At 39.4% G+C, this 144,179-nt stretch overlaps 1 protein-coding gene across 1 annotated transcript; it reads left to right on the top strand.

The window, feature by feature from the left end:
* The first annotated feature begins 54,214 nt into the window (after positions 1-54,214).
* On the top strand, positions 54,215-109,640 carry PELI1 (pellino E3 ubiquitin protein ligase 1). The gene is made up of 7 exons (XM_081101149.1): positions 54,215-54,549; positions 97,270-97,412; positions 99,160-99,289; positions 102,633-102,734; positions 105,545-105,742; positions 105,841-106,029; positions 107,198-109,640. The coding sequence occupies exons 2-7, from the start codon at positions 97,342-97,344 to the stop codon at positions 107,762-107,764; spliced, it is 1,257 nt and encodes a 418-aa protein (XP_080957275.1). The 5' UTR covers positions 54,215-54,549; positions 97,270-97,341; the 3' UTR covers positions 107,765-109,640.
* The last annotated feature ends 34,539 nt before the right edge of the window (positions 109,641-144,179 follow it).

Genomic DNA, 144,179 nt, shown 5'->3' on the forward strand with positions numbered 1-144,179 from the left:
GGAGTTTCTAAAGGAGAAAGTACTCTGGGTTTTAAATCTTATAAAATATTATGCTTTACTAGAGTGTGTGCCCTTTTACGTAGTCAGGACTCATCAGTGTATGATTCACAATTGCAGATTCCACTTTCAAATACTTTTGACTCGTAGAAAATAACTCTGCCAAAAATCACTGTCCTGGTATCTTCAAACAAACATGGTTCTTATTGACTTCAATTCATGTAGTTTTTTTGTTAAGATTCTTTTCTTCCAAAAATTGCCAAGATTCTCAGCCACCTACTATATCCCATGCTTGGAATAAGTCAGAAAACTCCTGGCTTTGGGTTTGTATGTTTCCAAGCAATTAGAATAGTCTTTAAAATTATTCTGTATACACAAAAAATGATTATAACCCTGTAGTTATATTTAAATGACTATCAAAGTCTCCTACACTTACAAATTCTAGATAGATTGCCAACATACCCTCAAGAGGTTTTATTCCAATTTGGGGATGGTCGGGTGGGGGGTAGGGGTGGGGGGGGGGGGAACCTAGGAAATATTCAATTCTCAATCCCTACCAAGACCAAATAGTATTTCTGATTTCAAAGGGAAATTTTCATTTGCTCTCAACTCTATTGTAATTATAAATGTGAAATCAATTAAACAATAATGCACATCAGAAAAAAACAAAAAGCACCAAGCCCTTTAATGCAGGCACAAATTAACCAGATTCCAGCCTGGGTCTGAGAGTAATAAATAAACTCATAAAAAAGAAGAGCATGGAGCAACTCTGAGGGAAGTAAGCTGTTTGCCTTTGCCCTGGAAAGTTTATAGTGTTTTAAACAATTGTAAACATGTCAGTATACGTGGATACTGTTTCCATAGCAGCATAGCAACAGTTAAGAGTTTCTCCAAACATACCCAAAAGGACACTAAAAATAGCTTGCCTTCAATATCAAAATACATACGTATACATATTCAGACAACAGTACACAAAATGATGTGTAAGTCCAAGTTCTACAGGTGCTAACCTTTCACACAAGCACAGCACAGGTAGCATGAAAGACCAATGAATGAGTCCAGTACTTTTTAGAAATGGGGTAGAGAACAAAGAGTCCAAGAGAAGGACAGACAGATGCCACCTTGAATTCTAAGATCAGAGGCTTGTGACAGCAAATGCTTCCCACCGTTGCTTTGTCTCTCCCACCTGACAGTCAGTCCCTTGCGGAAAAGGCCCTGCACCCTACTCACCTTTGGTTCTTACCATAATTGAAGTTGAGGGTATGATGCACACTAGTATTCCCACTTATCATCGTATTTGCTCATCTTCTTAAATTTTCTAGCCAACTTATTCCATTCTCCCTACAAAGATTGAACAGTCATTGCATTTTTTAAAAATATTGTGAAAACAAACGTTACACTTTCCCAATGAACTTATTTCAACTGACACACAGTGACAGAAATAGTGGTTCCAAAATGAAGACAGTGTCAGCACATTTTTTGGACCTTCATGGTTTGTACTGTTTATTTATATCCAAGAAATACAAGTACTTCAAACACATCATCTAGTGGGATATATTGTCTTGAGGGTATATATAATCTTATTTTCCAAACTGGTACGCTTTTGAATAAGAAAGGGGGTGCTATTTATAATTACATTGGGAAACAGTGTAAACCAAGACTGTTCCAGGCAGACCCAGACGGATGGTCACACAATGTCACACACAAGAGTATAAGTGTCTTGAGAGCAGGAATGATGTTTTATTTCTTTTTGTAGCTTCATCACCTATTGCAATGTTTTACACCTAGAAAGAATTCAATAAATGCTTGTTTAAATGAATGAATCTTATAATCAGATTGTGTTTTGTAAAACTTTTTCAAGCATTTTTATATGTAATACTAAGCTAAGCAATTTTTTTTTTTTTCAGTCCACAGTCCATGAGTTGCGGTTAAATAAAATCCCACATAGCTATACAGGGTGGATCTTACTTCATCATCTAATCTTCTCCTTGAAAGTAAAGAGGATAAAAATGGAAAAGTAAAATATATCTATGAGTCATAAAAAATAATTCTATCAGTCTGGGGTGGTTTATGAAAACACTAAAGAAAAGCTAGAGTATGCATTCAGATAAGAAGCAATTTCATAATCTCTACAATGGTTATTATCCTGGTTTCATTTTCTCTGCCAGGAATGTTGGCCCAGGGCGGGGAGGGGGTGGGGCGGGGCGGGGGGGGGGGGGGGGCGGGGAGAGGAGGGTATGCAGAACAAGTACAGAAAGAGGACACTCTGGGAAGAATGCTATTTGAGGCATTGAGAAGAGTATTAGCCATTGGTGAAGTCCCAGGAGTGAAGGTAAGAGCCTCTTCACTTTCTGCCTGGATCTCCCAAGAGCACAAGGAATGCCTTATGCAAGTCACTCACCTATTTGATGGACCACCAGTTCTTGTTTTATAAGCTGCATCAAAGGATTGCCATGGGAAGTAATCATTACATTCAAGAGGTGCTCTTAGCCATCCTCCTATGAAAAGCACTATAAATCTCCCCACTCCTCAGTGGAGAGGCAGCGGAGCTTGCGAGGCGATGTGGCCTGTCTTTAGGATCTGCAGTCATGCTGTCTGGGTTTGCAAACCAGATTGTGCCCTAAACTTTCTGGAGCCTCTTTTTCTTCATCTTTTGTGAAGGAAAACAATAACCATAACTCTTTAAAGGGTTTGTGAAGGTTAAATGATATTCATGTAAAACACCTAGAATATGAATGTAAGCTGTTAATCTTATCCAGCTTTATATTTCTTTGGGCACTTGTCAAGAGGACTATTGAAAAACATGTTTAGTTGTGGCAAAAATTATGCTTTCATGTTTCCAATCCAAATCAAACCAAATGTATGTACCTAATGCCAGTAGGAGTCTGGTAGGCCTAGGCCACTGATAAACTAGATCCACATCCTATTCTCATCTTTCTTCCCAGGATTTAATTTTTTTTTTTTATTCTAAGAGGGCTTTGCATTTTATCATTATTATTATTCATTAAATTTCATGAAACCCAAGCCAGTTTGTATGCTGGATCATAACTAGCCACTCCGTTTCAGGGAAAGCTGAAAGCTTGCACCAAAAAAATGATCTCTCTTCTTTAATATCTAATTTAGAGGCTAGGAAAGTTCCAGAGAAGTGTTTTTCTTTTTTACAGAATTGTGCAAGTCTTTATAGTTAATGAATTTTTGGTGTCTGAGTGGAGGGAGTGGGAAATGGGCCCTTTATAAATATCAAATCATGTTGCTATCTTACAGAGAGTGTGCCAGTTGTTTAGAGCCAAATTCTGTTCAGTCTCATAGTTATTGAATTTGTCATTCATAGAGGTGTTGTTTTTTAATTTTGGGAATAAGAAATCTATAAACTCATTAAATTATGAAATGTTTTATCCTAATAAAGTTACCCCATGGACTATACTGCTATGGGAAATCTTTGAGACAGCTCCTAAAAGGGATTCAACAAATCTATACTGGCTTTTAAAGTGAAGAAGGGCAAATAAACCTGTTTAAGAATATTTGGAGGCAGGAGAATTGGCCATAACACCTGTTTCTTTTGAGTAATAATAACAATAATTCATTTATCTACCCGTATTACCATTTATTCCTTAGCCACACCAAAGGAAATCTAATTACTTCCCACAAAATAGGGGTATCTAATGACACTTTTAATATCCAATGCATTTAAAAACCAATAAAGGTCTAAATAGCTCCTATGTTTTCTCAGTCTTTAGAAACTCTGAATTCTTCATATCCCACCTGAAATATTCATGTGTTAATGAATGAAACAAGTGTGGTGGAGTGAAATACTTGGGACGGAGAAATAGCTTCCTGTTACAGTTATGTTACTTTCTAGATATGAGCAATGTTGTTAGAGAACAGAAAATTCACACGGTCTCAAAATATCACCCCACAAAACACTTCTGCATTACAAAGGGAGAAAGATAATTATAAAATGGAGAAATCCATCAGACACCACCTTAATCTAATGATTAAACTTATCATCAATAATGGGCAAACTGATATTATGTGACCCCATTCCATGCCCCCATAACAGGCATCATTAATGACTCTTAGCATGGCTTCCCATGAAGCCAGGGCCCGGCCTCAGAATCTTTTTTCAAGACCGATGGCATCATCCTGGAGAAGGGCTTAGGAACCTAGCAGGATGCTGATGCCGTTCCACTTCACCCTGCAAATGGTGGACACGGCGTAAAGTAACGGGAGCCTGAGGATGTTTCTCATGTCCTTAGTAGAAGAAGGACTGAAGATCCTGGGGCCTTGCGGATGCAACAGTCAAGATGGCTTAACTGACTGAGGGGAAAATAAATCGTCTCTGTATTTGTTTAAGCCAAAAGAAAAAAAAAAAAGTCTTGTTACCACTTGATCAGGGCTGCCAAGTGAGATACAACCTATTCATTATCTCAGATTATTTGTGGTAACTGATACCACTTTCAAGGCCACTTTGTTGATTAGGGTCACACTCCCATATCCTATACACACACACACACACACACACACAAACAGATTGCTGAGGGGAAAGGGGACTCTGCCCAGTTCACTCTGGCTTCAAAATTGTCCTCCAAAATTTAAGCTTATTCATTTGAAAACTCCTATTGGTGACAAGTAGACATCCTATAATGCTGAAGTTGTGCTTGGATGTCACCTTTCCCATCTAACAGGCTGGTTTCTTCTTGTTTCTTTTTATTTCTCTAGCTCAGCTCCTTATCTGATTCCTTTATACCACTTATCCCAACTGGCAAGTATTTTGTAAATTTGTTTGTTAGCATGATGTTGTGGGGGTGGTTTTGGTCTGTCTTTCCAATTACAACATCAGCTCCAACAAAGCAAGGATTGTTACTGACTTGTGCATCACCGAATCCTCAGCATCTAACACACAGCCTGGCACAACGATGCACTCCATGGGTATTTATTAAATAAATGAATGGATGGATGGATGTATAAATGAGTAGCTTTGATTTTTTTTAATATCCCAAGTTATTTGGAATTAAGTCCGGGGGGGAGAAAAAATAAGTGATCGACCGTGTGTGTCATGGCTAAAAATTGAGGCGAAGGGCTAAGTTGTGCATGAACTCCAACCCTGGTCCTAAAGGCAACTCTAAAACAAAAAGGTCCAATGTGCTTTGAGCAATGGCGTCTTTACTAGAATAAGTATGTTTCCCGATAAGGCTCCTCTAAAGATAATACTAATTTTAATGTGTATGTTAGATTTTTTTTTTTTAGTTGTGTCATTTTTCACTGCAAGTTTTATTAGTTGCCTCAGAGTCTTACATACCCTGCATATTTTACATAACACATGGAGAGGAATGTGTGATGGAGTCACCACAACCTTCACTTTAGAAAACTTTCTGGTTGCCAGCTGAATCCGTTGAACAAAGTGTCCTTTCAGTGCTGAGCAGGGCCACAGCTGAATAGCAGATCAGATTAACCAATGCCACCGCAGCGGTAATGACATCCTTAGGAACACGAGAGCCCTCAGTCCTCGCTGAGAGAACAAAGGTCAATATTTAGTTTCTTATTTCCTTTCGGGGCGTTCCGTCACTTTTATGGCCTTCTGTTCTGCTACCTTCCTCACCTCCAGTTTGCTCTTCTGGGAAAATAGAGAGGTCAGACTAGACATATTAATAATACAAATGTAGAAGGACTTTCAACAAAATATCAAGTTTGAATCACAATACTTGTGCTTTTGTTAACATCAGGGTTTGTGATTTCTTTCATTTGGCTGCTGTATTTTCAAACATTTTAATATATTTTTGGTAGAAACCAGATGGACTTTACTCTTTATTAACTACCTTTCAGGTGAAAGAAAGGAAAGTTGTTACCTAATTATTTTATATCCATTTTATTCACTGAAACCTGCAAGACTAAACAAGGCACAGTTTTAACTCTTGCCTTCAACCAAGATATTCTCAGATATCGTCTTTACACACTGCTGCCAAAGTTTCAACTCACACAATACACCAACCTCCTAACTTTCATGCATACGATTTAATTTTTGATAAAACAAAGAAGAAATTAAGACTAATTTTGGAATAGTAAAGTTTAAACTGCCCACCAAAATATTTTGGGCTTGGAGCTGATGTTGTGGTTCGGGACTGATGGTAGCCAGGGTAATGTGATGCAATACCACGTGCAGAGAGAAGCTAAGCCAAGTCCTGGTTTCCCCATACACCTTTCCTGTTTAGAAAACATTAACTGGTTCTAAGACTCAGTTTCCAGTGCGAGGGAGGCAGTTTCACCCCACACCAACAAACAATTCTCAGACACCCTGCTGATGTCCAAGAATTCAACCCAATTCTGACACTGTCTACCCAGGGATAGAACCAGATTCCACAGGTTAAGGATTTAGTCCTACAAGACTGTCCCCACTTTTGATGCCAGTCACAAGCCCAGGTTGTTACCTGTAGTACTTCTGACCAGCTGCTATATATCAGATGTTCTCACATCCCCCTCCTTGGGTTCAATTAATTTGATAGCTCACAGCTATCAGAGAACCAGTTTACTTACTAGATCATTGGTTCATTATAAAAGGATAATTCAGGAATAGCCAGATGGAAGAGGTACATAGGGCAAGGTATGTGGGAAGGGTGTAGAGCTTCCATGCCCTCTCTAGGCTTACCACTCTCTCCCAGCACCTCCAAGTGTTCCTACCCTGCCCAAACCCTATCTTTTAGGTTTTTAAAGAGGGTTCATAACATAGGTATGAATATTAAATCATCAGCCATTAGCAATTGACTCAACCTCCAGTCCCTCTGCTGCTCTTCCCTCCCTGGAGGTGGATGTGTATGTGTGGGTGGGTGGGAGTGGAGGCACTGAAGGGTTCATCCTTCTAATCACATGGCTGACTCCACTGGCAACCAACCCCATCCCTAGATAGGGTCCCAAAAGTTGAACATTAACATAACAAAAGACACTTTCCTTGCTTTCCTCACTGAGGATATTCCAAGGGTTTTGGGGAGGTAAGAGCCAGGAACTGTGGACAAAGACCAAATATATATGAGCAAATATATTTTTGTCATCTGAATGTATCACATACATCTATTAACATCACTTAGAGGCTACCAAACCAAGAAATAGCCTTAGCCTGTTTTGCTCAGTGGTTAGAGTGTCAGCCCTTGGCCCGAAGGGTTGTAGGTTTGATTCCTGGTCAAGGGCATGTACCTTAGTTGCAGGCTCGATCCCTGGCCCCCAGTTGGGGTGTGTGCAGGAGGCCACCAGTCAATGTGTCTCACATTGATGTCTCTCTCTCGCCTTTCCTCTTCCCTCTCCCCTTCACTCTCTTAAAAAAATAAAAATCAATGGAAAATATATGCTCAGGTGAGGATAAAAAAGAATTAAAAAGAAATAGCAAAAAAAAAAAAAAAAAGGGAGTTATCTGCCAATGGAATATGTTGAATGTATGACCAATATCACCTGAGCGGGACCACAGCCAGAGGATGACGTGACAGAGCCAATCAGATTTTTAAAAGGGCTCAAGAGCACATGGCACGGAGTATGACAAGACCTGTAGTTCCACATTCCTGTGGTGGATTCAGTGGAAAGCATGGGGAATGGCTGTAACCTATTGCCTTCCACAACTCAGTCAGACATTATCAAGAACAATTTTATTCTCTGGTTTGTGAATAATCATCTTCATGTCTTCACTATTGTCCATAAACTTATGGTTTGTGGGAAAAAATTTCTGGTCATAATAAAGAAATAATCCCCACCTCCAAAAATGACAGAAGTTTATTTTAACCTACTGGAGTATATTTTCTCTTTCTTTTTTTATGACCAAACTCATTTTGATGTTTTTTTAATTACTCCCTTCTCAGAAGTCTAATCATCTTGTTGAGCAAGAGAGAGAGAAGAGTTCCTTGCCAAGATGCCTGGGAATTAGCTGGTGGGGCCTCTAGGCAGTTGTATCACTTTGGCTCCACCACGAGCTCTCCTTCCCTCCCTTTCCCACATTTCAGCCCCACACACTCACCTACCAAGCCTGTCTCCAAGGGTCCTGGAGCTCCAAAAAGGGCCCTCTTTCTCCTACTGCCTCATGCAAAGGGAACAGTCAGATGGGTCTACCAGCCGTGGGCAAACTACGGCCCGTGGGCCGGATCCGGCCTGTTTGAAATGAATAAAACTAACAAAAAAAAAAGACCGTACCCTTTTATGTAATGATGTTTACTTTGAATTTATATTAGTTCACACAAACACTCCATCCATGCTTTTGTTCCGGCCCTCCGGTCCAGTTTAAGAACCCCTGGCCTAGACTCATGCAAAAATGAGAAGTTGAAAGGTTCCTTTGTCTCTACCCTGCCTACACCCTCTGGTCTCCCTCTCCTCTGATATTTCATCAAGGCAGAGGGTGGAGGCAGAGGCAGGTAGTCCTGGGGTTACAGGCACATAGGAATCTTTGTGGGACCATCTGTTTCTTTGGGCCGCAACCTATTTCTTCAGAGTCAGTCAAGCACTTTTGATTGGCAGGAGGAGCCAGAGAGCTCATTTGGGCCAGAAGTTGGCGCCCTGGCTTAATGATTTGTTTCCAATTTGTGTTTGAAAATGAATGCATTGGTTTGCAGTTTCACCTGGTTATGAACTGTCAATTAATATTTAATAAGACTTTTAATTCCATTAGAGTATTTTGTCTCTAGATGTACTTTTTAAAAATGTTTTATCTTCGTCACTGTTCCCCACTCTCCAGTTTTCCACACAGTTAATTCTTCCAAATTCAGTGTGCATATTAGTATATTATACTATACTAGATAACTATGAAAATGGCAGCGTGTTAGCACAAAATATTGGTCAGCCTTTGCTAGGTCATTCTTTCATGACAAGCAATTCCCATATCAACAGCGAAGGCTTATTTTTTGCTCATGGTACATGCTGGCAGTGTGTTAGCTGCAGCTCTGCTCCATATGTCTTTTTCATCTGAGACCAGGCTACATGGCTCTAGGCCAGTGGTTCTCAACCTTCCTAATGCCGCGACCCTTTAATACAGTTCCTCATGTTGTGGTGACCCCCAACCATAAAATTATTTTCGTTGCTACTTCATAACTGTAATTTTGCTACTGTTATGAATAGTAATGTAAATATCTGATATGCAGGATGTATTTTCATTGCTACAAATTGAACATAATTAAAGCGTAGTGATCAATCACAAAAACAATATGTAATTATATATGTGTTTTCCGATGCTCTTAGGCGACCCCTGTGAAAGGGTTGTTCGACCCCCAAAGGGGTTTCAACCCACAGGTTGAGAAACACTGCTCTAGGCTAAAGAAGCAGCTTCTCTCTGAAGCTTGCTGTTCTCAGGACAAAAAAACAAAAATGAAAAAAGAATAATGGTGGAGTCATGCCACAGCTCTTGACTCTTCTGCTCACATGTGGTCTATGTCACTCTGTTCATAATCCACCAGCCAATGCACATCCTATGACCAAGCCCAGTATCAATGTGCAGGAACTGTACAAACTCTTCCTCCAGGGAGACTGACCACCAAAGACCCCCCCGCAGCAGATTGTTGGGAACAATAATACAATCTACCAAACAACAGAATTTTGTTTCTCACTCATGAAACAGTTTGATACAAGTGTTCCGGGTTTGTAGGCAGTTTCCCTCCTTGTGACCATTCAGACTCAGGTTATTTTCGTCTTGTGGTTCCACCATCTGCATCCAGCCAGCAGATGGGCAAGAGAGAATAGAGAAGCCCCATTCACGTCTTAAAATCCTGGGCCTAGAAGAGACACATATCCCTTCTGTCACATTTTATTGATGACCACCTGGATGCAACGAGTCAGAGAGGGAGGGCATGGTGAAAATTATAGCCTCTGCCTAAGCAGCTCCTCCCACCAACAACTCCACTATGGAAGCAAGAGGATAACTTTTTGGTGATCTCTATATCATTTCTGCCACACAAAATTTCACGTTCCGTGTCCTGGATATGCTTAGGCTTTATTTCTAGACCCACTTCTACTGAAATTGGAAAAGCCAAAAAATATGCAGGATCTCATGGCTTGGTTTTATTTTTGTTGTTGTTATTTTTAATACAGAGCCTACTTACTCAAATAACAAGGCATCAGCTACTTAGAAACTTGCTCTGTTCCTATCTAAGATAGATGTTTACCCCATCTATCATGTTCCAAAGACCAAGTATACAATTTTATTTCTTAATAGTTCAGAAGGAAAACATTAGTAATGATTTTCACAGGATGCCTATTAATTTTCCATTTCCAGTTTGGGGTTATGCAACCACTAATACAGTTGTTTTTGTCTCCAAACCCCTGAATTTGCATATGCAATCATTTAGTTGCTTGACTACCCAAGTGAAAAGAACAATGGGTCATTTAGAAGCCCAGATTTGCAAGAAGAAAGAGAGACCTCACCAAAATTAGGGATGCAAATCTATAGACTAGAATGGAAAATTGACCTCAATGATCACAAATAAAGAGTGAGAAGCAGTTGCTTCTGCAGTCAACTGGTTAACCTCTTTATTACCATATCTCCCAACTAAGTGCCACCCACTCCCTATCATGGGCCCTCTACTTTGGCCTGCTCTGAACCTTCTGATGGTGGCCCAGGTGCACAAGGTACTGGCCAAGAGCTCATTTGCAGCCATAGCTCAGGACTCCCACAGAGCTCTGTTTTTACCTCTTATACTATAGTCACATTCTGTCTTGCACCTAAGGGGTTTATATACAGCCCTTCTCTCCGCTTTCAGATAATAAGCTTCTTTTACGCAGGATTTGTGCCATGTTTATCTTTGTATTTCCCACAACACTTTCCTGGCATGTAATCAGTGCTTAATATGTATGTTGATGTGAATCTGGTCAAGTTTCAGATGACTCTGAAGCCAACACTACAACTAAGGCCACATTCAGATGGTGCTTTCACTAATTAAAACTGCTGGATGCCTACACTGCATTTGCTAGGCAGGGTGCCTTCAGGCTGCTAATTCCCTTCTCACATACCTTCCACTTCTGTGTTCCTTTTCATCAAAGATGCTGATGTCATTGAATTTTGGTTTTACTTCTTCGATTGCTAGAAGAGGAACTCGAGAAGGAAAGGGAAATCTTTGTCCAGACCTCACCCTTAGCTTCCTTTTTTCCTTTCTTGGTTTCCATGGCAGTCATGTGGCAACCATAGGAAGATGTTTTCCAGACTTCACTCTGAGATTCCTGAAAATATAGAGAAGCCTCCTCAGCCTCTGAGCCTCCTCTTTGGTCTCTCCTCATCCTCACACTTAGAAGCCAAAAATGTCATTCTGTTTCCCTTAAATTTTCAGAAAATTGAGATCTACACCCAGACAGACCTTTCAGATTTATCTACTGAGACTTTACACATCTCAGTAGTATCTGTGAAGAAACCGGAATCCTTACCTTACAACAAAGGAAAAGGAAGGTGTCATAGGGAGCAGCAATGCTGTGGTGGAAAGAACCATCTAGGCAGGAATCAGAGGACCTTGGGTTTGATCTCTGGCTCTTTCATTTCATCTGGCTGACCATGGACAAGCCAGGATCTCACCTCTGGGTCTTACTTCTTAGTGTAGAATGGGCAGGCTCGATTAAGGCACCTCTAATGTCCTTCTCAGGCCAGGAAGTAGGAGTCACTAATTTGGCAGGTGATGGCCAGTAGAATGGAGCCACCATGTAGCTTTCAGTTGCCACAGATGTAGCTTTCAATTCAAGCATCTGCCATCTGCCTTTTTGAGTGTTGGCTGCTAACCCACCACCACCTGGGCTAGATACGAAATTTAATCAAGTGAATTAACTGATATTTACTCTACTTTCCATATAGGCACAAATATACACATCCCCTTCCCCTAAAATAGATTTCCATTTTTTAAAAAAGTGTGACTACTCAGCCTGTGGACTCAAGGGTCCCAGGTTCGATTCTGGTCAAGGGCATGTACCTTGGTTGCGGGCACATACCCAGTAGGGAGTGTGCAGGAGGCAGCTGATCGATGTTTCTCTCTCATCGATGTATCTAACTCTCTATCCCTTTCCCTTCCTCTCTGTAAAAAAATCAATAAAATACTTTTTTTTAAAAAAGTGTGACTACTTTTCCAGTACCACCACCTGATAATATCTCTCCAGGTATTAATTCTGGATGGGAGGAGAACATGCCGGAATGTCCTCTTTTCTGTGTAGAGGTCAGTAAGGTAAATAATGGCCCCACATAAAGAAAAAGCTTTAATTTCCAAACTCTAGTCACAGTAGAGGGTTCTGTTGTTTGGCAAGATGTTCTAATGGGCTTCTCACAGTAGGAGTTAGGGTATTTTCTGGCAACAAGAGAAAGAAACTGAAAGTATTCTGTGTAAGAAGTGTAAAATTATTTCTCCTTTTTGGGCATAGGGATTTGGGGATATATGTTGTATTTTGAAAAAAATAAAAAGGGTTTCTTGCTCTTGATTTTAATTGAGACTACTCAGTCTGTGAGATTGTTGCTGTGTGTGTGTGTGTGTGTGTGTGTGTGTGTGTGTGTGTGTGTGTGTTGTGGGGAGGGAGGGAGAATAAGAAACTTTTGCACCTCCCAGAAGTGAAGAAATCTTGGAGGGAACCTTTCCTGGAGGGCTGACGTCTGCTATTGACTGTCCAACCAAAGTCCCCATGGGACTATTCTTGACTGAATAACTCAGACCTTAGGAAATGTGGTTGTGGTATCATCAGACTACCTGGTCAGACAAAAGGAAGCATCTGGTACTGGGTTTTAATAGAATTTCCCCTTTGGCAGAGAGTTTCACCCCTGAGGCCAGTAGGTACAGAACTAAGAAGGAAAACAGGGTTGTAGATCTCTGAAGTGATGTTACTGTTCCTCTTTCCTTTTTCCACTTTCTAGACCTGAGAAGGAGAAATGGGAAGGGGGTTTTCCTACAAAGAGGAGTGGCAAGGAAGAGCAGGACATAAGCACTAGGAAAATTAAAGAATGGGCCAGTTTCAGAGAGAAGAGACAGAGGAGTCTTTGAAAAAGTAGAGCAAGGTTAAGAACTAAAAAATGTGCCTACAAAGGGTACTTATAGACAGTTTAAATTGTCTTAGTGATGTTACCTTATTCTACTAGAACATGCATTTTTAAAGGGGATGATTCCCACCTCCCAGGGGGCAAAATTGGTTCTTGGTGGGTGAAAGAAACCTCAGCCATTACAATAGTTTGTTACCTTCCAAAAGGCTATGGTAAGTAAACAGATATACAGTATATCTGTGGTGTTTACTTCTCAGGGGCCAGGATGAAGGGTGGGATTGGGTGTAAGTAGGGGAAAAAAAGTCTCTTTAGGGGATAATAATGAAAAAAAGGTTAATGAACAGTGTAAATCATATTTAGCTTTAGTTTCACATCATCCATTTCTGTTTGTAATCCCCTCTAATTATTTCTACCATTTTATTTTTCAAACACACACTCACGAGTCTCATATTATAGGGGGTGTAGGGAAGTTAGGCCTCCTTCCCATCACCTCCCAGCAGGGCCCACCCAGAGGGAGCAGCTGGAGGCCAAGATTGTCATCGATGACATGCAGCGACAGAAATGAAAGCTGGGGGAAGGGTGGGGTGGGGGAGTGTATGGAGACAATAAGGAGCTGACAGGAGTTTAATTCCCTCTGTGGTTCTCAAAGTATGGTCCCCGGACCAGCAGTATCAGCAGCACTGGGAATTTGTTAGGAATGCTAATTCCCAGGTCACACTCCATACCCACCGAATCAGAAGCTCTGGGAGTGAGGCCCAGGCATCTGTGTGAACAAGCCCTCTAGATGACTCTGAGGCTACTCAAGTTGAGAGCTGCCTGGCTAGAGGCAGGTGACCCAAGGGAGTGGGGAGCTGCCCTTTGGGTGATAAAAGGGAATAGAAAGTGAGGGCTCAGTAAATGAAAATTTTCCACTCTCTAGTTTTTAGTTTTGTTTTGTTTTTTAATTTTAGACCTTAGTAATATAAACATTGCTCATTTTCACAGGGGAGGAAAACAACTCGGCAGTCAAATTTGCTGAGTATAAAGTGAAGTCTGCACTCAGCTGGCTAATTAAGGCCATGGAAGTAATCAAGGCAGTCAAGTCAAGGACAGTAAATGTGACTTCTCCTGGCTGGCTTTGCTATCTTCACTGGTCACCGAAACCCAATAATCAGCAATCGCTTTATTTTTGGCTGTGTAGACATTGATGCAATGTTCATAATGTATTCCTAATCTATATCAGAAAGATTAAGTTATTTCCTCAAGGCCATACAGGGAAACTCAGTTACCTATTCAGGATCACACCATCCTGATGGGCAAGATCCAAACTACAAGGTTCTGACTCTAAACATGCAAAGTGTCAAGTTCAACATTTTTTTTTCTTTCCTTCCTTATGAACTATGGCAATTTAACTTATAACTTTATTTTTTCTATTTATGAAGCATTCACAAGACTTGTCTTAAAAAGATATTTTTTAATGAGGTATCAGGAAAACTAAGATTCAATGCAAACAATTTGGTAGCAACCCACTTCGTTTTAGCCTATTCTGCTTCCTTAGTTCACACTGCCAGTGATATGAATTTGCAAAATCCTAGATTAAAACCCAGGTTTCCTATGATCCTTTTCTCAGGGTTAATTTTCATCAGAAACCTATCAATCATAGACTAATTGTAGAAGGAACATGATAGAATAATGATTTTCCAGTAACTCTAATATTACTCTCTCTCTTAGGTTACCTTATGAAGGTAGACTCCAGTAAAAGTACACAAACATTTTTTTTTCCTGACCAAAACTAGCGAAGTGTCTATAAAACTTTGTTTGCAATGATTTATTTTGGCTATAATAATTATGCCTCCATATTAGTCCTAGTTTACATCTAAAATGACCTTGTATAAAGTGTTTTAAGCCCTCTGGTAAGGAGGTAGTGAAAATTAACCTCAAAGGTTGTTAAGTTTCCCCTCACCCCAGGATTTAAATAATGTTTTTAAAAAACAACTTTACTTGACATTGTTGTCCCCCTTCTCCTATTGCAATGGTTCTCAGCCTTCTGGCCCTTTAAATACAGTTCCTCATGTTGTGACCCAACCATAAAATGATTTTTGTTGCTACTGTTATGAATCATAATGTAAAATCTGATATTCAGCATGGTCTTAGGCGACCCCTGTGAGAGGGTCGTTCGACCGCCAAAGGGGTCGCGACCCACAGGTTGAGAACCGCTGTCCTATTGGGCCAGCTAACATATCACACTCACAATAACTTCTCCTCTGTGTGTTCTCAAAAGCATGTTCTGACCTAGATCACACATTGAATTTCAGGTTTTACAAGTTCTTAACCATGTAGTTATCTGGAAGCTCACAGCATGTTCTTCTCATTGACTTTGTAAGCAGGTCCCTTTGTAGATTGGTACAGAGGTCTGCCTCAAGCCAGCACCCTCTCTCAAAGCCCAGGTGCAGGCTGACCCAAGACCTAATGAGAATGTGTCCTTGCAGAAGAAAGAACCTGCCCTTGAATGTGCATTGTCTCTTCAGGATTTGCAACTGAATGCTTTGTGAAGTTCTTTAATTGCCTTTTTTTGAATAGGTGAGAGTAAGCCACTAGTTGTCTTATATTATCAAGTGAGTCCACATGTAAGGAGAACCATTTTTCATTCTTGGTGTTTGTTCTAACACTGAATTAGCCAAGTAATTCACACTTATTTCTTAAGGATTTCCAACCTTCCCCAGCACAGGCATAAAGGACTTTATTCAAACTATGAAGTGATACCCATGGAACTTCTATGTTTCAAAACAGCCATGTCTTGGTACAAACTGTAGATAAACTAATCAAAAACTATCATAAAAACAAGCCTGAGCTACAGATAATAAGAGCTAATGTTTATTGAGTGCTTTTGACCAGATGCAGACCTAAAGGTTTTCCATGTACAATAGTTCCCTCTTATCAGAGGAGGGTACATTTTAGGACCTCCATTGGGTGCCTAAAACCACCATGGTACTGAACCCTTTATGTATGTACTATGTTTTCCCCTAAACTTTTCACTTAAAGGAAGCACTTTGCATTTTCTCTTATTATTCAGTAAAATAGGGTTATTTGAACACAAGCACTGTGATGATATAATAGTTGATCTGATAACTCTAACAGCCACTAAGTGACTAATAGGCAGGTATCATATACAGCATGGACACGCTAGACAAAAGGGTAATTCACATCCCAGGAAGGACCAAATGAAATGGCAAGAGATTTCATCATGCTACTCAGAATAGTGTACAATTTAAAACTTACACATTGTTTATTTCTGGAATTTTCCAGTTAAAATCACGGATATGAGGGAACTACTGTATTCATTTGGACTTCTTAACAACCTGATGACATTGGTGCTTTCATTATCCCCATTTTACAAATGAAGAAAGTGAGACCCAGAAAGGTTAAGTAATTTGCCCAAGGTCACACTACACAGGCCAATTAATAAGAGCTCAACTGTATGGCTTGCAAATATCTACCCTCCTCTCACTCTTTTAATCTACTGCCTCCCACTCGCCCTCCTTCCCAACCCTAACCCATGCATTTTATACTGTGGGGTTTCCTGGAACACTGGTTGCCTTCAACCTCCTTTGTTTCCCCAAAACTGGTCTTCCAGGTAGTCACATGCCAGCCCCTGGCTGGAGGCACGCGGAAAGCCTGAATATCTGACATGAATTGGTCATGCCTCTTCCCTTTGGGGACTAATTTCAGGCTGTACTTAGTGATGCATGCAATAGCATCATCTCAAGCAGTCCCTAGGGTAGAAGTGTACTCTCTGCCCATGGGGAGGTAGAAACGGGGAAACCGAGTGAAGGAGCAACTTAATTCTTCAAATGCTTACATTAAGGATGAGATAAGGACAAGATGAATATATTTGGACTTGTGTTTCAATCTGGTGACTCATTTATCATGCTGCCCCTACCTCGAAGCCATTCTCTTGCCATGGGCGACCTCTTGGTGAGGACTTGTGCAGCCCACACCCAAGCCAAAGGAGACTGGTAGAGCTCAGCCAAGGTACCAAGAGCCATTTCTAATCAAGGAGGAGGCTACTGTTTCTTCCTCTTTCCCCTTATCTGAGTGGATCAGAAATCCAGGTACCCCACCAGGTATGCGGTATCTGACCTGTGTCCTACCTAGAGGACCCTGCAGTATTAATTAACTAGAATTAGCTTCCAAAGACTTGAGGGGAAAAAAAAAAAAAAGCAAAGATCCTGTCCATGAATAGCAAACATACTGTCCTCTGCTCCCCACCCCACCAAATACTTGTGTCAAAAGCAACTGGAGGTAGCAATTGTTCTATTCAACATTTGTTCAGCTAAAACCATCTTAGGGTTGGCTTTATCTTTGCCACTGTCCAAATCCTTAGGGAGCTGGACAATACTAGAGTAGGCTTATCTTGACAACGTACAAATATCGAAGTTATTATCCAAAATGTATTTGAAGAATATCTACTATAATATCCAGGAGTTTTAGAGCTTTCTTAGGGGAAACTTTACTCTTTAAGAAGAAGCACAAAACCAGGCTGATGCTATGGCTGAACTGTGACATAAATAATTTCCCCTCATTCCACAGTCAGCACAGATTTATTGCACCTGCCAGGTGCCAGGCCCTGAGCAGGCCAAAGTGAGTGGCACAGACAAAGGCCCTGGTGAGACTTCACAATGGTTTATTCCAGGAGATTCTTGGATGCTCACTATTTACTTTCTGAAGATTCAGTGGAATTATTTTAATTTAAGAAATACTCATGACAGCCGGTTTGGGGGCAACTTTTCCAAACATGCTGTAACAAAATTGGCAATTTAAACTAAATCACACCCTGTTCTTCAGACACTTGACTCAGATTTTTCTTTACTACAGTAAACCTGTGTCTGGAACGTGGACGTTTGAAAGGACCAGACACTCCAGTTCAATCTTACAGAAGCTTTTCAGGCTGGACTGCATTTTCTGAAACAAATCCTTTAACTATTTTTACTCAAAGAGGGCAGTAATGAAAACCTCGAATAGCCAACCAGACTATTTTAATAGAAGCCTTTCTAGGCTTTTGTATTAGGATAACCAATGGAATGAATAAGCTCAGGAAATGCCAGAACTTCTAATGAGAAGGAGAAGGAGAAGAAAGTATATACCCTCTTTAGGGTATGCCAGACTGTTTTCCTTAGACTTAATTAAGCACTGGACACCTCCTCAGATTCTGAGTGACTTCATATACTGGGCATTTTACACTGCATCCTTCATGTTTTCCAGTGAATACCTATTCCATATTCATCAAATACCATGTACTGTTCTAAACACTTTACTAATATTAATTTTCACTTGTGACTGTCCAGTGTTTGTGTGTTTTATACCCTTTTGATGCTGCTATTTCTAACAGTGCCTTAAGGAAGTTGTGCCTTTAGGTATAATTTCTTACTATGTCACTAAAATCAGTGTTACAAAAAAAGTCTGTCTATATTTTACATCCCTTAAGGAAATATATTAATTTTCTATCAGATCACTAATCTTTTAAATATTTAAAATAAAAATGAATATGGGCTTCAAATGTTCATCTTTTCATTATCAACTCTCCCACGTTCAAGTTCCCAATTATTCAAAGCTGCATATTTCTCAGGTTCTGTTACATATGATTACAACAGCAATAAGTGAATGAAAGAAAAGACATTTTCCTTAAAGTTTTAAAAAGCTCTTTTTGCTGCAAAGTTTCAAAGAAATTTTAATGAAAGAAAGTTTTGTGGCATAAGAATTATAAAGAATTTCTCTTTCAAGTAAAAAAGGCCAGGTTCAAATCTCCAAACCCCAGGTCCACCTCTTACTAGTTATGTGTTATATGACCTTGAGCAAGTTGCTTAATTTTTCTAAATGTTGGTTTTCATATCAACAAAATGGGACTATTGCCTGGCCAGGGTGGCTCAGTTGTTGAGCGTCGACCTATGAACCAGGAGGTCAGAGCACGTGCCTGGCTTGCGGGCTTGATCCTCAGTATGCCTACAGAAGACAGCCGATCAATGATTCTCATCATTGATCTCTCTCTCTCTCTCTCTCTCTCTCTCTCTCTCTCTCTCTCTCTCTTTCTTTCTGAAATCAATAAAAATATATTTTTTTAAAAAATGAAAATATCAACACTGCCCTGAAAGTTACTGTGAGATTAATTAAAATAATACTTGTGTCCTGCTTAATCCAGTGTAAACACTCATTAAGTGATTGCTAATATTATTACCAACACATAAGAATGCCAACTCTATGACAGGCAGTGCTGGGAGGTTTCACAAATGCTATTTGATTTAATCCTTCAGAATCAAGGAAGCATTCTTCCATTTTTATAGACTAGGAAGGTAAGAGTCAGAGAAGTTAAGTAACTTGCTCAAGGCAGGGCTGGGATTTGCAGCCAGGTCAGCCTGACTCCAAAAGTCCATTTTCTTCCCTAGGGAAGAAATTTGTTCTTTCCCATTTCCTTTTGCCATTTCATGCAAAATGTGGATCATCATCTTCAAGTTAGTACTAATACATAGATAGCTACATGAAACCACTGCTTTTATCTACATTATCATAAGTAGCAAATACATCCCCTACCATATTTAGCTCCTTTAACATATTTTGTCTGAAGTTTGCCTTGGCATTTGGAAGAAATTCAAGGTCTGTACTTAAGATCTTATAACCAAAGGCCAGATCAAATCACAGAGTAAAGAAATGTCTGTTTCTTTAACTCCCAGGGCTGGATGTGAACTATCTTGATCTTTGGATTTTATACTTTATAAATCATCTTTGCACATCTCTTACTTTATTCAACAAATATTTAATGAATGTTGGTTGAATTAGTCCTAAGTCCTGTGTCCAAGGAACTGAGGGTATAATAGGAAAGATAGGATGTACAAAAAGACCTAAAATTCCAGACAAGAAGTGGTAGGTGCTAGAAGAAAGAGATAAAATGCTAGGGAGACTCAAGGATCTGAGTTTCTTCCTGCAAGAAGAGGAGAATCAAAGCCGGCAACTGCTTCATCAGTTGCAAACTATTCATGAATTTGCTTTAAAATAATACAGAAAGGGGCAAGTAGGTGCAGGTGTAGATGCACTAAGACTGGCCATCAGTTGATCACGTGGAAGCAGAGGGGTAGGAGTACAGAGCGTCATTATGCTAATATGCCTGATTTCAGATATTTGAAATTTTGCATTATAAAAAGTTAAAGTATTCCACAAGAACATTTTCTTGTGTAGTAAACCACACGCAAAAGGCCTCAAAGTGTATAATATAATGGTATGGGCCTGGAGGATTGACTGGACAGAGAGGCATGAGTGACCACTAGTGAAATGAACTGAATTCTCCTCCCCCAAACACTACTCCTCCCTTCCTCCCCATCCACACACAGAAGCCTACTCAACAAGAATTCTTCAGTGTCAAACCAGAGGTTAGAAAGACTGAGCAATCTATCAATCTATCTATCTATCTATCTATCTATCTATCTATCTATCTATCTATCTACATATACATATACATATATATATATATAACCTAATATGCAAATTGTCCCCATAGGAGTTCGACTGGGAGACCAATTGTGCACTATGATGTGCACTGACCACCAGGGCGACATGGAATGAAGGAAGGCCCCTGCCAGTAGCCGGCAGCCGGGGGAGGGAGGCCCTGGCCAGCAGCTGGAAGGCCCTGATCGGCCCTGATCGCTGGCCAGGCCTAGGGACCCTGCCAGCGATCAGGGCCTCTAGTAGGGTAATAACAACCCAGGAATTCCTAGCTGCAATGCCTGCCTCTGGGGAGGGAGTGAGCACATATCTTGATGAAAACACAGCCAGTGTGGGTTTAATAGAAAATTTAACCCAGCACAATCAACGAAGTTCAAAGGCTTCAGGCTGTCTGTGGACTATGCAGCAGGGACCCATCACTCTCATCATTCATGGAGATTTTACATGTAGGCTCAGGGAAGGATATGTGTCGATATTTGTAGGGGAGACAAAAGCATTCAAAACTGCATTGACCCAAAAGTTCTCAGTGACTCTATATAGCACTATTCCCGCCCCCCCCCCCCCAAGCACACACAGCATGTTCCATAGGTGTGTTATGTAGTGATTTCTGTTAATTAAAAAACACACCACAATATGATTTTTTTTCTTTTTTTTCTTCTCTTTTTTAAAATATGTTTTTATTGATCTTTAGGGAAAGAGAAGGTGAGAGGGACAGATAGAAACATCGATGAGAGAGAAACATCATCCACAGGCTGCCTCCTGCACGCCCCCCTACCACGGATCGCGCCCGCAACCCGAGCATGTGTCCTGACCGGGAATCGAACCGGTAACCTTTGGTTCGTGGGTCAATGCTCAACCACTGAGCTGCACTGGCCGGGCCACAATATGATTTTGATGTAGGCATGCCTCTAGCTAGCCTGATTCAGATGCTCTCAGGCAGACCAGAGCAAGAGGGGGAAGTGAGAGGATAGCGCTCAGCCATCTGGCAGCATTCCATAAAACTGAACAGATTCGTGAAATAGTGCCTGGGGGGGGGGGGGCGGGGGGGAGGTGCTAGATACACTTTTTATGTTCTTTTTAAGATGATTGAGTGTAATCTTTTAGATATTCTGTCTGAATATTTTACCAAGATTAGGATGTTTTGAAGAAGAAGTGCCACCCTGACTCCAAACCCTAAATTAAAATTACAGCGGGTAAAATTAGAGTGTCACGTGCTACTTTAATTCTGTGCTGTCGCACTTTAGTGGCTTCTCATTTAAGAGTACATAATTATTTTCAAATTATCATATATCATTTCACAGATAAATTAGATTATCAGCCGGAACTCCCAGGGAGATTTGAATTCTACATGAAACTAGCTTCTGCTCACTATTTATGCTCCTTTTGGATGGTTTTGTTTCCTGAACCCTGAGATCCTCTATTCACAGATAACCACTGGGAAATGTTTAAATGGAAGAGATTGGGGCTGTTTCATATGCCATGTTTGCAAGAGACATAGTTTGTCTATATCAGAAACTTAGCTGTTATTCAGTAGAGGTGTAGATTTCCAAGAACATCAAAATATTTATGTAAGGAAATGTAGTTCACCCAGCCTCTTACTTCTTAAGTACACATAGGTTAGTATGTGTATTGTTTGCTATATTTCATTTCAATAAAAGACAAGCTCTTAAGAGAGTCTCTGACTTTGTACACTGGGAGACAGCACGACTTGGAAACTCCCTGGCAGTCCTGTGATCAGCTGCTCTACTTTCAGTTTTACAGCATTCATGCTCCTAAGCCACTAGGCTCCCGATCCTCTTTCTAAAGAGAAACAATGATTTTGTTTCCATGTGTAATCAGTAGGATAATTATCTAAATTTGTTTCTACCAATCTTGCTGGATCCTTGTACGGTCAACTGATAAACTCTATCCCTTTCATAGGGCCTACAGCGCTCAGATTCCAGGTCAGAGGTCACTCTCTTGGGGAAAATCAGAAGACTTTAAAGAGCTCAACAACCCTGGATTTCCTCACAGAAATCAGCTACATAAGATAATCTTATAACTTTCATGTTCTCCTAATTCCCGCCAGCTGTGTGTTTATTTGATTGCTGTTCATCTCTTCCATGAGACAATATAGTTCCATGAGGGTAAGGCCTGGGTCAGTTTTGCTCCCCATTATATTCTCAATGCCTGAAACAAAGAAGATGCTTTAAAAAAAATGTGTTTAACTAATAAGTGTAAAAGTATACATAAATGAGTTAATTAAAGAAATTACTCAAAGAGGCTTTATTAATAACACTTTGGAACTGCACTAGCCACATGTAGCTATTTAAATATAACTTTATGTTAATTAAATTTAATAAACTTTAAAATTCAGTTCCTCCATTGAATAAGGACTAGTGGCTCCCACATTTGACAGTGTAGATTATAGGGCATTTCCATCACTGTAGAAAGTTCTACTGGTCAGCATAGTTCCAGTAATTCTGAAATTCTGGCCCAAGGAGAGTACTATTTTCCTAGGCTCACTAAGGCCATTGTTAGTTTTGCTATTATTAATATTAACTGTGTGACTGAATCCCCCTTCTTATGAAATCCCCTATTTCCCACTCATTAATTGAGTATAATCTGAATGTTTTACTATTTTTTCTTCCAACACATGGACACGTCATTTGGCTGATTTAATTGCAAGGGTCCAAGGGCTTATAGTTCTATATACTTTCCTGAGCACACAAAACAACTCTTGAAATTGAGAAAATCTACTGTTCTAAAACTGCATTTATTACACAGGCCAGGACTCTATGTGCTATGCTGAGAATAAAAATAGGTTCGTTCCCGGGTTTCAGCACCAAAAAAAAAATAAAAAAATAGGAAAGATATAATGTGTTTTAGAAGTCACCATTAGAGTATAAGGAATTTGGATTTGTACTGATTTACTTATGTTAATTGCAGGATTGCACACATTCTGAAATTGTAATTATGTGTTAAACTGGTATAGTCTTCCAAATAATAATATTCAATATGTTTACTGAGGCCCTTTTATTTCAACAATTTTAGCATTTTTAAAACACAAGACTCTAGTTATCTTATTTTATACACTATAAGCATATATTTTGTTTTTGAGGACAGAGACTAGAAAGTTACCAGGGGCTAAGAGAACAAAACTATAACATTTATGTTTAATTAAAAGTAATAATTTTATTTAAACACCCACACAAACTAAAGCATCTTTAGGGATATAAGTGTTAGAAAAAGGATAAGAGAATGATGAATATAATATGATGCTTGACTCAGGTACAGGAAGTCCTCACTTAACATTGGCAATAGGTTCTGTAACTTCAAGCAAAACAATGTATAAGGAAACCAATTTTAGCAAAGGCTTATTGACATAAACAAAAGTTAAGTTCCTATCATGTCTCATCAGTGTTATAAGGAAACCACATAATTTGAGGACCTGCAGGAGAAATTTGCAAATTCAAATACCTAGGAAGCTTTGTCTCTCTTAATAAAAAGCAAGGCTCTATGTCTTCTTTTAGCTAGCTAGACTCTTTATATAGGGTGTCCCCCCAAAATGCATACACACTTTAAATAACTATTAATTTCAATGGCTTAAATCTGAAGAGAAAGAAACATCAATTGGGCTGTTAGCTGTTAAATTGTGTATACATTTTTCAGGAACACCATGCGTAATCCCATTTTTCTCCATATTTTTATAAAAACAAAGAAGATTCTCTCCAGTAAATACTATGCTTACCTTTACTGTACGCACATGTTTTAAATTGCATACCCAAACTTTTGTCAAACTGTATCATACGATACCAAAACCAGCTTTTGAGCCAAATACATTTTACCACACCATCATTTTCATGTCCCAGGTTTCAATGATAGTTCATCAAAGCAGCACTATTTTGACAGGTAACCACCTCAATGCCAAACATGCTTGTTAACATAGCTAAAACATTAGTATTCATCATGTTTTAGTACCGTCAAGTTTTCATATCACCGGTGTTCCAAACCATAGGAAATCAAGTGTTTCCCTAATAACACACTTTAAAACATCAAGCCCTACACTGAAAAGTGCACAGCCCAATTTCAAGTGCATTTGCAAGGATTAACCTGTGCCTATCTTGGAACAATCTTTGGTTTTCTGGTTCACTCTATCAGTATTTAGTCTTTATGTCTAATCACTGAATGTCACATTTATAAAACACAGGTCACATTTGGTAAAGGCGAAATTGTATGGTTCCACTGACTGGCTTTTGAGCAGTTCAGATCTTGCCTCTTAAAAGGGGTTGTCAGAATGAACACAGGAAGTTTACCCATAAAGAACTTTAAGGAAGGGTTTGGGAGTGAGTAGAAAATAGAATTGGGAAGATTCGCGGCCTTCATTTCTGCTGATTTTATGTGGAAATCCAAGACCAGCCAATCCCTTTGAGATCTGTTCTCCTGACCATAAGTTAGCAGGAGTCAGAAGCTCAAATGGCTTCCAGACTGAGGCATGTAACATCAATGAGTGAAGTAAGGCTACATGACAGATAAATAAGAAGAGATGAGATGAGTGGGAACTGTGATAAGCCCCCTCTGAAAACATTTAACTTTTTTTAAAAAGTAGTTGCAAAAGCCCATTGAGTACAATCTGTGGGGTTGCAGATTTGGAGTTTTTGCTTCAGGAGACAGCTTTAGGTTGGGGTAGGGGTTATTGACTGAAATAATTTAAGGAATTCCCTGTTCCAGTAAAAGTTATAAGATCATGCTTTAAAAAGTGCCAGGGAGTTGATTTAGAGTAAGTTTTAGGTTGTGAAATTATATCTAATTATGAACTAACTTTAACCTTTCTTCAACTTTTCTCCATCTCCCTCCCTCAATGCTTCAGTTTTCCATTGGCTTAATCAAAGCTACTTTGCCCAGCACTGCCACATATCAAATTCTTTTTAAAAAACATATTTTTATTGATTTCAGAGAGGAAGGGAGAGGGAGAGAGAAATAGAACCATCAATGATGAGAGAGAATCGTTGATGGGCTGCCTCCTGCATGCCCCTTATTGGGGATCAAGCTCACAACCAGGTATGTGTGCTGGCTGGGAATCGAACCATGACTTCCTAGCTCATCTGTCGACACTCAACCACTGAGCCACACTGACTGGGACACATATCAAATTCTTGCTGACCGCTGATTTATAATCCAAGCAAAAGAGGGCAGATTTACAGTTTGTCCCAACTTTGTGTAAAACAATAACAAGTGTAAGTTTTGAAGGTGCTGTATTTCTGAAGATGATCATCCTGTAGGTGGTATTCCCACTCTTAATGGGAACAGAGTTTTCAAAATGGTTGGGCTTCCATGACTCCTCTGTAACGTGGCACTATGTTTAAATCCTGTGCAACTTAGGGCAAGTAAATAATCTCTCTACTTCAATTTCCTCAACTTTCAATGTGATGATATCTAGCTCATAGGGGTGTTTAGCATCATATGTGTTGATACATATAAAGGTACAGTGTATGTCACCTAGCAAGTACTCAATAAATGATATCTATTTTATTGTGACACCTCCCATATCATTTACTAATTATCCTGAACATTGATGATACAGTGACAATGACATTGAGAAATTTGGTAATAGTGTTCAGGTAGAAATGTGCAATGTAAAAGGAAATGGGTTAAAAACAAAAGGGAAATGACAATATTTCTTGGATGCTTACAGTGTGTCAGATATTGTGATAAGTGCTTTCTTTACATGGATTAAATCTCATTTATTTTTTACAATATCACCATTAGTTATGAACTCTTAATAACTGCATTTGGAAAATGGTGGTTTGTATTGTGAAAACCTGGTTACGGTAGGCCTGGGTTCCTCAGAATTCTCTTGCCTGTGTGGTTCTGGGCTTGATTTTGCCGAAAGAGGAATTTCGATGAGATTTGGAAGGCAGAAGTAAAGCAGTAGCCATTACTCTCTGATGGTCATCATGGCTAGATGCAGTTACGGGCAGACGAAGAGGTGTCAGTAGGCTCCAGCTGTCTGTAGTTGTCCGCTCCCCTTCACTCTACCTCCTGCTCTTTTTGGAACGTCCCATCTCACTGATCATATGCACATCATTAGATGCTTAAATGTGAACTTCTTAGGCAAGAGCTCCCCACATATTTCTCCACCAGCAACCTATTCATGATCCCATTTCTGCAATGGGACATGCATGCCTCCTCACATGGACTAATGGGTAACATCTCTACTCTTCCAATTCCCCCGTTAGACCTTCACTTGCCCAGTGCCTCCCACAGTAACGGTGCAGCTCCCTCACTGAATCTTGACTGATGCTCAAGAGGAGATTAAGTAGCTTACCCAGGTCACTCAGTGCTTGGCAAAGCCAAAAGTGGAAGCCTTAATCTGCGTCCAGAGCCCATGCTCTTAATAACCACTGTGTAGCCTTGCCTTGGAGACAGAGGCAGGAATAAGAAACAGAGAAAAGAAAAGAGGCAAGGCGTGAAGATTATAAATAAAGAGGAAACAGAAGAAAAAAGGCTAGGAGGAGTGAGAAGGATGCAGGGAGGAAATTGGAACTACATGGCATAGCGAGCGGCATTCCCAGCTCTATTTGCTCAGCCAGTGCTTCCTTTTTAGCACAAGGGGGAATTTTAAGTAAGGCTCATATATGCCAGAGGACTGCAAAGTTCTAGTGCTTAATTGTTGAGGAAGCAGATGCCCTTTGGGTTTTATTCTTCTAATAGAAACTGAATCCAAAATTTTATTAGTTTTGTTTTTAAAAAGAGTGCCTAATAACTTTTCAAATTATTCACTCTTTTAATCATTTTTTTTACAACCTTGCATAAGTCAGTGGTAAATATCAAGGTCTAAGCCAGCCACCTTTATTCAGATTTTGTCCATGAGTGAAGAAATCAAATATGTGTATGCAATAGAACAATGACTAATAATTAACTGTAGACTCCAAAATAGAGGTGTGAAATATTTTCCCATGTGACTACTTGATTTTCCCTAGATATTTACTATGTGTAATATATACAGCTGCCAAAGAGGCACAGAAATTCCTTTAAAATCTTGTTGGGTTTTAGTTTCTATTATGAGGCAGCTAAGATTCTAAAAATATCCTGTCTAGGGTACAGAAAGAACTCTTCAAATGTCCTGATGTGCATGGAGGTGAGAGGACATTATACCTGATTTAAGGACAAATCATGTCATCCTTGCCACCATCTGCATGACTGCCCTTGCACTGCTCCTGACTTGCATTTTAAGTATTGGTCAGTATACTTTGGGCAAGACTGTACTGGAGAACAGGTTTTGTAAGAGGACAGTGATAGATTTGATAATCTTGCCACAAACCATCCCATTCTTCCTCTAAGCTCCATGATGTCACAGTCCCTAGTCAAGGGGTTAGGCTGTAAAGGGACAAGGGCACACCAAACTTGTTTGTACAACCAGTAGTCCTTTTCCTGTATCTCTTTCCATATACTCCCTATCACACTTCTTTTCCTTATCAGTTCTCAGCCCATCCAAACTCTGGCCTCCTAGGCTGTTTTCCTGTGTGTTGCCTCAGGCATGACTGTGGTTACCACTTCCCTGATGCTAACCCGTGCCTCTCCCTCTTGACCATTTACTTCCCATACTTGCTTAACAGAGACGGTATCAGATGCAGAGTGTGAGAACAGAAGAAAAACAGAATGTGTCCTGATGCCAAAATCAACTCTAACAAGAAGGAAAAGTAAGAAGGCAATTTTCTTTGTGATAGAGTTTAGTTTAGATCACCCATGGTTCCACAACATTATATAAATCGTAGAATATATTGGAAATATAACTTGTTCTTAAAAATTGTTTCTTCAATGGAAATGTTCCAAATTGTTAAAGAATGGTTTAATACTTCTCATTGATTTGCTTACATAACTTTCTTTCCCTACAAAGTTCTGTGCTCCATGGAGATCACCATGTCCTATTCTCCTTTTAATCCCCACTGTCTGAGAAAAAATAGGCACTAAAAAAATAATGGCTGAGTGAAGAAATGAAGGAAGGAAGGAACAACAAGCAAATTGTTATCAAGTCAACAAATAATGCAAAGAAGATTGGGCCTCTAAGGCTGAGGCTTTTTCTCTCCCAACCAGAGAGTTCTTTCCAGCCCTCTAACAATCCACTTGACACAACAGGAGTCGCTTTCCTCAATTCTACAGGGTGCATAAAAGACAGACTCAAATTCAGCGAACACCCACTGAAAGCCTGCTCTGTGTCAGGCCCTTTCATGTACAATGTCTTATGTAAGACATCCAACAACCCTGTAGTTTTTATTAGCCCCATTTTCAGACGGGAAAGCTTAGGCTCAAAAAAGTTAAATGCTTTGCTCACTAAAAGGGGTGGGATTGAAAGCCAAACCTGGTCTCACTGAAAGTTCAGTGCTTACTTCACCTCCTCACTGCCGCGTTCCCCCAACACAACAACCCAATGTCCACCATGTAACAGAACATACATCAGTAGCATTTACGGCACACCTTTTTCACAGCTTAACATCCTGAAACAGGGATACATTTTAGAAATGATAGCCTCCTAAATTACTTGAAATGTGGTAATAGTTTTCCAAAAATATTAAATCTACCATCTCTACCGTGCATCATTACCTCTGACCAGGAGCTAGTGTTGGAGAACTCTATTTTGTTTGTAGAGTCAAAAGGATGCTGAAAGAACCTAACTGTGATAATATAAAGAACAGTAGGAAGATATCTCTGATCAAACAATGTGTTTTGCATTTTTATTTTGTCACTTAACTACTAGAAAGTGTTAGTTTAGTTTATAGGAATTTAATTGGCTTATTTTCTCTTAAACCTAACTGAGATCACCTCAGGGGCAATGAAGGTTTTGATTGGTAGTGGCGGAGAAGGCCATTTGACAGGGAAGATAAGATGGTGCCTCAGGGGAAGGTTAAGCAATAGTGGCTGAGTTAAGGAATGGAGTTTAAAATGGAGTAAACATTTCAAGAAGGTAAATAATTAAATTCCAACCATAGAGTACCATACCTGTAAAAAGAGTATTTGTAAGAGATTATGGCAGGTAGAATGGTGATGTTAAAAGCAAAGGGACGGTTTTATTTCATATTTATGAATAAGTTAACCAAATGCCCAGGGCGAAGTGAAATAGTTCCTAATTTATATTTTAACATCAACACCATATTTAAAACACTGATTATTACACTGCCCTAAAAGAACTATTGCCTTTTGTGCATCTTATCAACTAAAACATATTTTCGAAATCAAATAACTAGTTATTGATCAACAAGACCTAAAAGGCCAAAAATCTCCTGCATTTGATCCACTTTTCCTGTTTCATCTAGGACAGTGATGGCGAACCTTTTGAGCTCGGCGTGTCAGCATTTTGAAAAACCCTAACTTAACTCTGGTGCTGTGTCACATAGAGAAATTTTTTGATATTTGCAACCATAGTAAAACAAAGACTTATATTTTTGATATTTATATTATATATTGAAATGCCATTTAACAAAGAAAAATCAACCAAAAAAATGAGTTCGCGTGTCACCTCTGATGCGCGTGTCATAGGTTCGCCATCACTGATCTAGGAAGTGTAGCTCAACAAATATTTTGTCCCAATCTGGAAGTCACAGGTCAATTTCTAGGTCAAGGCCATGACATTTGTACAAGTAGTTCTATATCCACTGAATACAATAATGGGAGCAATAGCCTGACCTTAAAGATCTATATCCCCGTTTCCTGAACAGGCCAATATGGTGCCTCCAGTATCTACAGCACCTATCGAACAAGACACCAACCCACAGTTCCTCACAGTGAGGAAAGGCCCCAAGCTTTTCCTTAAGCATGGGTGGCCATGTTTTGTATTTTATGACCTAATCCCATCGTTGTTGCTAATTAGACCAGGATGGGCATTTAATTCAAGGAAAAATAATTTGTCAGCTACCTAGCAGCCTATGAAGTAGTCTGGTTCAAGAGCACTTTCTGATGTTTGTCCAAATTGGACCAACTAAGTTTTATCGCTTTGAAAGATGAACGATGCAGAGATGCAATGAAGCAGAGAAAGATATCTGGCAATTGGAAGTGAGAGCAGAAGTCTATAGACACAGGAAAAAGCTAATTCAAATGGAGAAGCTAAATTACTGTAGTGGTGGGACAGTAGAGATCCACAACAAGGGACCTGAACAACCTTCCAGCTCTATTTTCTGAGATAACTGGCTAAGGTTCCTGATATTTCTGATATGTTTTGTTTATTCAAATTTATCTTGAGTTCTTCTGAGTCTTAATGCACAATACTTGAGGCTAAGTATTGCGGTGGCAACAAGTAACATGAGTATTATAGCTTAATACAACAAAAGATCATTTCACTTTTTGTAGAATCTCCTCCAGATCTGGAGACTGTCCTGGACATATGTCCTTCAATATTCCAGACTTCTTCTAGCTGAGGACTGATCACCTACTCTTAAACACTTCTTCTATATACGTGAGTTATTACTTCTACTCCCAACTATTGGCTAGAGCTTATCACATGGTTAACTGCAAAGAAGCTGTGAAATGTGATTTTCCAAGTACTGAGAAGAAGACAACTGTAAATATGTGTGAATCAGGTATTTAAATTAGGGATACCTTACTACCACATTTTTTAACCTTTTCTGGGTGCTTTATGCTAATCACTTTAGCCCCTCCTATGCTTCACTGAAACCCATCAGGTAGTGTTACATTCATGTCATTTATTCACCTTTGATTCACTCTTAGACACACCTAGCCACACCTCTTACCACTAGTGAATTTGATGCCTCACAATAAAAAACAAAACTTGTAGCAAGCAGGGACTTGTGTTGTTGAGTAGACGCTTTTGACAGTCCTTTTTTACCTTCTAAAATAAGAACAGTAGCAGATAATTATGGATTTTTGCCAATTGGTTGGCAGGGGCGAGGGAGGTAATGAGAGCTAATGAGATAATCTCAATAGTACCAATCTATGCAATTTATTTCTTTGAAAATTATTATAAGAAGAGTAAATTTAACCTAAAAAGAAAAGAGGGGAAGATAAAATGTACAGAGTATCTACTATGTACTATCACTTCCCACAAACATTACTGTATTTCAATTATTTACCACCAAATAGTATCTATGGGATAGATATTACTATTTTCCAGCTGATAAAACCAAGACGTGAAGAGATTATATGATTTGCCTAAAGTTACACAACTATAATGACTATGAGAATTCAACCTAGGCCTCCAGACCTCCAAATCCAGGCTTCTCACAATTTCATGAAGCATGAGCAGCAATAAACCTAAACTACATCTTGGGAAAAACATCCAGATTTTCTGGGACTATTCCTGGGGGGTGGGGGCGGGGGGAGGTTCAGAAAGGATTCAATTGATTTTGGAAAAGTTCCCAAGGCTTTTGAAGATGGTGATCTCTTATGCAATCATTACACACTCATTTATTCAAAAAGATTTAATGAGTGAAGACAAAAAGAAAGTGAAGACAAAAAAGACAAGATTAAAAATCCCTGTTCTCAAGTTACTCACTATATATAGACATAGACCCTCAAGTAAACAAGACAATTATGATACGGTGGGATAAGAATTACAGGAATAAGCAAGTGGTGTTGAGGGTCCTAACCAGTGTTGCTGTTCAGTTCATTGTGAAATAGAGTCTAAGATGGAGATTTGTGTGCAGGAGGCTTGCTTTCAGGATCAACACCTGTAGGGGGAAGTGAAAGAAGCTGAACTGGCCAAAAGAAGTTGAGCTGTGATGCAGTTGTAACAAAGACCTCAGCCTTTCCCTGGGAGAATTATGGAGCTGGGGTGACATGCAGAATTGTCCCACCTAAGGCCATGGCACCAGGCCTTTATACTTCTGTATCAATTACTCATTGCATGTGGGCTGTCCCTAGGAAGGAAGGCATGATCTTAAAAAAGTGGCTCTCTTCACTGAAGGGCAATCTCCAAAAATGAAATTTAGTTGAGGTCTGTCATACTCTCAGCCATTGTGGAATAAGTATTTCAGTTCTGAGGAGGCAGAAGAATCCAAAGCATACCATCACATCCATTATATTCACCTACAGGGAAGATTTCCTGGAGAAGATGGCCCTGGAGCTGAGTCCTAAAGGATGAATAGGAGTTATCCAGCAGAATGGCAGATACAGAACAAGTGACAGTCTGAGGAGAGAGTACACTCAGGGAAGTTTGTCATGCCTTTAGGAATAAATAATGCAACAGGAATGCAGCAAGGACTGAGGTTTCGTGTGGAGACCAGATCCTGCAGAGCATGCATGCTATGCTAAGGAGTTTGGACTTCTTCCCAAAGGCAATGGGAAGGCATTCAAAACCTTATTCAGAGAGTAAGATAATCAGATTTGCTTCGTAGAAAGATCATTCTGGCAACAGGTGGAGAATATATTAGATGGGGATGAAACTGAAGAGAAGCAGATTCATTAGGATTCTGTGACAGCGATCCCAGAGAGAATAATAAAGCTTGCATTGACAAGCAGCAGTAACAGCGAGAATGGATAGAAGAGGACATAATATTACAGGGATATTAAGTAGGCAACACTGGGAAAATTTAAAAAATCAATTAAATGTTATGACTAGGGCAAATTAAAAGGTCAAGAGTGGCTCAGAGGATGGTTTCATCCTTTTGTATTTATAGGTATTCCATTCATAAATCTGGAGGGAAATATGGTAAATTCAGTTTTGAACATATTGTCTGTGGCACATTCAGGTAGAGGTCTCCAGCTGCAGATGTTTGCTCTCCTCTGGAGTCCAAGGGAGAAATCTAAAAGGTCAGAGTCAACACATGGATGGTAGTGGAAGTCATGGGAAGAGACAAATTTGACCATGTACATGCTCTAAAATGTACATAGACACAGAAGAAAAACAGTATTTAAGGTGGAGAGGAGCCCAACAAGAAGTGCTAGAAATATAGGAGGAAATGAAAGGGGGGAGAGTATTAAGATGTTCCATGTGCAGTTAAATGTCACTGAAATATAAAGAAAGACAACTTTCCAGAGTATTGAGTAAGTAGGTGGTCACTGGTGAACTTGGCAAGGAACATTCCAATGACAGAGAAGACAAGGTCAGAACAAAGAGAATAAAGGAAACATGGCTGAAGACATGTTCAAGAAGACATTATACTAAGTGAAGTATCAGTCAACAAAGAACGAATACTGTATGATTCCACTTATAAGAGGTACCTAGAGTTGTCAAACTCAGAGACAGAAAGCAGAATGGTGGTTGCCGCAGCTCATGGTGAAATAGGAGGAATGGAGAGTTATTGTTTAATGGATACAGAGTTTTCAGTTTGCGAAAATAAAGTTCTGGAGATGGGTGGTGGTAATGGCTGCAAAGCAATGTAAGTGTACTTATTGTCATAGAGCTGTACACTTGAAATGGTTAAAATGGCAAATTGTATGTTATGTAAAAGGAAGATAGAGAGACTAAAGGAGTAAATGCGAGATGAGAAAATGGAGGGACTGAATGTACCAGGAGTCCTCTCTGAAGAAGCTTGGACGGAAAGAGAAGGGAGATAGGGTAACAGCTAAAGGAGGGTGTATGGTCAGGGGGACATTTTTAGGAGAGATCCGATGCAGAAAGGCTCTCTGGAGATACCGAAAGTGTAACAAGGAGAAGCAGTGCTGTGAGATGAGCGAGACAGAATGATGGTGAAATAGGGGCTTTGACAGCTGCTGCTGAATCTCAGTTAGGTGAACGTTGAGGGAAGTAGAAGGATGTAACAGAAGAATAGATTTTTATCATAAAGGGTGGCCAAAGGTCTTGCTCTGTCCAGATGATGAACTTAAATTGAGAAAATATGGTAAATCTCTAATGCTCTCTTAAAGTTTAAAATTCAACACCTAATGTATTGTCACTGTTTTAAGCAGCTAATAGTTTTTACACAGGTCACTTACAAATTAAATTGGTGAATCACCTAAGTAGCATCATATACAATAAGAGACAATGATTATATTGGGATATGTAAGTTTTTATTTTTCCAATTACATATTGGATGATGTCCTATTTAAAAAAGGGTAAAAACATTTATGAATTTTGAAGCTCACTAAAATTTCAAGGAAGAGTATTGTCTAAATTTCAAGGAAGAGTGTTGTTTAAAAGCTGCATTGTTAAATATTTTCCTATTTAATTAAATTTTAATTCACTATGTTATTTTTATACTACATTATTTAAAATACATACAAGAAAAATGTATCCAAGTCATGACTTCCCTTGAGTCATAGAGGGGAAAAAGAGTTAAGTAAAAGAGCAAATTATTTTTATTAGAGTTAAAAAAAAAAAAAAAGAGGAATTCCTTTAGAAGCACCACATTTAATTCATATATTTTTAATCTGTCTAAATAGTCACTACAAATTATTATCACACACATCAGAAATAATAATCAAGCATTATGCTGTCTTTGTTTCTGTCTAGACATCAAAGATTATGAATTACAAAGATAGAAATCTTTGATATATCTATTCATGAACATAACGCACACTCACAAACACTTGTGGAGGATTTGGCTGTTGTCCATGATTATGTGAATTCACATCATTTCTTAGTTATATAAAGACACAGCACCAGAAACTCAAATAAAAACGAAAATGCTCTCCCATTTGCAGTCCTCTGCCATGAATTGAGTTTTGTGCTTTTTGAAGCAGCTTTTAGATCCATTCTATATGAGAATGTAGACTGTCCTAAAGAGCTCTCCTGTTTGGTACCTGTGTATGATCTTGTTATTAAAAATACCTTCGCCGAAACCGGTTTAGCTCAGTGGATGGAGCATCGGCCTGCGGACTGAAGGGTCGCAGGTTCGATTCCGGTCAGGGGCATGTACCTGGGTTGCAGGCATATCTCCAGTGGGAGATGTGCAGGAGGTAGCTGATCGATGTTTCTCTCTCATCGATGTTTCTGACTCTCTGTCTCTCTCCCTTCCTCTCTGTAAAAAAATCAATAAAATATATTTTAAAAAAAATACCTTCAAGGTCATAATATGAGAGAGTAATAATGACACTAACATGTAACTTTTTGTGCAACTATTGCATTAACCTCAAAAAAAGGATAAAATTTCAAATCTTTATTTGCTACATAAGAAGTATGTCATAACATCACAAAGGATATGTAACACAAATATGGCACCGAAACAAGTATGTCTTAGGAGCCTCTAACATCATACTGTTGTGTGTGCATGGGCATTAGGATACACGGGATATGTGACATTAAAAATGAAAAATGGCATTGTCCCCTGAGATCTGGGACACGTGAGCCAATTAAAATTTGTAAGGAGAAAAAGGAAAGGAAATTAAAAGATTGGTCTTTTCTGAGAAGATGTCAAGCAGGTGGAAATAAGCTTCCCTTTAAACATTCTTTTTAATAAGCAAGAAATAGGTACATCCTGTCTTCACATTGCTACTGCTAAAATGTTTTCTTTCCTGTAAAGGGGGAAAAAACAGGATATTATGTTCTTTTAATGAGTCTACTATCTGAGTCTCATCTAGGTGTGCAAAGTACTATTCTAAGCCAATTACTCAATTGTTGCTTTGACAAGTCCTGTCATACTAATTCAATATATAAATGATTTCTTAGAAAATATAGTTATAGTAAATGTTTTTAAAAGGAGAAATACATTCTCTTCCGTGATTGAAATGCTGTCCTAATAATATGACGCACTCTTTCTAATTTACACATTAATCAGTCTATATGTGCTATATGAAGTCTTAAACTAGAAGAAAAAAACTTCAGTATCTCTGGCATAATAAATCTTCATGAATAAATCTCCCTCTATGTTGTTATAAACTCATTATATTTCATAAAATTTCTGAAGCCAATTAGAAGCTCTACCCCAAATCAGCTACTCTTTATTAATTAAATGCTAAGTTTTTAATGAGTGTGATACCCTTTATAAAACTCTCTGATGTACCTAAATGTCATTTGAAATAAAGTAAGGTTTTCCTAAAAATATTAGACAATTACTCTCTATGATGTCCAAATATTTTAAAACAAAAATCAAAATGAATGATTTAACATGGTTGCCAAATGGAATATTAAAATTGGAACTGTCTTGGAAAATCTAGAAAAAGTACTTGTAGCTACTTATCTACAATGTAAAGGCTCAGGCAGAAAATGTTTTCCTTCCTCTTGTACTTTAAACTATAATCATTTGTTTGATTTTTTTTTAAATCCCCACAATTAGCAGAAGGGCTTAAACAAAACTAATCTAATCTATATGCATAATTATTTTTCTTGAATTTATTAGGGTGACATTGGTTAACAAAATTATGTAGGTTTCAGGTGTACAATTCTATAATACATCATCTGTATACTGTATCATGTGTTCACCACCGCAAGTCAAGTCTCCTTCCATCACCATTTGTCCTCACTATACTCTCTTCTACTTCCCCCCACACTCCCCTTTCCCTCTGGTTTATGCATAATTATGTTTTTGTTATTGACATAAGGCATCACCTTTGAGTGCACATATATATAGGTCTAAATTTTAAGTAGTTATCTACCACACAAAGGGTTTTTTTTGCAACAAAAGAAAAATGTTAAAGCTATTCTGTAACAAGTGGTTATATTTGTTTATTTGAATGTTGTCTATGATCATTAACCGATTGAAAACCTCTTAGTAGCTATTTTTTAATTATTAAACTTTTTCATTAAAAATATGTCAGACACCTAAGCAGGACATGGGACTTTGGAAGAAGATGCAAATCAACAAAAGTAATGTGCAGTAGTCAAAAACATGATTTTCTTATATTTCTATACTTTCCATAAACTTTTTTTAAATGTTCCCATAAGTAGGCTGGAAAATTAAGTTTCTAATTAATATTTGAGTTATCTGAAAGGTACTAGGTCAGCAATAGTTGACTCATTTTTTTAATGAGAAAAAAAGAAATTACTCTCAAAATTAAATTGAATGTCATTTTTAGCAATTTTGTCTTTACAGTTCAGAGGGGACATTATGGATCACAATTATCATTATGAGACTAATAATAAATTAAGAACTATACATGGGAAAAGTATAAGAAATGTAGTTAAACATAGCTATATACTAAATCATTTTTAAACCTTTTCTCCTCCTCCTCCTCCTCTTCTTCCTTTTCCTCTTCCTCCTTCTTCTTCTCCTTCTTCTTCTTCAGCAACTCTGGAATTTACTTTTACCTCTGGGTTGCTGCATCCATTTTGACTGTTGGATAAATGATCTCAACATAATTAGGATTTTTGCCATATAGGACCCTGAGATAACCTATTGTTTTTCTTTCTTTTTTCTTACTGTTATTGACTGCATTTTCTCTGTTACATTTATGATGATAGATTTTAAGTTTCTTCTAAGCCAGCCAGTGTGCCCATGTTCTCACATATAAATGTTTACCTTTTATTCACAAGTGGCCTACCATATCAATAGCCAAGGCCACAATTCAGCATATTATCAGTAAAAATTCAAAGTAGTTGTATTTCTAAATCTTAACCCCTAACTGATTTCATAATCAAATAGAACTGTCAAATATTTATATTATATATTTCATTTCCTTGTGTTTAAGTATCACCTATTTGTCCTCAATTCCTGGCTCAATCTAATCCTCCAGTTGAATAATCTGTTGGAATTTGGAAATGGAGAGTCAAAATAAGGGTAGATAGCTATTGTTGAGGAATGAATAGCAACAAATTATTTATAATAGCAAAATCTATAATAATAACAGCATAATATGCTAATTAGACTGGACGTTCTTTTGGACAACCTTCCAGATGAAGCCGGGGCCGGAGGGAAGCCCAGGTCCCAGGTGCCAGAGGGAAGCCGGTGCTGGAAGCTGTGGGAAGGAAGGCCTACTCTTGCTGGAATTTCAGGTATTGGGTCTCTAATAATGTCATAAGTGGTATATATTCATGGTTCAATTAAATCTAGAAATTTAATAAGCAAGTTTTAACTGATAGTCAATTTATGAAAGGGCTTATTTTCTTATTTTGTATCAAGCTCACCACTCTGTATCTATACAACAGGTTTTTATGGTTCTCCTTTTTATGCTTATCAATCAAAATATAATATGACTATGTTTTGAATTCAGTAGATTTTTTTAAAATCCTCACCCAAGGATATGTGTTTTTTAAATTGTTTTAGAGTGAGAAAGGGAGAGAGAGAAAAACATCGATGTGAGAGAGAAACATTGATGGGTTGCCTCCCATCAGGGCACAATTCCTGGTATGTGCCCTGACCAGGAATTGAACCCACAACCAACTGGGGGATTAGATTGAGCTAGGAATTGAGGATGATGCTCCAATCAACTGAGCCACCTGGCCAGGGCAGAAGTCAATAGAATTCTAATGGCAATTTCTTCTCTCTGTTTCTGTTAAGAGTCACATATAAGCTATAAACAGGCACATGTTATCAACAATGCTCTACTTCTCTTCTGTCCCCTGGGCATTTTTGGTCATCCAAGTGATCTAAAGGACTACTTGAACCATATACTGGTTAGGTTTGGTTGGCCAGGATTTAGGTGTGGCATATTAGAGACTGGAAATTTGAAAGCTTTCCCAGGGAGTTGATGAGAGCTTGGGGTGGGGAGGGGGTAATTTCTGGCAAGATCAGAACATCCCAGATGGTACTTGGCATTTGCTCAATGATTGCAACATAGCAGACATGTTTTCAAGGAGGAAAGTGAGAGGCCACAGTAACTGCCAGCTAAAGACCATTCCCATGCTTAGATCTGACTATAATTTAACATTACACATGATCACTAATCAGGCCCTCTGTTACCTCTCAAAACTTTACATCGGGACATGTCTTCAAAGTAATTTGTTCTAATTTTATTATTACACTAGAGGCCTGATGCACGAAATTCATACAAGAGTAGGCCTTTCTTCCCCCCGGCTGCCGGCACTGGCTTCCCTCTGGCACCCGGGACTCGGGCTTTCTTCGCAGCCCTGGCTTCGTCCGGAAGGTCGTCCGGTCTAATTAGCATATTATGCTTTTATTATTATCACATATCACCTAGTTATCTGCAGCCCCTAGCCCACTCTACCCCTCCATTTGAATTATCTGCTGGAATTTGGAATTGGAGAGTAACAGATGAGGGTAGATAGCTATGGTTGAGCAGTGAATAGCAACAAATTGTTTTGGATAGCAAAATAATCTCATAAGTAGTATTATGTGGTTCTAATTGAACAATTAAATTTAGAAATTAAATAAGCAAAAGTTCAAACTGACCCTGAAATTATGAAAGGACTTATTTTCTTATTTTATATCAATTCAACTACTTTAAGTGAACAGGACAAGGGTTTTACTGAATTCCTTTTTATTCTTAACAATCAGTAAAACTACTTCCGAGTGATAGAGTTTTCTTGAATACTCGTCTTCTGGAAGGTAAGAATCACTTCCCACAGTTTTCCTAAATAATGTTAAGCCTGGACAGTCAGAAAATAAAAGGTAGATATCTATGATAGTAATGGGCTTTTTCAGCACCTTTTTACCCTCTATATCAAGGGATATATTTTTAACTTCCTAGATCTAATCTTTGGAATTCTTAAATCCAGAGGGAAACCAGTGAATGCAACGAAGATGTCCAATAAACAAAGAGAGAACCAGGCTAGCAACCCATGGTTTAGGAGAGTATCTTAGGAGAGGGAAGTATAGTAGAGTTTAAAGGAGTCCTGGTTGAGATTGGAAAGGAGGCTGGAGTCTCTCAGCATCAGGATACAAGTGTTGTGGTCAAGGGTCCCAAGATAACACTAGAATGTCTCTGTGACTTTACTCCAAGAAATATCTGAGGCTGGATATCTGACCTAGAGAGAAAACTTAAGGGTGAGTCTGAAGCAAAAGTCCTGTAGTATTTTTCCTATTGTTACTCGCCAGAGAATAATCCTAGGGGTTGGAGGTGGGAAAGGTACTTGTTACGCTAACATTTGGAGAATAGTCCTTTGCCTTACGTGTCTCCAATAGTATTCCTCACCCTGTTCTTGACTCCAGCATTTACTTAATAAAGCAAAACGTATGACTATAATTTACAGAGGTCTTGGCGGGCATCAAATCTATGTCAATATGTAAATCATGGGCATTCAGTTTTCTTTTTTTTTTTTTAGCTTTTTATTTATTTTTTTAAATCTTTATTGTTGAAAGTATTACATATGTCCCTTTTTTCCCCATTGACCCCTTCATGCCTACCTGCTCCCCCCCCCCCCCCAAGACTTTCACCACCCGGTTGTTTGTGTCCATAGGTTATGCATATATGCATACAAGTTATTTGTTGATCTCTTCCCACCCACCCATCCACTCCCGCCTTCCCTCTAAGATTCGACAATTTGTTCCATGCTTCTAAGTCACTGGATCTATTTTGTTCATCAGTTTATTTTATTAGATTCCACATATGAGTGAGATCATGTGACACTTGTCTCTCTTTGACTGGCTTATTTCGCTTAGCATAATACTCCGTAGGCCCTTCCATGCTGTCTCAAATGGTAAGCTATCTTATTTCTTACACTAATTTGATATTGCTCAACTAATCAGACTCTTACATTGTTCTCTAAGATTCACACCCAGGTTGAGACAATTCTTTTTTTTTTTTTAAATATATTTTATTGATTTTTTACAGAGAGGAAGGGAGAGAGATAGAGAGTTAGAAACATCGATGAGAGAGAAACATCGATCAGCTGCCTCCTGCACATCCCCCACTGGGGAAGTGCCCGCAACCCAGGTACATGCCCTTGACCGGAATCGAACCTGGGACCTTTCAGTCCGCAGGCCGACGCTCTATCCGCTGAGCCAAACCGGCTTTGGCGAGACAATCCTTTTTACACATATTCTCGAATTAATTTGTCTAATCTTATTAAGGATCCCCATACATACACCCTCAAATCAGGATTATTTTCCTTTTCATTGGTGAGGCAAAGTCTGTTTTGTGTGTTTGCACCACACCTCTATTTTTCAGCTCCCAGGTAAACTGATTCTTCTAGTCACCAGACATCTTTGTTAAGTAATATGTGTCTCATTTTCCATTCTCTGGAATATCTTAAAACGGTATTCTTTGCCTTTATTAAGGTACACAGCCCTCAATCTTCTCTTTCTTTCTAGTCAGATTGTTAGTTCTCTTAGACATTTAAATGTATTTATGTTTCTAGACCTCATGCAATTTTCACCTCTACATATTATATTTTTCCTCCTAGGCAGAGTTCTTTCTTAGTAAAAAATTTAACATATCTAATACCCAATTTTCCTTACTCCTTTTTCGAACACAATAACTCATGATTACCCTTAAATCTATACAGATTTGGAGGCAGAATACCACATCAAGCCCAAGTTTCATGGGAATATAGTCCGATTAAATGTGCTGAAAGTAGGAAGTTCAGTCTTCTCTTTAGTTGCCTAATTTCTGTGAATTGGGGACAGATGAGAACCCTGTAATATATATACTCAGTTGATCCTTATTATTCATAGAGTACGTATTTGTGAATTTGCCTACTCACTAAAATGTATTTGTAACCCCCAAATCAATACTTGTAGTTGCACGTCATCCATGAACATGCACAGAACAGCTGAGATGTGAGTCACCTGATACTCTCATTCCTAGCTAAGGGTTGAACAGGCAATGCTCTGCCTTCTTGTTTCAGCTCTCAGACTGTACTAGCAAACAGTGTCTTTTTTGTGGTCCATTTACTGGTGGTGCCATGTTTTTCAATTTTGTACACTTTGTTGGTGATTTTATTGTTTTAAAGGGCCCACAAATGTAATGCTGAGGTGCTTCTACTATTCTTAAGTGCAAGAAGACTGTGATTTTTGCTTTACAGAGAAGTGTGTTAGATAACCTTCATTCAGGCATGAGTTATAGTGTTGTTGACTGTGAATTCAATGTTAATGAATCAACAACTTACGTTAAATAAGGTGTCTTTATTTATTTCTTATGAGAGAGAGGGAGAGAGAGAGAGAGAGAAACATCAATGTGAGAAAGAAACATGGATTGGTTGCCTCCTGAACATGCCCCGCCTGCAGATCAAACCTACAACCTGAATGTGTGCCCTAATTGGGAATCAAACCCACCACTTTCTGGTGTATCGAATGATGCTCCAACCAACTGAGCCACACTGTCCAGGATCTAAATAAGGTGTCCTTAAATAGAAGTACACATGAAACAAGGTTATGTATTGATCAGTTAACTAAAATGTCATAACCAGATGCTCCTAGGAACTTACCCCTGTATTTCCTCTAGGAGCAATGATTCAATATTTGTCATTCAGTGTTTACAATGACTTTATAGAATCTAACTACTACAAATAATGAGATTTGACTGCATGTGTGTGTGTGCATTTCCATGTAGCAAAACTACTGCAACTGGCTAATACTACTATTGCCTTAAATAGCATATTATAGTTATAAGGAGCCCCTAAAAAGCCTATAAATTAAATGTAGTATAATTATATATACATTTACCCTTTGATCTAACAATCGTATTTCTGGAAATCTATCACAAAATCATACTGGAAAATGAAAGAACACAAATCACTATGAATCTTCTAATGGAAGTGCACAATACCACCTTTGAAATGGTCTCGCCAAAACTGACTTTTAATCTGATTATACTTCTAGACTTAGCTACTAATTTACAGAAAATTCAAAGGAAAGGGAACTATGTGAAACATATGTAGATGCAATCAGCAAAATCCAAACCAGAAATTCTACTGAACAACAACCCCCTACACACACACACACACACACACACACACACACACCTTGGAGCTTAAAAGAGACCTAAGCACTAAAATACCAAACATTGGCAAGAATATGCAGCAACTTGAAATTTCATACCTTACTAGTGAGAATGTAAAATAGTAAAACTACTTTGGAAAAGTTTCTTATAAAGTTAAACATCAACCTACTCTTTGACTAAATAACCCCATTCCTAGAAATTTATCCAAGAGTAATGAAACATATCTACAAAAAAATTCTTATATTAGTGTTCATAGCAGCTTTATTCTCAATAACCAAAAACTTGCATTGACCCAATGTCCATCAACAGGAAAAAGAATAAACATATTATAGTAGTGATAGCAATTATGAGAAACAAACTAATCCAACAGCACGGATGCATCTCACAAGCATTATTCTGAGAAGCTTGATATGAGAGTATAAAATTCTGGAATAGGTACTAATCTAAGATAAAACAAAACAAAACAAAACAAAAAAATCAAAGCAGTGGTTTCCTATGAGGGGATAAGAGGCATGAGGGAACCATTTAGGAAGATGTAAATGTCCTATCTGATTATAGGGTTGTGGGTTACATTGGTACATTCATTTGTAAAAATCGTACTGTTAAGATTTGTATATTTAAATATATGTGCATTTTACTGCAAAAGACTGTAAAAATAATGCCATGAAAATTGGGGAGTAGGGGGAGGTACAGCTGATAAAAAATGACAGACTGTTGATCATTGCGAAGCTGAGTGTTTACTACATATATTGTTCTGCTTACTTTGAAGTTTTTCATTATATATAGTTGTTTGTTTGTTTTTTATAAAGAGAGAGATTAAGAGACATAACAACCAATGGCAGGTATATTCCTTTTTGGATCCAACTTCATAAAAACTGTCTGGATATTGGAGGATATTAAGGAAATATTCAGGGTTTTTATTTTTAGGTGTGATAATTATATTATAACTATGTTTTTGAAATAAAGATACCCACTTTTTAAGAGACATATATGAAAATACAGATGAAATTATATGGCGTCTGAGATTTATTTTGAAATAAGCCAGTGGGTGTGGTGGGATAGAGATAACCCAAGATCTACCAGGAATTGAAAACTGTTGAAGCTGAATGATGGGTACAGGGGGTTGGTTCATTAGATAGTTCTCTCTCCTTCTGTATATTTTGAAACTTTCTAAATTATAACAGATTTTTAAATAATGCATTTTGGAAATGTACTCCCGTAAACTGAAAAGCTGCAGGCTGGCTGTCTAGTCACATGGATGGAACTGTATCTCTGCTGATGAGCAATGCTGATTTTATCTGAGAAGAGACAGGCTGGGGGCAGGAACCTGGGCTGGTAACACTAGAAGGGGGCGTGTGGTGACTCAGGTTGAGAGGCTGGGAGCTTCGTACAGTGACACAGTCGGGTGGGGCTGTAAAGAAACTGATCTCTGAGAGGTAACTGTGGAAGCAGGACAGGCAGGAGAGGACAGATGAGTAACGTAGGATGTGAAACTGCATGGGGGAATTATGAGAAAATATTAAAGCAGGACCAGTTTGGGAGAGCTAGTTGTGAGGAATCAATCCTCAGAAAGGGAAGGCTCAAATAGAAAAATTCTATTGGCAAAGTCCAAGATTTCTGTAGTCAGGTCTACCAAGAGATTTTTAAAAACTGAGGAGTTTAGCCCTAACTGGTTTGGCACGGTGGATAGAGAGTCAGCCTGCGGAGTGAAGGGTCCTGGGTTCAATTCTGGTCAAGGGCACATGCGTGGGTTGCAGGCTGATCCCCAGTGGGAGGTGTGCAAGAGGCAGCCAATCAGTGATTCTCTTTCATCATTGATGTTTCTCTCTCTCCCTCTCCCTTCCTCTCTGAAATCAATTATATATATATATATATATATATATATATATATATATATATATATATATGCTGAGGAGTTTAGGGAGTAACTTGCTACTTTACTTACTAAACTCAGATAACTAGAGATAACTAACAAGGAAAGATTGGGTTACATATAGTGTACAACCCAGGTGAGAGGATGAAATAGTGAGAATTAAAATGGGAATTGTAATGCTATCCAATAGGCATGAAATAAATGTTTAGGATTCATCCAATCACTAAATCCAAGAGTGTGGATAAGATTACCCAGGAAGAGTGTGTAGAGCAAGTATGTCAAACATGTGGCCCGCTGGCTGCGAGTTTGACATGCTTGTAGAGAAATAATGATGATACTAGCTAACATTTATCGCATTATGAAGATCTTGCTTGTGCCAAGCATCTGCTATAAGTTATCTCACTTAGTCTTTACTACCACCATATGAGATAAGTACTTGTGGTAGTGACGTTTATGTGTTAACTTCATTGGACCATGGGGTGCCCAGATATTTTTCAAACATTATTCTGGGTACATCTGTGAGGATATTTTTTGCATGAATTTGAATTGGTGGAGTGAGTAAAACAGATTGTCCTTCCTAATATGAGTGGGCCCGATCTAATCAATTGAAGGCCTATTTAAATAGAACAAAAAGGATGACCCTCCTGCAAATAAGAAAGAATTTCCTTCTGCCTGACGGCCTTGAGCATGGAGATTGGCCTTTCCTTCCTTTGGACTCCACCTGACACATTGGCTCTTCCTGGATTTTAAGCCTGACAGCTTTCAAACTGCAACCACACCATGCCCTCTCCTGTGTCTCTAGCTTGCTGACTGCATATCTTGGGACTTGCCAGCCTCCATAACCATGTGAGCCAATTCCTCGCAATACATCTTTTCCTTTTTTCTTTCTTCCTTTCTTTCATCTATCTGTCTGTCTATCTATCTATCTATCTATCTATCTATCTATCTATCTATCTATCATTTATCTATCTATTTCTCCTGTTGGTTCTTTTTCTCTGAACAACGCTGACTAATATAGTATTTATCCCCTTTAACAATTGAAGGAACTGAGAGGCCTGAAATTACTCAACTACAAAATTGTAGCTCGATCCAGAATTCAATTCCAATTTATTTTACCTAGAGCTTGATCCACAAAGTTGCTTCTCCTCTAGTGTTTACTTTATTAATGAATAACTCCGATATATAATGCTTAGTTACACACTCAGGAATCTCAAAATTATCCTTCCCTCTTCTTTCTCTCACTTCCCACATCCAACCAGCAATCAAGTACTATTTATTCCACCTCTTAAACATCTTTAGTAACTGCTCTCTTTGTTTCATTCTCCACAGCTACTGAATTTGTCCATCATCTCTCACCTGAATTATTGCATATTCTCTTAACTGATCAGTGTGTTCAAACCTAAATACGACTTACGTCACTCCTCTTTTTAGAATCTTCCGACAGGTCCTCGTTTCCAAACTCCTTGGCACAGTATGATGCACATGGACTTCTGTGATCTGCTTCCAGAAAATCCGTCAACCTCATCATTCAGGGTGTCCTCATCACACTCTGACCTGGCTATACTAAATTGTTGTAGGTCTCGAAATGAGCCCAGCCATTTCACTTTTCATGTCTCTTCTCACAGTGCAAGCTCTAATGAAATGCCTGGCTCTCCTGGTGAGCACCTACTCATTTTTCAGGATTTAGCTTAATCACCATCTTCTCTTTGTTTTCTGAGTGTATACTCTTGTAAAATTGACTATCCCCTTCTCTACATTCCTACTATTTCTTGAACATACTTCTAGAAAAGCACCTGTAAATTATATTGCATTTATCTAGTCACTTGATTATAAGCTTCTTGAGGGCTGGGAATATGACAAATTAATCTTTGTATCCAGAGCATGCACCATAGTATATGCTCAATAAGCATTCAATGAAAGAATAAATGTACAAAATTTGATATACAAAATATGTCATTTTTCCATGAGAAAATAAATAAATAGGGATGGAAACACAATCTAAATCTTCTCTTCATGAGTTTTTTACTTATTTTTTTTTAAGTTCCAAAATAATCGCTTATATACTTGTTGGTTGCACTAATACTGAGAATATATAGGCTGCATTCTTTGGTATACAGGCATATTCCTTTAAAACATTAAAATCTTAACTAGCTTGTCTTTGACATTTTCCAAATATATCTAGAATGTCAGAGCCAGCATTTGGGGCCTACAAATCTTTTGAGTGAAAGCCCAGGCCTTCAAATAATATGCCATTCACAGGTTTAAAATAGGAGCATGTTCCATGTTGACTGTGAGCTATTTGGAGACTTTGAGGACATTAAAAGATAATTTTATTTTGTGGAGGAATGCTGGGAGGTAAGAGTTCTGAGAGACACCTACCTATTATCTGAATATTAAAATGAACACACACACACACACGCACACACACACACGCACACACACACACACATGCACACGCACACACACACACCTTTGTTACTCTCAAATCTAGGCATCTCAAGAGTCTAATAGGCAGCTTAGGATTTTCCCAATTCCAAAAAGAAATCTGCCTGAACTTTTAGTAAACAACAAAACAAAAAACAACGTTTAGCACATATGAACTAATAAATTATTTGTCAGTACAAGATGCGAGAAATTTTTACTGAAATGAAAAAAATATATTTGCAGCAGATGAAACATTTTCAATAAAAGGAGAAAAATAAGTTTGCAGCAGTTTCTTCAAATCATAAGGTTGGTGTGTCCAATTTCCTCTGCATCATTTACTAGCAAATTAGATGTATTGCATGATATTTTGAAAAAAGTTGCAATATTGTGATTTTTCCTTAGTTTATATCCTGAGTACCTTTTCCATGTATGTTTAAGAGGAGAGTAGGAACAGAGTTTTTGTTGATTTTTATGTAGTCAGGTGGTGGAGGAAACTTGTTGCAATTTACTGAGCAACTTCCCAAGATTAAAAACTTTTTATAATTTAAGAGATACAAAAAACCCTAACTTATTAGTCCCCCAGGATTCACATTCTCACTGAAATGATTATACCAAATTTGAAAGTATAGCTAAGCCCTGGCCAGTTTGACACAGTGGATAGGGTGTTGGCCTGCAGACCGAAGGGTCCCAGGTTCGATTCCAGTCAAGGGTACATGCTTGGGTTGCTGGCTCGGTCCAACGTGTAAGAGGCAGCCAACCAATGATTCCCTCTCATTATTGATGTTTTTATCTCTCTCTTCCTCTCTGAAATCAATAAAAATATATTTTTTAAAAAAGTGTAGCTAAGTAACAACATAGCTGCTTTGGTCAAGGAAGTGGAAGTATTAAACTAGATATGAAGACAGAGCTGGTGGTTATTGGAACCTTACTCATTTTCCTTATCTGAACAGTCCTGAATTCAAAACACTGCATATTCTGAATATCTATACAGAATGGTATGGTGGAGGTAAAATCATAATTTCAAAAAGAGATCCACAGCTTTTGATATATAAATGAATGCCACCTTGATTTTCTACACCTGACTTTGGAGTACAAACGCCAACATACAGGGCTGGGCAAAAGTGGGCTTACAGTTGTAAGTATGCGAAACATAGAGTTTATTCCTGTATTATTATTTATTAACTAGTGGCCCAGTGCACGAAATTCGTGCATGGGCCAGGGGGGTGTCCCTCAGCCCAACCTGCACCCTCTCCAATCTGGGACCCCAGGGATCGGGCCTAAACCGGCAGTCGGACATTCCCTCTTGCAATCTGGGACTGCTGGCTCATAACCACTCACCTGCCTGTCTGCCTGACACCCCTAACCACTCTGCCTGCTGGCCTGATTGCCCCCAACTGCCACCACTTCCAGCCTAATCACCCCTAACTGCCCCCACCCCCTGCCGGTTTAATTGCCCCCAACTGCCCCCCCCCCCCCCACGCCAGCCAGCTCATCCCCAACTGCCCCCTCTGCCGGCCTGCTCACCCCCAACTGCCCCCCTCTGCAGCCTGCTTGCCCCCAACTGCCCACCCTGCCAACCTGATCGCCCCCAGTTGCCCCTCCTGCCGGCCTGCTCACCCCCAAGTGCCCCACCCACCCGCCTAATCACCCCTAACCACCTCTACCTCGGCCCCGCCATCATGGCTTTGTCCAGAAGGACGTCCGGAACGTCTTCCAGTCTAATTAGCATATTACTCTTTTATTAGTATAGATGATTATATTATTTTTCATGCAAACAACTGTAAACCTACTTTTGCCAATCCCTGTTTGTCTAAATTGAGATATATCTACATTATTGTGGCTCAACTTCAAAACATATACTCTGATGGAGCATTTACTATATTCCCAGGACTGCACTATGCACTTCACATACAAATATTTACTGCTTGAAGAAAAACTTATCAAACTAATAGTAAGTGAAGTTCATCCAACAGATGTACTAGCCCTGGAATTTTAGTGACAAATATGTGAGTCCCAGGAATATTCTCAATTTCATGAAGCTACTATAGACTCGTGGCTGTTCTGATTAGGTTCAGCTTTACATAACATAGAATACAAAATAACAATGGCTTTAAACAAGATAGATGTTTATTTCTCTCTCACTTAAAAGAAATCAGGACATATAAAGTCCAGACACTTCCTGTTAGCTCCATGGACATTAGGGACACAGATTTCTTCTATATATCTGCTTCTCTGTTCTAAGCATATATTTTTATTAGGATTTCACTTTATCTCCACTATAAATTTACTAGCTATAACTATTTGTTTTATTTTTGATGGTTGTTCTCAGGTTTAGAATATCCATTTTTAATTTGAAATAATTTACTTTCAAGTATTAGTATAACACTTCACATTTAATGTAAATTCTAACAATTCCATTTCCCCCATCCTTTGAACTATTGTCAAACATTTTACTTCTGTATGTTATGAACTCTATTTTAGTATTATAATTTTTGCTGTAAATAGTTACGTGTCCTCTTTAAAAAATTTAAATGAGGGGGAAAAGTCTTATATTTACCATATAATTATCATTTTGGGCACTCTTCATTCCATAGTATACATCCAAGTTTCCATATGGTATGTTTTTTTTAATGCTAAAGTAGTTACTTTAACATTTCTGTAATATAGTTCTAATGGCAACATTCTCTCAACTTTTGTTTTCTTTAGCATTCATTTTTGAAAGATATGTTCTCTAAATATGGGATTCTATATAACAGATTTTCTTTTTCAGCACTCTTTTCTCTTTTTGTTTAAATGTATTGGGGTGACATTGGTTAATATGATCATGTGGGTTTCTATGTTACAAGATCTGTATGTTGCACTGTGTGCTCACCACCCAAAGTCAAATCTCCCGTCACCATGTATTAGGACCCCTTCACCCCAGCAATTTCATTGGCTTCTGACTTGCAGAGTTTCTGATTAGAAGTTTACTGAATTTTTGTCTTTGTTTCTCTATGTACAGAATATACTTTTTCCCCACCACTGACTGCTTTTATTTTCTTCTTATCACATTTTCAACAATTTAATAATGATGTCATTTTCAGTGGTTTTTGTGAGTGCGTGTGAATGTGTGTGTTTACCTTGCTTAGGGCTCATTGAGCTTCTTGAGAACCTGGGTTATAATTTCCATCAAATATTTTCAGTTATAGTACTTCAAATAATTTTTGTCACTCCCTCTCATCTTTGTCTCACCAAGAACTCCAGTTACACATATATCAGAATAATTTTTTTTATTCCACAGACTAGAGGCCTGGTGCACAAATTCGTGACCCCACCCACCCCAATTGGGGCCCAGGGGAAGGGGCCTCGGGCAGTTGGCCATCCAGCCCCACCCTCTGGTCAAACACTCCGTCAAGGGGATAATTTGCATATTAGCCTTTTATTATATAGGATTACTGAGGCTCTGTTTTTCTTTTTGTGTTTTCAGGTTTTTTTTCATGTACTTTATTTTGGCTAGATTTCTACTGCTGTGCCTTCAAGTTTCCTAATCTTTTCTTCTGACTGCCCAAACTGCTGCTCAGTGTTAATTCCCTTGCAGTGAAATTTTTATTTCAGAAGTTGCAATTTGTAATCTCTAGAAATTCAATTTTTTTGTCTTTAACTTCTCTCTTTCAGCATAGGGAGCATATTTATAATAATTGTTTTAATGTTGTTGACTGTTAATTCTACCATTTCTGGCTTTGTTTATATTGACTAACTTTTCTCCTGGTTATAGATTTCATTTTCCTACTTCGATGTATGTTCTAATTAGCTTGTTAGTTCCCAGGCATTTTCAAGATTTTTCCTGCTTACTCCTTAAGTGCTGGTGTTCTCCAGGGTACTATTATTGACTCCTCCTTTTCTGCTGTGCATATACTCTCTGGGTGATCTCATGCATTCTCATAATTTCAACTACCAATCTTCTGCAGTACGGATCTCTCTTCAGAGCATTAGAGTCATACTCACACCACTTCTCCACCTAGATATCCAAACTCATCAAATTCCCCCTCAAAAACTGTTCAGTGTCCTGTATTCCCTAACTCAAATGAGTGGCAACACTAGCTCATGATCAGAAAATCTGTTACCCTTCTTCCTTGTAGCAGATATTGTGGTCCCCATCTCCAACCCACTCTCAGCCTCAATTCTTCTTTTGGATGATCACTTGAACTTTTATTGGGATATCCACACCTCCTCAATGCAGCTTTGTGGAAAGCTCCTTTGGGTCTAGGAACAGGGCATATGTCTTTACCCTCAGACAATTAGCTTCATACCATACCCTGGCCGCCATTTTTGGGTTATGGAGACACATGAATCAATTCTTGAGGCTTCTGGTGAAGTAGTTTTCTCTTCTTTCTAAGAAAGTTTCCAAAAATGACTCTGTTCTTTTCCCTTCTTGGACCTACTGGCAAAACTTGCAGCCACAGGAATTGTTGGCAACTGTCATTTGACCATAAAATTGATACTAAGGAAGGAAAAGCAATGAAACAAGTAAGAAACGTGTCCTAAATGACATCACTGAGCTGATGAATTATTCAGCCCTAGAGCTCATTTTTTTCTCAGGACTTTTTATCTGGACAGGTCAATACTGGTTTATTGGTTAAACCAGTTAGAGTTGAGTTGTTGTTTTATTTTGTTTCGCTGCTGGCAACCCCAAGCAGCATAATGGATAACTTTCCTTCACTCTTTACCTGCAAACACTGGCAGTTACTCATTAGGTTCTATTAATTCTCTCTCTCAAATAGTGTTTGATTACCCCAGTTCTGTCTCCTGCCAGTGCCTTAGGTTCAGGCTCTCATCTTGCTTTAAATGTATAAAATGCATTTCTAAGATGCATATCTTCTCAAAATTTCATCTGTTCACAATCCTGGCAGTTTTCCATTACTTCCAGCAAAGAGTACACATTCCTCAGCATGCTGTACTAGATTCTTCATGAACTAAGCTGTCTCCTTCACTTTTTCTGTGTCTCCTTTTGCCCCTCTTCCCAACCTAATTCTACCACCAGCATTGCTGAACTCTGCTGAATCAAAATACTCCTTGGTCTCATGACTCTAGCACTTTGCTCTTGCTGCCCTCCACAACCCCCTCAATGCTCTCAATCACTTCTCTCTTCCCCCTCCTCCACCAAACTATACAAACTCCTAGTCATCCTCAAGTTCAAATGTTCTTTGAAGCATTCCCCAACCTTGCCTGAGTTTGGGATAGCTGTGTATTAAGCACCTGATGTACTTTCCTATTACATTATTTACCTCACTAAGTCTGTTTATTTACCTGTCTCCTCCTCTGCACAGTAAGCACTTTGAAAACAAGGAGTGGTTTTTTCACATTCTTGTATCTCTGTTTTGGGACCTAATGTAGTGTCTGGGATATACTCAATAAGTATTTTTTGAATGAGTAATTATGTGGTCTGTAAACATAAAGATTTCTGATCTGAGACTCTATTTAAAAACCTTGCCTTGGCTGGTTTGGCTCAGTGGATAGAGCATCGCCCTGCAGACTGAAGGGTCCTGGGTTCGATTCTGGTCAAGGGCACATGCCTGGGTTGCAGGCTTGATGCCCAGTGGGGGGGGGAGGGGTGTGCAGGAGGCAGCTGATTAATGATTCTCTCTCATCATTGATGTTTCTATCTCCCTCTCCCTTTCCCTTCTTCTCTGAAATCAATAAAATTATATTTAAAAATAAAATTAAAACCTTGGCTTTTCCTACTTTAAATGTGTTTCTGATTTCTAAGCATTATTTTATTTTCTTCCAGGGTATGGGGTTTTAGGTAGGCAGAGAAAAGAAAACAAAAGAGCTTGAGACAAGTTGACTTTAGTCAGTCCTGTCCTGCCTCTCACCACCCTCCTCCACCATCTGGGGGTGTAGACTTAGCTGACCAGCCCAACAGCATACTCAGCCCTTGGTTCAGACTTCTCTTATTGCCAAATGAGTTTGCCTATAGATAGATAGATAGATAGATAGATAGATATAGCAAACAATTTTCAACTTTCCACCTATAATCTGAATTTGCACTTTTTGAAATTTGTATTTATTAAAAATTGTAGCCCTTAAAATAATCTGGACTATTTTACACCCATCAACTAAAATACAGCGATCTTAACCCTGAACTTTACTTTTGCTGGCCTTAAAGTTAGAAGTGACTACTTAAGTGAAAATAATTACTGTGGGGGCCGAACCTCTGATAGTGATGATGTTCCTAACAGTTTTATAACTTAATTGTTAAGTTACTAGAAGGCGCTACATTTCTACAAGTCTTAAGATGTGTGTGTGTTGTTGTGGTGATGGGGGGGGGAGGGGGGAGAGGGGGGGGATGGATTTGAGGCAGAGAGTTTTCACTTGAAGGAGGGGAAGAAAATGGGTATTTTGTGATTTAGGATTTGTGGAATAAAATTAAGCAGCAGGGAAGACCGATATATGGGGAGGAAATCAGATTTCACTGGGCCCTTGTGAGTTGTGAGGCTAGGAGTTGGGGGTGGAGCGATGTAGGAAAGACTAACTAAGGGCGGGATCTCCAACAGCACCATAATACAAGAAGGGCCTTGTTCAGTGAGCAGCAGCACTAAACACGTTCTCTTCCTTAGTGTGTCGGTGACCATAGTAACAGTTGGGGCCGAACCCCCCGCCCCCACCCTCCACCCCAGCATGCGCAGTGCCGAGCGAGCGGAAAGCATCCTCAACAATGTAGCCCTTCTTGCTTCTGTGGGAGAACTACAACTCCCAGGAGACCACTCGGCGCCGCGGCACCGCCCCCCGCAGCGGCCCAGCCCGGGCCCCGCCCTCAGGCCCCGCCCTTCTCCTAGTCCCGCCCCTCCCTCCGAGAGTGTGTCAGTGACCCAGAGGCGGTGTGAGGCGGAGGGACCGTCGGGGGGCGCCGCCGCCGCCTCCACCAGCAGCACCCGTCGTGCCGCGCGCTCGGATTTGCGTCGAGCCCTCCGAGAGCGCACCACAAAGCGGCCCGGCGCCTGTCCCTCCGCCCGCGGCACCTCGGCGCTCGGCTTGGCGGCCAACTTCCCGTCGCCCGGCTTGGCTGGCTGGCTGGCTGGCGAGGAAGAAGGAGGCGGCGAAACGCCGCGCTGTCTGCTCGCGCTCCCAGCGCACGCACACGGCACCCCCTCGCTCCGGGTCTCGGAGCTGCGCTGGGCTTGCGGCCACCACCAACTGTCCGGTGAGTGGGCTCGGCGCGCCGTGGCGGGGCCGGTGAGGGATGCGGGCGAGGCGGGCGCGCAACTTCCTCGGTGGCTTCTTCGGGCGGCGGGCCAGCTCCCTCTCCCTCCTGCGCGGCCGCGCGCCGGAGGCGGCGGGGAGCGGAGTTTGCGGCGCCCGCATCCCGCGCCCTCGCCGGAGGAAGAGCCTTTGTCAGGAGCTGGCCCGGCGCGCCCTCCCCCTCCGCCTGGGAGCCGGGCGCGCGGTGGCCAAGTCCGCGCCCCGCGCCGGCCGGGTGCTGCGGGAGGGCGGCTCCGCGGGGGCCGGGAGGGAAAGAGAAATGCAAGGGAAACAAAGGGGGCGGTGGGCTCGTCTTTTGTTCGGGCGAACCCCCTAACTTCTTTCGCCTTTCTTACATAACGCCGACTTCCAAGTTAGTCATTCTTTTTATTGTTCTGATGATGGTCGTCATCTCTGCGTGTCTCTCGCCTTTCCTTTCATCTCTGGCTCGCAGAGCATTTTAAAACGCTAATGAATGACACGTCCGGGGCCCCTACGAAACAAGTGAACACGCCGGTTTCTGCAAGCGGGTAAACTGAGGCCCGGAAGGAGACCCTAACTGATGGGTGGGCTGGGGTCTGAGGACCTGAAGGCATTATGAGTTGGAACTCGTCCTCCGATGCCCCGTGGAAAAGTTGAACACGCTCATCTTACTTACAGGTTAACTGAAGTCCAAAAGAAGCCCGGGTAATTGTTGGGTAGTTCAGACAATAACTCTTCTTACATAGTGTTTGAACCTCAGAACCTCAAAGGGACTCTTTAAAAAGGCCCGGAGTGGGGAAAAATGCAGTCAATCATAAACTCATTTCACCGTCCGCTTTTATTTTTGTCCGTGCAAGTCCCTTAAAGGCAAGAGGGCGACAATAAGGGAATGGGAGGGCAGAGATTTTTAAAAGCAGGTTTAACAAAACTGAATCAATGCACCCAAGGAAATGTGTCTTGGTTTTAACAGCACCAGCAGCCGTCAAACAGTCTATCAACCAATTATCAAATGAGTTATTTTATCCATAGGTGCAGGGTGTGCCAAGGACTGGAGCTTTAAGTGCATGAGAAGGTTATCTATCTATTTTGGTTGAAAGGCTGTGTACTTGCTCCACAAAATGTTATTTTGTTTTCTTAGCAGCGGTTCTTTTGTTTCAGAGCTGGCTTTGTCTGTTTCCACATTGACTATGTGTTACTTTTATGGTTGAGGAGAAACATAATTATTCTTAAAAAATTATTAATTTGCATAGTCATGTGAGTTAAAATTTTTAAATTGCGGAAGAGACTCCGTTTCTACAGTTTTGGATTAGTTTATGATGTTTTATAACTAATAGAGAAAATATTTTCTCCGAGTGATCAGATTTACATCTCTCAAAACCTTGTCCTTATTGTGCAAATACAACATATGAATTTCTTATGTTTTTTTTATTCATACCAACAGCCTCTTCTGGAGGAAAATAGTAAACTCTGAGGACAAGTTTATGTATTTTTGGTAGTTGAACCAAACTGGAAGGTACCGAAAATTTAAATCAAGCATCTTTTCTACTAGTTATTTCCTGAGGTGAATAATCATCAGAACTGTAGTAACAGCGTGTGCTTTGACTTATCCTGAATTACCTAGTTGCCCCCAGGTTTTAGATTCTGATGTTTCCGTCAGAAAAGGAAAGTGAGACATTTGTTATTTTAACAGTTTTCCCAACCCCCTAACCAATCCCTTTCTGTAGTATGTTAAAACAAATGATTGGAAAATAGAACAGTTAAATATATGGAAAGCTGCATGTAGTGAAGTGGATATAATGTCATCTAGTAAATATATAACTTTTTAAGTGAAAACTCTCACCTAGGTTTTTATTACTGTTATAGAAGTGCTGTAATGTAACAGTAGTATTTGAGTTGGAAAAAAAGTGAGCTGAAAATTGTGTCTTAGTGGCAGATTTGGGGTGGGGGAGGGGGATGAAATCTGTGCTCTCCTTAAAATTGTCATTTAAGTGAGCTGACAGTTGGTTATGTTGCACTTTTTCTGTAGCATTTATAAACCAAATTTACCAGAGGCATTGAACTTTAAGGAAGCTACTAACATAATACCTTTGCTCAATTACTCCAGTCCATGTGCAGAAATTAGAGTTGACCGGTGAAGGCTGGCATTGAAAGTTTCCTGATTTCTTTGGGACCCCTTAAAAGAAATGACTGAAAAGTACAGGGGAGGGACCTGAGTCTCTAGTACTGCTGAATGGTAAAGGAGAAAGGAGTCTGTTTCCATTTGACTTTGTTTCAGCTTCCTTTCAGGTTTTCAAACTATCGCTTGTACATTAAAGGTTCTGTCGTTTCAGAAAATACCTTGTCCAGTAGGTCATATGATAAGGACTAGAGTAGTCCTACTCTGTGAACGACTGTTTTCAGATAGAAGCTTCTGTAGCTGATAAACTTTTTAAGCCAAAAGACTTAGAACTGAAAACTATCTTTCTAACATTCTTATATATATACATCTTACATGGCGCATAAGTATGAACCTACTCTATTATTTTTTAAATCAGAAACGCTCATATGGGTTATCATACATTTTAACTATATATTAAAATTTCATTATGACAAGTATTGGCAGCACTGAGATGGTTCTAGGAGTTTCTTTGGAAAAATCATGTTATTCCAAACAAATTTAAGAGCAAGCCAGTGGAAAGAAAAGAGAAAATCAATGAATGAAGGAAACCTGATGAAGATGTTTTAAAAGAGTACAATATTAAAGAGTCCTGGCAACATTATAAAAAATTCTAGCTAAAGTCTATAAACAGTGAATTCCACTCAGCACTTTCTGTTTATAGATTTCAGCCATCTTTTTCAGATTTGCTCTAAATAGATCACACAGGAAAAGTAAATAAAAGTCATTGTTTCCAGGGATTTGGGGTTGTTGGAGATTTTTTTTACACATGTGGTAGTGGTCATTTACTGTTGTTTTTCTTTAAGCTAGACCTCTGCCAGAGAAAAATTTCCCAAGATTAATGCGTGGGAACCTCAAAACAAAAAATATTGGTCCCAGAAAGAACTAGATATATCATTAGCTTTTTAAATGTTATCTTTTTTTAAAAAAAAAAATGTTATCTTGAAAGACAACTAACTCCTAATTTTTCTCTCCAAAGGTTAAAAATAATTGCCTAACATAATACACTTAGTAGGTTCTTCATAACTTTTGTTGTTGCTGAATGAATTTGCAAATAATAAAGAGAAAGCACAAGATTCCTTGAGTGAATGTCAGGAAATTTCTGCTCCCCCCCCCCCCCTTTTTTAAATAGAAATAAGTAATGGAAACTGGAACATCTGATTGGAGCCTTTAAATTAATATGGCTTCCTTCAGAAATAAACTTAGAGGAAAAGAACTTCATCAGGTAATTGAAGAGAAATGAATTATAAATGAGTCTAAGGAGACCTGATTATTTTTTCAGAATATTGTACAAGATGTTTTAGTTTTTTGAGTTTTTTCCCCCCCACAATAAACTCTTTCAGAAAAATAGAGTTCTACATAGTTCTTGTATCATCCCTGTGATACTTTTATACACCTCAAAATACCATTTGCAGAAAAATAGATTATGTTTCTGGTGCCTATAAATGGGACAATCCTGACATTCATCATCTCCCAGTTAATCTTGACCATTCATATTGTGTGTGTTTTTAAGTTTTTAATTCAATACACATGTAATTTATTTTCTTTTCAAAAAAATGTATTGCTGATTTTTATTTTATAATGAACCTCTAGGGATGTTACTAATTCTGAAAATATGTGGTACCCCCAGTTTTCCACCATCTTCTACAGTTTCTTTTTCTATTTTTTTTGGCTATAATTTTCTTTTTCCTCTAAATTGTAAAATAAGCTAAGAAATGTTTAAACATACTTGACAAGTATGACAGTCAATAATTTATTATGCTAAACTTCAGTTCAATTTAAACGTAAAGGTATATATTGAATCTGGAGATAGAATCACACTTATTTTGAAGAAGATTAAAGCAGAGCGAGCAAATAGATTTCACCTTGGGTACCAAATCTGATTGCTTGGTGGTGGCTGCCTGGAGTGTTAATGTTCAGTAAACTGGGAGACTTAGGACTCAGTAGGAAAAGAGAAGATGTTGCTATTGGATGGGCAGTAGACTTTTGGCATTGATGCCACATACTCATTTGGGAAGTATTTACTGGATATTTTTTATGTGTCAGGCACTGGTTTAGATGCTGATATTACACAGACTAAAATCCCTGCCTCATGGGGTTTATATTCTAATAAGACACACAATAAATATAAGTAAAATATTTCATTTTTAAGGGCAAATGACCTGGATTCTTCAAGAAATAAATAGCAAGAAATAAGAGAGGGAGATGAAACTATAAGATTGAAAGAGACTTTAAAGGCATATCCACCAAATGCAATATGGACCTTAGTAAGATTCTGCTTTTAGCAAACTAACTAAAAAGGCATTTATGAAAAATTGGGGAATTAGGACATTAACTAGATATTTGATGACAGGGAATTGTGAAGTTTTTAAGATATGACAGTGTATTATGGTTTTTAAAGAGTCTTTACCTTCTAGAGATATAATGTACTTACAAATTAAACTATGATGGCAAGATTTTTGCTTTAAAATAATTTTAAGGAGAAAGTATCAGAAACAAGATTGACCATATTTAAAATTGTTGAAAGTAGATGATAGATACATGAGATTTCTTATATTCTCTCTACTTTTGTGTATGTTTGAAAATTTCCATAACGAATAGTTTTACACACAGACACGTACACGAAAATAAAATAGAGAAGGGGAAGAGAGGATATGTATATGGAATGGGAAGAGAATGCAGAAAAGACCTCATTGAGAAAGTGATAGATATTTGAGTAAAAACCTGCAGGAGGTGAGGGAGTAAACCTTGCAGGTAATCTTGGAAAAGACATTCCAGGCAGAGGGAATAGCAGATACAGTGGCCCTGAGGCAGGAACTTGACTAGAATGCAAGAAACTACAAGAAGAGCAGTGTGGCTGGGTTAGAGCGAGAGTGTGTAGCAGGAGATTAAGTCAGAAAGATAAAGGGATGGTAGAAGAGAACAGATCGTGTAGGGCCTGGTTATCCATTCTTTTTTTGAAGTAAGGGTATTTAATTTATACGTCTTTTTAAAGTAAGCCTACTTTGGTCACCTTGAAGCTATACCTTATTTAAACAATACTAGATTACTCAAAATATTTTTGGAACTTTTTAAAATTGTCTTCTAAACCAGTTTAAATGCCACACATGAAAATAGCTCATTACTCTATATACTTTATATTTGCTCCTTGTGTTTAAGGAAAGGGGGGGGGGGGGATTAGCCACATGATATCTCATTTTATTTATCAGATATGACTCAGAAAAGATTTTGACGGAAAGAAAATAGGAAACAACCTCAAGCTATTGCTAAAAATCAGATACACTCTGAGAAGACAGTGTTTCTAAAAATCAGATCCACCCATAGACTGAAAAGGAGTTTTAATAATTGTAGCATCATTTGGAATAAGTATATAACCTATTGACTAATATGGAAGAGATTACACTTATTTGGATACTTAATTTAAGTTCTGTCTGATACGTTAAAACATGTACACTTATACACAAGAAGGCCATGCACATTTCTTAGTACTTAAGTACTCAAAACAGTTATACAGATAAGTTTCACTTGTGTCATGCATTCAAGACTGAAAAGGTGGCATTTATAATGTAATGAAACTGTGTAACTTCCTTGTTGCTGTCATACCCTGGGGAACTGAAAGACTTGCACACCTTTAGCAAAATGAATCTGGCTCTCAGATCTTGTATTTATGCTTCAGTTCTCAAGTTAGTTGTTGTTTCAAGAACATGCTAATTTTCCATAAAGAACTATTTTTAAATCTTTATTATTTAAAATAATGGGAAAACTGGGTCTCTTGCCTCAAATGTTTGAAAGTACTGCCCCTCCCCCCCCCCCCCCCCCCCCCGCAGCCAAAAACCATAAATAGGGATTTTTAAAATCTCATGGGACAGGGTACAAGTAGAGATTACTCGTCTTGTTGAATTATTTTTATAGGAATTGTTTTTTAATCCTCACTCAGGATATGTTTTTATTGATTTTAGAAATAGAGGAAGGGAGAGAAAGAGAAGCATCGACGTGAGAGAGAAATATTGATGGGTTGCCTCTCAGACATGTCCCTACCGGGGATCAAACCCACAATCTTTTCGTGTACAGGATGATACTCCAACCATATGAGCCACTCAGCCACAGCAGGGATTATTTCTTATAAGAATAAATTTTCTAACCTAAGAAAAATAAATTTACTTGTATGACTTTTACTCTACGAACAACACTGAATAAAGAAAACCATTTTTAGTTAATTATGCATAATGAGAGGGCAGTGTTTTCTTTTGTATTTTTAGCCAATAATATATAGAATTTAATGGAATTAAGTAAATTTTTATTATATAAGTTATTGCATAAAGTGACCACTGAGAGCATAGGTGTATATAACTATATAAAGAATATTTTAACAAAGCTTCCTACTTGAAACATTTTTTCAGAAAATCATTAGGTATCTAGTTCTTTAATTTACTCAGAGTTGTTATCCCTTTGGTGTACATATATGTATATGCATATGTGTGTGTGTAGATAGATATCTAGACCCTTTCTTCATATATTCCACATATTATCAGGATTGAGCTGTTAGGCTGAATTATTTAATGTGCTTTAAATGCTAGCCTATTAGCATAGAACACAAAGCCCATGTTTAATTCCTGGGTTTTCCTTTAACTCTGGAAAGTCTTTAACAGGCTGTCTTTGATTAATCTGGAAAATTTAAATGGCAGCAGTTCTTCACGAAGGACTTTGAAATTCTGTATGGTGACCATACTGGTGTGTGGCTCATTTTAGAAATAGGCTTCAGTCTGTTGATTTGGTGGTAGGATTATGAATCTGGTTTTCATTTCCAATTTTGTGGAATAAATAACTTAGGATGGGGGATGAAGAGATAGGAGGGGAGCAAGATACTTGTATTACGCATTCCTGCCTCTTACACTTCTGTCTCAGGTTCATCTCCATCACTCTGCCACTAGCTCTGTTTATCTTCCTTTGCCAGCTTAGCAGTGCCCATTGCTCTTCCACAGTACTTTCTACATTTGCCTGCCATTTTGTAAACTTATAAACTAGGCTTGGAATAAATTAAGGCCCTAAAACAGTCATATGTAAAGGGCACTTTAACTAATTGTGTCTTAACTATGTAGCTTCTTTTTATCTTTTTTTGCCCTTGTTATTGGTGTGTGTTTTAGGTGAAGAGATGGTGTATTCCATCCAGTAAGACACCAAGCGATAACTGTGTGACCGATAGGATGCAATGCTTTTTGAACTGAATAATATCAAAAACAGTAATAAACTCATTGATTTGAAATCTTCATGACTTAATCCTGCATCTACCCAGAATCTATACCTAAACTAGCAAAATTTGGTAGTGGAATTAACACCGTGGTGGAATTTCAAAAGCTATTTTCACCTCTTGTTGTACTAGTATGTTGTTTTTTTCCAAAAATGTCAAATAGACAGCGTCTTCATCATCACTGTAATGTTAGCTTAATTGTAAATGGTCTTGTACATAAACTATGCCTGGACTTCTGTTGAGCTGTTTGACAGTCAAGAGGAAAGGACAGAAAGATTAGTAATGTGGTGAAGAAATTTATAACTTCTTCCTTACTTCCATGGAATAAATTACAAGTTGATTGGCCCTGATTTTTTGCTGGTTGGTAGATGCTCATTGTAATATACTAAAGGACCAAAAACTAGTTAAATTACAAAATCCAAATTACAAAACGAATTAACTTTATCATTCATGAGCAATTCTGTTAAATGTATGTCTGTTTAAAAATACTGGCTGCTTCTAATTAGAAACCACAGTCCTATAGACATGCTTCATGTAATTGAAAGCTTTTTAAATTTACTTAATACTTTACTGTAATTTTCATTTGAAATGGGATGATTCAGTCTCTAAACTAGTCCTATCAGTTCACCAAAGGAGCAATGAATTATAAGGTCTGTGACTTCAGTGATACCAGACTTTTTTTTTTTCAATCCATCTTTATCACTCCAAAAAAAAAGAAAATCACTGTTTGCTAAAGCTTCTTTGTTGTGTCTCTTTTAGAAATGGCATGCCAATTTATTTGCATGTAGTTCAGCTCTTATAGACCAGTCTTTTAAGGTTTTAGCCATAATTTGCCTCCTGAAGCTCTTTCACATGGCTTCCAAAAAGGATTTGCTATGTTTCAGAACTGAGTAGGCAGTTAATGATTCAATATGCCCCCTCATTCTCCTCCCACTTCTTAAATTGAGAGCTCTTGCATAGCATCTAGGTACCCTGAGTCATCATGGCTAAACACTCAAGAAAAATTGTCATATGGAAAAACTCACCATGAAGTAAAAATTGTCAGAAAACAATTTGAATCAGTGATCATTGATCACAAAGATACAACCTATAGGTTTGGGCTTTATTTAAAACTAGAGGCCCGGTGCACGAAATTCGTGCGGGGGTTGGGGGGGCATGGAAGAGTTCTCCTCAGCCCAGTCTGCACCCTCTCACAATCCGGGGCCACTGGCTCCTAACTGCTCACCTGCCTGCCTGACTGATCGCCCCCAACTGCCTGTCCCCCCACTGCCGGCCCGGTCGCCTGCAACTGCCCCCTCCCCTGCTGGCCTGGTTGCCCCTAACTGCCTCCCCTGCCAGCCTGGCCACCCCCAACTGCCCCCCTCTGCCAGCCTGGTCACTCCTAACTGCCCCCCACCAGCCTGGTCACCCCACGCAGCCTGCTGTTCCGTCATTCGGTTGTCCCTCACTAACCCCCCTGCCGGCCTTGTCGCCCCACACAGCCTGCTGTTTGGTCGTTATTATTACTGTGATGGCATCCCAGACAATTTGCATATTTGTCTATTATTAGTATAGATTTTTAATGTACTTACAAGTACATGTAAGTCTTTATTATAGGACTTGTGAATTCTGAGGACTTGTTTATTCCCATTTAAATTTTAATTGGGTTGGTTTTTATTATCTATTACATGAAAATGTTTTTTAATTGATTTTATAGAGAGAAAGGGGGAGAGAGAGAAAACATCTACGTGTGAGAGACACGTCCATGGGTTGCCTCCCGCATGTACCCCCACCAGGGATTGAACCCACAACCTGGATATGTGCCCTGACCTGGAATAGAACCTGCCACCTTTTGTGTACAGGATGATGCTCCAAGCAACTGAGCCACACCAGCCAGGGCAAGGATTTTATTTTTTGATTGAACAAATATATCAGAGAGTAGAAGCAGTGTGATTGAGGATAAAAGCCACTCTACCAGAAGTCAGGAGACCTCGAGTTCTGGTCCTTACCTTTACAAAGTTAGCAACTTTATGATAGCCCTTTTTAGAACCAACTCATGGCAGGTATAGCTAATAGCTGACCCCAAATAGCTTCAGACTCTTTTTGATATAGCCTGGTTAACGGATATATGGTTGGCATTCTAGATAAAATTTACCTGTCATCTCAGCCTTATAAGATCTCTCCCAGCTCCATGATTCCATCTTTAAATGATTTGCCTGTAGAAAGTATCTCTTGTTTCTGTGTCTTAACTGTCTCTTCACATTGATCAGTCAGGGTTGAACATTACTGTGTGAATTGAAGAATTCTTTGTAGTCACGGGTAGCATGTTTGCATTTCATGTAATGCTATAGACTGACATTTGTGTCCTCCCAAAATTCATGTTGAAACCTAATCCCCAATATGATGGTATTTGGAGGTATAGAGCCTTTGGGAGGTGATTAGGTCATGAGGACATAGCCCTCATGAATGGGGTTTATAAAAGACCCCAGAGAGATTCTTTGGTTTGGTGGAGGAGAAAAAAAAGAGGGGAAGATCTGTCCTCAGCCCAGGACCTCCTTCCTGCGTTTCACATTTAAAATTTCAACTGCCTGCTAGACATATTAACTAAAATTCTTCAAACTTACCATGGTCAAAAAAGACCTTTATTTTTCTTTCCTGATCTGTTTATTCCTGATGGAAGTTAATGTCTCATTCTCTACCTGCACAACTCAGGAACCTATTGGTTCTGCCTTGGTTTTCCAAGTACAGTACTGCTTTTCTCTGTCCTCACTTCTACCATCTTAGCTAAGGTAAGCTCTTTATAATCTTTCACCGAGGCTGTTTTTAACTGATCTAGCTGGTATTAGCCTGCTCATGTTACTCATGTCCTCCTCCTTTTTCTCCTCTGCACACATCCTCCATACTGCTTTCAAGCTTATTTTTCTAAAAATCCTTTTTTAAAAAACCAATATTTCTTGAACATCTACTATGTAGAGCAAGCATGTCAAACTCAAAGGCTAACACGAGCCAGATAAATGAGGCATGTGGCCCACGGGCCATGAGTTTGACATGCTTGATGTAGAAGGTACTGTGCAGGCATTTAGTATACAATGAGAGAACAAAATGAGACCATTTCTTCCTAATGAAAATCCCTCATTAGTGATGGAGATAGATACTAAAAAACAAATCAGGACAAGGTGCTATGAGAGAGAATAAAAGGATTATATTGGGTGGTCAGAGAAGGCAGTTCTTAACACTTGAATACTTAAGCTACTATCTCAATGAGATGGAGATAGCTAAGCAAAGAGCAGATAATATTGTTCCAGGCTGAGGGTATAGCATGAACAAAGACCCTGAGGTGGGGGAGTTGAGTATGTTTTAGAAGTGAAATGTAAGGATATAGGGATGGTCCAGACATCAAGCATGAGAAGGCAGTATTAAGAACTTCCAGGTTTCTAATATGAGCAATTACTGGGTTAATAGTGCTACATTCACTAAAACAGAAAAGAATAGGGGTAGGACAAGTTGGAGCAGGGGTTGGAATCATAAGTTTAGTTTTTCAAGTTTGAGAATGTGAAAAAAATAAATGTAGTTACATCAGTCCTCTGTTTGGGTCCCCATTTTCTAATAGATCTGTTTCAAATTCTATCTTGGCTTATAAAGTCCTTAAATAGTAGGACTTTTGACCCTAACTTAACTTTTCTAACTGCTTCCTCACCTTCCCTTCATTACTGTGCTTAAGCCATAATGAAATTCTTACTGTTCTCAAAACAATTTTGTTTGTTTATGTATTTTTTTAGAATATTGTCATTACTTTTAAAAAAAATATATTTTTATTGGTTTCAGAGAGGAAGGGAGAGGGATAGAAACATCAGTGATGACAGAAAATCATTGATTGGCAGCCTCCTGCACACCCCCTACTGGGGATTGAGTCCAAAACCTGGGCATGTGCCCTGACCCAGAATCATACTGTGACCTCCTGATTCGTGGATCAACGCTCAACCACTGAGCCACACCGGCCAGGCCTCAAAACAGTTTTGACCCTTTGCCAATGTTATTCTGGAATATAAGTCTCTGACTGAAGACTTTTTATTCTTCAGAGCCTTGTATGTATTATTCTTCTATAGTGTCTTCTCCAGGTTTAGGTTAGGGTCTCAGGCCTTTTTACTGTCATTTGTTAATACCTCTGTTATAGTACTTATCGCATTGTATTAGAATTTCTTTTTTAACATATCTGGACACATTTCACTAAACCATGAGTTATGTGGATACAGATATTAAAGCTTATTGTTTTTGTGTTTCCAGGATTAGCATACAAGGACGTAGGCCAGTGATGGCGAACCTTTTGAGCTCGGCGTGTCAACATTTTGAAAAACCCTAACTTAACTCTGGTGCCATGTTACATATAGAAATTTTTTGATATTTGCAACCATAGTAAAACAAAGATTTATATTTTTGATATTTATTTTATATATTTAAATGCCATTTAACAAAGAAAAATCAACCAAAAAAATGAGTTCGTGTGTCACCTCTGACACGCGTGTCATAGGTTCGCCGTCACTGACGTAGGAGCTACTCAGGAAGGGAATGAGTGGATGTTGCTTGTCCATAAACCGTCTAACTCCAGGCCCTGACTGGGGATGAGTGTTCTTTGCTTCCATAGGATCCAGATACTACTTTTATCATGTTACATTGACATTAAATTACCTTACATAAGTTTCCTAAGGATAGGAACTGAATATTGCTTTTCTTTGCCTTCCTAGTGCCAGTACGGTGTTTAACTTCCAATCAGGAAAATGCTGATGGTAGATCATAGTTTCGTTATGGAATACCTCACCAATAATGCCCTTGGTGGGTGGGCATTAAGGGGGCCTGAGATAGTAGAAAGGAAGATCCAGTATCAACATATCTCAAATGCTTGCTTGCCATTCTTGATAAAAATACACATAAGTATACTCAAAATAAAAATAATAAGATTATTTCTTTGAAATAGCTGTGGAAATCACTTATTATTTCCATATTGCGAAATCCAGTGACATCTTACTTGACCTCTGAGCAGCATTTGACATTTTTGACCACATTGTTTCCTACTTTTGGAAACATTCTTCTTCACTTCCAGGATACCATACACCGTAACCATAACCAGCACCTTGATGCTGTTATTACTTTTTTTATTTTAGGAATTGGTGCTGCTTTTTCAGATTACTAAATTTTTTAATTCCTCAAAGCTTAATCTTAGGCTTTCTTCTCTTACGCTATATGCTTTCCCTAGGTAAAGACATCTGTATGTTAAAGGTTTCCAGGTTTATGTTTATCTATAAAGTGTGGCAAAATTAAGTTTACAATGATTCATATGGGAAATAATATAATAATTAATAAATAATAATACAGGAATAAACTGTCTCACATACTTGCAACTGTAAACCTACTTTTGTTCCAACCTGTATAAATACTTCCATCTCTTCCCATGGATGTCTCAGAGGTACCTCAGATTCCCATGTTCAAGGTCAAACTCATGGGAGCCTCAGAAGTACCAGACCATAGAAGTTTTTTACCCTTCATAAAAATTCATTTCCAGCATTCATTCCATACTAAAGTAATCATTTCTAAATAATAATATAAATATTCAAGTAAATAGAAAATGACTATCAGAAGTACTGTAATAATAAACCTTTATTGAGCTACTATTATGCACTAGGTACTTTGTTTAATTCTTTTAACAACTCTTGAGGTAGGTAATATTAGTGAAAAGTAGTCACCCGTAATGATTGTCAAGACTTCGCAGATTCCTATCCCAAATGCCAGCCCCTACCACTTACTAGCTGTATGACCTCAGGTAATTTACTGATCTGGGCCTCAGTCTCTTCATCTATAAAACAGAGATGGCCCTGGCTGGTTTGACTCAGTGGATAGAGCGTAGGCCTGCGGACCGGAAGGTCCCCGGTTTGATTCCAGTCAAGGGCACATGCTCGGGTTGCGGGCTCGATCCCCAGTAGGGGGCGTGCAGGAGGCAGCTAATCAATGATTCTCTCTCAACATTGATGTTTCTTTTTTTTTTTAATATATTTTATTGATTTTTTTTACAGAGAGGAAGGGAGAGGGATAGAGAGTTAAAAACATCAATGAGAGAGAAACATCAATTAGCTGCCTCCTGCATACCCCCTACTGAGGATGTGCCCACAACCAAGGTACATGCCCTTGACCAGAATCGAACCTGGGACCCTTCAGTCCGTAGACCGACACTCTATCCACTGAGCCAAACCAGTTAGGGCTCATCATTGATGTTTCTCTCTTTCTCTCCCTCTTCCTTCCTCTCTGAAATCAGTAAAATATATTTTTAAAAAAAGAGAGAGAGATGAGCCCGGCTCTTATGGCTCAGTAGTTGAGCATCAACCTAAGAATCCACAGGTCACCACCGGTTTGATTCTCGGTCAGGGCACATCCTAGGTTTCTGGCTCAGAGTGTGAAGCAGACAGCCAGTCAATGCTTCTATCTCTCTTGTCTTTCTCCCTTCCTGTCTCTCTAAAAAAATCAATTAAAAATATTTTTTTAAAACCAGAGATATTTATCTCTGAAGAATATCATTGGGAGTTAAAGAATTAATATGTAAAGATCTTTGTAAAATGCCTGGCACCAATTATGATGAGCACTGCATACATGTTAATATTATTACTTATTATCTTAGGTTTACAAATACAGAAACTGAACCTTACTGAAGTTGGTCCAAGTCTCACAGCTATTAAATGACAGTGCCAGGAGACAAACATAGACAGTCTGACTCCAGAACTCCCTTAACCACTCTATTTTACTTTATTTCAACTAATAATTTATCTCATCCTCTTGCACATAGACAGACTCCATATTAATGGTCTCATTGTTATAAGAGTCTTGTAATTCATTACAGTGCTCATACCTGGTGTTTAAAATGAAGATCTCAAATAGGTAGGTAGAAGCTCACTTCAATATGATCTGAGAAGCACAAGGATATACATCTTACTTCCATTTTATTATTTGTTCATTGTTATTCTCCCTTTCTTGTTAGCAGTTAAGTCATCAAAATCCCTAGAAAATAGAAGTACTACTTTTATATTACTCCTAAGTGTGATTTATGTACTCTGTTAAGTCTTATTTTCCTAAACATTTTCAGAATGACTTGAGGGTTCAGTATTAACATAGAGTGCCTAAAATAAATATTTTTGATATGTTTAACTATTTACTCTTTTGAAACTATATAATGATTTTGTCCAGAGTCTAAGATGTTTCAATTTCCCAAAGAGTTTTCCTTTGAATTTGGATTCTTTTAGCTGCTTTTAAAATAGGAGCTTTGATTTTAGTATTTTGGTGTCTTTGTATTAGAGTCTGTATGTAGTTGAACCTGTTTAATTTTATAAGATTTTGTCTTTGACTCTCATTAAGGTCTTTAGTAAAAAAGCACATCTGGTTACTATTTACAGCTTCTATAGATGATTCCCCTCACCAACCCTATACTTACTTCTTTTTTCCACAGTTGATTTTTTTTATTCTTACTCATTTGTGGCAAAAAAAAATTTCTTCACATTAAGGCAAAAGATACAAAGTCTTGTAGCCTTTGAATTTAGCAGGGAGGAGTTCTTCAGAAAGAGTGGACTTTGAAAAACCAGAATCATGTGAGGGAAGAATCTGTTTTTACCTTTTTTGGAATTGAATTCTGTGACCTAGTGTACTTACTCTTGTAGAAACAAATACACTTAAAATAGTATTTCTATCCGTTAGACTCTTTCAGTGTGACAATAAAACTCCCCTCAAACTAGCTTAAGTGGGGAAAAGACATTGGTTTGTGTAAACTGGTCCAGGATAGATGTGGCTTTAAGAATGGCTCCACCCAAGACTCAAACAGTGCTAACCAAGGCTTCATTTCTGTATATTTCTTAGCACTGTTTTCTTGGTTTTGGCTTTATTCCTCAGCCCTACATGAGCAAAAGATAACTTCAGTCCCTTCAGCCCCTAAATCCTCACAGTGTAGTGTGTATCTGGAAAGAGTGACCATGGTTTTGCTAGAAGCCAAGCAAGTCTCATTGCATCTCATTGGCTCAGACTGGCCCATTCCCCTTGTAGGGAGGGAAATGTGAAGCTCTGACTGGGACTGAGCCTTATGCCCAACCATCAAGATTGAGGGCGTAGTCAACTCCACCAGATACTATCAACTATTTCCAAAAAGGAATGAAGACACTATTATACCACAGGAAGGGTGAATATTTTCTGCGCAGCAGAAAGTAGTTGTCCTTAACACTTGATAGTGTTTTCCTTTTCCATTATCAGGGTTAGCTCTTGTCTAGGAAAGAGCAGTTTGTATGTTTTGTTTGTTTGTTTAGTGTTTAGTGCTAATTTGAAATTTGTATGAATTCAATTCCAAATTGTTTTAAATCAACATACAAATGGGAATTGCTAAGACTTTTCATCTCTGAAGATCTTTGAGAATATATCAACATAAAATTTGGTGCTACTTTAACAAATACCATAATATTAGTTTTCCTGTTAGCTGTAGTAATCAAATTTGTTGGTAGTTATTGTGACATAAGGCAGTGTCTTTAGGGGTTAACATGTTTTTCCAGGTTAACACTTTGTTTAATGTCTTAAGCAAACTGGGCTTTTCGACCAAGAAACTTATAAAGAACCATGAAATCTAAGGTTCTGTTCTAGATACTCAGGGTTTTAGGAAGAGATGGAGTAAGGGGAGATGAGGGACACTAACAAAGGCTTTTGTATTAATTTCTGTGACAGATTTTAGTCTGAAAATGAAAAGTCAGTTTTTACTGAAAAGGAATATAAGATACCTACCTCTTAGGGGTTACTCTTCCTTTCTAACACCAAAAATATGAAATGAAGTAGAAAATGACACATTTTAGTCTAATATAGTCATTTAGGTAGCTCCTTCTATTTTTATGTTAATATATATGAATGAATTAAGAATTTGTCTTTTTTAAGTATTAAGAATAGCAATTAGACAAAACCTATTTTAATTTCTGTTTATTGAGGTATTATTTATATGAAAAGAGTCCAAATTTGTTCGAACATACAAGGTCTGAATTTATGGTATTCTGAGCCTAGTTAGTATTTTTCATTGAATGTCAAGGATGTACTAACGTGCCTACATTTATATTTCTCTATGAAAGATTGTTCTGACAGTAAGTTTAAGTCATTTCCACAATTTATTGCTGTCTAAAAATTTCCCTTGACTTCACATTTTGTTCTGAATGTCTTGGTTTCTTCCCTCCACCTACACAATGTTGAAGGAAAGTGAAGCAAGAGTTGCAAAGTAACACAGTGAATTTGAGAACCCTGGCTTTTTTTTCCCAAAACAAGATAAACCTTTATTATAAAACTCCTTTTTTTTTGATACAAAAAAAAACTTTTGGCAAATGTTCAATAAGTGTGTGAATAACCTAATTGATTTAGCTAGAATGAATAGGAAGCTTTGCTCTTTGTCCTTGTAGATAAATTTGGCTCAGTAAACATAGTGATAGACTCTGTGGTCAAAGGTATACAAACAACAACAACAAAAACTCCACCAAACATATAGATTTAATATCAGCAATTTTATATCCAAGTCAGGGCCTCAAAGAGAGAAAGAACAATATGTTAATTAGAATCTTATTTATTTCTATTATGAAAAATAATCATGTTAGCTTACATAGAATCCAGTGCTTTTGACAAATGTTAATATGTGAAAATATTAATAGAGAATTTTAAGCTGAGAATTTTAAGCTGTATGAAATTCAAAGATAGGTGTAAAAATTTAAACATACTCTTGTATACTCTACAATCAAACTCTGAAGCTTTTCCTGGATCTTCTTCCACCAATGTAGTATTACTTTTCTTTGGAATCTTACAATATCTATAGTATTTGCTTTAATATGGTACCTCTCTTATATTGATTTGGATTGGGGTGATTGATGAACACTTTTTTTCTTTTTCATAACTGTACGTAAGCAAGTGGTGGTGGAGGAAATCATACCTTTTGCATTAGTTTGAATACTCCCATAGCTTCTGGTATTATAGTGAATGCGCAGTAATATTTTTTGGATTAATAATTACATTATTAGTGACTAGATGCACAAAATTATAAGTAGGGAGACTACAGCCCTCAGTTTGAAAATGGCTCCAATACCTAAATTAATTAAACTGCAAAGTGTTTTTCTGAGTTGTGTGAGCTGTACTAGTATATTATAGAACATGAGGGGGGCAAGGGAATTCCTGATTTATAGCCAGTCTGTAAGAAGTAAGGGTGGCCTGGACGTGCATTTGGCATCTGAATTGGGGCAGTCTTGTGGAACTGAGCCCTTTAACTTGTGGGATTTGAGCTCTAAGTCCAGGTAGTATCAGAATTGAATTGAATTGAATTGTTGGACATCCGGTTGGTGCTAGAGAATTGATTAACTGGTTGGTGTTAGAGAAAACACTCCTCAGTTGCATTTACTGAAAGTGATGTAAGATGTTGGCAAAAACATAAAGCAAAAATTCACGTCTACAATTAAGGCTAGATTGAAACAGAATATGAAATTAAAAATTCCAACCCTAATTGTGAATTTTGTTATTTTGGTACAAAAAACAGTTGGTTTGGGAAAATCTTCACCTCTTTGAATACTTACACTAGAGGCCCGATGCACGAAATTCATGCATGGTAGGGTCCCTAGGCCTGGCTGGCAATCAGGGCCAATCTGTGGGGTGACTGGCATGGCGATCAGGGGGCCTCCACTGGCACCCGCCTTGGCCAGCCTGGAGCTGCCCACTCGCCCTCCTGCCCCCCACCGCCGCCACCTGTCGCCTCCATTTGGTCAATTTGCATATTAGGCTTTTATTATATAGGACTAGAGGCCCGGTGCACAAAAATTTGTGCACTCCGGGGGGCGGGGGAGTCCCTCAGCCTGGCCTCTGCCCTCTCGCAGTCTGGGACCCCTCAGGGGATGACCACCTGCTGGCTTAGGCCCACTCCCCAGGGGATTGGGCTTAAGATGGCAATCAGACATCCCTCTGGCAGCCCGGCAGCCCTCGGAGGATGTCCACTTGCCAGCGGGGAGCAGGCCTAAACTGCATTCGGACATCCCTAGCACTGCTGAGGAGGCGGGAGAGGCTCCCACCACCACTGCTTTGCTGGCAGCCATCAGCCTGGCTTGTGGCTGAGCAGAGCTCCTCCCATGTGAGAGTGCCCTGACCACCAGAGGGCAGCTCCTGCATTGAGCGTCTGCCCCCTGGTGGTCAGTGTGTGTCATAGTGATCAGTGATTCCCAGCCCTTCTGCTGTTAGGGTCAGTTTGCATATTACCCTTTTACTATATAGGATAGAGTCCTGGTGCACGGGTGGGGGCCAGCTGGTTTGCCCTGAAGGGTGTCCCGGATCAGGGTGGGGGTCCCACTTGGGTGCCTGGCCAGACTGGATGAGGGGATGATGGCTGTTTGCAGCTGGTCACACCCCCTTCAGGGTGGGCATCCCCACTGGGGTGCCTGGCCAGTCTGGGTAAGGGGCTGAGGGCCGTTTTCAGGCTGGCGGATGACTGAAGCTCCCAACCTCTCCTTTTTTTCTTTTTCTTTTTTTTATTCTGGGATTTATTTACCTTCTATGGCTGTCACTGGAACTGAGAGCCGGCTTTAGCTCTGAGGCTTGGCTCCAGCTCTGAGACCTCGGCTGCTGAAAGCAGGTATCTGGGTTTGTTTGGCTTCTGTAATTGAAACACTGTTGCAGCTCCAGCTCTAATGCCTGGCTGGCCGAAAGCAGGTTTCTGGGGTTTGTTTAGCTTCTATAATTGCAACATTGTTTCTTAGAGTGCAGCTCAGAGGCCGGCAGCAGCAGGCGGGGAACCTTGGCTTCCTCCATCACTGGAGCAAGCAAGCCTGTTCGCTTCAGCTGCCTGGCTGCCAGCCGCCATCTTGGTTGGCAGTTAATTTGCATATCTTGTTGATTAGCCGATGGGAAGGGTAGCGAAGTTACGGTTAATTACCATGTTTCTCTATTATTAGATAGGATATCCTGTGAATGTTCAAATGACTTTTCTCTCAGTTTCTCTGGTTCTAGAAGAAGTGGGAGTTAATGCAAGTTCTAAAGCTGCATAAGTTTTTCTTATCTCTTGTTTAAAAAAATCAGTATTTGAATTCCAGATATGTTAGCATCCAGTGAATGATCTTGAGTTTATGGCAGGTTTTTGTGTGGTTTTTTTGTTTGTTTGTTTGTTTTAATGTAGTTAATGCTTTGTTTATTAAACAGCTTTATTGAGATATCATTTATATACCACACAGTGATTTTTAGTGTAGTCACAGAGTTGTGCAACCATCATCAGTGTCAATTTTAGAACATTTTCATCACCTGAAAAAGAAACCCCATAACCTTTAGTTGTCACATCCCAATCCCCCTAGTTTCCACACCCCAACCCTAGGCAACCACTAATCTTATTTTCTGGATTTGCTTATTCTGGACATCTATATATATTAAATGCTAATATTTAAAGTATTCCCCTTGGGAGTTCCACCAGGATACCGGGAGTTCGACTGTTTGCTATGATACGTGCTGACCACCAGTGGGCAGCACAGAATGAAATAAGGCCCCGGCCGGCAGCCAGATTGGCCCTGATCGCCAGCCAGGCCTAACGACCCTCCCTGTGCACCAATTTTGTGCATTGAGCCTCTAGTTTCATATAAATGGAATCATACAGTATATAGTCCTTTCACTTAGCATGTTTTCAAGGTTCATCCATGTTGTAGCATGTATCAGTATTTTATTTTATTATTGCCAAGTAATATTCCATTGTATGGATGTACCACATTTTGTTTATTCATTTGTCAGTTGATGGATATTTGGTTTACCACTTTTTGGCTTTTATGACTAATGTTCACTGTGAACATTTGTGCATAAGTCTTTTTGTAGACATGTTTTTATTTCATGTGGGAGTGGAATTCCTGGTCATATGATAACTTTATGTTTGATCATTTGAGAGACTGCCAGACTGTTTTTGCAAAGTGACTACACCATTTGACTTTCCTATCTCGAGATTCCAACTTTTCCACATCCTTGCCAATACTTGTCATTGTCTGTCTTTTTTATTATACTCATCCCAGGGAGTGTGAAGTGATATCTCATTGTAGTTTTGATTTGCATTTCCCTAATGGCTAATGATGCTGAGTATTTTTTGGCTATTTCTATTCTTTGGAGAAATCTCTGTTCAGATCCTTTACCAGTTTTTAATTTCATCATTTATATTATTTAATTGTGAGGGTTCATTATATATTTGTATCTAAATATAGATATATTTGTATCAGATATGTGATTTGCAATTTTTTTTAATACTCACCTGAGGATATTTTTTTTATTGATCTTAGAGAGAGAGAGAGAGAGAGAGGGAGAGAAACATCCATGTGAGAGAGAAATATCGATCCATTGCCTTCCGCATACACCCCAACTGGGATCAAACCCAAAACCCAGGTATGTGCCCTGACCAGGGATCGAAGCCCCAACCTTTCAGTGCATGGAACAATGCTCCAACCAACTGAGCCTCACTGGCCAGGGCAGATGCAAATTTTCTTTTCATTCTTTGGGTTATGTATGGCAGTACTTTTCTTTTTCCTTTTTAAAACTTTTATTTTTCCATTATAGTATACATTCAATATTATTTTGTATTAGTTTTAGGTGTACAGCATATTAGTTAGATAATCGTAAACTTACAAAGTGCTTCTCCCAATTTTTCCGGTACCTATGTGGCATCATATATTACAATATTATTGACTATATTCCCTACGCTGTTCTTTATATCCCAGTGACTATTTTGTAACTACCAATTTGTACTTAATCTCTTCACTGTTTTCACCTGGTCTCCCAACCCCCTGCCCCTCTGGCAACCATCAGTCTGTTCTTTGTATCTGTGAGTCTGTTTTAATTTTGTTTCTTTATTTTGTTCTCTAGATTCCACATGTAAGTGAAATCATATGGTATTTGTCTTTCTCTGACTGACTTATTTCACTTAGCATAATGCCCTCTTGGTCCATCCATACTGTCAGTGGTAAGATTTCATGCTTTTTTATGGCTGAGCAGTATTCCATTAAATATGTACTACAATGTTTTTATCCACTTGTCTATTGATGGGCATCCTATATATAATAAAAGCGTAGTATGCGCATTGTTTCCTCGAACGGGAGTTTGTCCGGGAGTTCGACCAGGGGGCAGGGCCAGCCAGAGGAAGGGAGGGAGGCCCCAGCCAGCAGCCAGCAGCCCCTAGGGACTCTACCAGTGCACGAGTTTTGTGCACTGGGCCTCTAGCTGTGAATAACACTGCAATGAACATAGCAGTTCATATTTTCTTTTGAATTAGTATTTTGGGTTTCTTTGAATATTTACTTAGAAGTGGAATCACTGGGTCATAAGGAAGTTGCATTTTTAACTTTTGAAGGACCCTCCATACTGCTTTCCACAGGAGGATGTGGATGAAAGGGAACCCTTGTGCACCAATCTGCATTCCCACCAACAGGGCACAAGGATGCCCTTTACTCCACATCTTCACCAACATTTGTTTGTTGATTTATTGATGATAATCATTCTGACAGGTATAAGGTGATATCTCATTATGGTTTTAATTTGCATTTCTCTAATGATTAGTGGCTTTGAGCACTTTACATATGTCTATTGGTCATCTGTATGTCCTCTTTGGAGAAGTATGTATTCAGGTCCTCTATGTGGCAGTACTTTTGGTATTTAGATTTCTTTCTTTGGGTTAAGGGGATTTCGAGGTTAGCAAAGTCCACAAAGTGGGAGTGTGAACAGCCAATTCAGGGAGGCCTATCAGGTGAGCAGAAAAAAACAAATCTCCATGATACACCAATCATCGCTTTTATTTGTCTGATTTCCAGCTTTCTTTTTATGGTATAAAATTGGAATAACAGCCCAGCCAGCATAGCTCAGTGGTTGAGTGTCAACCTATAAACCAAGAGGTCATGGTTCAATTCCTGGTCAGGGCACATGCCCCGGTTGCAGCCTCGAGTCTCAGTAAGAGGCATGCAAGAGGCAGCCGATCAATGATTCTCATCATTGATGCTTCTATTTCTCTCGCCCTCTCCTTTCTGAAACAAAAAACAAAAAACCATAAAAAATATGTAGAATTGTAACCACACACAGCAAAGAATAGAGGTGAAGATCTGGCCATCTCATATGATAATCTACACTAATAAAAGACAAACATGCAAATTGACCATACCTTCGCTATGCCTTAAGCCACGCCCACCAGCCAATCAGAGTGACTATATGCAAATTAACCCAACCAAGATGGCAGCCAACAGCCACGGAGCTGGAGCAAGCAGGAGGCTTGCTTGCCCCAATGATGGAGGAAGCCAAGCTGCCATGGCGGCTCTGAGCTCCACTCAAAGCGACAAAGTTTCAATTATAGAAGGTAAATAAACCCCAGATACCTGCTTTCAGGCAGCTGTGGCCACGGAGCTGGAGCAAGCAGGAGGCTTCCCTCCCGCCCACCCTGGCCGGCTCTGAGCTCCACTCAAAGCAACAAAATTTAAATTATAGAAGGTAAATAAATCCCAGAATTTAAAAAAAGAAAAAAAGGAGAGGCTGGGAGCTTCCGTTGCTGGAGGGGCTTGGCCAGCCTGAAAACACCCATCAGCCCCTCACCCAGGCTGTCCAGGCACCCCAGTGGGGACCCCCACCCTGAAGGCGGTGTAACCAGCTGCAAACAGCCATCATCCCCTCACCCAGGCTGGCCAGACACCCCAGTGGGACCCCCATCCTGATCCGGGACACCCTTCAGGGTAAACCAGCCGGCCCCCACCCGTGCACCAGGCCTCTATTCCATATAATAAAAGGGTAATATGCAAATTGACCCTAACAGCAGAATGACTGGGAATGACTGGTCACTATGACACACACTGACCACCAGGAGGCAGATGCTCAATGCAGGAGCTGTCCCCTGGTGGTCAGTGCGCTCCCACAGGGGAAGCTCTGCTCAGCCACAAGCCAGGCTGATGGCTGCCAGCACAGCGGTGGTGGCGGGAGCCTCTCTCGCCTCCTCAGCAGCACTAAGGATGTCCGACTGCAGCTTAGGTCTCCTCCCTGCTGGTAAGTGGACATCCCCCTAGGGCTACCAGGCTGCCAGAGTGATGTCTGACTGCCAGCTTAGGCCCAATCCCCCAGGGAGTGGGCCTAAGCCAGCAGGTGGACATCCTCTGAGGGGTCCCAGACTGCAAGAGGGCATAGGCCAGGCTGAGGGTCCCCCCTCAACCCCCGAGTGCACAAATTTTTGTGCACTGGCCCTCTAGTACTTACATAATGCGAGGTAGGAGTTACTTGTTAGCTGACTGCTCTGTTCTTTAGCATTTATGGTGTTGCCTCCAAAATAATGAAACTAATGAAGAAATCAAAAAGATCTATTAACTAACTCTACTACTTAGCCCTATAGTAGAGTTCATCAAATAATTTATTCTTCCTGGATATAGATTTTTTTCTCATCTATAAAATGAGGGAATTGAAAGGAAAATTAAGCAAGTTGAATAGGATATTCTTTAAGGTTCTTTCCAGCTCTAAAATGTGCTTATATGATACAGTAGGACCAGTGATTTTTTTTCTTCCTGTCTCCAACAAGGAAGAATTAGGCCTTCTTGGAAAATTTTAGGCTGCAATGTACCTTTTCCTCAAAAGGATTGAAGTTAGTGGGTTGGGCAAGTAAAAACCTGGACACCTGTAGATAATTCAGGAAAGAATTATTATAGAATAGCAAATGCCTTCTGTGTGAGTTTGCCTTATGGTTTAGAACAGGGGTGGGCAAACTTTTTGAGCATGGATGGAGTGTTTGTGTGAACTAATATAAATTCAAAGTAAACATCATTACATAAAAGGGTACGGTCTTTTTTTTTTTTTTAGTTTTATTCATTTCAAACAGGCCAGATCCGGCCCACGGGCCGTAGTTTGCCCATGGCTGGTTTAGAGGAACATGACCTTAGTGTTACCAGTGAGGTGCAACTAAAGAATGAAATAATTTACACGCCTGCTGTGGGTGTGGCTAGAAGCAAAGGGATTGTGAGGAATGAGTACTTCATTGCTTCCTTAGAAGTATTCAGAGATCATTAGAGAAGAAGCAAGCTCTAGGAGGTCACATGTGTTGGTGAAATCAAAACCTAGGCTACAACTAAATAAGAAGAAAAATAGGACCATAAGATAAAGAAAAACAACTGAAAAGGCCTAGAAATTGTGAGGTAAGTGCACTTTGTTTTGTTTTGTTTTTCTGGAATGATTTTTAAACATTTTCAGGGTATTGGAAGTTTAACATTGGTCCCTGACCTCAACTGCCAGAAGTTTAGGCATTGTAAATGAAGACAAGGAAGTTTTAAGCCAAGCCAAATATGGAATAAGAGTAGGAGAAAGGTCATTTGGATTCAAGTTCATTTGTCCCATCAGCCAAGAAAGCTAAGTAAAGTTTTGTTTTTGTATTTGAATGGCCTCCATGGAGTTATTAATCAGACATCATTGTAAATAAGGCACATGTGAAAATCAAAAATAAAGTTCTTTACAAAAAAATCAGAATTCAGATTGGGAAAGAAACGCTTAAAAATTTAATTCTAGCCCTTCTCTCCCTTATGAATATGGGTCTTTGTCCTATAAAAATAGTTCATCATACTCAGAAAATATAGAGTATTTTTGTTTGTAATGTCTTAGAGCTCTTTAAGAAAAGTATATTTCCTCAGGAGATTATTTTGTATAAACACAGAGCTTGATATACATAAGGAATTTTTATACTCTTAATGCTCTCTTAATCATTAAAGTAGTTTATGATCATAGCATAAGAGTTGTTGACATCTTGGTTGCCCTAGGAGTTGAGCAAGAAATACACTCCCACAGTTAATAAGAGAGTCAATATGTTGGTCTAAAGTATGGCAAGTCCTTGGGTTTTGTTGTGACACAGTCAGTCACAACTACATTCTGCTTAGTATGAGTATTGGACCTGTCATGTCCGGCTTCTTGAGCAGTTTCATCAGACTAGAATCACATGACCAAGGCAGGCTCACCAATTAGCAAAATCTTTAGATAGAATATGCCCAGATCGTTTGTATAGATATGTTTCCTGGACTGGATGTGTATCTATATTGGATGAAAGCAGGATACCTGAGCAGATTGTCACCTACGTGGGCCTGCTGCCAACAGAACAAGCAAAAGAAACATGCAGATTTACTGAAAAACAGCTTCAGGGGATGTGGCACAGTTGTGGAATGCTGGGAAGTAACAGAATTAAACCTGCTGCTATATGTAGAGGGCAGTTCATCTTGTGCCAAGGTGTTAGGTGACAAGGTATTATTGGACTTAGGACCAACAGAAGTATTTTTATATAAGAGAATATCGGCCCTGCACTAGCCATTTGGCTCAGTGGATAGAGCATTGGCTTGTGGACCAAAGAGTCCCAGGTTTGATTCCAGTCAAGGGCACATACCTCAGTTTCAGGCTCCTCCCTGGCCTAGGCCCCAGTCGGGGCAACCAGTTGATGTGTTTCTCTCACATCAATATTTCTCTGTCTCTCTCTCTTCCACTCTCTAAAAATTATTGGAAAAATATCCTCAGGTGAGGATTAAAAAAAAAGAGAGAGAAAGAGAATTTAGGCCCTAGACTTAAGTTGAGTGTCAGTTTAATGGGTGGATAGTATAGATCAGCAATTTTCAACTGGTGTGCCAGAGAATTTTTAAAATATGCAATACCTGACTATTTAGTCAGGGACACTGACCTCTTTTCTCTTTTCCTTGAACCATCTATACTAATAAAAGGGTAATATGCTAATTAGACCAAGAGACCTTCCGGACACTCTTCTGGACAAAGCCATGGTGGCAGGGCCGAGGCAGAGGCGATTAGGGGCGATCAGGCCAGAAGGGGAGGGCAGTTGGGGGTGATCAGGCTGGCAAGGGGGGCCAGTTGGGGGCGAGCAGGCCGGCTGGGGGGGGCATGCAGTTGGGGGTGAGCAGGCCGGCAGGCAGAGTGGTTAGGGGTGATCAGGCAGGTGAGCAGTTAGGAGCCAGCAGTCCCAGATTGTGAGAAGGATGTCCGACTGCCGGTAGTCGGACATCCCCCGAGGGGTCCCAGATTGGAGAGGGTGCAGGCCGGGCTGAGGGACACCCCACCCTCCTCTCCCGCACGAATTTCGTGCACCAGGCAACTAGTCCTATATAATAAAAGCCTAATATGCTAAGTGTCTGGTCGGCCATTCAACCAATCAAAGCGTAATATGCTAATGATATGCTAAGGCCACTCAACTGCTCGCTATGACATGCACTGACCACCAAGGGGCAGTCAACCAGTCGCTGTGACGTGCACTGACCACCAGGGGGCAGACGCTCTGACTGGTAGGTTAGCTTGCTGCTGGGGTCCACCTACCAGGACTGAGTAACACAGGTCGGACACGCCCTGGAGCCCTCCGGTGGTCCCTCCCTGGCCCCAATTGTGCACCGGTGGAGTCCCTAGGCCTGGCCTGCGCCCTCTCACAATCCGTGCTAAGGGAACCCCCCCCTCCCCTGAGTGCACAAATATCGTGCACTGGGCCTCTAGTAAATATATATAGGTCATATAATAGAATTGCATCTTATTAACCATGTCACATAATAAGGTTGCATCTGATTGGTTAATTCTTGGTACCAGAAATCCTTACATATATAAATATAGGCATAGGCATCTGATTTTTTTTTTAAGTCACTTTGTAGGAAAGAGGATTATTATTATTAATTTTTTGGTTAATGTTTAGCAAAATATATATTTTTTGGTGTGCTACATAATTTTGTAATCAATTTGTGTGTCATGAGATGAAAATGGTTGAAAATCACTGGTACAGTTGGTTTGCATATGCAGCTTATTGAACAGGTATGAACTATCATTTATTCTTGTGACTTGAATTAGCATGTGGGTGTTTTTTTTTATTTATCTTAAATGTAATTAAGCACAAAGCAAGTTCACCTTTGGCTGTGTAGAGGAATAGACTAGTTCCTTGCACAACCAATCCTTCACCATAATAGAACACATTCTTAAGAGAAGATATGGGGGAATTTGGAATAGTAGGCAATAACTCCTCAAATGAAGGTTACAGGTAGCATAATCTAAAAGCAGCTAAGTTCAGTAAGTATGGTACCTTCGGTAGCTTATTTAATGAAGCTTGTATACTTCCAACTCACCTCTAGGTACTGCTGTCATTCTTCCATGTTAATAAGCAGCAAATTAATCTGATTTATTTTAAAGTATAAAGCTGGGAATAAACAAGCATGATCATTTGAAAATGTGATTGAATTTTCACCTGTTCTTATGCCTGTAATATACTGTATAGTGTTGTAAAACAAAACCAAAAAAAAAAAGTCTGATGTATTTGAGTGCTAAAAGGACACTCTTTCTTCACATGAATTATATTGATTCTTCTGTTTTTTTAAAAGGAGTGTTCTTTAACAGATTATTATACTAAATATGTTCAAATAGGCTATTACACTATCATGAAAAGGTAGTTTAGTATTTCAGCTCTACTTCTGACATTTATAGAGCATTTATATAGTTAATTACATTAGCCTTTTAAGAACCCCTTTTGAAGTACCTAATTTCATAACTTGAGAATAAGCCCATGTTAGAATTTTTTCTGTGCTTCTTGCTTACTTCCGTTTCTTCCCTTTTGGGCCACAGACTTCCTTAAGGAGGAGGTGAGAGAGAAGTGAATTCTTACTTCAGCCAATAGAATCTAGAATTATATAGTGTTTACCTATTTTGCATAACACAGGCTCACCCACACACATTATGAGATGCTTAAGTGAAAGAACACTGAGCAGACAGCTATTCACTGTGTGATTCCAAGTGTAATTGGGAGACGCTTTAAATACTATCTGGATTTTATCCTCTGGTGAGAAGGTTGTTTGTCTAGCTTGTGATAGCGATGGAATAAAGAGGTAGGTGTTTTGTGGCTTAATTTTAAGTGTAACATTGTCAGGGCTTCAAGGTTCCAGGTAAGTTTGCAAAAGGAATGATTTGAATCATAATTAATCAGATCATTTATATTTAATTGTTTCACATTTTTTTCACATTCAGCTTTAGACCTGTGTAATGTATGAATTGCATTTTCCGTTTTAGGGAAAAGATAGAATAAATCTTAAATTCCAAAGGCTTTTGTGTATTTAGGGAGGCTTTACACTGTTACTCTCACCTCCATAATTAGTCTTAAAAAAAGCATAAGAAAAATAACTGGGTGTTGATTGCCTGTCTACAGGAAACTGAAAACTCTTCCCTTGTAATGTTTTTCCAATCCAAGCTACAGTATTTAGTGTGGGTTTTTTTGTTTGTTTTGTTCTTTTTTACGTATTTTAGAACTTAATGTTATCTGTTGCTTTCTTTTGAATTATTAAATTTGGGAATTACATTGCTCTCTGAAGGAACTTGGTAGCCAGAATGACGGTGCTGTCATTGTATTTTGGCTAGCCGTTAACAGTTTATTCAGAGTCTAGTTTTTTAACCATAAATCTTCTCCTGAGTTGCTTTCAAAGAGATCTAGGCCTTGGGATAACTGCAGTTTTAATATTTAAACATTTTCAGAAGGTAGGGGAAAATATAGAGAATTTTTAAAATATTGAGAGTCTTGCTTTATACGAATTTTAAGTGATGTTTCTACCTGGATATCTTGTTGTTGTTCTTCTGATATGGTGGGAAGAGATTTAATGATTTTAGATCTGGTGATTTATGGGGGCAGAGGAACCATCTCTTCCTGCTAAAAAATGAACAATGATCGTCCCCAGCAGTGTTGTTTTTTTCTGAGTCATTTTATTTTTATTAAAACAAAAGATATACTTGAGATTATTTTTCTTTCTATAGGAAATTCATGAAAAACTGAATCTGCTTGCTAGAACACTGACATGTTGCCCAATACTGTGTGTTTATTCTTTATCATTTTCTAATCGATTTGTGAGGGGGAAGTACTCTCTTCTGTATATGTAGAAAAGGCAAGTGTCAGTGACGAGAAAAGTTGCAAATTACGATCATAATTTAAATTGATCACTATTTACTTAATTGGAGTGTTGTAACGAGAAAATACAACAATAATTAGAGTGGGGAGAGAACGTTTGTAGAAATACCCAAGCTATATGTATGTACCGTTTTCCTAATGAAAAGAGTTAAATGGGAATACCATACTGAGTGATTTAAAATATTTATTCTGCTAAAAAATAGATGTTCTAAGCCTCCCACACACAATATCTCTAAATTGCTGCTATAAAAATTTATGGAGAAAACATTATGATTTGGTCAAAGAAAGATCAGCTGCTCCTTTTCAGAACATTTCATGAACCAAAGAGAAAACTAGAACTCGCATAAGAGGAAACTTTTGTTCATTGGTGAGATTAGATAAAGTTATTATTCTCTTTTTTTAATCCTCACCCAAGAACATGCTTAGAGAGAGGAGGGGAGAGAGTAATATTAATATGAGAAAGAAACATTGATTGGTTGTCTTCCGTAGGCACCCTGACTGGTAATAGAACTTTCAGGTGCACAGGACGATGCTCAACCAACTGAGCCACTCTGGTCAGGCGAAAAAGTTTTTGTTTGTTTGTTTTGTGGGTTTTTAAATCTTTATCCAAGGATATTTTTCTCTATTGATTTTTTGAGAGAGTAGAAGCGAGGGAGGGAAGAAAGGTGAGACAGAGAGACAGAGAAACATTGAGATGTTAGAGAGACACATCGATTGGTTGCCTCCCGCACACCCTCCAATCAGGACCACGGATCAGACCTGCAACCCAGGTCCGTACCCTTGACTAGGAATTGAACCCAAGACCCTTTGGTGCATGGGCTAACGCTCCAACCACTGAGAACAAGGGCCACGGTGAAATAGTTATTTTATTATGGTGATTTCCCTGTCAGTAGCTAACTACTGGTTAGAAACAATATGGGAGATTCAATTGTAATTTGAATTTTCGACTACATTTCCCCCCATATCTTTTAAATAGAGCTTATAATGGAATTGTGAAACTATAAAAGACTTAATGTCCCTGTAAGAGCAGGGACTACATATACTAAATATTATTTTATTTAGATGTGCTGTTGAGAATCAAACATTTATGTAGCACTCAACCTTTAAACAAATTGCAATGATTTTTGAGGCCTTTGGTTATATTTCAGGGCCTGTCATGTATTAAGAGCAGTAGAAAAAGTAGAATTAACTATATGGTGTTGAAGTTACTACAAAGAACAGATTATAACATTTGTTTAGATACTGAAAAATAAAGATGAATCTCTGAGAAAATAATTAAATTTTAAGTGATCACTATAAATTAATGAAGTATTGTTAGGACCTATAATACTTTGTATGACTAGATATATATTAGGTATTCTTAAAAAATACTTTTTTTGTTTTACATTACATTTGTTCCTTGAAAATCACTGGCTTAACTTTCACAGTTTGAATAATTTCAAGAGACCCACAGTCTCTGTATGACTTGGTGTATTTAGTGAGTGGACCAAGCAGATGGCTCAACATCCAAATTTCAGTGCAGCTTTGTTGTTCTCATTCAGTCCTCATGACAAATTCTATGAGGTGTGGGAAATACTGTTGTTATTTTATAAGATGAGAAAATCATGTGCCTACAGAGCTAGTTTTAGAGATCTGATAATTCAGAGTTGGCCCTAGGTACACTCATAACTTTCTTAGTCCTTTATAAGTGTCTCTTGTAGTTTGAAGAAAACATTATCACAAATGAAATAATTAGTGAATAATTCAGAAAAGTGTTTCACTTTCTTGCTTTTTAAAATGAAAGGTATCAAAATTACCCAGCGCTGCTGCTTCCTCACTCTTCTTCCTCCCAGCTCCTCTTTCCATTCCCTTTCATAAATTCTTTAAAGACTAGGATTCAAGTAGGTTGGTAGATGGAATTCAAATAAATTCAAGTACTGTTAAAGATTTCAGTATACAGCATTAATTCAGAAGCTGTGATATAATTACATATACAAAATGTTTTCTAATAAACCTATAGTAAAATTGCCCTTATATCATAACTTTTGTAATTCCCCAAAGAAGCCCCCATGAAGCATGGTTCTATCAAATTCTGCTCAGTATGTTGGTGAATCACTTTGGTTTAGGTATTGCTCAGTCCAGTGAGTGGCCACACTTGTGTAGTAACACTCCTGACCAAAGGGGCTGTGGAAGGTGCAGTTTTACATCAAGAGAGAGGACATGAGAACTGGCAGGCACTGTGATTTGACAGGACCAAATACAGCTTGGAAATCTTGCACCTTTAGGCGGTGAGAAGGCTGAAAGGAAGCAAACCTTGAATCTTGAATCTTGAATTCATATTTTAATGCCTTTTATTAAATGCCTATTTTGTTTGTTTTCCATTATTATTATTATTATTATTATTATTATTATTACTTTTTATTTTGAAATAATGTAGCCTATAGAAAATATGGAAAATAAAAGAAATTAAGTACATATCTATATATGTACTTAATTAGTGTGCCAGTGGGGTCCCTTGGCCTGGCCTGTGGAGATCAGGCCGAAACCAGCAGTCCAACATCCTCCAAGGGGTCCTGGATTGTGAGAGGGCGCATGCCAGGCCGAGGACCCCACCAGTGCATGATCGATCGGGGCCGGGGAGGACCATAGGAGGGCTCCAGGGTGTGTCCAGCCCATCTCACCCAGTCCCGATCAGCCGGACCCCAGCAGCAAGCTAACCTACCTGTCAGAGCATCTGCCCCCTGTTGGCCAGTGCGTGTCATACGACCAGTCAAACGATCAGACACTTAACATATTAGACTTTGATTATATAGGATTATATAGGATATATATAAAATGTACTCAGCTTCACAATCTGTATAACCAGAGTATATTTATCAAAACTAGGAAATTAACATTGGTACAATATTATTAGCTGTAGTATTGAACTGTAGACCATATTCAGATTTAACCAGTTTCCACTGATGTCCTTTTTCTGGCCCAGTATCTAGTTCATGATCCCATGTAGTTGTTGCATCTCCTTAAACTCCTCCAATCTGAGGATTTCTTTGTCTTTCCTTATATTTCATGACCTTGGAACCCTTAATGAGTACTGGTAGTTATTTGTAGAACACTCGTCAATTTGGGTTGGTCTGGTGTTTTCTCATGACTAGATTGGGGTTATGCATTTTTTGGCAGCGTACCGCAGAACTGATGTGTCTCCAGTGCATCATAGAAGATACATATCAAAATGTCTCATTACAGATAATATTAAGCTCCGTCAGTGGTTAAGGTGATGTCTTCCAGGTTTCTCCCACTGTGAAGTTACTATTGTCACCTGTATAATTAATAAATCTTTTAGGGTAGATACTTTGAGGCTATTGTTTTTGCCTTTTTTTTTAATCTATATAATTTGGTCATTGTTTTATGAGGACTAAAGAAAACCCATATTACTCTATTTCTGGAAGTGATTTACCTGTTCACAATACATTACACAATACTTTTTTTGGAAGGGCCCATAATCTACATAAAATTAATATGGTTTACTCCTGGGATATAAAAATATGACCATGGATTCAGTATTCCATTTTTTATTTCATAAGTTGGTATAGATTTAAATTGACTGGAAAAATTTTTATTTTATTCATTTTTTTCCAAGTTTAAATTTTATCCAAGGAACTTTTTAAACAGCTTTAAATGATTGATTGAATTATTGAGAAAATTAAAATTGTTAGTATTACAGAAGTTTATTCCCAAGTTAGGGCAATAGCATTTATGTAATCTTTTGCTCTTTAATACTTTATACATAGTAGGAAAAGAATTGAGGTATTTTCTTGTTTGTTGTTTAATTTTGTTTCCCAAAGTAGTTCTCTCCTCTCCCTCACACTCCCCCCTACTCATATTTTCAGCAGTTCCAGAGTGTTGACTAGAGTTTGAATTGTAAACTTATAGTTTTCTTAATCTTTAAAATGAGGCTCGTAACAGTTTCTGTCTCATGATCGTTCTGGGAAGTAAATCAGTTAATACATGTAAAGTGCTTGGCACAGAGACAGAACCCAGTGTTAGCCACTCTGAGAAAAGGGTAGCATAAGCATGAGTTGACTGCCAGGTTGATGCTGGCTTTAGAAAATGATAGAATTTCCCATGAATACACTTCTATCCAATGTTTTTGTTCCAAATAACCATCTAATCCCACTGAATTTGGTGTTTTCTGCAGTTTTGTTTTAAGGTTTTAATGGTTAAACCAAGGGGAATTTCTAGTTCTGCTTTCTGAGAAGCATATCATCATTTTAGGAACTTTGGTAATCTAAAAGGATGGCAGGAACAATAAACATATCCTTTGTTGTGTCTTTTAAAATACACTTTCTAGATATGGGGAATTAGTGATCATTTTGGGGTAGGGTGGTGCAGTTGTATTTAACCCCCCATTAAACAATGCCCTGCAGTTTTGTCTTGGCTGTCACTTCGCAGGGAGTACATGAAGCCTTCTGTTCCTAGGCTGTCTGGACTCAATTCTATTAGGTGTTTCTTCCTGATGGTACCCAGGAATTTGCCTTAGTGTAATACCCTGCTTTTCCTCTTGGGTTCCTTTCTCCCTTCCCCATTTTTAAAATGAACATGCAAAGTCCACTATGGGGGAACATTCTCTCTTCCCGTGACCAGCACCAAAAGAGAGAACGCGGGGGTTCATGAATCTTGAGTAGAAGGCGACGAGGATTAGGAAAAATGAAATAATGAGACAAGACACAGAAATAGAAGAAGCTGGGACTGGGTGTGGCATCTGCCCTCTAATAGATGAACAGAGCCCCCAACACTGGAAGTAAGTTTAATATATACTCGAAGTAACAGGAAGTTACATCACATCTGGGTGCGCCTTGAGTTCCTGGCAACATAACGGGATCCACCCCCTTTGCACCTGGGCTGGAAAAGGTCAGACTGAGTGGCGTTCTTGCCTCTTGGCTAGGACCGCCCCCGGGGCGTGGCTCTGCCTGCGCCCTGGGTTCAGCTGACATATTTAAAAATGCCCAATGTGCTTACCAGTGGCCCCCTACAGTCCACTTCATTTACAGAAGTTTTTATTGTTGGTCACTACCAGGAAACAGGGTTGACAAATACAAGGAACATTGAGGAAGTGACAAAGGTTCAAATAATCTCAAAAAGCACTAGTCATAGCTGAATAGTTGTAACTAGTCTATACTAGAGTATAACTTGATTAGGACTTATTTTACACAGATGTACTTCCTATTCCTAGTCTCTCTCTTAACTAGTCCCTTAATAGGGTCTCTTATTCTTAGTATGGAATCAGCTCTGCCCAACCTTGTCTAGGGTGTGATTAGTGATATCAGAATACCCAGACTACTTCTAGGAGCAAGATAATAATTATACTTGATGTAGTTGTAATAGGAATTAAATGAGTTAATGTATGCTGAATCAATATGTGGGTTTTAGTTCTAGCTCTGCCAGATATTACCTGTTTGGCCTTGAACTAGCCACTGGCCTTTCCAACTGACACACTTTGTTCCCTTATCTGGAAAATTGAGTTAAAAAGACTTTCCTACTAGTTCACAGGGTTATTGTAAGAGTCAAAGTAATCGTATGTGAAAGCATTTTGCTAATTAACATTCTGTGCAAGCACACTATACACCTCTATCCAAGATTGATTCAGATTGACATCCCTTTTTAATTTTTCTAGACATGGGTCCCCTAGGTCAAAAAGGTATTTCCTTATCTGGCCTCCACAGGTTAACACTTCTTTAAACGTCAGACTACCCAGCACTGGCCTTATAGCTACTGCTACTGTCACCCCAGCTCCAGTCCCTTTCCTTCACTTGAGAGAGGTTGTTTCATTATTAAAATATCTAAATGCATAGAAATGTTAATAATTAATCACCATCATGGTATGATGATAGATCCAATTCTCTCTCCCACTCTTATCAGTTATAATGAAATACTGAAATTGCAGCTCCATTTAAAGCTATTGCCTTTACTAACACAGGGTTAATAATAGCCCTTTAAGACATCAGTATGATGATGTTAGTAAGAAAACATTTGTTAAATACCTTAGTATGCGGCAAGCATTGTGCCAAAAATAGGGAAAATTCCCTCCTAAAAACAAATTGTCATCCCCAATTTGAGATTTAGAGCAGTGATTCTCACAGGATGAACGGAAGGTGAAACTATTTTTTTTTTTATTTAGTTTGTTGGGTGACATCTGTCTATATATGTAAAAGCCTAAGCGACCGGCTGACTGTTTGACCAGCTGACCAGTAGCTATGACACACACTAACCACCAGGGGGCAGATGCTCAATGCAGGCGTGGAAGCCACAGGCATGGAAACATGGAACAGGCTGATGAATCTCAGAGCGAAGGGGGGATGGCAGGAAGAGATTAACCAAAGATCTTATATGCATGCTAGAGGCCCAGTGCACGGCTTTGTGCCCTTGTGGGGTCCCTTGGCCTGGCCTGATCCCCGCAGGCCAAATCCATGCACCGGGCCTCTAGTTGGTTAATAAAATTATATAGGTTTCAGGTGTACAGTTCTATATGAGATATTTTTGATGATCACAACTAGAGATGCTATTAGCATCTCGAGGGTGTAAAGGCCAGTGGTACTGCTAAACTTCCTATAATCACAAGCCAGCTCCTTACAATGTCGAAATATTAGTAGTGCCAAGGTTGAGAAACCCTAGTTTAGAGGAACAAATACTGTCCTTAGGTAGGAAAGATGTTAATTGCTTTCCTATCAGGATGAAAATAAGTTATCCTTGTAGGTGATAGAATATCACAATAGCCCTGTTAATTAGTAGGAAAGTCTTAATGACTAGCATGTCATTTGGCTACCCTAAAGGGGAGGTTTGGAGTTTACCCAGGGAGTGCCTTGTATCATGGGAATAGGAGCGTGGACTTTACTTCCTTCATTGCTGTGTTGAAAAAGCTAAAGACACTGGCAAAAGTAATAACCTCATAATTTTACTTCTAACACTATTGTTTCTCCTGTCCCTTCTCTCCTTTTATGGAAAGCTGCTGCTTATTAATCCTGCTAATTGTGAAAGAAGGAAGAAGGTGATTAATTTTTCACTCTTATCAAGAAACTACTATAAATTTAACCGCATTCAATTATATCAGCTAAATTGGTTTCATAAAATGGCTCCACTACAGATATACCGAAACAGTTCTTTCTGTTTGAGTTGTCCTTTTGAAATCAACCAGAAAGGACCTCTAGTATAGATGGAAATCTCTTTCATCAGAGATAATATATGCAATCCACATTATATTTTTCACCATAGAGCATCATAACATTTTCTAAAATATTTACCTTTTTTTTTCTCAATACCTCTTTGTGCCTACTCACTTGCCCACCAAAAATAGAAGTGTTAAAGATGAATGTAAATATCTGAATAAGGTCTGTTTGTTCCTTGTTTAATATTTGTTTAGCTTTTTATTTTTTCAGGGCAGGAATTTTGTGCTTGTGTTTAGTAGGTAGTAAGCAAAAGGCTGTGTGCAATATAAATAAAAGAAAATGTGTTATGTTGAGGGAGAAATTTGGACAAAGATTGATTTCTCAGTTTTCCTTTATGTGAAACAGACAAATATTATAAAAAGTCTTTCCTTGGGGAAAACTTGATATGAAAATAATTGTAGTTCACTGGCTTTCAAGAACATATGATTAGAATGTTGCATTAGCCAGCCTGGCCAGTGTTGAGCATTGACCTATGAACCAGGAAGTCATGGTTCGATTCCTGGTCAGGGCACATGCCTGGGTTGCAGGCTCAATCCCCAGTGTGGGGCGTGCAGGAGGCAGCCAATCAATGATTCTCTCTCATTATTGATGTTTCTCTCTCTCTCTCTCTCCCCCTTCCTCTCTGAAATCAATAAAAATGTATTTTTTTAAAAAGAATGTTGCATTAGTCAAATTAACGAGACTATTTAATATATATATATATATATATATATATATATATATATATATATGCTAACTTTTCATGTTTTTCCTCCACACACAGAAAATAACACTATTCCAGAATATACTTCTTTAAAAAAATTTTTTGTTTAACTTTGGAAGGTTTCTGCTGATAGAGCAACATATTTAATTTTCAAGGATCAACTAAAGCTTCAAAGTACCAGATATTATATAGAAAACAGCCTTGTTATCTTAGGAAGATCTTTCTCTAACATTATTCCTTAGTTTCGGTTAGAATTAATGGTGCTATTTCATGTTCTTTATGCTAGATCATATTGGAATGGAACTAAGTATAGGAGTCGGGGTCTGATTAACTAACTTAATTGAATACCAACAACTGGGGGCAGTAATGGAGGCATTAGAATAAATTTGATTGATATACAAAGTCATTTCAAGTCCTCAAGTGCATGACTTTAGGAAGTGATTTTGGAGAATTCTATATCTTAATCAGATTTTAAAACATAGGAAATATATAAAGAGAGTGAGTGCTAGAGCATTTTTGGGCTTTGTTAAAGATTCTACATCAATGTGAAGAGCATCTTTCTTGAGAATACAGGGTTTCCAACTTCTTTACAACAGTCACCTATCAGCATGTATTAGAACCTGCAATAAAAGACTCAAGGAGAAATAGCTATCCAGGCACATTTTATTCGTAGTTTAAGACTGCCAGTTATATGTAAATTGATTATATGCCATTTAAATTGGGTTGTTTTAACCATGGTTATTGTAATCAATACTATTCAAGTGTTTTACTATAGGTTTTCAATTTTTAGATACATAAATAGAATTCATCCTTCAGTGTGTTCCTGTGATTGAAACTTGGATATCACAGATAAAAGATCCCAAGATCAGGCCTTTTAAGGACCAAATCAGAGTAAGAATAAGTATACTTAGAAATACATTGTTTTTCTTAGCTAATGTGGACAAGGGCTCTAGTGGGTATATGCCAGCCCTACTCTTAATTCCTTGTCTAAGGTAAAAATTGTTTATTTTGCTATAGTGGCAATAGGACTAAATCTATAGTGCTATGTGCACATTACTTGTAAATACTTATTTTAGGACCATGTGGTCGCATATATTTCTAGTTCCAAAATTGTCTTCAGTCTACTTTAGTCCCTTAATTTTTAGAAATGAGGAAGCAGATTGCTTTGTTTAAAGAGAGCTAGAACTAGAACATGAATACTTGCTAGCCATGTAATAGACTAATATCAGCCAATTATGGACAATCACATACCACTGTCCAGTGTTTCCCATATCTGTGTACTTACTCATACTATTTATTTATTTATTTATTTTTTGATTTTTACTGGGATGTCCTTTATTTTTTTTATTTTATTTTTTTTAAATTAAATCTTTATCGTTCAGATTATTACAGTTGTTCCTCTTTTTTTCCCCCATAGCTCCCCTCTACCCAGTTCCCACCCCACCCTCTGCCCTTACCACCCTCCCCCACTGTTCTCATCCATAAGTGTACGAGTTTTGTCCAGTCTCTTCCCGCACCCTCCACACCCCTTTCCCCAGAGAATTGTCAGTCCACTCCCTTTCTATGCCCCTGATTCTATTATATTCACAAGTTTATTCTATTCATCAGATTTTTTTATTCACTTGATTTTTAGATTCACTTGTTAATAGATATGTATTTGTTGTTCATAATTTTTATCTTTACCTTTTTCTTCTTCCTCCTCTTCTTAAAGAATACCTTTCAGCATTTCATATAATCCTGGTTTGGTGGTGATGAACTCCTTTAGCTTTTTCTTATCTGTGAAGCTCTTTATCTGACCTTCAATTCTGAATGATAGTTTTGCTGGGTAAAGTAATCTTGGTTGTAGGTTCTTGCTATTCATCACTTTGAATATTTCTTGCCACTCCCTTCTGTCCTGCATAGTTTTTGTTGAGAAATCAGCTGACAGTCGTATGGGTACTCCCTTGTAGGTAACTTGCTGCTTTTAAGATTCTCTCTTTGTCTTTTGCTCTTGGCATTTTAATTATGATGTGTCTTGGTGTGGTCCTCTTTGGATTCCTTTTGTTTGGGGTTCTCTGTGCTTCCTGGACTTGTAAGTCTATTTCTTTCACCAGGTGGGGCAAGTTTTCTGTCATTATTTCTTCAAATAGGTTTTTAATACCTTGCTCTCTCTCTTCTTCTGGCACCCCTATAATTCGGATGTTGGTACGCTTGAAGTTGTCCCAGAGGCTCCTTATACTATCTTCATATTTTTGGATTCTTTTTTCTTTTTGCTTTTCTGGTTGGGTGTTTTTTGCTCCTTCGTATTTCAAATCTTTGACTTGATTCTTGCGATCCTCTGGTCTGCTGTTGGATCTCTGTATAATATTCTTTATTTCAGTCAGTGTATGCTTAATTTCTAGTAGGTCCTTTTTCATATCCTCGAGGGTCTCACTAGATTTATCGAGGGTCTCACTAAATTCATCGGCTGTTTCTAGAAAATTCTTGAAAAACCTTATAACCGTGGTTTTGAACTCTATATCCAGTAGTTTGCTTTCCTCCATTTCTGTCATTTGTGACCTGTTTCTTTGTCTCTGCATTTTTTATGCTTCCCTGTGTTGATAGAGTGGCTTTCTGTGCTAGGTGTCCCATAGGGCCCAGTGGCTCAGCCTCCACAATTACCTGGGGTGGACACTCTTGGTGCACCCCTTTGTGGTCTTTGTGCATAGTCTTATTGTAGTTAAGCCTTGATTGTTGTAGGTATCACTGGGAGGGATTGACCTCCAGGCCAATTGGCTGTGAGAATCAGCTGTGTCTATGGTGGGAGAACTTCTGTGCTGGAGACACCCTTCTGGGGCAAGACTTGCTTCAGTGGGGCTTTGGTGCTCACTGAGTCTGCCCCCTGAGTGTGTCCCTTATGGATCTGAGGAATTGTAATCTGGATGGTCCCACTCTGACCACTGGGTACACTGGCACTTGGAAGGAGGTGCTAATTTAGCCTCTGCTTGAGGCTACTCAGCAGGAGCTATGGAGAGATCTGCAGATTCCTCTTCTTTGGGGTTTGGAGGTGCCCAGATGAGGCCCAGCTGTGAAGCAATGCAAGCTTCTGTGGGGCCTTGGACCTTCTTTTGGATGTTCTGGGTCTTTCTGGCCCAGCTGCAGTTTGTTAGGTAATTTTAGATTGCAAAGGGCCAGGCCATTCATATGCAAAAGCCTCTGTGCACAGCTTGGCGGGGGGGGGGGGGGGGGGGCAGCTGGGTCTCAGGGAATCAACAGCTATGGCTGCTCCTCAGCCCTGCCCTAAGAGGCCCCAGGTCTCAGTGTCCTGGTAATCGCTGCAAGCACCTCTGAGAGAAGGCCACCCTTGAGTTCCGCCCGATGCCAGACAGTTCAGTTTCTCCCGGTATGAGTCTGGGTCCCCAGAGACTGGCCCGGAACTGGGGTTCAGAACAGTCGGGAGCTTGTGTCCCTCCCGATCCGTGTCTTCAGTTGCCAGCCCTTTCCGGGTGCACCTCCGTACCTCTGCACTTTACTTCTGCACCTCCTCTGAGTCTCAGTGTGCTTTTCTCTTTCCTTCTAGTTGTAGAATTTCCACTCAGCCAGCCTTCCCTCATCTGAAAATGTCTTGATTTCCCCTTATTTTGCTGGCTGTAGGATTCTGGGTTGATAGTTCTTTTCTTTCAAAACCTGAAAACAATATGCCACTTTCTTCTGGCTTGTATAATTTTGGGTGAGAAATTCGCTGTCATTCAAATTGCTTTTCCCCTATAGATAAGGTGTAGTTTCTCTGGCTGCTTTCAAAATATTTTCTTTGCCTTTGGTTTTCAGAAGTTTAATTATGATGTGTCTTGGCGTGGATTTCTTCAGATTGATCCTGCATAGGGTTTGTGCAGCTTCTTGAATCTATGGTTTTGTTCAGTCATTATTTTTTTTAGTACATTTTCAGCCTCACTCTTTCTCCTCTCTGTCTGGGTTCCAGTGGTACAAATATTAGATCTTTTGCTGTAATCCTATGGGTTCATGAGGCTGTTTTTGTTTTGTTTCTTCAGTCTGTTTTCTCTCTGTTGTTCTGATTCTTTACTGTGTCCCTTCATTCTGCTGTTGAGATCATCCAAGGAGCTTTTCTTTGCTGAGATTTTTTTTTTTCATTTGTCCAAACATGTTTGTAATTGCTTATTGAAGAATTTTTATTATGGTTGGTTTAAAATCTTTATCAAGTAATTCTAACATATCTGTCATCTTATAATTTTGCATGGTTTTAAATATTTCAGTTCTTAATATAATGAGTGATTTTCTATTGAAACCTGGACATTTTCATATTATGTTCTGAGACTCAGGGTATTATCTAAACCTCCCATTTCCACTGATTTTTCCTGACATTACTTTGGTAGGAGAATAAGAGGTACCTACTGCCAGGTGGACATAGAAGTCGAGATTCTCTACTCAGCCTCCATTGACACCCAGGGGAAGGAGATCCTTATTATTACTGCTGGGTAAGGGTGGAAGTCCAGGCTCCCCATGTAGTCTCCCAGGGCACTGCTAGGCTATAAGTGGGGGAATGTTACCAATCCTCAGGGGTGAAGGTCCTGGCTCCCTACTTGGCCTGCCCTGACACTGGTTGGGAGGTTGGGCCTTCTCATTATAGCCTCATGAGGTCAAAGTCTAGGCTCCCACTCAGCTATTGGTGCTGTGGGTAGAGGTAAAACCACAGTTTTCTGTGGTGTTTGGCTGCAGAAGAGCAGCTATTGTCAAAAGTTTTCAGTCTTGCTAAGGCTGCTCCTTTCTTGTTTTTGTTTTTTGACTAGAGAGACTTTGTTGGGACTTTTTTTTTTTTTAATCTGCTAGTTGGCATTTCAGGTTGCTGGATTCTTCAGCTCCAAATCTGGGATATATTTGGCAAAAAGAAAACCCAGGGAACTCATCATTGTGTCATTCCTTGGACCCTGAGGTTCCTAGCTGGTCTGCCTTCTCTCTGCTTTTCAGAATCTTCTTTTGTTTGTTTGAAATACATTTTTATTGATTTTGGAGAGGAAGGGAGAGGGAGAAAGAGAAACATCAATGATGAGAATCATTGATTGGCTGCCTCCTGCACGCCCCACACTGGGGACCGAGCCCACAACCCAGGCATGTGCCCTGACCAGGAATCGAACCATGACCTCTTGGTTCATAGGTCAACACTCAACAACTGAGCCACGCTGGCCAGGCTCTTCTTATGTTTTATATTTAATGTCCAGGATTTTTAGTTGTACTTAGTGTAAATAATAGGGAAAAATATGTCTACTCTATCTTCCTGGAGGTGGAAGTCCCCAAATGTACATTTTAATCCATTTAAACAGTTGTATCAAAATAGAACCATTATTGGGGGAAATGTTTCATACTTTGAATGTTATCTGATAATTTGCATAATACTGTGCTCACAAAGTCAGCTGGAAAATAACATCTTTATTTAAACTGAAATTTATTGTTCATGTTATTAATGAAAACTTTTCCCCTCTAGGAAATAATGCAAAAGGTGTCCCAAGGCTCCTGACCAGTGAACAAAGATTTGAGAAAAACGACAGCCAAGCTCATGTTTTCTCCTGATCAAGAAAATCATCCATCCAAAGCACCAGTAAAATATGGGGAACTCATTGTCTTAGGGTAAGGTTTCCCCATCTGATGACATAAAATTGAATAATATATGGTAACTTTAAAAGTATTTTTTTAGAGTTTATACCCTACCTATTTCCAGAAAGGGCTTAAAACTGCAGAGTAACATTACCAAATCAGGAGACTCTTTTAATTATCAGTTTTATGTTATCACTTACAAGTGTACAAATACTGCATAAACTTTGCCTCACCCTCACCCCCAAAAAGGACAGAGCTTCTTAAAGGTGAAATGAAAAATGTGTCTACAGGCACATAATCATTCCATTTGTCTTTCCTGTTCCTTGTTTTAGAAAAATTTGCTTTGGCTGACTTTATAGTTTTTTTATAAAGAGTCAGTACAGCCCTTGCTGGATAGAGCATTGTCCTGCAAACTGAAGGGTCCCAGGTTCATTTCTGGTCAAGGACATATGCCCTGGTTACAGGCTTGACCCCCAATAGGGGACATGCAGGAGGCAGCTTATCAGTGATTCTCATCATTGATGTTTCTATCTCTCTCTCCCTCTCCCTCTCTCTTCTTCTCTGAAATCAATAAAAAATATGTGTATTTTTTAAAAGTCAGTACAGTTTTTACATATGGCAGTTTTTGAGTGAACTCCCTTCTCCTCCTTGTCAACAACTAATGTAGGCCATTTTACAATCACATTCTCCTCCAACCTCAAAATTGTCTCTATTCCCTGCCTCCTTCCCCCCCAGATTGACCATGATTTCAAGGTGGGAGGGGGGAAAAGTGAATGAAGAGAAATTATTATTAAGCTACTGCTCATGCCATAATGAAGCAGTAAAGAATGAAAAAAAGCATGACAAACACCTGGGTCCAAATTCTAGCTATGCTAGTGTCACGTGTGTGACCTTCAGAAAATATCTTAATTCCTTTGAGTCTCTAAGGAACTTCATTCCTCTGAGGAATAACTTAATTTCTAACGTATAAAAGTGGAGAGTGATACCAGTGATACAGAGTTTTTTATGAGGATGGATTAAGTGAGGTGCTGTATGGGGTAGAAGCGAAGAGTTCCTACTACATAGTAAACACCAGACGTTTTGTTTTGAACTTTTCCCTAGTAGTTCAGTCCTTGCTCACTTGCTTACCTACAGAACATATATGTATCTTATCATGGAGAAATGGTCATAATGTCTGAATAACAAAAGTATGTTTAACTGCTGCTTAGCAGGCATCTCAGTTGGACAGGTTTTTGCCAACATAATGTGAATGTGTATATATATGTTCAAGTGGCTGAGACTTAACAAACAAGTCTAAAAATACCATATTTCAAAAGTTCAGCTATTTAAAGTGTTAGGTTCACAATTAAAGGTGATTCTATTTTGAACAATTGATATTGTACTTTTAAAGGTTAGATTAGCACATGCAAACATTAACCTTTAGAAAAAAATAGAATGAGTCATGAGGAGTCAGATATGCCACTAATCATCTCTTTGAAGAAAAATATAGGTAACTTAAAGTAATATTGAAAAAAAGAATGACAAATACCATAATCCAAATTCTAGCTTTATATGTATAATACAAATAGTAGTTCTTTGTGACTTAGAATGTGGCCAGGAGGAATCTCATTTTGTTTTATACTTAGGCAACTGGGAATCAGGAATTGCTAAAAAGAATTTTAGATACTTAAATTGTGCTAATAGATAATTGGGGATCGATCCTATAAGGCAAAGTAACACATTTGTTAGAATTGTATGGTTCTTACAAGAGATCACCTAATCTTTTTTCTCCCCTAATCAGGTATAATGGGTCTCTCCCAAACGGCGATAGAGGAAGAAGGAAAAGTAGATTTGCTTTATTTAAAAGACCTAAGGCAAATGGGGTGAAGCCCAGCACTGTGCATATTGCTTGTACTCCTCAGGCTGCAAAGGTAAAAAACAAAACAAAAACTGTGAATTAACTTGGAGAAATTGAAAGAGTTGTACATGTTGTTTATATTCTCTAGCATTCCCTTCACATTCTATACCAGAAGTTTCCTTTTGTTTGGATAGGAGAACACACGTTGGAGACATGATATTTGAAGGGCTGCCATATGAAAGGGCGCATCAACTTTTTTTCAAATGACAAATGAGAATCAGTAGGTGGAAATTAGAAAGAAATATCTCTTTTCCTATTAAACCAGAGCAGGGGTAGGTTTGGGGCTTTATCTAATATTTAGAATTGTGTAGCTGTCAGCCCTAAGAAGTAGGGCATTCCTGCTCTTACTAAAGGGCCCTTGCCTAGGCTTGGCAAGGAATGTAGTATATAAGAAGTATATTCAGGTATTAGAAGCATGTTTAGATAAGGCAAATTTAGAGAGGAAGGGAGAGGGAGAAAGAAGTCGAAACATTAATGATGAGAGAAAATTATTAATCGGCTGCCTCCTGCATGCCCCCTACTGGGGATCAAGCCCACATGTGCCCCAAGTGGGATTGAACCAGGACCTCCTGGTTCATGGCTCAACCACTGAGCCACACTAGCTGGGCTGGATGAGGCAATTTTTTAAATTAAGGGTTTTTCTCAAAGATTCTGTGGATGCTCTTTTATTTATTTATATTATTGTTTTATGACCTTAATAGGTTTTAGCATAGTGTCTTGAAAAAAGTAGACCTCCATAATTAGTAAATTAAATCAAATGAAAAAGCAAATACTCAGCCTTATCTACAGTATAACTTTTCTATCTACTTGCCTAATGCTTTTAGCCCCTTTTTCTTTCCCTACCAAAATCTCCAGAACCTGGGCCACCATTTCAGGACACTTAGACTTTGCCTAGAGTGATAGACAATTAGGGGGAGTTTTAGATCTCCACATTTCCTATAAATCCTGTACTTGCAGTTGTATGACACAAACTGAACTTGATACTGTGATGAGTGAATAAAAATTAAAGAGTTCCTTGACTTACGGAAGTATCTATATCTGTAGCCAAGCATCCTCAGGATGTACACCAGTATTATACCATCTGAGGTGTATCTTTGTAAGCTAAGTAACGAGAGACAGAGAAATGGGTATATAATGCCTTGTTTTGGGTCATAACTCCAGTCCCTGGAGTTAGTCAGATTTTTGGCTTTGTTTTATATTCAGTATGGTGCCTAAAACAGTCCTCATGCCTTGGCTAGGCCTCCTCTATTACTATTTGAGAACCAGTGAATGTAGAAAAGGGATAGTTTCTTTTAGGTGTTTCATTTTGCTCCTTTGAAGAGAACGGATGAGCTAAGCAGGTGGTGGAAGTGGACAACTTATTGATCCAATCAGAAGAGCTTATTTTCAGTATTTCCCCATTGGAATGCTTTGGTATTTTGGATGTGCCAATTATTCTTTGTTCAGGGCTGTATCACATATTGCAGGACAATAACTTTTAAGCCCTCAAATCATTGTAACAGCCCAAAAATGCATCTACATATTTCCAGATGCCTCTTACACAGCTAATATGACCTCTGGTTAAGAGCAATTATCATGGGAAAATATTTCTAATTCCTATATCTGTAATATTCTATTCTGTACCTTTCCATTGTTAGCTCCTTCTCATCTTTACTGGACAACAAAAAATTTAGGGATCAAAGATTACCTTTTTACTATTTCAGTTTTGGAGGAGTGCCGTATGAGGACATGAAGAAAACTGTTTAGTCTGGCAGTCATCTGGGATGAATGGTTAAACCCTGCCTTCCAGTCCAGTGAGACCTTAACTTGACATAGTTCTTGTTCTGAATCTAAGAGTAGGTTTAATCGCTAAAAAAAAAATACACAGGGATTACAGTCTCAAAGTACACAAAAACCTGTTTTTAAATCTCTTTAGCAATTAAGAATTAACTTCCAAAATACTGAGGAATTCTGTGTTTGATTAGCCAGTTGCTTAATGTCAAGTTAAAGTAATTGTAGGTTTTTAAACCTTAAAACAATTACACAATATTTATGAATACATAAATGTGTAGTAAAACAAGAACCACATGCATGGGAACGATCTATGCTGCATTCTTGAGGTTGGATACCTCTATGAAAAAGGGAGCCCTAGCTAGTTTGGCTCAAGTGTTGGCCTGCGGACTAAAGGGTCCCGGTTCTATTCCAGTCAAGGGCACATTGCCCGGGTTGCGAGCTCAATCCCCATTAGGGGGCATGCAGGAGGCAGCCGATCAATGATTCTCTCTAATCATTGATGTTTCTATCTCTTTCTCCCTCTCCCTTCCTCTCTGAAATCAATAAAAATATTTTTTTTAAAGAGGGAGTGGGGAGGGACATGCAAACAGCCTTGATTGTATCTATAGAGTTTAATTTCTTTTAAAAGATCAGAAGCAAAAATGACATTATTAAACTTGGATAAAGCTGGGTAGTTAGTACCCAGGTATTTGTTTATTCTCTTTGTATAGTATATGAAAATATCACAATCTTATTTAATCTTAGAGCTATTATTTTAAGGCTTTGTTTATTACAGATTAGCTACAAATTGAAACCAAGTAAAATTTGAAAATGCCAAAGCTCTAATTAATAAACCTTTTTTTTTCCATTTAGCCTCTCTGTGTGTAATCATTCTTTGTATCTCTTTTCCTCTTACTCAACCTGTTTCAACTTCCTTTGTTTGGGTTTTCCCCACTCTGAAATTATCTCCAACTCATATACATAGAATATGCCTGAAAACAAAACTGAAAAGTTCTTTTTAGCAATGTTTTTCATTTGGGATAAGTCAGAAGTACAGTTGTAAGCTTTATATCCATTTCCTTTGGTAATCTTTAATCATTTTATGAATCTCTCTGTATCTAGCCCAGCATATGGCAATTATTTGTCATCTGTAGTCACAGAATGGTTAAGTAAACCAGTTAACTCTCCTTATTGGTTAACATTATAACTCTTAGAGTTACTTTAAAAATAAAATTCCTCTTATCTTGCAGGATTTTATATTTTCTTCTTATCAGAACAGTACTGAGTACTGTTTTCAGATTCTACATGGAATTTGATTTTGATTACTTTATAATTTAAAATACAAGGGAGACTCAATTTTATTCCTTGTATACAATGAAACTGTATTCTTACTCTATAACTACTTTTAAAGTATTCTTCTGTACCCTACTCAACCTGAGAAACTATGTCACAGCTGAGGTTATACAAGAGTTATTAATCTCTAACCTAAATTGTTGGGGGGCGGGGAGGAAATATGTCATATGTGTGATAGGTTACCCTTTTTAAAAAAAATCTGATTTGATTGACCTGCCCACTAGTTTTGCTATTAATCTTTTCTTTCTTAGGCGATAAGCAACAAGGACCAGCATAGCATATCATATACGTTATCTCGGGCCCAGACAGTGGTGGTTGAATATACTCATGACAGCAACACTGATATGTTTCAGGTATTAAAATATGTGAATTATTTTTTCATAAAAAAAGTTAAAGCCTATTGTCATTGACTTTTGCTCTGTTCAGATTAAAGATGATCATATTTTCATGTATTTTATTTAAATATATATTGTTTTCTAAACCCCATATGTAGAAGTTAGTGTAGCATAGTTAAGAGATGGTCTCTGAAATTATAATTCCTGGTAAGCATTACTTAGCCACTGTATGCCTCAGTTTCCTCCTAAAGTATGGTTAATAGAACTTCCCTTGTATCACTATTAGGAGGCTTACTAGTAAATAGTTTAGTACATGTGAAGTGGTCGAAGGTATATCAGGTAGATGGTAAGTAAACACTTAGCTATAATATAGATGTAGTAGTTCTATTAGCTATTATTATCCCCAAGAAAAGGAACCAAGAAATATTCTGCACATGTTTATGACCTCCCCCGCCCCACACACACACACACACACACACACACACACACTACTTTTTAAATAAATTATGGTCTTTTTTGTTTTGTTTTGTCTTTTTCATAAAGGAATAGAGTTTCCCCCCAATAACAGTAAACTGATTATATCCTTTCTACAGGCATTATACTTATGGATGATATGAACATTTCTACATAAAAAACCTGAAATATATCAGAAACTACCCCGATAAATTAGCCAATTTTTGAGGAACTAGTTTTGTAAGCATTCAAGGATCCACTTACCTTCTAAACTGAACAAGAACTTTATTGTTCAAAACATAAGATATTCAAACTTCAACTCTGTGCATTGCTTAACACTCTGAAGTAAATACAGGGGACATTACAAGTTGATTACATACAGGTGCTACATTGGCAGTCTAAGAAGTACAGTCTTTTAATTGGGTTGAAGAAGGGTGAGGAAAGGCTTTATGGCAGTGCCTTTTTTTTTTTTTTTTAATCAAGTTGAGTAGGATTTTGCCAGTCCAACCAGTAGAAGCATTCTGACAAAAGAAATGACAAAGAAATACACAGTATGGTAGAAGATTGATGAATAAGCAACTGGTAGCTAGAATACACTTTCGTGTCAACAGAAATAACAAGAAATTAGGCTGGATTGGTAGGTGGGAGGCAAATTGTGAAGTCAGTATTTAATTATTATCAGAAATAAACTGATAAGTTCAGATAGGTTGAAGGAACTACTGAAGTTTTTAATTGGAGTGGGAGAGACATAAGATCTATACTTTTAAAGTTAATAGTAGCAATTAGAAAGAGGAGGAATTACTAAAATTTATCTTAACACAATTCTATGTTGGTATCTGAGGACAATCATGTTGGTTTTCTCTTTATAGATATTTCTGATTTCTTCTTACCTGTCATTACCAATATTGCTTTGTTGATGTCTCAAATCTTCTCTAAGACTAGATCAAATATCAGCTCCTCTGGAACAATCTCTCTTCCCAAATAAATGCTGCTTCTGAATATCAATTCTCAATCCAATCCTTGGTCTACATCTTTTGGCTCTAAAACAGCCTTTTTATTTTTGGAACTATTTCATTTTCTTTGGATATCATTATCTTTAAAATAAGGAAAAGGGACATTCAGTCTTACGTTTGTTAACCAACCAATTTCCCCTTAAAATTCTCCAAACTAAATAAAGACTTTATACTTGATGATAGGAACAAAACACTAAAGAGTTTTATCCGAAAGTATGCTGATATGAGGAATTCCTGAGACTCAACTATGCAAAGAATGACTTTTAAAAGTCATCATCTTTGTAGAGGGTCAGATTTTGTGTGTTTTTTTCAGTAGCCACATTCTTCAATTTTATGATATTACTTTATAATAAATACATTAATGAACTGATCATTTTAAATGTTTACTTTGAAACTCTGTGACTCTTGTTAGTTCTATCATCCATCCCACAGATTTCCTTTTTCCTTTCAACTTTCATCTTTCGAAATGAAATTTATTTACTAGTTAGTACTCTGAAGTTGTTTTCAATTCTCTAACACTTTACCCACTGGAACTCTTTATCTGGGAATCTTGTCTCTGAAATACAGCCAAGAACAAGGAAAAAAAATTAAAAGGACATCTAGGCATATAAAATAAATGTCAGATAGGCCAAGCACTGACATTCCTTTCTCTGCTCCCTGGAGATTCCCTTAAGCTCTTAACAGTAATCTTTTGAAATACTATTCTTTGAAGTTTAGTTATTTGATTTCTCAACCCATATAAGAATAGCTGGATAGAGGAGGGATGTATAGTGCTGGAGACAAATTTGTCCAACAGCAAGAAATGATAACTGACAACCTGGCTGAAAAGGCCAAAAAAAAGTATACATAAGACCGCAAAGCAAGACTATGTAAGGCCTTAACATAAGGATCAGCGTTCTTGTACACCTTAATAGTACCTAAAGATATCACTAGTTCAGCTGAATATAAATGGTATTCTTAGTGTAATATCATAAACTGGAGTCATCATAAACGACTTACTTATATGTCAACTATATTCTGTTAAAGAAGGTAGAGTAGTATATGGTAGACATTTTCATCCAAGTGGGTTAAAATTAAAATCTGTAGCCATCTAGAAATCTCAGCCATCCTAAACTCCTTACTCCCTGAGGATTTCATATATTCTGGGTCGTAACTTCTTTCTTAATTCTACGCTCTAAGCGACTATTATATCAGAGCAAGTCAGATTAGTTTTCAAGAGTATAGATTCCCCCAGAGTTAAGTATAAGTTTGAGCTTTAGAAGTTTCAGAGGCTTAATGATTTCACCTTATTGGGTCTTTTTTTGAATGGGTTTTCCACTGTGTTCCTTTGAATAGGTTTATAGATATTTCTTTTTCCCTTAGATTGGCCGGTCAACTGAAAGTCCCATTGATTTTGTAGTAACAGACACAGTTCCTGGAAGTCAAAGTAATTCTGATACACAGTCAGTGCAAAGCACTATATCAAGATTTGCCTGTAGAATCATATGTGAACGGAATCCCCCATTTACAGCACGGATTTATGCTGCAGGATTTGACTCATCAAAAAACATCTTTCTTGGGGTAAAAAGCTTTTTTCCTGTATGATGTATTATTTTCTAATCACTTCTATTTCCAAATTACAAATAAGCAGAAGCTCTCACTCTTCTTACTCCTACTAGGAGAAGGCTGCCAAATGGAAGACATCAGATGGGCAGATGGATGGCTTAACCACTAATGGCGTTCTTGTTATGCATCCACGTAACGGGTTCATGGAAGACTCCAAGCCTGGAATATGGAGAGAAATATCAGTGTGTGGAAATGTATTCAGCCTGCGTGAAACCAGATCAGCTCAGCAGAGAGGGAAAATGGTAAGCACTGAGACGTAGCTCCTTATTTAGCTGCAGTAAAACATAGGGTGCGTTGGACTGAACGCATTACATGTTCCCAAAAATTCTTAAATCTCTTGTTGATACATAATACTGAGTCTGATTATCATACACTGACTACCAAATACTATACTATAGGATAATATTTTAATATTTCAATTAGAAACTTTAAAAGTTTATTTTCATATTATGTTAATACTAGGGGCCCAGTGCACGAATTCATGCACCTTGAAAGGAACTGTGGGTCTCAGGGCTGCGGTGGGCACAGGGGCAGGTCTTGTCCCATCCTCTGCACCCCGCCCGGCCCCTCCTGCTGTGGCCCCCGGTTCCCTGTCAGCAGCCCCTCCCACGCACTGACAGCACTGGCCCAGCTTGCACCTGCTGACAGCGTGGTGTGATTGAGGCTGGTGCCATCAGCAGGTGCGAGCGGCGGCTACTGCCCCAATCGCCCCTCAGGAGCAGGGGAGGTGGAGAAGCCCTCAGGGGCGATCGGGGCTGGCAGCCGCTGCTTGCACCCACTCACGGGGCCAAGCAATCAGAGCCAGCGCTGGACACTGGCAGTGGGTGCGAGTGCCAGGCAGGACTGTGGCACATGGGAGCAAAGAATTTTCAGTAACCACCAGAGGCTCGCCCCAATGACAGCGACTGGCACCCCACTTTGGTCTGGCATCCCCGTTCACCTGCTCCACCATTCTGCCTGCTGCTGACACCTGCCATGTTCCGCACACATCCCCTGGTGGTCAGTGCACGTCATGGCGACCAGTTGTTCGGCCGTCGGTCTATTTGCATATTAGCCTTTTATTATATAGGATATTTTAAAAACGTAAGCTTTCCTAAGTTAAACAGCACTTTGTATTTTCTACTTACATCTGTATTATCTTTGGCCATGATATTTAGTGGATATATTTGACCAACTGATTAGCCTTGGAAAATAAGCTTGTGTGGACACATATGTTCAGAAAAGACAACTGCCTATTGATCCCTGCTTTTTCATGGTATTTAAACTGTTCATGCAGCCTATCCCTTTTGTTTTAATCACAAATTATCTTTACTGTAAGGCTGAAAAGAAATACATGTAAGACCAACACTCTTACGCAGATATCTAAAGCACCATGGTGAATTTTTTTTTTTTAATTCTTGTTTCCTCTAGGTGGAAATTGAAACCAATCAGTTACAAGATGGCTCATTAATTGACCTTTGTGGTGCAACATTGCTGTGGCGTACTGCAGAAGGCCTTTCCCACACTCCAACAGTGAAGCATTTAGAAGCTTTAAGACAGGAAATCAATGCAGCACGACCTCAGTGCCCTGTAGGGTTCAACACACTAGCATTTCCTAGTATGAAGAGGAAAGATGTTGTTGATGAGAAACAACCATGGGTCTATCTAAACTGCGGCCATGTGCATGGCTATCATAACTGGGGAAACAAAGAAGAACGTGATGGAAAAGATCGGGAATGTCCTATGTGTAGGTCTGTTGGTCCCTATGTCCCTCTGTGGCTTGGATGTGAAGCTGGATTTTATGTGGACGCCGGCCCTCCAACCCACGCGTTCAGCCCATGTGGGCATGTGTGTTCAGAAAAGACAACTGCCTATTGGTCCCAGATCCCACTTCCTCATGGTACTCACACCTTTCACGCAGCCTGTCCCTTTTGTGCACATCAGTTGGCTGGTGAACAAGGCTACATCAGACTTATTTTCCAAGGACCTCTAGACTAACAGACAGTTGTCCTCCAGGACTGCATTATACATTGATAAGCTAAGTGAGTTGGGTTTTTCAACTTGTTGTCCAAGTCACGGTTTCTCTGATCTGGTCATTTGCATTAAGATGAAGAATTTTTTTAAACATTTATAATAAATTGTAGCAATTTTTGAGCAAAAATCTGGGAAACTCAAGCAAAGGAATTTTCAAAAGTACCTGACTTCTGAATTCTGAGTTTTTAAAATCTATTTTGAGGAGAAAAAGACGGTCTAATATGATGCCTTCATTTTAGTGTTTTTGAATCACCCATCCTCAGTGTTGAAAAATTGTTTTGTATAACTGAGGGTACTGTTGGTTCAAACTATGTTAGTTTACAGTTTATTGCAAACATTGTAAATTACAGCAACATGTATATTAACTTTTTTTCTATTTATCTTTATTATAGAAAATATCTTAGAATGTTCTTGATAGAGTAGCATGGTAAATGATGGTGTCACACTCTTGGTGTGAATGGTAGGTTAGTGAGCATAGCTCAAGGATTTGCAAAGTTAGGAAGATGGACAAAAGAGCCTCTCCCCACCCCCTGTCTAAATATGGACTTTGGTAAATTAGAATGCTTTGTAAAATGAAATTTATATTAATTACCATTGTGTAAAAGGTATTTGTTTTTAACCACATTGAAAATGATCAGGAAAAGAGCTTTTTTCCTTAAAGTTTCTCTCAAGTGTAGTACTATAACAAAAATTAATGCTAAGAAACATTTTATATGCTCCTTTTGAATATGCAATTTATCTAGATTATCTATTTTTCTCCCGTGATAACTAATCTGTTTTTAGTATCAGCAACATTTGGCAAGTTTATTTTTTAGATATAAACTGTGGTTCATCTGTTCACTGTTTCTAGAAAAAAAAAATCATTCTCATGAGAAAAAGCATAAATTAACAAGAAAGGAGAGTGACTTGATTTGCTTTTAGAAAAAGAAATGCTTAAATAATTAATTATTCTATTTTGGGCCTTATCCAGACATTAAGAAATCTAGAGAGATATAAAGGGTTGAATAATAAATAATAGTGAGCCCCCCCTTTTTTAACCTCACAGATCAGCCTTAGCTTCTGGCTTGCATCCTAAGGAAAGTTGCCAGTGTTAAGGAAATGTTTGGTTGGCAGAGGAGCACCACTGACAGCAGAGTGGAGGGACATATTTGCATGGTCTGTTTAGTCTCTAATTCCAATAAATTCATTTGCTTTCAGAAACAGGAAAAAGTTTCTTCTCCTCCAATCCCTCCTTCCCCCCCCCCCCTTTTTTTTTAGCACACCACAAGGAAAGTACAGACAGTTGCACTACATCAAACCCTCTGGGGCACTTGTAGAAATCAATACACTTTTAGATTAGATGGAATCATTATTTTAATCTTTTGTTTTCCTTTAGTTTGAGAAGTTGTATAATACTTAATTGACTCTAGCAAAATTTTGTATGTGGTAGCATAGCTTTAATTTATCCTATTACAATGCTGTTCTGAATTTTCTTTCAGTTTAAAAAAAAACAAACAAAACCTGTTGCTTAGAAGCCATGAACTATCTTATTTTACTTCAACTTGTCAAAATTTACTTGTTTTTAAAAACTATCATGTGGGCTCACTCAGGAAATGCATGTCAGGAAATTTGTATTATAAGTTTATTAGTTGTGATGTATGAGTAACTGCTGTTACCCCCTTTTCAAAGAAATATAACTAATTTTGAAGTTTTCTAGATTGTCACATGCTTTGTGACTAATGCAAGGAAATCAAGTCCTGTGTTGTATTTGTTCTAGTCATTTCTATTCAGTCTATATATTGTAGCTAATTTTTATTTGCAATTAATTTATTCAAACTAAGTAAATACTTTTCAAAATAGATATTTGAATTTGTCTCTGTGCATTTGTTTTTGCCTAACTTAGAATGGGAAATCAGAGGTGATAATTTGCGGACAAGACTACTGCACACTTCAAAACTACTCACTTGAAATAGATGAGTTTGCATTTGAGGAATAATTTTAAATCTCTGGTTCTCTCTCATCTCTTACTTATTAATGATTGAATTGAGATTCTTCTCTAAGTTAAGTCCTACAAGAGAGTTGGCTCCTTGCAAGTTGCATACTAGGCTGTTTAAATAGTGCCTCAATGACCAGAAAAGATTCATGTTCATTACAAAGTGCCTAAATTCTTCTACCAACTGGAAAAAATCTGGTTCATGCCACATCAAATTCATGTTTTGAAAACTCAGGTAATTTAAATCATTAGTCAAGTATTTTTCTGTTTAAGCATTTTGAAAATTTTGTTCTGTCACTTTGCCAATTCCAAATGAAACACTTTCACTTACATGCTTGCATTAGGGCAATGCCAGTATTCTGGCCAAGGGAAAAGAGTTGTATTCCTGTCCCCTAAGTGCACTCTCAAGAAAGACATTCTTTATGGCTTAACTCTTTTATAAATATCTAATACCTAAACGTCTTAATATCTAAATGTTCCTTAATTTGTACAGAGGATTAAACTTCCCTTCATCTAAAATGTTAGGGTCATGAAGCAAGACACAGTAGCCAGAAGGAGAAGTCTTTACCAGGTTATCTTGAAGCTGAAATTGCTCATTTTCAACATATAAAAGTCTAATACATATAAAACAGAATAGGAATAAGTAATGATGTAAACATATAATTACATCTAACATAAGTGTTTCCACTCCACTCTTCCCTCAGGGTACTTCAAGAACCATGTGTGATGCATGGCCTTCTAAAACATAGAATTAGTAAGGGCTCCATGGAAATTCATATTTAAATTTATAAGATAAATAAAATTCTAACACTTTGGCCTCCTCATTTCAATGGAGCAGGATCATCTTGTGCTACCCTACTATAGAGACCACTGGCTAAAAGATCTGTGACCCACACTTGTGTGTTTATGTTCTAAGTATTCATCACCAAGATAATATATAATTGAACAGTATTATTCTATCTCCCACTCCCACTTTCGAGATTACTTTTATATAAGTATACTTTAAGGCCATATGCCCTCAAATTTTATCCATTCTTACAACAGATATTTGAATATCCACTATGCACCAAGCCCTATTCTAGCGGGGAAAATAGAAATGAATAAGAAAAATAAAAGATAAAGCATGATAGCAGTTTTGAAGGGACAAATAAAGCAGAAAGGGAGATACAATGTGTGTGTAAAGTGTTTGCAATATTAAATAGGGGAATGAAAAGCCCACTGGAAAGGTGATACTTGAATACTAGTAGAGATCTGAAGGAGCGGAAGGATGTGGCTACTTAGGAACAAAACACTGAGCCAGAGGAACAGTAATTGTAAGGGTCCTAAAGTAGAAGCATGCTTGGAACATTTCTATGATAGCAGAGAGGCCAGTGTGGTTCTGTTGTATGGAAAGAAGAGTAGTAGGTAGAGCAACAGAGGGTAAGTGGGGCATGGGGATGAAACTAAATCTTGGAGGACCTTCTGAGACTTTTGGCTTTTATTTTAAGTGAGATGGGGGCCATAGGATTTTGAACAGGGAAGAGATGTGATCTGACATATTTTTAAAAGATTTAAATAGACTGAAGTGGGAGCAGGGAGACCAGTTTAGAGGCCAGTGCAGTAATCCTGGAGAGAGGTGGTGTGATGTGGATCGAAGTGGGGTAGTGGAGCTAGTCTGAAGAGTGGCCAGAACCTGGGTATGTTCTGAAGGCGATAAGAGCTGACAGTATTTGCTGGCAGATCAGATATGGGGGTGAAAGGAGAGTCAAGGCTTTTCTCAGCTTTGCCTAAGCAACTAAAAGGATAAAATTGTCATTTATTGCAGTGGAGAGGAAGATTATGAGCGGTTTGGGGGGAGGGGGAGCGTTACACTGCTTGTGGAATTGGGAACTTAGCTTGGACGTTAGATTGAGACTGCTTTTAGACATGACGTTTGCCAAAGGTAAACCTCTGCTTTTTTTTTTTAAACTTAACTGTTATGATCAGTGTTCTCCATATATTCTATGCTTGCTTAGACACAAACAAAAAAATATTTCTCTTGATTAGTGGTGAACTGCCTTTCATTGAAATAGAGAGTTGGGACACCTCTCCAGTTTCTGTCTTTGTTTTGGCAGCCTTCTCAGGAAATGAAATTCTGTTTTCAACTGCAGTAGTAACTTCCTTGAGCCAACATGTTCTGATACAGTTTTCCTCTCTTCTCACTCATGTATGCCTTCTTCTTTAGCTCTTGCATTTATGTTCTTAAAAGTCCTCAGTTTTATTGAATCAGTATTTTGCTACTTCAAATCTTTTTTGGCAGTGGCCGAGTACATGTTGTGTTTTATATTTTTATTTTTTATTTTATTATTTAAATATTTACAGAGTTCTTAAGCCTAGTACTAGTATATAAGCCCAGATCTTAATATCCAGTTTCCCTTAAGGAAATATGCCTGTGTTTGATAATGTTGTCAGCAGTAAAGGGAGTAAATAAGATAAAAATTTTCCTAGTAATAGTAAAGTATCATGTCCAAACATTGTTAGATGATATGTTAGGAATGCTGATTTGACTGTAAACCCAGCTATGTATGCTAACGGATAAACTACAGCATAAAATAATTCCTCACGGCTAATGTTTGAGTGTTTGCTATGTGTCAGGCACTGTTGTAAAAGCACCATTCTAAGTACAAGGTGGAGCAAAAGTAGGTTTACAGATGTGAGTATGGGAATAGTTATTCTTGTATTATTATTTATTTATTATTGTATTATTTTCCATATGAACAACTGTAAACCTACCTTCGTTCCACCTTGTATTTTACTGATATTATTTAAAACTCAAAACAGCACTATGAGCTAGGACAGCCGTGGGCAAACTACTGCCGCGGCCGGATCCCACCCCTTTGAAATGAATAAAACTAAAAAAAAAAAAGACCGTACCCTTTTATGTACTGATGTTTACTTTGAATTTATATTAGTTCACACAAACACTCCATCCATGCTTTTGTTCCGGCCCTCCGGTCCAGTTTAAGAACCCATTGTGGCCCTCCAGTCAAAAAGTTTGCCCACCCCTGAGCTAGGAACTATTGTCTCATTTTACAATAGAATCCAGACACAGCAACGTCTAGTAACTTGCCCGAGGTTCACATGGTTTGTAACTAGAGGAGTCCGTTTGAACCTTTGAACCTTGCTCCACATCTGTGTAGGCAGCCAGCACATTTTGCTGCTTCCCTCAACCCCCCGCCCCTCCTTTTTTTTTATTTGTTTAAAATTTGAACTCTTATTTCTTTATCCCAAATTTTCAAAAATGATTTAAGGTGGCTTACAAACAAAAATTATAATTAAGATGAAACAGCAACAGCAAAAATCTTTGAAAGAAAGAAGAAAAATAGTTTGGTATTATAACAAAATAAGATAGAACCAGAGTGGCATGAGTACATGAATGGATTTAATGAGAGCCTATAAAGTTGCTATAGGTTAAGTCACAAATCAATTTAGTGTAAAGGTGTTTAATAGGTTATTTAATAAGGGAACATGATCAGTTACAAAATCTGTGCAACTGCCTGAGAAAGTAGCAATGGATACACTGCTGCAGAAACTCATAATCAATTCTGGCCCTGCAACCAGAGAAATTCACATCCAGGAAGTAGTGCCATTCCTTTATAAATGGATTCATGCAGTACTTGTCTTCCTGTGACTGGCTTATTTTGCTTAGCAAATGTCCTCAAGGTTCATCCATGTTGTCACATGTTGCAGAACTTCCTTCTTTAAGGTTAAATAGTATTTCAATATATGTATATATTCTATTTTTGCATTCATCTCTTGGACATTTAGGTGGTTTTCACATCTTTGCTCTTGTGAATAGTGCTACAATGAAGGTGGGAGTCCAAATATCTCTTCAAGATTCTGATTTCAATTATTTTGGATAAATAACCAGAAATGGGATTGCTTGGTCATATGGCACTTCTATTTTTAATTTCTTGAGGAACCTCCATACTGTTTTCTATAGTGGCTACTCCATTTTGCATTCCCACCAACGGTGTACAAGGGTTCCAATTTCTCTACATCCTCACTAATACTTTGTTGTCTTTTTATAATAGTCAACTCGACAGGTGTGGAGTGATAGCTCATTGTGGTTTTGATTTGTATTTCCCTGATGATTAGTGACTTTGAGTATTATTTTCACATATTTATTGGCCATCTGTAGATCTTTAGAGAAATGGCTGTTCAAATCCTTAGCCAATTTTTTCATCCGGTTATTAGGGTTTTTTAAACTGTTGAATTATAAAGTTTCTTGTGTATTTTGGAAGTTAATCCCTTATCAGATATATGGTTGGCAAATATTTTCTCCCATTACATAAGTTACCTTTGCAGTGTTTCCTTTGCTGTACAGAAGTCTTTTAATGTGATGTAGTCCCCCGTGTTCATTTTTGTTTTTGTTGCTTGTGCTTTTTGTGTCGTATTTGCTGTTTCCCCACTTTAATGATGGAACACATTGAAGGAATTGTTTCCCAAGTTAATAACGGACTATCATGGCGCCTGGCACCTGGTAAATACTCAAGAGCTATTTCTTAGATAATTATAGAAAACTGTTATAACTTTGAACCATTTAGATACCAAAATAGTTTCTGAGTAGTAGCATTAACCAAAATAGTCAAAAGAATGGAGGTTACTGAAGCTATTTATGTGATCAGAAAATGTGTTTTCATTGGCTGAAAAGACAAAAATGGGAAAAAGGTGGGGATACTGCAAAAAGTGACAATACTAGAAGGTTGACAGGGCTACAGGAGAAAACCCATGGGTGGTGCCAGAAAAGAACAAAAGAATTATCCTAAAGAGAAAAAATATCAATTATAGCCCAAAACATGCCATCCATACAGTCAAGGGTGTTTTTTTTTGTTTGTTTTTTGTTACTCCTCACCCAAGGATATTCTTCCTCACCCAAGTGGAAGAGAGGGAAAGACAGAAATATCAATGTGAGAGAAACACATCGATTGGTTGCCTGCTGCATACCCCCTGATCAGGGCCAGGGCCAGGGAGGAGCCTGCAAGCAAGGTACATGCCCTTGACCTGAATCGGACGCAGGACCCTTCGGCCCACAGGCTCTATCCACTGAGCCAAACTGGCTAGAGCCATACAGTCAAGTTTTTGAGCCTGTTAATGGTTAGGAAAGGCACAGAAGGCAGCCATGATTGAAAGGGAAAGCAAAGATCTACCCACCTCATAACTTCCTAAAGTTGTACCATGTCATTAGTGTATAACTACTAATAAAAATACAGGATCTAGCCGAAACCGGTTTGGCTCAGTGGATAGAGCATCGGCCTGCGGACTGAAAGGTCCCAGGTTCGATTCCGGTCAAGGGCATGGACCTGGGTTGCGGGCACATCCCCAGTAGGAGATGTGCAGGAGGCAGCTGATCGATGTTTCTCTCTCATCGATGTTTCTAACTCTCTATCTCTCTCCCTTCCTCTCTGTAAAAAATCAATAAAATATATATTTAAAAAAAAACTTTAAAAAAATATATATAGGATCTTAACAAGTTTCAGATGAGAAACCAAGGCTTCAGATGAAGTGGCTACTAATTGATAAATATGCTACTAGAAGCTCGGTCTCCTGTGTCTATCCTAATACGCTTGATTACCATGAACCTGAGTCACCAAGATTCCGTTCAATGCCCATGTTTTGTTTGTTGAAACAGAAGTAAGTACATTGCACTTTGATAGTTTTTATTTTTAAATTAGAAGTGTCAGCGGAGTCAAAACATCAGCTCTTGTCATATAAACAGTGGCTTCCAAATGTAGGGGATCCTTGCTTCAGAAGTCTTTTCACTAAGAGGCTGCCTAGTTTGGAAATGAAAGACAGGAGTAGGAAGAGAGAATCAAGAGTTGTCCAGCAGCCCTGGCCAGTGTTGCTCACTTGGTTGAACATTGTCCCACGCACCGAGAGGCCACTGGTTCAATTCCCTGGAGCACATGCCTTGGTTTCAGACTCGCCCAATGTGGGAGTCAACAGATCGAGGTTTCTCTGTCCATGTTTCTCTCCCTCTCCCTTGTGTCTCTCTCTCTCTCTCTCTCTCTCTCTCTCTCTCTCTCTCTCTCTCTAAACAAAACAATAAAGACGTATGTTAAAAAAAAAAAAAGTTCTCCAGCAGTTTCGCTTAGAGCTCTTCGGTACTCTACATGAGTCATTCAGCCAAGGTGAGTGCTCACTCCTTGACAAAGCTCTTACTTTACTTTTCTACTTACTGTGAAGTTAGCACAGTTGTTCTGCATACCACTCTCTACAGGAATGCAACACATTCAGATACTCTACCTTCAAATGGTTTCCTTGTCAAATGATCTTCAGAAAATGAGTTATTTGAAATATGGTGATTGTAATGCTTTCCTAAAATTATTTGTCAAGCACCTCAGAATCTTTATTAATCCACAATATAATTGAATAATAATAGTAACCTAAACCCCAAGTGCCCAGAAAGTTGTCTAAATCTTGAATTATGGTGGGTAGATCCCTAGGTGGAGAGACAGGAGTTGAATTGGCTAGGCATACAGCAGGGGGGGGTGGGGGGGGGAGGTGGCGCAAGAAGAGGAATTTCCTACAGAATGGATCAAAGAGCTCCCAAAGCAGGGATGGGCCAGGTGGCATTTGAAGAGTAATGGTAGGAATTCCTCACTGAAGGTCTTAGTAACATGATAGGTGCCCTAAAGTAAGTAATTACTTCCAAAGTTGAGGTTGCACAGGGATTGGGATTGGGGTGCAGGGTTAGAGAACTTACTGTAGCCCCATAGTAATTATCCAAATGTCCAGGTGTGGAAATTATAGGAAGGAATCATATTAAGACAGTTTCTTGGAGATCTCTCTCTCTCTCTCTCTCTCTCTCTCTCTCTCTCTCTCTCTCTCTCTCACACACACACACACACACACACACACACACACACACCAAACAGCTGTTCCTAATTTTGGAATAAGCATAGCTTTTCAAGATGACTTTTTAAAAAGAAACTGTTTACCTGAGTATGTAAATTCTAATAAGTTTGTTAGTGTAATTTCTATATCAGTTACACTGCATGAATGCAAATGTTAATTATATTTTTGATTAATGTTATTCCAATAACTCAACCATGGCAAGAATCCTTGAATTGGGTGTACCGTGCAAAGTTGATATCTAGTTGCAGAGGTAACACAGTTGTGACGTGATACGTGTGATGTGATGAAATGAAAGCCAGAGGCATTACTCTTGGGATGTGGCCTTTTGCAGAGAAGCAGTAAAAGAATGTTTACAGCTTTGGTATAGGCTATAGGATTCTGAAAGTTTGAGAGTTAACCATCAAGCGTTTGTCTGAAGGTGCTTTTATGGTTTCATTATTGCTACTGACTTCAAATATGGCCATATTTATTTACCAAGGTGTTTTAATTCCTCTTTAAATACAAAAGGACCATTGAAAATGTCTGGGTGGAATTTTACAAACAGAAGGAATTCTTCATTCAAGGCTCAAGTCCAAGCCTTAATCCAGTCTGGCCTCAGATACCAGTCCTTAGATGTTCCTTTATCAAAGTAGGTTACAATAGGCACTTATTCACTGTAAATAAACTAGAGGCTAAGTGAGTGAGGGGAGTTAGAAAATAGCAAGATAAGCAATCCTCCTTCAGAAAGGATCCAGTTATACTGAAGCCAGCATCTCCTGTAATTTTGTAGCAGACTTTTTTATGTGTCATTCTTTGGCTTTATCTGTGGTCATGAATCTCATTACCTGCTATCCTATGGGACCAAGATAATGCAACTCTTTGGCCCCAGTGAATTAATACTTACTTGTTCTACCTCGTTTTAGTTTCTTAGGACTTTGGTGCTGGTCCTATGTAAAAGCAGATGGTCTCAGACTAATAAATTTATGGCCTCTTCAGTTGAGGAGCTCAGTAGCCTCTTTGCAATATAACAAAGTCAAAGAATCTTAATTATAAAATTATCTAAAAACGTCTAAAGATGTTTTTAATCATTCAATGACTAATGGAAAAGATACGCCATATTATTTATAGCTGAAACACTTCTGAAAAGATGGAATTTGGGAGACAAAACTTTTAGAGCAGTGACCCAACATGTCAAATTCCCTAATAACAAATTCAAAGGAGCAGTTCCTGTTTACCCATATTGGAACTTAACACTAGAAAGACTGAAATTTAGTATATACCTATATTGCCCAAAAGCAGTCAAAATGACTGCATTGTGAAAGAATAATATCGGAGCACTCTTCACTTATGTTCCTTAGCTTTTCCAATAACTCACTTCTATTCGACATTTCTTTCATGAATTTAGGGCGCAAAAGAAATAAAATAAACAACTTATTAGAACAAGTATCACTGCATAAAGATTCTAATAACAAGTACTAGTTTAGATTATTGAGCAACTGCAACTTATCAAGTATCGACAATTTATCATGTACTTGTATGTTATCATGTGACGGTAATCGAAAAAAAAATGAAAACTGTTATTTCAATACAGAGCCGAACTGGTCATATAAGAAATTTACTCAATTCAATAATAAGAGTCATAATTCCCCCCCCCCCCCAAGCAGTCAAAATGACTGCTTTTGGGCAATATAGGTATAGCACATATATATATATACTGGAAATGAAGGAGGGGGAGGTAACTACAATTATTAATAAACGCATTTATATGTTGTACAAAAAGTCACAAAATTCTAAGACATTGTGTCCTTATATACATAATTGTTTTTCTAATTGAAATTAAAAAGCAGTCAAAATGACTTCCTTGGGCAATCTAGTGTTAATTATATGTTGACACGTGGCACTGGTTTGAACGTCTTTTTGATCTGCAAAAACGTTTTATTTAATGGGAATTCAAATAGAAAGTTGATCTTAACCTTTTCATGCATGTCTTCATTATGATGAATTAAGCCTGCTTACCAATGAAATATACAGCAAGATGGGAGAGACATGAATGAAAGGTTTGATGTAACATGTAGTCGGTTAAATTTTTACTCTGAGAATATTACATTAATTTTATTTTGGTCATTATCATTGCTCGTGATGGCTGACACTTTGAGCTACCAATTAACCTGGATTCCTAAATACCCTTGGTCTGATTTGTAAGTACACCCGTAACCACCGAGCCCAGCATTTGCTAGAGAAGATTTACACACAAACACGAGGCTCACATCTCATTAAGTATAAACATTTTCAGGAAAAAAATGGTTTGTGCCTTTGTTTCTTTAAAGTTTCTTTTTATGTAGAAAGGTGATAGGAGTCTTTATTTGGGGAACTAGCTATAATTAAACAAAATTGAATCTTCTGTGGTGACACCACCATCTTCCTGGCTGGTAAGAACACATTGACTTTTCATTTACTTCTGTTTGCATGGTTCATTTCCAGCTATCACAGCATCTTTGAAATGCTAGCATTTGCTTTTTGTTTTCTGGTGTTTTGTCTAAGCAAACTAAACTTATATGGGTGCCAACAAGGTAATGCTATGTTTTTGTGGAATTTTAGGATATCAGTTCTCTAAGTGAAATTGGAGAGAGTGGAGTAAGTTTATTAATCTAAAATTTGATCCCCTTTCTGGACCAATTATTTTCTCATGGAGAAAAACTATTCCATGAGCAGCAAACATGTACCAGGGACTAATATATACAAGAATGAATGGATATGAGAGTATAGTGCAATACTGCAATGCATCATGATCAATATGACTAGAAAAACAGCTCAGAGCAAAATTATTTTGGGGGTCTTAAATCAGTAATGTGGTTTGAACCTTTATGATTGGGACTGAAACTACTTATCTGATTTCATTCTGCTTCTTAAAGACCAGGGAGTCTTTGGCAATAGAATAAGGCACCCTTGTTAAAGGGGGGAGGTCTATGTGAAAAAATAAAATAATTGCAGAGCCCTAGCTGGTTTGGCTCAGTGGATACAGTGTCGGACTGTGGACTGAAGGGTCTCAGGTTCTATTCCAGTCAAGGGCACATGCCTGGGTTAATGGCTCGATCCCCAGTAGGGTGCATGCAGGAGGCAGCTAATCAGTGATTCTCATCATTGATGTTCCTATTTCTCCCCTCTCCCTTCCTCTCTGAAATCAATAAAAATATATTTAAAATAAAATACTTGCAGATCCTTTATAAGACCTGAGAAGACATCAGAGGATGTCTTGCATATAGTCAGCCTCCAGTTAAATATTCATTGAATATTTGAGCAGAACTGGACTCCTCATCCTTCATGAAGGATGAAGAGCTATTTTAATTTTCTAGCCACCTTGAGATCACAAGATAGGAGAGAGGAACTCTTGAGTGGAGTAGGACAGTAATGAGTATCTTGGTGACAGTTATGATACACCGTTTTCGCTCTCTTTGTCCTTGGGAATCCTGGGGAAACCTCAAAGAAGAAAGCCTGTTGACGACTTAAATTGGAAAGTGAGAGCTGATTTTAATTTGATTTTTTCCCCTACATGAGCACCACAGTTTATAGTGCTCTGGTAAACTTAGTGATTTTTTAAAAATTAAAGAAGTCTGGAGAACAGAATTCTTTTTTTCATTCACCATGAGAGAGGTTGTTCCACTGACTATCTCTTTATTATTACTAGAGGCCCAATGCACAAAAATTTGTGCACTCGGGGGGGTCCCTCAGCCTGGCCTATGCCCTCTTGCAGTCTGGGACCCCTTGGCAGATGTCCACCTGCTGGCTTAGGCCCGCTCCCTGGGGGATTGGGCCCCAACTGGCAGTCAGACATCCCTCTGGCAGCCTGGCAGCCCTCAGGGAATGTCCACTTGCCAGCGGGGAGCAGACCTAAGCTGCAGTCAGACATCCTTAGCGCTGCTGAGGAGGCGGGAGAGGCTCCCACCACCACCGCTGTACTGGCAGCCATCAGCCTGGCTTGTGGCTGAGCAGAGCTCCCCCTGTGGGAGCTCACTGACCACCAGGGGGCAGCTCCTGCATTGAGCGTCTGCCCCCTGGTGGTCAGTGTGTGTCATAGTGACCAGTCATTCCCAGTCTTTCTGCTGTTAGGGTCAGTTTGCATATTACCCTTTTATTATATAGGATAGAGGCCTGGTGCACGAGTGGGGGCCAGCTGGTTTGCCCTGAAGGGTGTCCCGGATCAGGATGGGGGTCCCGCTGGGGTGCCTGGCCAGCCTGGGTGAGGGGCTGATGGGTGTTTGCAGCTGGTCACACCCCCTTCAGGTTGGGGGTCCCCACTGGGGTGCCTGGCCAGCCTGGGTGAGGGGCTGATGGCTGTTTGCAGGCTAGTCAAGCCCCCTCCCCCCAGTGGGGACCCTCACCCCATGGAGGTTTGGCCAGCCTGGGTGATGGGCTGATGGCTGTTTTCAGGCTGGCCATACCCTCGTTAGGGTGGGGGGATCCCCACTGGGGTGCCTGGCCAGCCTGGGTGAGGGGCTGTTGGCTGTTTTCAGGCTGGCAACATCCCCTTTAGGGTGGGGAGGTCCCCACTGGGGTGACTGGCCAGTCTGGGTGAGGGGCTGAGGGTCATTTTCAGGCTAGCCAACCCCTCCGGCAACAGAAGCTCCCAGCCTCTCCTTTTTTTCTTTTTTCTTTTTTATTCTGGGATTTATTTACCTTCTATAATTAAAACTTTGTAGCCTTGAGAGGAGCTCAGAGCAGGCCAGGGCAGGCGGGAGGGAAAGCCTCCTGCTTGCTCCAGCTCCGTGGCCAGGGCCGGCTGAAAGCAGGTATCTGGGGTTTATTTACCTTCTATAATTGAAACTTTGTTACTTTGAGTGGAGCTCAGAGTCGGCTGCGTCAGGAGGGAAGTTGGCTTCCTCCATCATTGGGGCAACCAAGCCTCCTCCTTGCTCCAGCTCTGTGGCTGCTGGCCACCATCTTGGTTGAGTTAATTTGCATATAGTCACTCTGATTGGCTGGTGGGCGTGGCTTAAGGCATAACAAAGGTATGGTCAATTTGCATGTTTGTCTTTTATTAGTGTAGATAATTATTATTATTACCTTTATTTTTTTATATGTAATTGGCTGCCTTCTGCAGGGGAGGGGAAGAGGGAAGTGGTGAGCCTGCAACCCAGGCATGTGCCCTGACCAGGAATCGAACTGTGACCTTTTAGTTCATAGGTCTACATTCAACCACGAGCCACGCCAGCCAGGCAAAGACAGAGAATCTTTTTTTAAAAATCCTCACCCGAGGATATTTTTCCATTGATATTTAGAGAGAATGAAAGAAAGAGAGACACATCAATATGAGAGAAACACATCAATTGGTTGCCTCCTGCACACACCCTGACCAGGGTCTGGGCCAGGGAGGAGCCTGCAACCCAACCGAGGTACGTGCCCTTGACAGGAATCAAAGCCAGGACCCTTCAGTCCACAGGCCAATGCTCTATCATCCACTGAATCAAACCGCCTAGGGCCATTTTAAAAAATACATTTTTATTGATTTCAGAGAGGAAGGGAGAGGGGGAGAGAGAGATAGAAACATCAATGATGAGAGAGAATCATTGATCAGCTGCCTCCTGGATGCCCCCCTCTGGAAATCGAGCCCACAACCTGGGCATGTGATATGACCTCCTGGTTCATAGGTTGAGGCTCAACTGCTGAGCCAAGCCAGTCGGACCCAATGACTATCTCTTAATTGCCTGAATAGTCAGATGTGTTTATCCATTTGGAAAGGGAAGCATGTATTGAATACTGAATACCTACTTTGGGTTCATTTATTTAATAAAAATATATTAAGCATCTACTAAATGAGGCACTGGAGATATAAAGATGAATAAAATGGACATGGTGCCTACCCTCACAATGCTGAAAACCTAGTAGAAGAAAGTGGGTAATAAGCAATTAAAGTATGATGTGTAAGTGCCATGTCAGAAATAAAGATCCTTTGAGAGCAATAGGACAGGCACTGAACCAGACTTGAGAAGCTCCCTAGATGAAAGAAATGCCAGGGACCTGACCGAACAGGGACGTAGCCAGGATGGGGAGACAGTGCGAAGAGGAGTCCCAGCAGAGGAAACAGCTGATTTTGTGGAGAGGCTCAGCACAGTAGAGAGTAGCACATGTTTGAGGAACTGAAATTAAATGTAGTTGAGTGGAGAGTAAAAGGAGGGGATAGCAAGAGAAGGGGCCAAGACATGGGCAGGGGACACAAACAGGAGCTCTGTTGGAAACACCAGGAGCTTTTAATGGAATAGTCATAGGGAATTGGGGAATGATCTGCACTTCTGAAAGATCACTGTGCTGTACCGTGGAGAATGGGTGTGCAAGACGGGAGGCAGAGAATAAATGTAGCTTGAGATCACTATAAGATAGCCATGATGCTGTAATGTTGGTAGTTGAATGTGTGAGTCTGAAAGCACAAAATGAGATCCACCTTGCAAATAATGGATTTGGGATCATCAGCCTAAGGTACTACAAGTGAGTGTGATCTCCTAGGAAACAGAAACTTTTAATTGATTTTTTGAATAGTTAATGCTGACACATGGTACAAATGCAAAAGGTACAAAAGGTGTAAGTAAAAAATGTATTACTCTCTCCTCTGTCCCCCAGTTACTCTCCCTGGAGGCAACCAGTGTTGACAGAATCAATCCCTGCCCTTCCCTTTCCTCCCACACCCCTTCATTATTGGCTGAGGTAAATCAAGCCAAGTTCTCTTCATACAATAACAATACCGACCTTCCTAATATAGATATTGAAATATACACACTAAAAGATCAGATATATATATATAAATATATATATACCAGAGGCCCAGTGCACGAAATTCGTGCGGGGGAGGGGGGAAAGTCCCCTCAGTCCAGCCTGCACCCTCTCCAATCCAGGACCCTTCAGGGGATGTCTGACTGCCGGCAGTCGGACATCCCTCTCACAATCCTGGACCGCTGGCTCCTAACCACTCACCTGCCTGCCTGCCTGATCGCCCCTCACTGTCCTCCCTGCCCTGCTGGCCTGATCATCCCTAATTGCCTCTGCCTGCCAGCCTGGTTGCCCCCAACTAACACCTCTGCCGGCCCGGTTGCGCCACGCAGCCTGTTCGGTCGTCCATTCAGTTGCGATGGTCGCTTAAGCTTTTATATAGATAGATAAATATATATATTATTGTCTATAATGACTTCTTGCTAAAAAGTCTCCATTCCTGAAAACATTTGACCTTGCAGATTAAAGATATCTCGGTCACTTTAGGTTTAAAACAGTCTCCCTTGAAAAATCATTCTGTCTTTCGGGGTTTTTCCATTATCCCAGAACTCTCCTCTCCCTCTTCCCTTTCCCAAAATGTGGCCCAGGTGGAGGGGAAACTACAGGGGACTTACAAGGAAAGTCAGTCAACCTCCTAGCCTTCCCAGCCTTCCTGGCCTTTGGGCTACATTGATTGATTCCAGCTCCTGACAGCCACAGTCCCTGCCACCATGCTCAGTGGTCAAGCACTTGCACTTTCAAGGCCAGGCCTCTTCCAGCCGTTCATCCTGTCAGCCTTCATCATTTTCCACTGGATCTTCTACAGACCATGCACAGACCTCCAGCGACTGGGGGCACTGTCTCCAGGCCTCTGGCTGCCTAACCATAGCACTTCCCCTTCTCTGTATTTGGCCTAGTTCCAAGTGGAAAGCCATACGCACTTCTGCTTTAAAACACGCCCCCCCCCCCCAACTACCACCACCACTCAAAAGGGGCAACCCTGTGCTTATAATTTTTGAATCGCCCCACTTCCTGCCTGCTGCTTAAACTTTTATCTTCCTTTGCAGTCATGGGAAAACGGCTCTGCCATCATATCCTGTGTTCTTCCTGGCACTATCTAAGATCTGTTCAGGGGCAGTCCTCCAACCTCTGTCTCACTGGTGTATACAAAAACATTTTTTTCTTTCAACAAAGTCTGGCTTTTTCTAATCAAAAGCACTTGATTTCAAACACTTGCTATGAATTTTTTAAAATCGCATTTTGAAATTCAAAGCCAAATGATGACTAATGCGTTCTTGGCTGGTTTTTTTCTCTCCCCATGACTCAATGCGTGCCATTGACTCAATGGGTGGGGAGCCAAGGACAAGGGTTTACTGAGAAGGTAAATTGTAGGTTGAATATCTCACAACCGTTGTTTCCATTACATCGGCATAAGGTTTCCAGGGCAGGCTGAAGGAAAGCCAATATCAGCACGGTAAGTGTTACTAAGTTTTTATGTTGTGACACAGGTACACCCACTTCATGTGAACATTTCATGGTCCAAAGTGAACATGATGAAGACTGAACTATTGATTCCACCATTATCCACGCAATCATTCAGATGCAAACTTGAGTCGTCCTGGATTCCTCTCTTTTCTTCATACCCCGCATTTAATCCAGCTGCTCCCAGGGACCACTAAAGGAAAGGGGAGACATCTTCTAATTTTTACAAAAGCGTTTTGTGGGCCAGCGGCAGCCTCATTGCTAAACCCCTAAGCCAAGCCACCAGTGTCTGTCACTGGACTTCTGCCCTTTCCTTCTTTCTGGTCTCCCCATTTCTATGTTTGATCTCCTACAACCCTTTCTCCACAAAGTAGCCAGACTTGACCTTTTTGTTTGTTTTTTTGTTAACCCTCACTGGAGGATACTTTTTCCATTGATTTTTAGAGAAAGTGGAAGAGAGGGAGGGAAGGAGGGAGAGGGGAGAGGGAGAAGGAGCGAGAGAGGGAGAGGGAGAGGCAGAGGGAGATGGAGAGCGAAAGGGAGAGGGAGAGGCACAAGGACAGGGACAGGGACAAGGAGAAACAGCGATGTGAGAAAGGCACATCGATTGGTTGCCTCCTACACGGACCCTGACCAAGGTCAGGGATCGAATCTGCAACCCAGGTACGTGCCCTTGAGCTGGAATCGAACCCGTGATTCTTTGGTATGTGGGCTGACTCTCTAACCACCTAGCTACATTGGCCAGGGATGGACATGTCTTTTTAAAATATAAAATAGATCATATACTTCCTAGCTTTCCTGCTTTAAACTCTTCAGTAGCTTCCCATTATTCTTTGACTTGGCTCTGCCTCCTTCTTCAACCTCATCTTCTTTCTAAGCCTTCCCTCTTATTCTGTGCCAGCCACACTGCCCATTTTTTGCCAGGCTCATTTCTACCCCAGGTCCTTTGCACTTACTGTTTCTTTGCTAGTAGAGTCCTTCCCTAGATTGTCATACTGCTGCCTCTTAGCCTTCAGGTCTCAATTCTGATGTCACCAAGGAGCCACATCACACCCCCAAGTACCATCTACCAATTACCTTTTTTTATCTTCTTCCTATCACTTTGTTCCTGAAATTGTATTATTTGTTTACATATTTATTACCAATCTCCCCTCACCTGGAATAGAGTCACCTTGGATAGGGACTCAGTTTGCCTTCCTCAGCACTTTATTTTTTGCATTAAAAAGTGCCTAGCACATAGTAAACACTCAGTAAATATTTGTTGGACTGAACCCAGCTAAATTCTGTCAGAGGGGAAAGGGAAGACTTTTTTTAACTCCACAAGCTCTAGTGCAGTGATGGCGAACCTATGACATGCGTGTCAGAGGTGACACGCGAACTCATTTTTTTTTTTGGTTGATTTTTCTTTGTTAAATGGCATTTGAATATATAAAATAAATATCAAAGATATAAGTCTTTGTTTTACTATGGTTGCAAGTATCAAAAAATTTCTATATGTGACACAGCACCAGAGTTAAGTTAGGGTTTTTCAAAATGCTGACACGCCGAGCTCAAAAGGTTCGCCATCACTGCTCTAGTGGGTACCTTTTTATTAGTTTGCCGTTTAAAGGGAACCATTCAATTCTACTAGCTTCTTTGTAAGAGAATGATAAGATTAATGTGACTTTCTAGTGAGGCACTTGGCTGTAGGATAGAACTACCATCTACATTTAGGCCACAGAAAAGCAGCTTTTCCGAATAATCAAGTCAGATCAAAGTACAAATTGTTAGTCTTATTTGCCAGGTACAAAATTTGAATGATTGCGTGCATGTTGGTGTGTGCTTACCCGGCTGCAGATCATCTGCTATTTTAGGGGCCCTGATTGCTGCAAGTTGTTTACTTGATTTCTTCCGTTTTAAGGGTGGCTGAAGAGGCAGAGCTGATCAGAGGCAAGATGTAAGAAGAGAGGCAATGGGAATGGTTTTTCAGGCGCCTTTAGGTGTGTCTTGTGCTTTCAAAACCGGACACTTAGGGCTCCTTGCTCGGTGCTAAACATTTGAGTAACTGATTCACTGGAGAGTCCTGAATGGCTGCACAAACACTGAAGCAGGGACTTCAAAACTCTGCTGCTGCAGGTGACACGTTTTAGAGCAAAGATGCAGGGAAATGAGGCCTCATCTTGGTCAGACTAGATGAGGTCAAGCATTCTTTTCATTTCCTGCTGTCACAGAGTCTGAAATTTCTACCATTAGCGCTTCACTTTTTTTATCCTGGAGTTCTCTTTTTTAAATGCATGCATTCCTGGACATATATTAGACTCATTCATGAAGATGTTGAAAGCAATGAGGTCCATGCTCCTTCCAGTGGGAGAGATGGCCAGTGAGAGAGTCCTGAAAGAGAGAGCTGCATCGGAGAAGACTAGAAACACCAGCTGTAGTTTCTCTGAACCTAGAATGGACCGGCACACTACAGTAGTTGTTGAATGACTTGGACAATAATATTGTGGAGCAAATTATTTAAGAGTAAGTTTTATAATGTGAGTTACTTGAGAAAATGGATTTTTTTTTTAACTTCAAGTGTTGCTATGCAATATGAATTTTAATGGATTTTTTTTTCTACTAGTAGTTAGGGTCCCAACAGGAAACAGATGGCATACTTAAATTAGGATCATTTAAGGAGGGTTTTTTCCAAGAGATTATTTACAAGGGAGTTGGTGGGGTGTAATGGAAACCAAAGAGATAGTCTAGGAAGTAGGGGTTAGAAGCAGCAGCGTGGGCTCTGGGGGAGTGATTATCAGAACCTAGAGAGGGAGTATTATTTGGAGCAGACCACCCTGAGAGGAGCAATGACTGACGCAGCCAACCAGAGGCAACCTCACTGGGAAAAGGCCAAGGAGATGAACACCTTGACCTCTTCTCTCTTCCTCTGGTCTTCGGCAAGGGCTCCCCATTGGCCAAACCCAACGGGAATCGAAAGGGAAAAGGAGTAAATCCATAAAAGTTCAGCCGCCCTGGCAGAGAGGAATGTGGAAAAGGGTGAAGAGTGGATCTCAGGAGCAAATGGAAGACGTCCAGGATTCACCTGATGAGAAGTGCTGAGGAAGAACTATCCAACCTGCCTTCCCCTCCCACCTCAACTTTTCAGAGAAAAGCCATTTGGGGCTGGAAGAGTAAAGGATGTGTCCTAAAAATCAAATTTGGGTTTTGGGATTTTTTTAGGGCTTTTTTTTTTATTGTTTAAAGTATTACAAATGTCTCCTCTTTTTTTTTCCCCCTTGACATTCCCCTGGCCTCCCCTACACCCCACCCCCACCCCCCAGTGTCTTGTGTCCATTGGTTATGCTTATATGCATGCATACAAGTCCTTCGGTTGATCTCTTACCCCCCCCCCATCCCGCCCCCTAACCCTCCCTGGCCTTCCCGCTGTAGTTTGACAGTCTGTTCGATGCTGCTCTGCCTCTGTATCTATTTTTGTTCATCAGTTTATAATGCAGATTTGGGGTTTTGATTAATATATTGGACTTACCTAATTTCTGCATCAAGACTGTGTTTATAACTGAAATTGGTGTCAGAGTGGCTGGAAAATGTAAGGGCCTGTCAGAATTTTCATCCCAGAGCAGAGAAAGATGAACTTGCTCCCCGCCCCCCCGCAACTCACACACACCCTACTTTATATATATGCAAAGGAACAGTGGGGACAAAAATAAATGAATAAGGTTACATTTGGGTTTTTTAAAAAAATATTTTTTATTGATTTTAGAAAGGAAGGGAGAGAGAGATAGAAACATCAATGATGAGAGAGAATCATTGATCGGCTACCTTCTGCACTTCCCCACCCCCCACCCCCCCCCCCCCCGGAAGATACAGCCCAAAACCCGGGCATGTGCCATGACCAGGAATCGAACATGACCTCCTGGTTAATAGGTTGACACTCAACCACTGAGCCACCTCGGCCAGGCAGTAAAGTTGCATTTTGACTAGATCAGAGAATTGTGCTTCTTCAATATACCAATTACATAATCGTTACCAACTTCCTCACTTTACAAGTAATGAAACTGAATTCTAGAGAACTTGGTTCACATGCCCCATTTCAGCAAGCCATTTCACACCCAAATCCAAACTAGAAGTGTGAATTGAGAAATCTGTAGGCTATGCAGCTATAGGCTCACACAAGCAGTTTGCACAGGGGCAAATTTCAAACAAGGTGACAGACATTGATTAGCAGCCACTGTCCTTACGTGGCACAGTAAATGGTGAGTGAAGTCTCACTGGCCAAGCCAGGCTTCCTCAGTATAGTGACTTGTACCCCTGCTCTGAGGTATAGACCTGAGCTTCGTGATTCAAAAACTCAATTTCATTTATCCATCCAAAGAATAACCAGGTCCTGCTGACTTCATGTATTTGTCGACCTCACAACAGATTTACTTATAAATAAAACTGTCTGTTGAATTACCCTAAAAAAACGAACAAACACCATTGTTGTCAAAGAGACAAGCCTGGTGTCAACAGTCTATAACTGAATTGTTTGGAGAAAGGATATAGATAAAGAGAGAAAATAAAGTAAGAAAGATCTCATGTGGATGATCATGTGATGCAGGTGATTAACTCAAGTCTTTGCACTTAAAGTGCAAAATAAAAGAAAAAAGAAAGATCTATGTTATCTTTCTTGAAGTTTTTCAATCCATAAATGAAATGCAATGCCTGCTTCTTAAGATCATGTAAACAGCTGTGGAGTAGCTCATCCATGTAGCCAGTCCTTCCAGGTCTCTGGGGGCATGAGCAAAAAACACTCCCATGAAAAACCAGAGGGTGGGAATAAAAGAGAGTGGAGGATACACGTGTAAACAGAACTCTAAAAACCAAGGCCTCAATACAGCTCTCTTTATAAAACTAGAAGTGCAGTGTGAGGGATCAAATCAGGGACCTTGGCTTGGTTATTTCCATCAAGCAAAAAGGAAGGTTATTTGAAATATTAGCTAATTATGAAAAACAGAATAGAGATAAACAAGTAGCTCCAAGACATCTGCAAAAAACAATTTAGTTGGCAAAGGGGGGTTATTTGGCTTCATCAGGCAATAAAATGCATTTACACATATGTGTGTGTGTGTGTGTGTGTGTGTACATATGTACATTTTTTAAAAAGCAAATTGATCTCAAGATTCTGTTTGCTTCAAAATTTCTTCAATCAAACAGAAAGCAAAGCCTGGTTTGATTTCAGGACTCTTCCTTTATAAGGCTGCCCGGTCTGTCCTCTTGCAGGGGCTGAGAGCGAACAAGGCTGAATATTTCTCTGTGTTTCTGAGAAGGGCTTGTCTCATCCGTCCTTGCAGCTGCAAAAACCACCTGTGGAATGAATCTGGTGCCTTTTTTCAGTTCATTCTTATCTCCAACTGCCTGCCTAGACAGATGATTGCTGGGAATTCGCCTGTCTTTTGTTTTTCATGAGCTTTAAAACTATAGCCACCTAACTTAAATTACTTTCCGAAGTTAGCAGGAACTGCTTTTAAATGGAAGCCTGAGAGACAGGGGCATGAGGGAGTGAGGGCTGAATTCTTCATTCTTTGGTGTTACATTAATCACTTGATCCTTCTGAGTTATCTTTTGTAATTAAAAATCCCTTTATATGACCATTAAAGTGAATGATTCTATAAACTGTATTCAATCAGGACATTAAGGTATTTGAAAACATTTTGGGCTACCATTTTATTTGGCTATTATTTCATAATGGACTCACCTAGAGGTTTAACTGAAAATATATTAAGCCCTGGCTGGTGTGGCTCAGCATCATCTAGTTACTAGATTCTAGTACACCAAAAGGTGGTGGGTTCAGTCCCTGGGCGGGAGGCATGCAGGAGGCAACTGATCCATGTTTCTCTCTCACATTGATGTTTGTTTTTCTCTCTCTCTCCCTTCCGCTCCCTAGAATAAAAAAATAAAAGTTTATCAAGATATCCTTTAGTTATTTAGTAGCACACCAAACATTATTTATTTTTAATTAAATAAAATTAACTTTAAAATGTACATACACTGAAAAGAATATAACTTTCTAAAAGTATATAAAGACACACTACTAAAGTAAAACTATCACAAAGTCTTAGAATTTTATAGGGGAAAAGAACCTTACTTAGTACAGTGGGGCCTTGATTTATGAGTTTAATTCGTTTCGAGACCGAGCTCGTTAACTCAAATTACTCTATCAACTAAATGCAAAAAATCAGCCGAGAGACAGCTGGTATCTCAAAAAACTGTTAGTCGGGACACTGGTAATTCAAGGCCCCACTGTACTCACTGACCAGCTCTCAACCTTTTTATTTTTTCCTACCTCCATTCCACCACACACAGTAACATCACTCCTGCATAATGAGTCTCACCTGGGAAAGACACACAGTATAGTTTGAAAAGATACCTCTTTTCTTTCCCCAAACCAAGTTTATTGGTTTTTAGAGACCATTTTGTGCTTATTGATGATAAAAGTAATACATGCTTACCTCGTTTTATTGTGCTTCTCTTTATTATGCTTCACAAATGTTGCATTTTTCCACAAATGGAAGGCAAGACCCTCCACCAGCAAAAAGATGATGACTGGCTGTATCGCGATACTCACTTTATGACGGTGGTCTGGAAGCAAACCCACAGTATCTCTGATTTTGCCTGTAGAGTTTCCGTTTTGTCGACCAGACTGGGCCTCACTTTGAACTGGGTGACTTAAGGCAGCTGTCTACAGGGCCCTGGACTCAAAACAACTGAGGCCCCATCTGTAGAGAACTGGTGAGTACCTGGGCATTGCTTAGTGCCCTCTTAACCTTATCACTAAATTCCACATTTTCTCTGCTACCGACTGAAGTAATTAACATTCAATTTAAAAGGGGTTTTTTTAAAATTGGCTATTAGTATTACAATATTTGCAATATTATCAAAAGCCTAAAATATGGTAAATAACTGACAGTTTTTACAATGAAGTATCTGGCTTTGCTTTTTAAAATTTTATTATACATATTCCTGTAGAAAAGTTACAAAATACAGCTGAACAGAAATAGAAAACAATTTTTTTTGTAACCTTACCACCAGCATTTTTCCATATGTACTTCTAGTCTTCATTTTCATCTCAAACAGTAATATTTTACTTCAAGATGTTCACCCAAATAAACTTGTTTCTAGAAAGGTGAGCTTCTGAGAAACCAACGTCCTTTGTGTAGACAGCAGATTTTGCTTTGGGGGGCAGGAAGTGGCTCACATCCTGGCTAACAGGGGCTCATTGTTACTCTATCGGAATTGGCAGAAAGCCTTCTTCGGCGAGAAAGACAATTATGTGACAGAGAATCCAAGATTTGGGCCTGTCTTAGGAGAAAATGGCTTAAAAGCAAATTTTACTCACACAGAGTAAATTTTGCTCCTGGTGTGCTAGGCATTTTCCATGTCTTCTCTCTAGTAATTACAACCCAGAAGAACATGTGTTTGAATCTCAGCTGAACCTTACAAGCCAGGTAGCCATGGGTAATGGCCACAGTGTCCTCGTATGTTAAATTGTGACAATAATAGAACCCACCTCACTGGATCCTTGCAAAGAGTTGTTACAACAGTCCTTAGTGCCCAGCCTGCAGGGAGGTTCCAGCAAATGTGGGAAGCAGTGTTGTTAGAGACATAAATTGTCGTGAGGGCTGTATGAAATGCTCCATTGGAAACTGCCGCCGCACTTAGAATTATTATTACAATACTTAGTATTGCAGGAAGGGTTTGTTCTCACCCACCCACCTTTTCACTTGGCAGTGCTCCCGGCTTCAAAGCTATTCAGTAGAACTTTCGGTGATTACAGAAATGGGCAATAATCTGTACTCTTCAGTATGGTAAACATTAGCCATATTGAGCTTAATCTGAGGAATTTAACTCTTAGTTTTAATTCTGTTTAATTTTAATTAACTTAAATAGTCACCGCTAATCCCTTGATTTCTGTCTGTTCTGGCCACCATCTCATCACCCCAACTGTCTTTAGGTGCAAAGCAAATCCATCTGTAGGGGCTTCAGTAAGTGTCTCCTCATTCACACTGTTTTGAATAACGTCATTTTCCACATAGTACCTTCTTGATAAATAATAAAATAGAATTCTACCACTAAGAGAGTAGAAACAAACTGGATGTATTTCCAGGGTCAAGCTTCTCTGGCAAGACTGGCTTCCACTAAGCACTTTGCAAACTTGAATGAGAAGAACTGATAACCTTTCAAAACACATTTGGCAGATTGGTTTAAAAGGCTGCTTTACAGATCTGCAATGAGGAGGGGGTACGTCTGCTATCAAACACCCTCCCTCACAATACACAGCAGGGTATTCTTGCTCTGTTCTGAGTCTGTGTTTTGGGGTAAGTTCTGCCCCTCCCTGCAGCCTCTTGCTCAGAGCCCCTTCTGAGCCTCAAACGGATGCACCTTCACCCACCTCATTTGGTGCTGGGTCTGAGCATACCAGGCTCCCTAAGGGCAGCTCCTGAGGAACTCAGAGCCAGTGGCTATAGGGTTGGGTCCAGGAAGTGAGCCCAGACCCCCTTTTCCAAGGCTCCAGATCTCTGCTCCTCTTCCCTCTGTTATTAAGCCACATCAAAGAAAAGCTATAAAACCAAAACCAATTTTGCATTAGGTAAGACTCGTTCTTTCTTCTCTCCTGAGGAAAGGCTGCCACCTGCTGTAATACGTTAGCATTGGGCTTTTCCGAGGTCACTGAACAACCGCTTCCTCTATACAAAATTAATATATGCACAACCCCACTTACCTTCACCTGTGTGTAAAGAGGAGGACAAACCAGGAGGCATTCCCTTTAATTCCTTAATGTAGGACAAAGAAACAGACCCGTCCGTATAAATGGTGCTCAGAAGAAACTGGCATCACTCTAACTCTGAATATAAGAGCATCCTTTCTTCACCACTCAGGAGCACTGTTCATAAAAATCTCTGCTAAAAGGCTTATTATACCCTCAATCCTTCTAATTCTGTAAATCTTTATCTATTCTTCACAGCTCTGGCAAATCTTTGGTAAGTAAAAGGATGAGAGAAGAATAAAAATTGATAGTCTTCAGGGCAGCATTTCTGCACCTTGCACTCTGATTTTCTGCAAAAATCCCAAAACTCTCTTCCCTTTTCTTCACTCTCCACCCCCACCCTGCTGCCATTTATCACCCACCAGATGCTGTGGTCTACTCGCGCACATGTGTGCGCACACACACAACTTTCAGTGGGTTTTGCTCACCATTATCTTCTCGGCAAAATGTGCTCACCACTCCTATTCCCTTTCCCTAAATTATGCCTTTTTTGTCTTGGAACTTACCAAATTTAAAGAATTGCTTAGGGATTCCAATGTTGAGTAAACTCTAATATAAACAAGCTCACATTTACAACTAAAGTCTAATATCCAAAACATTGGCAATATGAGGAAAATTGAGAGGGGACTATAACTTTTAAGCAAAAATAACTGAAAGAATACCTGGTTTTAGCTTTGTAGAGTTCATGGCATTGACACGACTAATGCAGATATAAAATGTCTGTATAACAGTTGCCAACCTCTTAAGGAAACTGTTATTTTCCTCACTGTAAATCACTGGCAAGCTTTAGATTATAGCCCTTCCTCTTCACCGCCCCCCTGCCTCCCCCCCCCCGCCCCCCCCCCCCCCCCCCCCACACACACACACACATCTCCTGCCTGCATTTACTGGAAGGAAGAAAGAAGCAGGCTTCAGAGCCAGGAAAGGACAGAAATGTTTTTGTTGGTGTAAGAGAAGGCCTAAAAAAAAGTTGCATCAATAGCCAAAGAATGAATCCTTATAGTATGTGGTACTTCTATATATTTGTGTGGGTGTGTATGGTTTTTTTAAATAAGTTTTTTAAGGCAACATTTTATTTATTATAATACTAGAGGCCCAGTACACGACAATTGTGCACTGGAGGTGGGGTCCCTTAGCCTGGCCTGCACCCTCTTGCAGTCCGGGACCCCTTGGGGGACATCTGCCTGCTGGCTTAGGCCTGCTCCCTGCTCCCCTAAGCCGGTAGTCGGACATCCCGCTGAGAGGTCCTTAGCACTACTGCAGAGGCGGGAGAGGCTGCTGCCACCACTGCTGCACTCGCCAGCTGTGAGCCCAGCTTCTGGCTGAGTGGCGCTCCCCCTGTGAGAGTACACTGACCACCAGGGGGCAGCTCCTGCATTGAGTGTCTGGCCCCTGGTGGTCAGTGCATGTCATAACGACCGGTCATTCCACTGTTTGGTCAATTTGTATATTAGCCTTTTATCATATAGGATTATAACAATACTAAATGTTTAAAATTCCACCTCCCTAGCTTTATTTTATTTCATTTTTGCGTTTATGGGTTTTTTAGCTTTATTCCTTTTATATACAATTTTGTAATTTATATAAAATTTGTAATGTCTTGAACTATTTCTTTGAATTGCTATATCAAAATTTACATAGTTATTCCCCACTTATTAAAGATTTAGTTTTCAAATCTTTCATTTTAGTTAATTCTGAAATATTTTTGTAGAAAATGCTTTTTTTCCTTCTTTTAAATTAATTCACCACCCATTATAGTGAGGGGGCATGTAGTACATGCTCAGCAAATGTTTGTTATATAGCTAAATTATTGATTATAAATTACCAAGAATGAGAACATAGGGTCAAACATTAAAACAATTCTGGTGTATACAAACTTCATGTTTCTTTCTTTTCTTATTTCTTTTTTTTTTTTTTGCAAAGTAGTTTTATGTACTTGAAACACAAATTTAATATCTCTTGATATAGATTGCTACACAGCTTTCAAAAAATTTACTTATTTGAAAAGTCATCAATCATCAGATAAGTGTTCAGCATATCATTCTATCAATACATCTTTGTTTTTAAAATTGATTTCAGAGAGGAAGGGAGAGGAAGAGAGAGATAAAAACATCAATGATGAGAGAGAATCATTGATGGCTGCCTCCTGCACACCCCCCCTCCTGGGAATCGAGCCTGAAACCCAGGCATGTGCACAGATGGGGATCAAACTGTGACCTCTTGGTTCATAGGTCAATGCTCAACCACTGAGCCACGCCGGCTGAGCTATCAATACATCTTTTTAAATATTGTTAATTAATAAGAGGTCAAAGTGTGAGTAATACTGCTGAAATCAAAGGACATAAAGAGTCTGAATCAATAGGGAGAGTGTGGGCCACATTTTTAATTGTTGTTTTTTGTTAATCCTCACTGGAGGATATTTTTCCCATTGGTTTTTAGAGAGAGTGGGAGGGAGCGGTGGAAGAGAGACAAAGAGAAACATTGATGTGACAGAGACACATGGATTGGTTGCCTCCCACACATGCCCCAACTGGGACTGGGGATTGAATCTGAAACCCAGGTTATGTGCCCTTGACTGGGATCCAACCCACAACCCTTAGGTCCGCAGACAGATGCTCTAACCACTGACCCAAACTGGCCAGGGCTTAATTGTTTTTTTAAAGTCTATACTTGACTATAGTTTAATTTTTCATTTCTTGAAGTCCCCATTCTACCTTGTAAGGCAGAATATGAAATGGGATCAGTTAACCCCCAAGATTTGAAGATTTAGGCAGATTGGAGTTATTGACTTTAAAACACTAAAGTGTGATGGAATTTGTTATGGGGCGAAGTATGGGCAAGAAGGACAAGAGGCCCTAGAACTTGGCTACTCAGACTGGAGTCTCCAGACCAGCTGCACCTGGTAGTTAGAAATGCAGATGCTAGAAATGCAGAAGCCCAGATCTACTGAATCTAAATCTGTATGTTTAACAAGAGCTCCAGGTGATTCTTATGTACATTTAAGTTGGAGAAGCAGTGCTCTTGACAATGAAAATCGCTGCTGCCAGTTGTCTATGGGCTTTCACAGAGCAGAGACCCACCATGAATATTAAGAGCATACATCTAAAGACAGCAAAGAGCCTGCTGTAATTTTAATTTGAGTGGTTCTTTTGAAAACACCCTTGATAGTGTAACCTGGCTTTTAAAGAAATCAAATATTTTATGGAGAGCTTTAAATATAAGCTTATTTAGTGTCTCACAGCACTTCAGACTTTTTCAAGTACAGTTTTTATTTAAATCATCCTAATGGATAATGGATTATCTGATTTCTAAAATCCTCTAGAGGTAATATTTCAACACTCTTTGCTAAAATTCCTGCTGCCACCAATTAAAATAACATGCTTCTCTATGAGATTTAAGTTTCCATGAAAGCAATGAACTTGTTTCACTTGTATCAGAGATTGTCATACTTAGCTCTTTGATACACTTGCATCAGAATAATCTATCCTGAGTGGCTATTTTTTTTTCTTTCTGAGTGGCTATTTTTAAAAGTGCAAAGATTTGGATCTTAATTCAGTCCTCTAAATTAGAATCTCTGGGCTTGAGGCTTTAAAAATCTTCGTTTTAAATAAGCTGACCAGTTGATTCTAACGTACAACAGTTTGAGGATCATCGTCTTTCAGGTTTTAGCAGAAAGTGGAACACTTGAGCAATGGTTCTTAAACTTGGGTGGACAATTGAATCACCTGGAATACTTTAAAGAAACATTGATGGCCGGGTCCCACTCCCAAAGATTTTTATTTAATTGGCCTGGGGTAAATAACCTGGGCATTGGGAACCACTGACTAGGTGCTTTAGTAACTATTTTATCTAATTGTACTTGTCCACGTTGTGTGGAAAGAGAGGTGGCCAGAGGTTAGAATATACATAGTGTCATAAGCAGTGGCAAAGGGCTAGTCCAACTGGTCAGGGCTTGGAAGAAGAAAGATTGGAAGATAAGGTATGAGGACATCTGGGATGGAATGGTCACATGGCAGTGGGTTATAAAGTAGGTATGACGATTGCTTGTTAGCATCCACTAGAAAGCATCTACCACAGAAGAGACATTAAACAATCAACAGACAAAATGGTTGTTTTCATTCATCCTCCACCATCAGATTCTAGAGCTAATACAATGGACATTAAATAGAGCACCATGGTGGCAGGGTGGAGGCCATGCAATGGCCCGAAGGCATGGGCTCTCTGTGGGGTCAGCTGAAGCTGCTGAAACTGCACCACGTTCCACTTCTCCCTTTGTCCAGTCCTGCCCACTCTCTTTCCCATCTGCACATACTGATCCCAAGAGCACTTCCTGTGTTGATCCCAAGAGCATCTCCTAATAAAATTCCTGCATGATAATCTTCTCAGAGTCTACTGCTCAGGGAACTCAACTTGCAACAACTGAGGATGCCAAGTGTTGATGATGTGGAATGATTGTAATCCTCTTACATTGCTTGTGGGAGTGTAACTTAGTACAGACATTTTAGAAAACGGAGAGAATCCACTAAAACAGGACATAATCATACCCTCCCACCCAGTGGTGCTACTCTTAGGTGTACACACAAGAGAAATATAGACATATGTGCAGCAAAAGACTTGTACAAAAATGATCATAGCAGCACAATTTGCAATAGCTAAAAGTTGGAAACACCTCAAATATCCATCAATAGAATGGTTAAAAAACTAAGGAATTTTCATACAATGAACTTCTCTATAGTGATGAGACCAAACAAACTACTGCTTTATATAACACGGATAAATCTTACAAGCATAAGGTTAAGTGGAGTAAGCCAGACAACAAATAATTTGCTGCCATTTATATATGTAAAATTTGCCATGTAATTCTATGTATATAAAGTTTAAAAACAGGCAAAACTGATTGAAGTTGATAGTGGTTAATTTTGGGGTGTAGGGAAGTGAAGGGGTTCAAGACACTTTGGCACCTTGGCATATTGGATATTTTAAGCTGAAGGTGTTTGAGAAAACACAGAGCCGGAAGGTCACTCTGACCTTTCCCCCTCTCCCACCCACTTTTCTCCTCTGAAACAGGTCATTGACACTCCTGTGAGAGGTGCCCTCCCTATAGCCAGGGAAAGGGCCATCCTTATCTTGGAAGATAAAGAGATTCCAAGAAGAATCCTAACAAACAGGACTTGCTAAGTTTCTTCCTGTTCACTACAGTTACCTCCTGCTCCTCAACCTCTGCTATTCCTTCACGACTGGCCATTCTTCATCAAAATACTCAGGGTTGTTTGGGTCGTCACTTCCTTATGAAGGCCTCTATGTCACATGAAACTTATATTAAATAAATTTGTATTCTTTTTACCTTATAATCTGTCTTTATCAGTTTAATTTTCAGACCCAGCCAGGGATCCAAGAGGGTTGAGGAAAACATTTCCCTTCCCTACGGTAGTCCTGAAGAGGACAAAAAAGGGGGCTTTGGGAGTATTGGTAATGTTCAATTTCTTGATATGAGCTGTAGTTATAGGAGTGTTTTCATTTTGTGAAAATCAATTGAGCTATTAATTTTACTGTGTATATATTATGCCTCAATAAATAGTCCTGCCCTAGCTGGTTTGGCTCAGCGGATAGAGCATCAGCCTGTGGACCAAAGGGTCTGGACTCGATTCTGGTCAAGGGCACATGGCCGGGTTGTGGGCTTGATCCCTAGTAGGGGGCATGCAGGTGGCAGCCAATCATTCTCTCTCATCATTGATGTTTCTATCTCTCTCCCTTTCCCTCTCTGAAATCAATAAAAATATATTTAAAATTTCTTAAAAAAAGAAATACTACATTAGCTACATATGTAAGCAATATAAATCAAAATACCAATGAGATGTCATCTATTTTTCACCTAGTAGATTGATAAAGATCAAAAAGTTGGTTATACCAAGTGTGACTGGCTGTTTGAGGACCCAGCTGTTCCCCTACACTATTGGTGGAAATATAAATCCATACAAAAATTTTGGAAGGATAATTTGGAAATATCTATCAAAATTCTCCTGAAAGCAAAAACAACATTTGAGTGGTAAGAGTAGGGATAGAAAGGAGGAGAAGGTATAAAAGACTAGAGTCAAATATAGTCATGCCCTGCAAAAGTATGGGGATAAGTTCTGAGAAATGTGTCGTCTTTGGACTAACATCACAAAGTACACTTACACAAACCTAGGCGGTTTGCCTCCTATGCACTTGGCTACATGATGTAGCCTATTGCTCCTAAGCTGCAAACTTGCACAGCACATTAATGTATAAAAACAACACGAGATTAAATCAAACACAGGAGGAAATGATGCAATTAAGAGACAGTAAACAAAAGATATATGAGGCTGCTGATGGTGTAACAAGGCATACTGCTTTACAGTCAACTTTATTTTTGATAAGTAGAAAGAGCACATTCTAAAAAACAATAAAAAATGTAGTATAGTAAATACATAACCCAGTAACAGTTGTTTATTATCATTATCAAATGTTATGTACTGTCCATAATAGTATGTGCTATTCTTTTTATATGACTGGCACTGCAGTAGGTTTGTTTATACCGGTGTCACCACAAAACACATGAGCAATGTGTTGTGCCATGACATTAGGACAGCTACGATGTCACTGGGTGACCAGAATTTTTCAGCTCTATTATAATCCTACTAGAGGCCCAATGCACAAAATCTGTGCAAGGGGCTTGCCCTCGAAGCCGCAGCTTGCCTCAGCCCTCACAGCCCAGGCTTCATCTGGAAGGTCGTTCTGCTGTCCGGTCTAATTAGCATATTATGCTTTTATTATTATAGACTAGAGGCCCGGTGCACAAAAATTTGTGCACTCGGGGAGGAGGGGGGGGTCCCTCAGCCCGACCTGTGCCCTCTCGCAGTCTGGGACCCCTCGGGAGATAATGACCTGCTGGCTTATGCCTGCTCCCGGGTGGCAGAGGGCAGGCCTAATCCCTAGGTGCAGCCCCTGGTCAGGCTCAGAGCAGGGCCGATTGGGGAGTTGGGACGCTGCCCCCTGTCATGCACAGAGCAGGGCGGATTGGGAGGTTGCGATGCCACCCTCAGTCACACTCAGGGTAGGGCCGATTGGGGGGTTGGGGCACCACCCCTGTCACACTCAAGGCAGGGTTGATGGGGAGGTTGCGGCGCCACCCCCGTCACACACAGAGCAGGGCCCGTGGGGGGGGGGGGGTTGGGGCGCCGCACCCTGTCACACACAGAGCCGCAGGGCGATCAGAGCGTTGGGGAGCTCCCCCCTATCAGGCACAGAGCAGGGCTGATCAGGGGGTTGGGGCGCCTTCCCCTGTCAGGAACAGAGCAGGGCCGATAGGGAGGTTGTGGCCCCACCCCCTGTCACACACAGAGCCGCAGGGCAATCAGGGGGTTTGGGCGCTGCCCCCTGTCATGCTGATCCCGGTGCCGGGAGGCCTCCCGGCTCCGCTGATTCCGGTGCTGAGAGGCATATTACCCTTTTACTATATAGAATAGAGGCCTGGTGCATGGGTGGGGGCTGTCTGGTTTGCCCTGAAAGGTGTCCTGGATCAGGGTGGGGGTCCCCACTGGGGTGCCTGGCCAGCCTTGGTGAGGGGATGATGGCTGTTTGCAGCTGGTCACACACCCTTCAGGGTGGGGGTCCCCACTGGGGTGCCTGGCCAGTCTGGGTGAGGGGATGATGGCTGTTTGCACCTGGTCACACACCCTTCAGGGTGGGGGTCCCCACTGGGGTGCCTGGCCAGTCTGGGTGAGGGACTAAGGGCTGTTTTCAGGCTGGGACTGAAGCTCCCAACTGCTCCTTTTTTTCTTTTTTTTTTTATTCTTGGCCAGCTTTAGCCTGGCTCCAGCTCTGAGGCCTCAGCTGCTGAAAGCAGGTATCTGGTTTGTTTAGGTTCTGTAATCAAAACTCTGTATCATCTCCAGCTCTGAGATCCCAGCTCGCTGAAAGCTGGTTTCTGGGGTTTTGTTTAGCTTCTATATTTGTTACAATGTTTCAAACTGCAGGCTCAGAGGCCGGCAAGGCAGGCGGGGAATGTTGCAGTCCTCTGTCACTGAAGTAAGCAAGCCTCATGTTCAGTTTAAGCTGCCTGGCTGTCGGCCGCCATCTTGGCTGGCAGTTAATTTGCATATCGCCCTGATTAGCCAATGGGAATGGTAGCGGTCGTACGCTAATTACCATGTTTCTCTTTTATTAGATAGGATGGGACCACTGTAACACATGCAGTTCCTTGTTGATTGAAATGTTATGTAGTGCATCACTGTAATTACATGGCTGACTAAATGTGGAGAAAAGGAACCAAAATTATTAGAGAACTGAAATGTTGTTATGTAGCATGTGACTGTAATTATATGACTGAATAAATATGGAGGAAAAAGGTCAAAATTATTAGGACATTAATAGAAATAGAAAGTGAGTGTTGTGTGTGTGTGTGTGTGTGTGTGTGTGTGTGTGTGTTTACACATAATGGGGAGGTAGCTGTGAACAAACCAGCTATCATCATCATCAGAACAGATTTGACATATTGACCACTTTGCTCACCATGCGAATTTGCTTCCACCCTTACTTATTATAATAGCTACAAGAATGATGACTTGTGTAGTGACATTTTCCAGTTTTTCAAGATAGAATATTGAATTGTTATATAAAGATTATTATGTTCTTCCAGCAGAATCTTCAGTATGCGCTCATGAGTTCTTGAGTTTTAATCACCTGAAATTTGATTTTGTTGAGTTTGTCATTAAATGCTAATATATGTGATTACTCAATTTAAATATATCTTATTTTAGCCTTTTTCTCCATGCCCTCCTTTGCCATTGTGAACAGTACCCCTTTAAAAATGCTGTGTGATATCATACTTACTTTTCTGGTATTACCATTAATATTAAACTTTATTTTAAATTCTCTTGTTGTGGTATTGTTTAACCAGATTACAAGGAGAAACAGATCAGTTTTCATGTGCTCTCTGTAATTGCAGTGTTCAGTACCTCAATCATGTCCCTTTTTAGTCTTTTCTCTTTTGCAGGCTCAATAATCACTTTGAGTCAGTGGCTGCAGTGAAACTTGAGACCTGATCATTGGAGAACCCTGCACTTTAACAGACTACAGGGCACACACCCGGATCTGCTCCAGCTGCACACTGAGGATTCTGGCCTTTTTATTATTATTTTTTTAATGCCTTACAGTTCTAGTGAGTTTAGTTGTCTAATTCTTTCCTTGAACAAGTGTGCAAAGTTGGTTTTTAAGGACTATTATAGTTACCGCCAACTCCTAGGGAGCTCACCATAGCACAGCTTGTGGGAAATGACATGTGCTGATTACATGAAATTTCTGGTTAAGCCATTTTATCTTTCAATCTCTTTGCATGATTCAAATTTTGAGTTGCTTCATTTCTGGAAATGATGCTGTTATTGAGAGGAGAACACATGTGTTAGTTGCTATTTTGGACACACCCCTGATAATATTTTGTTGTTGTTGTCACTTGTCTCTTTCTACTAAAAGCAAATCCTCTCACTCTCCTTTACAAGAGTGTAATTGGGGTCGGGGGGGGGGGGCGGGTGAGGGGGGTGCCAATTAAAATCAGTTAACTGGGTTCTGGTTAATTTGAGGTTTTACTGTTAGCAGACCGAATTACCTTAGCTCTAGAAACACCCAGAATAAATTTCCTTACTTTTTTTCTTGTCCTTTTAAACTAAAACATATTATTCACAAAACCATATTCTCAAACTATTTGTGAAACCACCTTGTTAAAAGCTATCAAAAGCCCCCTTCTATCCTTCAATTTGCCAACTTGATAGCTGGTGGCTCTGAATACTCCTTTTGAGTATCAAGAGAGAACATAGACTATGGAATCTGAGGAGGGTATGGGATATGAGGTAGATTTAATAATGATTTGCACAGCCCTAAGCCTTAGACAGTGAGGGAAATGGGTGGCATACTCAAAAGGCACCACTACCATCATTAATTCATTCAGCAATTTTTTTTAAGTTTACCATGTGCAAGTCACTGTCCTAGGAGCTATGGAGAGGCCAAGCCATGATGAAGTAGTCTAATATAGAAACAGAAAGTACACTAATATCTTGAAGAGGAGCTAGTATGTCAAAAATGTCATGTCCATGTTTCAGGAAATAAATGATAGGAAAATTTAGAGGTGGTGGAAGCTGTCACTTCTGGCTAAACGATAAGGGGAAATTTTGTAAAAGAGATGACAATGGAGCTTATCCTTGAAGGCAGAGTTGGCAGAACCTAGCATAACCCCGAGGCAGGAAAACCCAAGTCTGTTCAGGGACTGTGAGGAAAGGTGCCTGAACGTGAATAATGACAGAAAGGCAGGTAGGATCCATTTAGGGAAAACTTTTGCAAGCTAGAGTTTGAACCATATTCCAGATAAATAAACATTTTTGACTAACGCAGTGGCCAAGAGCTCAGACTTTGGCATCAGACAGATTCAAAGTCAAATCCTGATTCCACTTACTGTGTGTGATCTCGAGCAGGTCACTTACTTCTAAGCGGCAGATTAATCATCTTTATCTCACAGGGCTGTTATCAGGATTACATGC

This window comes from Myotis nattereri (genome assembly GCF_964212035.1).
Source record: "Myotis nattereri genome assembly, chromosome: 10".
Taxonomy (NCBI): domain Eukaryota; kingdom Metazoa; phylum Chordata; class Mammalia; order Chiroptera; family Vespertilionidae; genus Myotis; species Myotis nattereri.

Coding starts and splice junctions, on each gene's coding strand:
- PELI1 (XM_081101149.1), top strand. CDS start 97,342: ATGTTTTCTCCTGATCAAGAAAATCATCCATCCAAAGCACCAGTAAAA. Junction 102,735..105,544: donor GCAACACTGATATGTTTCAG/GTATTAAAATAT, acceptor TTTTTCCCTTAG/ATTGGCCGGTCAACTGAAAG. Junction 105,743..105,840: donor CAAAAAACATCTTTCTTGGG/GTAAAAAGCTTT, acceptor TACTCCTACTAG/GAGAAGGCTGCCAAATGGAA.